General features: G+C 38.4%; 3 protein-coding genes across 4 annotated transcripts; 2 read left to right on the top strand and 1 right to left on the bottom strand.

Annotated features, from left to right (window-relative positions):
- Positions 1–31,895: 31,895 nt before the first annotated feature.
- On the top strand, positions 31,896–67,103 carry LOC145773805 (uncharacterized). Its single transcript, XM_082584933.1, has 11 exons — positions 31,896–32,031; positions 37,427–37,543; positions 37,995–38,129; positions 39,590–39,700; positions 42,546–42,702; positions 42,885–42,964; positions 49,594–49,789; positions 56,238–56,419; positions 61,413–61,526; positions 63,514–63,599; positions 66,873–67,103. Exons 1-11 carry the CDS (start codon positions 31,974–31,976, stop codon positions 67,101–67,103), a joined length of 1,467 nt encoding a protein of 488 aa, XP_082441059.1. The 5' UTR covers positions 31,896–31,973.
- A 448-nt stretch (positions 67,104–67,551) lies between these two features.
- LOC145773804 (adhesion G-protein coupled receptor G2-like) lies at positions 67,552–93,751 on the top strand. Its single transcript, XM_082584932.1, has 11 exons — positions 67,552–67,557; positions 67,630–67,842; positions 70,663–70,878; positions 70,948–71,070; positions 76,624–76,758; positions 77,274–77,383; positions 77,856–78,066; positions 80,847–80,988; positions 88,554–88,714; positions 89,426–89,596; positions 91,662–93,751. Exons 1-11 carry the CDS (start codon positions 67,552–67,554, stop codon positions 92,082–92,084), a joined length of 1,911 nt encoding a protein of 636 aa, XP_082441058.1. The 3' UTR covers positions 92,085–93,751.
- A 16,136-nt stretch (positions 93,752–109,887) lies between these two features.
- LOC145774286 (uncharacterized) lies at positions 109,888–142,845 on the bottom strand. 2 transcript variants are annotated; one of them, XM_082585487.1, is made up of 9 exons: positions 142,692–142,845; positions 140,410–140,491; positions 132,952–133,041; positions 125,977–126,031; positions 123,781–123,929; positions 122,081–122,210; positions 119,968–120,057; positions 112,448–112,564; positions 109,888–111,386 (listed from the first exon to the last, which is right to left on the bottom strand). In XM_082585487.1, exons 1-9 carry the CDS (start codon positions 142,823–142,825, stop codon positions 111,304–111,306), a joined length of 930 nt encoding a protein of 309 aa, XP_082441613.1. In that variant the 5' UTR covers positions 142,826–142,845; the 3' UTR covers positions 109,888–111,303. The 2 variants fall into 2 exon arrangements, with proteins under 2 accessions (XP_082441613.1, XP_082441614.1); XM_082585488.1 differs by lacking the exon at positions 140,410–140,491 and having other exon boundaries at positions 142,692–142,727.
- Positions 142,846–143,151: the final 306 nt, after the last annotated feature.

The raw sequence follows: 143,151 nt of genomic DNA, 5'->3' as shown, positions 1-143,151 counted from the left end.
CAGCGGACTTTGGTTTTGAGCTTTTTTTTTTCTCGATATTTTTAGGGGGAAAATTTTAAAATGATTGCGGAAACTGCGATCAGCAACTTCGGCTTTTTTTAATTATTTTTCTCGATCTTTTCAAGGTACGAACTGACGGTCCAAACTGTTTATGGTACGAACTACAGTAGGTTGCATTCCGATTGATGAACCTAAACAAGGCATTCACCACTAAATACCTTTTAAAAATTTGGTCAAAACTGGGGCAATCCATTTACTTTTCAGATGGAAGTAGCATTACTGTATCATGGGTGCAACTTATTTCGTCCATGAACACTTCGTTCCCTGATTTTGTCTCCTGAAAAGATCAAGAAAAATATTCAACAGAGTAGAGATGCAGCAAACCCAAATTTTTTATCCGCACACAGCACCACAACTGAATCACCTATCTGCACACCGCAATTTATCTGGAACTTTGACGCTGCACCGCACACCGCAAATTACAAAATTTTCAAAAAATATTTTAACGCGTTATTTTTTAGAAAAGTCAATTGTAGCAAAAAGCACCCACCACCCATGGCATATAACTGGTAACCTACAGATACAGCTGTGCACTAACTGACTAGGCAAACCAGATCATATTCTCTTATCAGCAATGCATCTAAGTTCTAAGACATCATGCTTTTTCAAATAGAATGTTCCTGGATCCAGTATTAGGACATTTGAACACTTTTTGTAAGCAATAATGCAATTTTAATGTCAGTGGCTGTATGAACTATACAGACAGACAAGACATCAAGAGTAAAACTTATAGCCTGAACTCCTGGTAACTGGGAGAAGTTTCATAACTGATTTTCTTGAAAAGTTGAAAGTTTACGTTTACGAAAGTTTATTTTCTTGAAAGTTTACGCGGCAAGCAGCGCGGCTTGCATCACTTCAACCATAAATCAGGGTTTCCCAAACTGTGGTCCGCGGACCATTGGTGGTCCGCTACGACTGCACAGGTGGTCCGTTGCGTTATGACTAGAAATTAAAAAGTCATATTGTACAGTATGTACCCTGCCAAAAATAATTGCCGCAGTTCTTTACAACTTAAATGATTTCGAAAGCTTTTGCTATACAGTATCGTAAATCTTACTTGTTGCACCTTCGTTGAAGTAAAAAATTTGTTTACGAAAAATTCTCGTATTCAACATTCTCATTGAACTTGCTTGGGTTAAATAAGAATGTTGACAAGTTGGCGAAAGCGAATGGACTGAGTGGTATGGGCATGTTTTGAGAAGGGATGATGACTGATGATGTTTTGAGAAGAGCGCTGAAGTTGCAAGTGGGGGGGCGTAGAAAATGTAGCGATCCATTATTTCGTCATATAAGTTTCCCTTTCTTTTACTAAAGTGAAATACTTTAACTTAAATTTATTTCCTAATGCTTTTGTAATTTTCCACGGAACCTGCTCCCGAAGTAGAGTAAATAAGAAAAAGGGCGCACACAATAAAATGGTTGTTTGTCTTTTGACGAGAGATCAATCAGACCAAATCAAACAGAGCTCAGTTAGACCAGTTCATCTCTCAGAAAACAGTAAATTGATTGTTTAGTTAAAAATGTAATAATTCGTAATAATGTTTCCCTGTTCTGCAATTACTGCAATTGTTATTCGAATTATAATTTTAAGTTATCAGAAGGTGTTCATATAATATTGTAGGTCTCTAACACAAATTGAATTTAAACAGTACAGAATAGTCGTCGTCGTCGTCGTCTGAGCTTCTGGGGCCGAGGGTCTATCCTTTTACCACCCCAGATTCACGATGTTCCCGGACTACACTGGCAGGCTGCTAGAGAGCAGCCAGTCTTTAGTTTCATCATCCATGACGCGCAGACCTTCCACTCCGTTAGGTGGCTTGAAGATGGTGTTCCAGACAATTGTTCACCTAATCAAACGTCATATAAAAACCGTTCAAGTCTACTGAATATTATGTCATGGAAATTCCTAAAACATGTGCCAAAATTGCACCATCGTTCGTAAGACTTGTGTCAAACCTGTTTAAACCGGTTTAAACCTGTTTCAGTTAGTCGGCTGCATTGCCGAGTGGGGAGAGCGATGGAACGGCAATCGAAAGGGCGCCGGTTCGACACCGCTCATGAGCATGCAGCTGTGTCTTTGGCAGGACACTTAAAGGCATGCCTGAAGGTGGACATGAAGATTGGCTTCCTTGCCTTCCCGTCCACTTGATCTAAATCTTCAACCACCAGGTGTAAGCCTGGATACGACAAACAAAACAGTTTGAAACCTGTTTAAACATGAAATATTGCGTCACACTACTGCTGACGTGCCTTTGAGTTATCACAAATTTTTCTGATTCATTCTCGAAGTTGTTTGTTGGAAGTCGGTCGCACATTTAACTGGTTTATTTGGTGCTTGCTAGCTGGACAAATTCTCTGTCTTTTATCCAAGTAATCTGTATCGTAGTGACAGTTTTTAGAGGTGTAAGGCGTTGCATCTCGATTTCGATAGCCGCGGGCTAATTTTACAGGAATACACTTATTGAATAGACGTTTCAAGGAGTGTTTCTTTTTCGGTCGATACATACAGACGAACGGATTCGGGAATCTTATGTTACAATTTTCCCACGAAGAGATTATGGTTTACCGCTGTGACCAGATGGTACAGTCTTTGGTTTAATTAATTAAACTACCATTCAACGTTTTTATAGGTAGAGAAAACTTTTTCTCAAACCGTAGAAAATTTCATTATCAGATCACCGCTTCAATGCGTGATGGAAATCTACAGATAAATCTGCATCAAGCATTGCAGAGTGCAAAAAACAGTGTTGCAGAACGCGTTTTCGAATATTAAATTCTCATCAGTGCAACTACGTTTATGAACGCAATAACAACGGTTAAATTTAAACTCAATACCGTCAGACTAATAAAATAATGGCGTAACTCACGTTTTGACGAAATTGAGATATTAGTGATTTGTAGGTCCCTAAAATGTAGCGCATCTGCCACATAATTTTCTAAGGCCTACGTTAACGGGAAAGTGGTATTTTCGTAAAAATGTCAAATGGCCTAACTCAAACGCATGACTTAGGCCATTTTACAAATCTTTTTAATCGTTTGCTGGAAGTAAAGCCTTCCTCCAACAGAGCAGATGGTCAGAAGACGACGATCTAAATTGTACAGAAATAGAGCTTCCACTTGATCACAAGTCAAGACGATTAATTTAGCACAAAATAATTATGTTTTTTTCTATTCTATGTATCGTAATCTTGGCCATTTTCAAGTAACCACCCTACTTAAATCTATCTGTTTTCTCTCTGTTTCTTTGAGAAGCTTCATTTTCCTAGCACTCTGGTAGTGCGACTTATCACCTCACACTGTGATACAGGTCAGATCTTCTCAATGCGCCGTTTCTCGGAGTCTTCTCCCAACCATGGCAGGTTTTTGTAGCAAGTCAGTGTTGGATACGGTACCTAATTAATTCTCATCTTAATAACACACTTAGAGACTTCATAAGCACGTTGCTGAGTTCTTCGCCATCATTCTTGAGTTTCACAGATGGGAGAGTGAGAACATAGGAAAACATAGATTTTAAAACGTTTGAATTGACTTTTATGTGTAGGTAGCTTAAATGTGCCAAAGTGGGAAAAGAGGAAAATCACTTTTTGGCGAAATTTCTCAATGACTTGCCTACTGTAGATTCCCATTACTGTAGAAAGGTCACAATGTACAGAAAGAAGAAATTCTTGTACCCTGGAACTATACCATAACCCAACTTCATCAGCAATACAAAGAGCTTGCTTCTTCTTCTCTCGTTTGACTTGTAGTAGCTTAGATTGGCAATGCCTCATCGTGCAGCCATGATACGGTAGTTGCGTCCAGTTGTCGAATACCAGTGATTTCACTTGGGGGCCGTAAGATGGGACATTCGTGGAGTATGTGTTGCATTGTTTGTTCTGCCGCATCGCAGACACATATCGGCGTATTATGCAACCCCCACCTAAGCAGATTAGCTCCAGTGCAGCCAACGTCACATCTGATCCTGTTCAATGTGACCCATGCCTTTCTTGAGAGGTCTGCTCCAGGAGGGATGGAGAGTGCTGGTATAACTGAAAACTGGGGAAGGATATGTGGCAGCTCGTTCCATTCCTGGGCCCATATCTCCATGCAGCTGAATTTTTTATCCACAAGCTAAAGAGCTTGCTGAATCATCAGGAATACTACCATTGAGCACAGCCTTTTTTAGGGAAGTATTTCATAATGAGAACTTCTCCGTTTTCATCGTCGGCTCCAGCTCGTGTCCGAGCATTGGTTGATCTTCAAATTGAGTTTGGATGGTGATGTCGTATGTGGCTTTGGAGGCCCAGTCTGTGATGGAAAAGACGTGGGCAAAATGCACTGGGAGACGATCATTATATATCCGCCGCCAATATGTGAAACCAGGCTGGAGGCTTCCAACTCTACCAAGCCTGTCCCCGTTACCCGTGATATCATCGCCATTGGGTTTTGTTTGGTCCAGGTCCAAATTGAAACAATTTAGGCCATTTGCTTGTATGTTTATTTACGGTGGTCGTAACTACGCGAGGGCCACGCACACACTCTTGGCCAGCTCCATGTCCACTGCGGCCCAATAACATCGAAACGTGCAGCTTCAGGGGAACTGGTTGCAACGGGCTGCCGGGTGCTCTGTTCATACCACGTAAGGGTCAGTGCGACGTGTGTGTTTCATTCAAATACAGTATTATTACCAAGGAACAATACGATGATCATATCAAATTGAAGATTGAAGCTTGAGATGAGAAGACGAAGACAAAAAGTCCGCTAGCACAGTAAAATCCGTATGGACAATGGATTTACAGGCTGTACTTCTGTGTCTTAAAACTAAGGCAAGCAGTAGCCTATTTATGTAGCCTACTGTAAAACCAAGCTGCAGGTACACAATTATACACTATTCAATCTTGAATCAAAAGATGCTTATTGCTCTATTTGGAATGAAACAGAAAGTGATTTTCCCTGTGAAGTATTCGCTTTCTTGCAGTTTAATCATTTCGGATGGGTAATTTGTGAAAGCCCCGGCTGGAGGAGATAGTTATTTAGAGTGATGGGTGTGGATATCAAAATAGAAACTCTAATGTCTCTAGTGCCTACTGTGCCCTTGCATGGAAGCATGACATCACTATTACCGGTACTCAGAAGGATCTCGTGGCTGGTCTCACTCAAATGGAGTGCGATAGCATGCACAGTATTATCGAGCGAAAATTGGTAAACAACATTTTTACGACAAGAGATTACGAAATTACCACCCAGAATGCCAGGATCAGACCGCATCACAACAATGTACAGAGGATGCAACACAGTGATTTTATGAAAATCGATGGATGATGCTTGTTGAGTATTAGGCCTGGAAAGAAAGCTGGAGATCCCACTGTTCATGATCTTAGAGGCCGAAATCATGAAAGCAGTGAAAAGGCATTGTACAAGTTCCCATTATGTGAGGCTGCACAATGGGAGGATCTGCCACAGCGGTCACAAACAAACTTAGACGACACTACATGGATTCCTATTTTTTCAAGCCATCTTCCAATAAATTGAGGAAATACAATGACCTCCAATCTATGAAACATGTTATGCCAACATTGTGCCACTCCTTTTTTGATAATTTGCCTCATTACTGATAATTTATTCAGCTTGTCTTGCCAACTGTGAACTGTTTTTGGGCGAAATATGCAGTCTAGCATGAGATATAACTCCTATCGTTAGGTTGGAGTTGCTTTTAGGGATTTTCCTGTTAATTCTAGTCGTAATATCACTGTTATTATGTCACCGTTAAAAAACTCATATTGATAAAGTCAAAATATCGAATGGCCTAAGTCATGTCAGTGCATTCAGAAAATGGCCTGCCTAAGTCATGCCAGCACATTATGGGTTGCAAAATGAAGCAAAGCAAAGTATACATGCTCATTGTACTTGCATCGACATGATATTTTCGTTTAACTGTACAATAAATATGATAAAAACAACCGTGTAGACAGTTTTTTTCGATTATCTCAAAACAAGAAAAAATGAGATACGCCATTATTTTATTAGTCTGACGATACAATACATTACAAACATTATAAGGACATATTCTCAGTGTTCAATTGAATATTAATAAATCCAGAGCCATCAGAAAATCACTTCCCGCATGCAATTCCAGACCGACATTATTCGCTTAAGGTGTTTTTTGTTAAAACAAACTTAATGTTCAAAGCAAAAAAGCCATCACAATGAACATCTACCGAAGTATACTAATTTACAGTACTTAGATAAGCACTGAAAATTAATAGACGGTATTGTTATTAATATCAATTCAATATGATTTCAGTGATTATAATACAATGTAATACAGTAGCGTATCCAATTAATTAGCGACGACTTTGGTTTTGAATCTTTATCCTCGGACTGACAAAGCCTTGATAGGTTATTCCTGGTACTTGTTCGCATACTTGTAGAGGCTCTTGACGCAGGGCCGGTTACCAAGATTGGCAGAGTGAAGTTTTCCGATTGTTGAAGTCTTGTTGCCGAGAAATTATTCCATTCATTAGGTGCCGCTGAATGGAGAGCAGTCCTGAAATGCGTTGCTCAAACGCACACCCCGAGAGTCGAACCAGCGCCGCGTGATCTTGAGCCCGGCGCGTAACCACTGAGCTAACGGGGCGGACATTGATGATTGATGATTTGGTCTGCGGTCTGTTCCTCAGCACCACATTCACAAGAAGAGGAAGAAGCCATTCTCCATTGGTGCATGGTTGAGCGGAAAAGACCGACGCCCGTACGGAGACGGTTGAGGCGCACCCATGCCGGTCTCTGTAGTGTCAGGTCGATGGGGCGTGTGTTGGCGTCGGGGATGAATGAATGGAGTCTGGTGGTGCTTGACTTCCATTCAGAATTCCATTTATGGTCCGCCCAAGTAGCTGCAGAGATGTCTTGTTCATCAGCTTCGTTGATCAGAAGCCGAGCGGTTGGCACGAATGGGTGTCTTGATTTCAGTCGGCGGGGGTGCTCTTTTGGGAAGGCAGAGATCTTGTGGTGGATAAGATGGTTAGGCTGCAGTGCCCGTCGACCGAGGGACAGAGTGGCTTCTTCGCGACGAAGCTCAGTAGGTTGGATGCCAGCGAGAATGGGGAGATTGTCCAATGGTGTGGGACGCAGGCATGCGGTCACTGTGCGCAGGGCGCTGTTTATGGCAGTGTCGATGTTATGGCAGTGAGCACTGCGGCACCAGACAGGTGCACAGTACTCTGCAGAAGAGTAGACAAGGGCTAAGGCTGGTATTCGCAAAGTGTCAGCCCTCGCCCCCCAGCTAGAGCCTGCCAGGCGCTTCAGTAGTGCAGTGCGGATGTGAGTTTCTTGCGCAGTGACACCAAATGGTTGCGGTATGTGAGCGATCTGTCTAGTGTCACCCCAAGATACCTTGGCTCGGGGCAGAAGGACAGAGGTTTTCCGTTATTGTGGACATGTAGCTCACGATCAGCTTCCAGATTGTGTAAGTGGAAAGCTGCTGCCACAGTTTTGGTTTCGCTGAGTTTCAGTTGACAATTCTGGAGATAAGCTGAGATGGTTTGCATGTCCTGGCTCAAGGTGTCTTCTAGATTTTCCCACGACTTTGTGGAGTGGAGAATTGCCAGATCGTCCGCATAAGCGTATTTTGCGGAGACCGTGGTTGGCAGGTCGTGAGTGTAGATGTTGAAAAGAAGTGGAGCCAAGACCGATCCCTGTGGGACGCCGTTTTTCAGGCGTCTCAGTCTGCTTCGCCGTGGATTGCCGGTGGTGAGGGTGAAACTTCGATTCCTGACAAGTTCCATAATCATATGAACCATATGTCGGTCAGGAAGCAGGCGAAGCAGCTTGTAAGTAAGGCCGCGATGCCATACAGTATCGTAGGCAGCTGTGAGATCTAGAAAGACAGCGCCGGGCTTCTTTTTTGCCTCAATGCAGTCCTCGATGTCTTTGGTCAACAGTGTGACCTGATCTACAGTGGATTTTCCGCGGCGAAACCCAGCTTGCTTTTTTGGAAGGAGCAGGTCGATGATTGGGTTGACGTGGGCATAGATCAGCCTTTCGAGGATTTTGAAAGGAATGCAGAGGAGGGATATCGGACGATAACTCCTTGGGTCCTCTGGTGGCTTGTGAGGCTTAGGGATCGCAACTACTAGAGCTCTTCTCCAGATTTTTAGAATTGTGAGGTGGTGCAGGCAGGAAGAGAGGAATCTACGTAACCAGGACTTGAGGGCATGGCCAGCATGGAGCACAAGCTCAGTGCAGATCTTATCCGGCCCTGGAGACTTGTGTGGTTTCACTAGGCGGAGGGCGGTGGCGAATTCCTCTGGAGTGAAATCTCCATAGATTGTTTTTTCTTGTGATGTTACCACTCGCCACAGGGCAGACACTTCCTTGGCGACAAGGCGGGATGTCTCGCGGTCCTTTGTCTTGTAGACCCCGTTCTGCACTAGCTGGGAAGCGATGGCATTTGCAGAAACGGGGCACTGGCGAGGGGAGTTTGTTGAGCGCCCAGTGAGGTTGTTGATGCTCTATGCTTTGCGGCTAGAGTGGGAGAAGTCGATGGTTTGGACGGCTTCATTCCATCACTCAAGCTTCTTTGCGTCTAGCCGCTCAAGTAGCCTGGTGGCGGCGGTGTTAGAAGCAGTACCCGGGGTGGCGTTTAGGTAGGAGCAATAGAGAGCTTCACACTTAGAGTCCCAGCATGGTGTATAGCTGGTTCGATGGCCACGTGGTATTGTGGCCTTTGCCGCAATTATTATAGCATTGCAGAAGTCCTGGTATGCCTCGTCTGCGGTGTCCGACGTTTTCTTCGTAAACAGTTCTTCGTAAAGCAATTCTTCGTAAGCAATTTTTCGTAAAACAATTCTTCGTAAAGTTAATTCTTTGTAAAACAATTCTTCCCAAAGCATTTATTCGTGCATGCAATGGAGATTTGATGTATACGAAGAAATGCTTTACGAAAAATTCTTTTACGGATTTCATTTCACCAACATCTGTTTACGAACAATTGTTTTACGAAGAATTGCTTACGAAGAATTGCTTTACGAAGAATTGTTTACGAAGAATTCGCCTATAACCCTCGTCTGCGTTGCATGTTTCAGGTGGTGGTAACTTTGCAGTAGACTCATTGGTCAAGAGGCTGTATTGATTCCAATCGGCTTTTTTGAAGTTCCATCGCTTCACCGGTGAACTCGGGACAGGAGCCACAAGTTTTGGGGCGATGATGAGGGACGGCCGGTGCTAGGACCGCGGGAATTTCTCAAGCACACGTCTGTCTGGAAGAGAGCTGTCGACACTCGCGAAGGCCAAGTCAGGGTTTGTCCCTGTTCCCCAGCGGCGGAGTGGAAACTGGCTGGTTCCTTTGGATTGAATAGGAGGGCAAGATGGTTTGTAGAGGCCCAGTCAGCCAGCAATTCTCCGCCACTGCTTGTGTTGTTGTAGCCCCAGTCGATGTGCTGGCAGTTGAAGTCGCCAGCGTAGAGACTGGGGGAGGGGAACGTTGGAAGGGATGATGGCAACATTCGCGAGGGTGGGGGCTTGTAGATGTTGACGATGTTGTAGTCTGAGATACATATGCACACCCACTCAATCTCGGCATCAGTTGGAGATTGGTCGACAAAGGTCCACTTCAGGCTCTCATGCACAAACGTGGCAATGCCGTGCTTCCTGCTTAAGGTAGACCGGCTAGCGTGTAGTTGGGAATAGCTAGCCTATCTGCAGAAGTGCAGTGGGTCTCCTGGAGGAGGATGACAAGTGCCCGGTTGGTATGGGCAAGCTGCTCCACAACTTTGGTGTTGCGTGTTGTGTAGCCTTCTATGTTGAGCTGCAGAATAGTGGGGCGTCTGCAGAATGGTAGGACAGAATAGTGAAATTGCAGAACAGGGAAACATTATTACGAATTATTACATTTTATCTAAACAATCAATTTAATGTTTTCTGTGAGCTGAACTGGTCTAACTGAGCTCAGCTTGATTTGGTTGTTTTTGTTTTTATATCAATATCTTGGACTGAATCGTCATGCTATTGTCTGTTTGTTTATCTATTTTTCCAACGTAATATGTCGAATATTTTTTTTACTTCTGTTATGGTTTAACGTGTAAAACATATGGTAACCCAAATTTTTCATATTACTGTGACATGCCACTACTACATCCCAGCTAGCGATGCCTGCCATTTTTGCATTAATTCAACGTTTGCTAACGTTGGATCGGTGTGGAGGTGACGAGTTTAACTGACTGGGATATAAAATTATCGCTTTATCTACGCAACTTTATATCAAAGCACGCTTGACATCTTCAAGACATAACTTCTCTGGGTATAATTGAATTTCCGCAAGATGATGATGTTGTTTTTGCTGGTTTGTTTTATTTGTTTTCGTCATTGATTCGTATCGCCAAGTTGTATTTATTTTGTGAGTCGTGTAACGCCTCTGGTGCGTTGCGCTTGAAATGGTTTTGCCCGTGGTAGGATTTCTTTGTGGGGTTTTCTTTGCCTGCCTTACTCTTCTTTGCTATGAGCTAAACGCATCAAGACGTGTTCCCCTCACAACCATCAGCACTCTTGATAACGCACCATGGCCGATCTTCATAGCAACTGTCCATACAAATCTTAAATATATCAGCTAAAGCTATTTGGGCTAATAAAGCTATAGCTTAAATATATGTTGTTTATTTTTTTTGTAACAGTTTCTTTTTTTTTATTTTCCCTTTAAATCTTAAATTTTTCTGAAGGTGTTGCGACCGTGCCAAATTTCTCAACTCAATAACTTACTTCGGTCACAAGCACGTTTTAACGTTCGCGTTTTGTCGCTTCTACCTTTTTCTTGAACTTTGCTATGTTGACGGGTAAGTTATTATTTTTGATATGATGGTCAGAAATAAAAAACAACTGAACTGAACTGGTCTGATTGAGCTCTCGTCAAAGGACGAACAAACCATTTTATTGTGTGCGCCCTTTTTCTTATTTACTCTACTTCGGGAGCAGGCTCCACGGAAAATTACAGAAGCATTAGGAAATAAACTTAAGTTAAAGTAGTTCACTTTAGTAAAAGAAAGGGAAACTTATATGACGAAATCAGGGCCCGATTAACCATGAGGCACACGAGGCACAGGCCTCAGGCCCCCTGGATTTGGGGGCCCCCAATTTTTTTTACCTTAGTACCGTAGGCGTCAATACTTTTATAGGTTTCAAGCAGTGCCGTGTCAAGAGGGCCCGGACCTCGGGCCCACCATCTCAGGGGCCACAAATAATACATTTTTGCGTTTCAGTAAAGTGTTTTTGAGTTGCTAAAGTTCACTGCAGGTACTTGTCCATTAAGAAGATGATTTAGGCCCTTATTATACTAAAACATCTCAAATTTGGGCCCTATTATACAAATTTGGGCCCTAACTACACTGAAACATCTCTAAAAACAAAGTTAAAATGGAATAACATTAGTAACATAATCTGCAGAAATGTATTTAACATATAACAGGTTTGATGCAATTGAATATATGAATTCAAAAAGGGCCCAATTGCCACAAAGTGTTTTTGGCACAACTGTTTTAATTATTTTGGTCATTTACTTTTGTCGTGAAACTTCGATAATGATTATATGCTTAAACATACTGGTAAGAAGCATCATACCTAAAAAGTTCACTCAGTGAGGATTCTGTGGAGAAACTACAAAGAAATTGAAGTGCAATTGCTGTAGTTGGGCCCATTTTAAAATCAATGGAAAAATTGATAGGGTATTTTTTATGTGTGTACCGGTATGTTTGAAATATTTGGCTGTTTTTTTAAAGTATCATTTAGAAGACATTGAAAGAAATCGGAAAGCACAAAAAGTGAAAAAAAAAACTGGAGGTCCCTTTTTGAATTCATATAATCAATTTCTTTTCATTGAAAGAAATCGGAAAGCACAAAAAGTAAAAAAAATGGGGTTGGGCCCTTTGTGAATTCACATATTCAATTTATTTTCACCAATAAAAGTGTTTTGTTTTAAAAAATTGTTAGGTGTAAGCAAAATAGCATTTCAGATAGTTTAATTATCATTTCATTTTAACATTTACAATACCGTAATTATAAATATCCTCGTGACTAGTGATGTTGCGAGCAGGAAAAACCTGTCCTGTACTTTTAGCAGAAACGTTCTTCTGTATTTAATTTTTCTGAATATATGCACATGAAATTGCTCTTATCTTCAAATACCTTATAAGCCTGGCATATCACATGTTGTACGGTACAAAACAAAAATCATTCTTAACACAAGGAAGCTGTTTATTCTTGCCACTAACCTAGGCTACCATACCCTAAAAACTTTAATTAGACTTGAATGCCTACATAAATTTATGAAAGCTTTGCCTTGGAATGAAATAATGTTGAATAAAAATAATTGAACACCTGATCCTCAAAACGCTTTACACTCCTTTTGTTTACAATTACTGTTAAGGCTACAAAGTACAGGCTACAATGTTTTTACCTTGGTTGACAGAACAAGTAATGTTGCCAGATAAAAAATAAAAATGGAGAAAAACAATTGTTACCAGATGACCAAATCTGAATGGAAATTAATAATTTCTACAGTTTTGGTTTTGTCCTCAGATTTTATCTGCGCGGTACCGGGCGGAAAAGTTCAAACAGTCAAACTTTTGTACGATGGTATTACCGCGTCGTGACCGATAGCCTATGTTTGATATGTTCCATTGCCAGTATTTTTTTTATTAGAAATTGTTAACACTTTTGGCTTTCATTCCGAGCAAAGGTGTAGCTAAGAAATGATAAACCTGTGTTTGCGGTTACTTACACTTGTGTTGTTTTCTAAACTGGTGGGAAAGTCTATTGAAATGAACCACATTTCCATGTCGGTGCAGTGAAAATATACACAATATTATAGGTCTGCTTGACGGTAGAGAGCCCAAAATTATTCTGGCCCCGGGGCCCACAAAGGGTTTAACACAGCACTGGTTTCAAGGATCCATTAATAAACTCTGCTAGTTCAAATTCAAATGTAGCCTATATTTTGCTAGTGTTTCCAGTATGAAATTGAAATGAGCTCAATTTCCAATCTGTTAGAGAGATTCTTCATCCAATAATTTTTGTAACAAGTATAAGAGTGTTCATACTGTTAGAAAGTTGTAGGTAAATTGGCTAAATTAATATTTATGAAGTTATAGTTTTGCTTGAACTATTTGTTAGCCCATATTTCATCATTCGCAGAGACTACATGGTATTGCATTGAAAGCGATTGCCAACAGGGGCCCCTAAACTTAGCTGTGCCTCGGGCCCCCATGAGCCTTAATCAGGCCCTGGACGAAATAATGGATCGTTACAAAAAACAAGGAAGACCCAAGAAAACGTGGAAAAGGCAAGTTGAAGAGGAAAGCAGCTAGGTGGGCTTGACAAGAGAGGATGTGTTCAGAGATGGGCACGGTACAATTTAAAATACCACGGTAACGGTACTCCGTACTGGTCAAAAATTGTACCGCGGTACCGGTACTATTTTTAAAAAGTACCGCGGTACCGGTACGGTACTTTTTTAAATACAAGTTACAAGACATAGAATGATGAATCTTTTTTTGTGATTGTAATCGAAGTAATCTTACATTTAAAACCACAAATGCGATTTATCTCCATCCCAATTATATTAACAAGTAACAGCAACGCGCCATGACGATGTTCATATTCTACAATCTACACAAAGACTGCTCAACCAGCCTTTTGATAGGCACGCAAAACTGAATGGAACAGATCGGAAAATAAAATCACAAGTCTCTTGATTCTGCTCAGTATAAATGCATAAATTTAAGGTAGGCATATTAATACTTGTTAGTTTATAGACTTATAGTTAAAGGCCAACCCAACATGCCGTATAGAAAGCTATTGGAAATAAAGGCTATTCAACATCAGAGGTGTAAAGTAATGAAAGTAGTGTTGCTTAAGTAGCAATAAACAAAAAAACTGGTATCCATATAAAATTGGCTGGCTTGCAATTAACATAAAAATTAGCATAAACATAAAAGCAACTTGCAAAGAACAAAAGGCAGTGACACTATAATTCCTTTTTATTTTTATGTTAAGTAGCAATGTTCAGTAACTAGTACTTTTTGAGTAGTTTTATTTTTCATTACTTTCACTCGTTTAGTTTCAGAGATGTACGCATGCGCCGCAAATTCTACGCCGCATACATGCGGCGTAGACTTTTTGTTTGAGCTAACGCTTGCGGCCACACTTTTTTGGATAGTTTGCGCTTGAGGCTGCGCCGTAAAGTTTTCGCGGTTTTTTAGCGCATAGCGTCAACGTATACTTTTTAATGTCTTATAAGTTGTTGTTTACAATTTTTTTTGTCAAATTGCGAAATGTTGACGTCTTGCAATTGCCCATAGTTCTAGTGTTGTGTCACATCGTCATCTATTGTTCAGTCAGCTGGAGTTTGTTTGTATATCGCACTACTGCCTTTGACGCTAGAGTCCCACGTGGAGACTGAAGTCTTGCAGAAAAAAAGAAAGAATTAGTTAAAACAACTTAGGCCTACTGAGAAATTAGTAAATTACGGGTCAGAACAGGAATGTAATGTAAGCAAGCAAGTAGGTAGGTTGATAATGTCGCTCCATGTAAAATGTAAACAATGACTTGGCTCCGTAGTGTGAAGTTTTTTTAGTCAACCAGTGTTGAAGGCGTTTGTAAGCAATTGTGAGCACTTTAATTTATATTAGTTAAGTCTTGCATTTTGGGGCAAATCAGAAACTTCTCAGGCAATGAGCAGAGCAGCCTCTGTATCTAAACAAACTCAAATATTTGGTCTCCGACAGTGATCGCTTGCATAATGTTGTACTCTGTATGTTATATGTAGCTAGTACATTACTTTGCCTTTGCCGGTTATTCTTGTTGTAGGCTATGTAGCGTAGTAATGTGTAGGCCTACATACAGTAGGCTATCAAGCTAAGGTAATTTTTACTTGACAATTTATACATTCTGTTGCGTAAGTATGTAATTATATATGTTTTGTAACTTGATGAGCAGTTTAGCAAAACATGCATCCAGGGGCCAATTGTGAGAGGCTTTTGAGTAGCCTACTGCTAATAACACTAGTAATGCTAACTATCCCTGAATGCTAATAACAAAGAGTTGTGCAGTTCAGAATCGAAACTTGCTTGTGTCTGGCAGTTTTGTCTTCCATTAACCCACTTTTTAAAAATTTTATCAGAAAAAAGCATAGAGCTTACTGAGAGAATTATGGCATTAAAAGCAACATTAGTCTTATTCAAACGGAATCATTTTAAAAATAGTGTTTTTTATTATGGATTTTTATGGAGCGACAGTTAGTATATTACTAGGAGCGACAGTTAGTATAATACTAGAATTTTCTTGATAGGCATATGCTACAGTTTCTTACACTACACTATTGTATTCAGGGAATAACTTACGGTAATACTAATCTCCAAGTGAAATGGAGCATGATAATACAAATCCATGGCCCTACTTGGAAAAGAGGCCACACAAAGGACAATTAACCGTGGGCGCTTTTCCAACGAAAGATTTCCAAAATACTTTTTCATGCAATAAACTAGCAATAAACGTGTTTGGCACGCAAAAATTCTTCAATGAGACTGAGGCAAATTTGTCAAGGATTGTGCATCATCAAATGGATGGCAGCTGACTATACTGACCTTTTGGTCTTTCGCTGCCATGCTTTTTGTGCACATTATTTGTGTTTTCTGTACTTTTATTCATTTGAAAGCAGAAAAAATAAACTGAACTATGTAGGCTATGGTTCATTTTTTTAATCAAACAATAGAACCTAATAATGGGTAGGTTACTTATAGCCTACTATCATTCATGTAGCTATGATTCACAGGACAAAAATGAATGAAAAATTTACAATACAAAAATGATTTATTTTTTATAGTTATTTAAGGATAACTCACAAAAAAACATGTTTGTTGATCTTGAAAAACATGGACACATTAAACATTTTGTGTCATACGGAATTTTACTTTAAAGATTAAGAAATCAAAATGTCTCTCCTTACATTCTCAAACAGGCTAAGGCCCAAGGATGCCAGATTTTTTTAAATTTCCAGCTCAGATTGCTATCAAAAATTAGCCCAAAAATGGCCTCATCATGATAAAAAAACTCTAAAAAAATAAATATTTGCTGATTGCACAAATTTCGAATTCTCACTCAGCTCAGTTGGTTCAGCGCTTGACTTCACAAGTGAAGAATCTGCAAGATCAAGCGGCGTTAGTTCGACTCTCGGGGTATGCTCTTGAGCAATGTACTTCAAGGATTGCTCTCCATACACCCGCACTGAGTGGATGGAATAATTTATAGACAACGCTGCAACAGTAATCTCGGTGACCTGTCCTGTATCAGTGGTTCAAAGCCTGTACAAGTAGGCTATGCGAAACTGCCAGGATCAAGCACTCGAAAAAGTCCTTTTCAGTTCAAAGATAAAGATGCAATCAAATAACCAGTAAACTTCAAACGTTATGGCTTACAATCTGTAAAAAATAACAAGTTTATCATGTTATGCATAGGCTTATTCTGACGCGAACTCCTGCTCGCTCACAGCGTTCACGTTTTGAGTCAAAGAAAGATTACGTTCTGTGATTGTTTTTGACTGTTTACGTCGTTTTGTGTATTTTCTATTTATTTAGTTTTTTTGTTAGTTAAGTTTTTTTGTTTTTTGTTTATTTTTTTGTTGTTGTTAAAAACGTTTTTTTGGAAAAAAACGTTTTTTATTGTAGGCTATTTAGGTGATATTAATTTTTTTGTACGGCGTTTTCCCGCGGCCCGATCTAAAAAAGGTTTTCAGATTATTTGTTTGTGATCTAATCCAGTGCTTCCCAACAGGTGGGTCGCGAAACTATTTCAGGTGGGTCGCGAAGCATTTCTAAATGTTACTGAATGTTAAAATTTTCTAAAAAGAATACTGACATTACTATGGATCGCACAAGCCACAGTTTGGTCTTGAGCAGTACTGCGCCTTCGCAATCGCTAGACTCTTATCTTCACTTCATTTGTTCTTTCAATTTTCATAAATTGTGCAACCTCTTTTCTATTAGCAAAAGTGGGAAGAACTAACTGGAAAAGGTGATCTGGTACTATGACACTTCCTCAAATGGGCGATCTAACTAATACAGAAAGCATATCACTAAGAAAACAAATCAATAGCTTTTTTTCCCTAAAGTCTGAACCTTAATTCATTTGTCCAGGCAAACACTCACAATAGTATTTCAATAAAATTTAAAATTTAATTTATGTCGTGGAACCGGTTTTCGTTCATTAGAACTCTTCAGCACAACTGGATCGAAACAAAATTACTTGAAACAAAAATTAGCCTACAAAATTAATAGATGTCACTGTCAGCATAACTGTACCAAAACGAACGAAAATTTACATACGGTAATAATTATATAAAATGTTCATGTCTTCCATGTTCTTTTCTTTTTTTCTTTTCCTTTTCTTCATTTTTTAGCAAAAACGCAACTTTCGAATATTATAATTTGACCTAGCTTGATTAAGTAAAGGCAAACAGTTGAAAATTCAAATAAAATTTACTAATCAGGAGGATAACAGAAATGCTTTGTCGGTGAAAGCTAGAACAAACGCTTCTATTACATCATCATGCAAAACTAGCATACACAAAAGGTTAAGCATTCAATGCGGCAGAAATAGGTGACAAGGGTGGTCACAGCGGTAAACCACAATCTCTTTGTGGGAAAATTGTAACGTAAGATTTCCGAATCCGTTCGTCTGAATGTAATGACCGAAAAAACAAATACTCTTTTGAAACGTCTTTTCAAAAAGTGTATTCCTGTAAAATTAGCCCGCGGCTATCGAAATCGAGATGCAACGCCGTACACCTCTAAAAAACTGTCACAACAGAACAAACTACTTAGATAAAGACGGAATTTTTGTCCAGCTAGCAAGCACTAAGCAAACAGTTAAATGTGCGACTAACTCTCAAGCAACCATTTCACGAATGACCAGAATAGATATCAATATCTTAAATTCACGTATGCAGTACTGTGACGCAATAGTGACAGACATTGTCACGCAATTCAAAACAGGTGTTCAAAGCTGGTAATCCAATGTTTCCTGTTTAAACAGGTTTCAAACTGAAACAGGCCTAAACAGGTTTAAACAGGTTTGACACAAGTCTTATGAACGATGTGCAATTTCGGCACATTTTTTAGCAACTTCCATGACGTAATATTCAGTAGACTTGAACGGTTTTTATATGACGTTTGATTAGGTGAACAATTGTCGGGAACAAAGGGAATGGAAAAACTAGAAAAAACCGTATCTATGATCAAAAGTGGGAAGAACTAACTGGAAAAGGTGATCTGGTACTATGACACTTCCTCAAATGGGCGATCTACCTAATACAGAAAGCATTTCACTAAGAAAACAAATCAATAGCTTTTTTTCCCTAAAGTCTGAACCTTAATTCATTTGTCCAGGCAAACACTCACAATAGTATTTCAATAAAATTTAAAATTTAATTTATGTCGTGGAACCGGTTTTCGTTCATTAGAACTCTTCAGCACAACTGGATCGAAAAAAAAATTACTTGAAACAAAAATTAGCCTACAAAATTAATAGATGTCACTGTCAGCATAACTGTACCAAAACGAACGAAAATTTACATACGGTATTAATTAGATAAAATGTTCATGTCTTCCATGTTCTTTTCTTTTTTTCTTTTCCTTTTCTTCATTTTTTAGCAAAAACGCAACTTTCGAATATTATAATTTGACCTAGCTTGATTAAGTAAAGGCAAACAGTTGAAAATTCAAATAAAATTTACTAATCAGGAGGATAACAGAAATGCTTTGTCGGTGAAAGCTAGAACAAACGCTTCTATTACATCATCATTGAACAAACGCTTCTATTACATAGTATTTCAATAAAATTAGTATTTCAACTTTTGATCATAGATACGGTATTTTCTAGTTTTTCCATTCCCTTGTCACCTATTTCTGCCGCAATGAATGCTTAACCTTTTGCGTATGCCAGTTTTGCATGATGATGTAATAGAAGCGTTTGTTCTAGCTTTCACCGACAAAGCATTTCTGTTATCCTCCTGATTAGTAAATTTTATTTGAATTTTCAACTGTTTGCCTTTACTTAATCAAGCTAGGTCAAATTATAGTATTCGAAAGTTGCTGGGACTCATGTTGCCAACCTCCTCGTGGTGAGTCCTGGTAATTCAAATTAATGAAGCGAATGGCAACAATCAGAGACCGCAACTCACAGGGCACCTGGGGTGGTAAAAGGATAAACCCTCGGCCCCGGTGTCCAATGAGAGAAATTCATCTTCATGCTGCAGCTATGTGCAAATCGAACTTCCACATTTCCGAAGTTTGGAACCGTGAATGGAGAGAAGTTGCGAGACCAACCCAATTCACAGTCTTTCCCAATACCAACACCCCACCAGGAGCAGAACTACCCCGGAAGGAATGGGTGAAGCTCAATCGCCTGCGGACTGGTGTGGGCCGTTTTAGCAGCAACATGTTCCAGTGGGGCCTCGCCGATTCACCATTTTGTGCGTGTGGCTCAGATTTTCAAACTGCACACCACATTATCTATCAATGTCCTGTATACCGACCACAAGATAGACATGTGGACCTAACAACGCTCGATGAATACACAATCCATTGGCTGCTGCGCCTGGATGTAACAACGTGATCTGTGGCGGCCTCAAACGCAAGAAGAAGATCATGCAAAACTAGCATACGCAAAAGGTTAAGCATTCAATGCGGCAGAAATAGGTGACAAGGGAAAGGAAAAACTAGAAAAAACCGTATCTATGATCAAAAGTGGGAAGAACTAACTGGAAAAGGTGATCTGGTACTATGACACTTCCTCAAATGGGCGATCTAACTAATACAGAAAGCATATCACTAAGAAAACAAATCAATAGCTTTTTTTCCCTAAAGTCTGAACCTTAATTCATTTGTCCAGGCAAACACTCACAATAGTATTTCAATAAAATTAGTATTTCAACTTTTGATCATAGATACGGTTTTTTCTAGTTTTTCCATTCCCTTGTCACCTATTTCTGCCGCAATGAATGCTTAACCTTTTGCGTATGCTAGTTTTGCATGATGATGTAATAGAAGCGTTTGTTCTAGTTTTCACCGACAAAGCATTTCTGTTATCCTCCTGATTAGTAAATTTTATTTGAATTTTCAACTGTTTGCCTTTACTTAATCAAGCTAGGTCAAATTATAATATTCGAAAGTTGCGTTTTTGCTAAAAAATGAAGAAAAGGAAAAGAAAAAAAGAAAAGAACATGGAAGACATGAACATTTTATCTAATTAATACCGTATGTAAATTTTCGTTCGTTTTGGTACAGTTATGCTGACAGTGACATCTATTAATTTTGTAGGCTAATTTTTGTTTCAAGTAATTTTGTTTCGATCCAGTTGTGCTGAAGAGTTCTAATGAACGAAAACCGGTTCCACGACATAAATTAAATTTTAAATTTTATTGAAATACTATTGTGAGTGTTTGCCTGGACAAATGAATTAAGGTTCAGACTTTAGGGAAAAAAAGCTATTGATTTGTTTTCTTTTCTATTAGGTCAGGAATTTACAGTATTGCATTTTCATTACGTAACAATTATGTAACAATTAGATGTGTTGTGTCGCATTAACTATTTCAGTAGGCACGCCAGTATAGTGGTGTGAGGAGTTACTGTAAAGATACCATAATAAAGATGTCATATCTCATTGTGGGTCGCACAATAAAACTTGCATTAAAAGTGGGTCGCAAACTGAAAAAAGTTGGGAAGCACTGACAGTGCTTCCCAACCGGTAGGTCGCAACCATAGCCGTACGAGACCAAATCATTTTGGGGGGGCAGAACGTAAATTTGCCCAAATCTACATGATTTTATAAAAATTGCCCAAATATAATGTATGCGGTGCATAATAACAGTGAAAAACTAGCATAACAAAATCACCAGCTAGCTAGAATTTCTTACCAAAGTAATCAAGATAGAACAACTGAATTCATCTTTGAAGATACCTTGCTTGTGCATTGCTTAATGCTTCTGCACTTTGGCATGGTAGGTAGGAGTAACAAATATTGTTTTACACACCACAAATAAAAAACAACCCCACTTCAATATTCTGTATAAAAGTATAAGATAGGCTACTGGTAAAAATTAGACCAATATAGACCAAGTGCACTGATTAATAGACCTTGAAGTTGAAACAATGGTGCCTGTCTGCAGTTATATGATTGCACAAATCATATCAGGAAAATCAGCAACAGGAAATATATTAATATATTAGTAGCCTACTTACCAAAATGTACTGTATTGTTGTTTGTATTTACTGCAGGAATACATACAATACAAGAATCCTTTAATGAGAATTACAGGCAAGAAAATATACCCACCTAATTTTCTAATATTAGGCTACACCCAGCATTCTCTGAAAGGAAATTTTGAAATTGAGTATATTTGTAATTGGACAATATAAATACACTCATCAATCATCATAATACAATAAAACCCAAGTTTGCACATTTTACTTTAGATTCTAGGATGTCTCACCCTAATTAAGCATCTTTTTGAATGAAACCACGGTCTGAAAGCAGAGTGCTCGGATTGAGACTTGGCCAAGTTCAACAACAGAGCAACTCTTGCTTAATGCTTAAGCCAACGGCCTTGAGACACACAAAGAGACTGACTACCTTGCTGATGATTAATTGTACAATTTTTGAATATATTTTATAGACCGCTATACACAGTACACACATAAATAATCCTCCAACTGGTGTGATGGACCTTAGACAGCAATGCAAAAACATAAGGTATGGCCATGACATTAGTAAACATTGATCAAAAGAAATATGCACTGAAATTTACCACTTTACTGTACTGTACAGAATAATAATGCAAATCACCAGCTCGGTTTTAAGAACTACCGTACATCGTTGGTTTAACAGTATATGTAATTATCTTTGTATTGATAATGTAAAAAAACTAAAAGAAGCATAAACACTTCAAAATACAGTGGATCATCAAGTAATGCTTAACCTCAGCGCCTGGCAATACCAACATGAGTCTCCTACAAGTCAGCAGTTGTGAACTGAGCTAGTGACAACTGAGCAAGCGACAACTCAGCTAACAACATTTCAGCAAGAGGCTGAAGTTGGCTGATGAAGAAGCTGTGCATTGTGCAAGTAACAATTGAGCAAGCCAAAACTTGTCATGTCACAAGTCAGCAAATTCAGTTTTGCAAGCAATGACCAAGCGCATCCGTTGCTAGGTGAAAATCTTATTTGCTGACTTGAACAGTTGCTGAAATGTAATTGCTGAGTTGAAACACTTGCTGAGTTGTCGCATGCTGAGTGGTACGACTTAGGGACGGTACATTACGGGACGCGCAACTCCGTTGTTCCTTCAACATTAGAAGGGTCAATTTCCAATTTGACATTTTTTTACGCTTTACTGCTGGCTTGCTTTCAACTAAAAACCTTAAATTACTTTAAAACCAACTTCACTCTTCTGATGTAACCCATAAAATGTAAAATATTTTGTAAATTACAAAAAAACGTAACCCTTCTACTGTTGCGGATAAGCCAAAAGCGGATGAAGTTTCGCATCCCTATGATCTACAATCCCTAGGTACGACTACCTAACAACATTGCATAAACAATATCACATTGATACCAGGTGCACATTTCAAATGTATGTAGAGTTTAAACTTTGCATCAAAAAAACTCAAAATGTGTTCTACTAGCTAAAGTAAAACAGTAAGATTACACTAATCAGATACCAAAGGCTAACAGCAGGAGCAAAGTTCATATACCTAGTAGGCAACACACTTGGAGTATATGCTGTGGCTACATCTTTACTGCACAATACGTGAATAGAATCACAAAATCGTAATAATAACAGCAGCAAGAAAAGCAAATTTAAAATAAAAGAGAAAGCTTTTACCCCCCCCCCCCCCCCCTTGCAACTTGAGTTGACTTCAGGTTGGGATCCAAATATTAAAAAAAAAAGATGATGCCCAAAATATTGGGGGGGGGCAGCTGCCCCATTTGGCCCCCTTCTGCCTGCGCCACTCGTGGGTCGCACAATAAAACCTGCATTAAAAGTGGGTCGCGAACTGAAAAAGGTTGGGAAGCACTGTTCTAGAAGATTTTGCGAATGTGCAATTCTGGAAACGTCCTCAACTTGATCGTACATTTCTACATGCAGTAGGTTGTTATGACATCATAAATATGTCTACGTGTTGCAACCTTTAACTAAGAAGAAGGAGTTTTTGTGACGTATTATTACCGTGGTTTCAGGAAGTTACTGGACAGAACACACTGACTATAAATAGTGCAGTAATTTGCGTAGTATTTTGATGAAAGTAAATGAAATGATTAGAAAATAATATGAGTAGATGAGAGTCGTATTACTGTAGAAGTTGATATTATTAGAAATTGGAGACAATAATACAACTTTTACAATAATTGTAAAAGTAGCTTTTGTCGATTGAGAGAGTTGCATTGAGAAGTTGCTGTCGAAATTACTGGAAGTTTACTTTAATTAGCTGTTAGAAGTGCTAAACCATTGATTAAAGATCTTCAAGAATTTGTAACACCAATCTCACAAGTAGAACTATTCGATCACTTGTTTGACTTTTTAACGTTTGATATTCCAATTAACTACGTTATCAATCTTTCCGAAAGCTCTTCACGTGTTAGAGATAGAAAGAATTGTGAAACATGGTCAACCAATCATCTTTCATCACTTCAAATAAAAGCAATCAAAGATAAACCAGAGACTCTGCAAGCTCTGTAGTCCAGGGGAGGCCTATCAGTATGCGACTGGCAGGAATAGGCCCAACCCATCAAAGGCTTCGTCAGTCCGAGGATAAAGACTCAAATCTAAACCAAGGACTGTGAATTGAATTGGTCCGCAAAGTTTTCTATTTACTGTTACAAACTTCGAATGTGGAAGTTGAAGATGCAGATGGCTGCAGCATGGTGGGGGAAAGAGAATCGATATTTTAAGCGCTGAAAATGCGAATTTTGGACCACCTGGTTGAGGATGTGGTCATCTCTTGACAATACGATAGCTTGTAAAATCAGACGGCCTACGCGATTTTCCCTACATAGTTTGTATATGGGAGATTGTTTTTATAGGAGAGGAAGATTGTTTAACATAGAATCATTGAAATTTTACTTAAAAAAAGCTTTTATGCTTAACTTCAATTTGTAACCAAATTTGTTCTTAAAATAATTTTAACGAAACCGAGCTTCAATTTTGTAAACAAGTTATGATCAAATATAAAGGACGTTGGTCTAATAAGTAAAAGCACTATCAGGGCTCAAAATACGCAAAAAAAATACTAAAACGAATTCAAAGATAAACAACTCTGTTTCTGTGGACCTAATGCTTTAAAACTGCGCAATATGTCCAAAAGTTGATGATTCGTCAAAACAATAATGCCACTCCAAAAAATTGCTAGGTCTTGCCGCTGTTTGTTTCCCCTGGTACTGCACAAGTGCACACAGGGACAGATTATCTCTTCTGCCCCAACCTCACCCCCTTAACTATTCCACTGTAATATCGGTAAATGAATTGTGCTTCGCAAAGAGCAACAGCAAGTAAAGAAAAATTGTTGAATTTAAAATACCTTATTAGGAGTTGCAAGACCACAGTGATGCATTTGTTGTCACTTTAACGTCACAGTATGTGGAGAAACTAAACCACTGATGAAGCCAGCCCACGTTTCCTGACAAATGAGTAGTTAGTTCTACGTAATATTTTTTTAATGACTTTAAATAAAATAAGAACACAACTGCATCTCTGTTTTAAAAAAATCATCATCATCATCATTAAGTCTTTTCTTCTCGTCGAGGGTTGGATGGAATGAAGCGCCAAGTTTCTCTGGTGTGATTTTTTTTTCAGTTTTATTATCTAGTCCTGACCAGTCTTTAATACCATTAGTCCAATTTCTTTGTGGTCTGCCCTTAAGTCGTTTTTCATTCATTTTTTCTTCAAGTAGTTGTCTTTGAATAGAATTATTGCGAATCATATGGCCAAAATACATCAGTTTTCTTGTTTTAATTGCTTGTAGAATTTTCATGCTGGTTTTCAATCGAAATAGTCCACCTTCGTTTGTGATTTTATCCTTTTATGAAATTTTAAGCATTCTTTTATAAACCCACATTTGAAATGCCTCTAGTCGTTTTACCATTTGTGAGGACACTGTTCAAGTGTTCATGTTTCTGCATTGCAAAGTGACGTAGTCCATATATAGCATTTCATAATTCATTTTCGAGTGTTAGGCTAATATTAATTTTGCGTGTTGTTAATTTCTTTTTCATTTTGGCTAAGTGGTTTCTTGCTATTTCTATTCGTCTCAATATTTTTGTATCGCATCTGCCATTTTCAGTTATTCTGTGTCGCAGATAGGTAAATCTTTTGACTTGTTCGACCAGCATTCCGTCAATTGTAATATTTAAACTTGGTGCATTTTCTTTTCTTGTTATAATCATCTTTTTTCGTTTTTTTGTGTTAATTTTCATGTTCTATTCCTTTCCAATGTTGTTTACTTTTTCTAAAAATATTTTGGAGAGTTTCTGCTTGATTCAGTTATAAGGTAGTGTCATCTGCATGGTTGGATACATTCTGCATGGTTCAACCGCAGGTTGGATACGTTCTTACCTCCCATGCTGATACCCTCCATGCCATCAGCCTGTCTAACGATCATTTCAGACTTTCAGTATGCAGGTTGAAGAGACATGGAGACAGTATACATCCCTGACGAACTCCACGTTTTATACCAATAGCACCAGATAAGCCACCTTTAGTTTGAATATAAGTTTTTTACGTCCAATATAGGTTAGCAATAACTCGCAGATCTTTTCCATTTAAACCTACTGCATATCAGTCAAATACTGCATCAATTCTTTATGCTTAACACGGTCAAGATAAGCTACTAATTTAAAAAAAATACTTTCACCAAAAACCACTTCATAGAAGTCATTTACACGGTTGAGTTTGATTAGGTTTAATTGACTTGATTTCATGACTACTGTACTGTAGGTTATATTTCAGTCATCTTGACTATCATTAGAGGACGAGTGGTATGAGAAAGAGCGAAGGAAAAGTTTAACAAACCTTTTTTTGTCGAAAGTGTTGGAGCAAGGGATTTGTGTCCATCTACGTTCCAGGTTATTTGAAAAACTGGTAGTGGGCAGTGGCTTGGTTTGTTGTCTCAACAGTTGAAAGAGCTAATGACAAGCGCTGTGCACAATCACTGTGATCGTAGGCATAAGCAGCAAAGTAGCAACGAGGTGTGGACAATATTGCGACTGTAAAATCAAGGAAGTGCTTCCATCACAATGGCGTGCACTGCGTTAAGTTACCAAATTTGCGATAATACCTCAAGCAAAACGAAGTGCAAACGGTTGTGTTAGAATGGTCAAGCAGTTGAGTTTTAGTATTAATTATTAAGGCACAGAGCTGAGTCAAGATGCACCAACTAAGTCAGGTGTATTGATTGTTGGAAAAACGTTATAGCCTACAGTGAAGAATACAACAGTTATTAAAAACTAAGTTTATAAACTTGTATGAAACTAACAACAAACGTTTAAAGGATTTTGTTTTTGGTTTTGCTATTGTTTTTGCTCAGTATTTCATCTTTATGTTGTAAACCAAAATTATTAAAAACCAAGTAGACAGTGACCTTCCGTTAAAAAAAACTAAGTTATAGCCTATCATAAAATAAAGCTGTTTTAAGCTTAGCCCCAGCAGTAGTCTATTCCAGGGCTTTTCCAAACTTTTTTCGCAGCTTTTTTTATTGTCCTAAAATTTTCCGCGACCCTTCATGATTAAAATAATAAACATCGCAAAATATGCATTATTGATATTTATTGAAAAACTAAATTCAAATGAAAACTAAAAACAAAGTATCGGTACTCGAAGCTTATTTCTTCACAGGTCGCCTATTGGAAACAAAACAAAACCGAAATTACATTTTTTCAGCGTGACGCGTGCGACTGCTTTCTGCTGCAAAGCAAGTCCTTCCGTTGCTCCATGTTTGTTAATGCTAGTCTTAAAACGGTTTCAATGTTGCTTAGGCTGGAACCGTATTTTGTTTTGATTACAGTCAATGTTGAAAACGATGACTCGCAAAGATACGTCGATACAAACGGAAAGAGTGCGATTACTGCTGAGTCAGATATGAGTGATGATGGTTATTCCGTTTTAACGTTAAGCCAAAAAGTGTGAAACTTTTTTCAGAAATTTAAGCTGCAAATTTGAAGATAGATCTGCAAGTTCTTCCTGAGATTTAAGAAAGAGGTGCTAGGTACTTTGTTTTTGGGGGGTTTGTATTTTCCAGTTTGCATTGCAATCTAATTTAGTATTGTCCAATTCTGAGAAAAAATACTTCTGAAACTGTTTCAAAAAAATAGTAGGCTATAGCTTTGGTAGAGAGATAATTTTTGAATACCATGCATAGACAGATATAATTGATAGCAACTTAATAGGATTGAATTGCATAATTCAAAAACAATACATAAAATAAAAGATAACTAGGCTACATAAATTCGAATGTTTTCGGCAAAACTTTTTGCCCTCGTCAGGAAAATAATTTAATTAAAATATAACTTAAAAAAAATTTGCCGAAAGCTTTCAAATTTATGTAGTTATCTTTTATTTTATGTATTGTTTTTGAATTATGCAATTCAATCCTATCAAGTTGTTTCAACAGTCTTGACAAATGGTTGATATCTAGAGGCTTAATAATATTTGATTCCACATCATTGTTAATCAAAAACAGTTCAGCAGTTAAGAACATTTCAAATGAATCATTTTCAAACTTTTGCTTCCAGATGTTAAATTTTGTATGAACGCATCAATTTTTGATTTCACTGTAAAAACATTAATGTTTTCCTAACTTAGAGGAACAAATTAAGTTGGTCCGGTTTTTCAAGCAAATCTGACCAATAGCATAATTTTCAAAGCCAGATTCCATAGCGAAAATGGTGGTCAGAATTCTTTCCGTAGGAAAAATCACGAGTTAGTTTTTTTCCTTTAATAGCATTTTAATGCTTTGGCTACTGAAAGCCACCTTACTTCACAATGCTGCAGTGAAAGACTTTCAAACTCCAATTCCATCTCACCACATAGCCTAACTGCAAAAATACCGGTATTGAGTTATACTGACTATGTCCCCGGTATTGAGTGCACGACTCTTAATAAGGTTAAAAAATTTCACATTGTATTGCACAAAAGTTTTAAATATGCAGTAGCCTACTCTGTAGCCTTTAAAATTGGTGCACTCTCTGCGATCCCGTGTGAGCTCTGATCTATTTCATTACATCGAGTGGGCTACCGTAGAAAGTAGCCTACAATAACTTTGTACAGTAGGCTACTTTACGACTAGGTAGATCATTTGAATATAGAGTAGCCTATATAAGCGTATAACCTGTATTCTATAACTTAGGCTACAATTGACGAATGGTTCACTCTTGGCTTTTTCATTCAAATTGTCATGATCACAAAAATCACGAAGAAGGCTATTGAGCAACAAATTTTTATCAAATTATGCATCTAATGAGCTGACAGAGAACGAAGAATTAGTATTGGCATTCCGAGCAGCTTGAAATCAAACTAAGTTGTTTTTTCGAGAAATAAATTAGGCTACTCGAAGTTTTAAGTTTCTTGTCTTGAATCTCCCAAATACAAAAAATTAGTGAAATACGTCACTTCTGCTTCAATACAAACACTTCTAGATTGTTTGAGAGAATACAGGTTTTTCAGTTTTGGGATGAACAAGCGAAAAATCTCAACGCACAATACGGAATGACAATTAATAAAAAGCACACCTCATACTGCAGTAGCCTATGTCCAGTTTGTCAAAGCTATGCAAGAACAAAGAAAGCAACTCAAGCTTAAGCCTATATTTATTTCGGTTTTGTGTGGTTGGTTAGTCTCCTAAACCCATCAGGTCTATAAACTAAACATTGATTAATTATCCTTTATAAGACTTAGCCTAGTAAGGAAAAACCGCGTAATTTGAACCACTGTGTATGTAGGGCCAACGGCCCTTTCTATATTATAAAACCTTTTTTGTTCACGCTTTGTAAACCAATTGATTTAAGAATTGAAATAATCCAAATCACCAACTTTCAATTTAATTGATATGGATACATGTAGCTTTGTTCGAATTGTGCAACTTTTTTATTGTTGTGTTGCGTGGGTTGTTTTTTTAATTATGCTGCTTAGATAAACATTTGAAAACCACTGACCCACAAAATGCGCTCAAATCTCAAGAAATCGAAGTTTCAGTTTTCTTATTAGTGACTTATTACTTTTAAAAATATTCTAAAAGATTTTTCGCGAGCAGAAGCAACCGTGAATGAACTTTGCACAGTGGATAAAGAGCTCGCTTTCCAATCATGCAATTCTGGTTGTTGAAAAACACTGCTCACTTCTACCAGGGTGTAATAAATTGCGTAGGCGTAGTTGCTGAAGGAAAGACGGCCGAAAGAAAAAAAACTAGCTGTAATATTGGAAACGTGCCTTTAAACTTTTAATTTATTTGAGAACTTGCCTTTTAAGTTTGTACCTTGTGTTTCTCACTTTGCCTTACGCGTTTTCCATGACCTCTTGATTGGCCGCTGTTAAATGCGCTTTCCTGACAGTGTTGCGTCATTTCAAAACTCGAATTCCAACAATAAGTCAATTGTTTTGGTGCCGCAGCTATGTGGGCGTTTACGTTGCTAGTTTATGTTGAAGTCTAAGTACATGTTGAGATTCAAATAAAGTTATCTGTTTGTTTATGACAGTTCGTTCGAGATAGTTAGACGTCATTACATTACAATTGCGCCGAATGGAGGCGTGGGTTCGAATCCCATATCTGACACCATGTAATGTTTCGCGCAATCTTTGACGTCTAACTATCTCGGACGAACTGTCATAAACAAACAGATAACATTATTTGAATCTCAACATGTACTTAGACTTCAACATAAACTAGCAACGTAAACGCCCACATAGCTGCGGCACCAAAACAACTGACTTTGTCAGGAAAGCGTATTTAACAGCGGCCAATCAAGAGGTCATGGAAAACGCGTAAGACAAAGTGCGAACACACAAGGTACAAACTTAAAAGGCAAGTTCTCAAATAAATTAAAAGTTTAAAGGCACGTTTCCAATATTACATCTCCCTTTGTCTGAAGAAAAAAGAAAACTATTTAACGATACACAAACAGATTAAACTTATGAAGATGGTTACGCTGTCGAATACACATGAAATAACGGTATCACATTTACACAAATTATTTTTCAAAAGCTTAGGTGAACAGCAAGTGTTAACTTATAGCACGTTGTCTCTCGTTGTTAGCATTTCATTTAACTCAAACAAAGCACTTCTGCAGTTGATTTTACGTTTACAGTGGAATGTAACTAAGAATGAATTTGTCTTTGAAACAATGATTTCACCAAGATAAGGGGATTACATTGTTTTCTGCAATCAAAACAATCCATTATAATATATTGCAAAACAAAATAGCAAATTAAAGCTTTCACAACAAACAACACAAAAGTAAATCAACTTTCATTTAACTTTTCATCAGCAGCAACGTTTTCATCAGCAACAACTTTTTCATCAGCAGCAACGTTTTCATCAGCAGCAACGTTTTCATCAGCGGCAACATTTTCATCAGCTGCAAGTAGCTGCATTTTTCTACATTTGACTGCGGGTGTAATGGGCTAGACGTTCGGTGATTAGTTTTCCAATTCCAACTATCACAAAAATTCGCAACTTCGAACGTTAACTCGACCATCCTCCTCCACTTTTTAAAATTTTCTGCAACATTTCCTTGTTGGAAGTTCATTTCTGTCTTTGTTGCTTGCATCGATTCCATCTCTGACACCATGTAATGTTTCGCGTAGCCTACTTCGAATCCACTTCAGTGATCACCTTATACTATCGTTGGCAGAGATGGGCAAGATCACCTGTTTAGGTGATCTTTAAGATCAAGATCAAGATCACCAAGAATACGTGATCTTGAAGATCACGATCAAGATCACCCAACAGTGTGATCTTGAAGATCAAGATCAAGATTGTGATCTTGAAGATCAAGATCACTTTCAAGATCACTTTTTGGGGTACCGTAGAAAACAAAATTAAAAACAAAATTAAAAAGTATACAAAAAGGGATAGCATTTATTTACACATTTTGTGTATTTTCTTTTTTTATTTTTAGCCTATATCTTAAACAATTCTAAGTCTGGTTGGTTCACTGCAGTCTGCAATAAGCCACTTCACATGACCAAAGTCGACTAGAGTCCATTTTTTGGCATCCCCAACCTAATCTTTTCAAACATTTAAGATTGGATCAACAAAAGCGAACAAATTTTTAGAATGCGCAAAGCAGAAATGTAAACAAATTTTAGTCATTTCTTCTCATGTGTTGATATACAGTCGTAAGCTGGTTGCCACACAAAGCTTTTTCAATTTTGAAATGGCAACACTAACCAAACTCATTGAGATTTCAAATCAACTTTTATTAGACGCATGAGTCATATTAATAGTGGTTAAATGGTAGTAATTACTACTAATTAGGCTACTTTGTACAGTACCAGTTCAAAAAATGTCTCTATAATATAATAGTAGGTCAACTTACTGAAATTTCAAAGTGATCTTGATCTTATTGACTTTCAAGATCAAGATCACACAAAAAAAGTGATCTTAGATCAAGATCAAGACCACCAAAATAAAAGTGATCTTCAAGATCAAGATCACGCCCATCTCTGCTCGTTGGTGCCGGAGGCATAGTACCCTGACAACTTTGTTTTCTGATCCCCTCGATGCTTGGATTCACGTATGGGACTCACGCCCTATTACTTTTTAAAGGTTTTCTTTCGAATTTTGTTTGTAAAGTTCTGTTATGTCAATGAGACTCACCAACGTTTATAAAGAAACGGCTTAGTTATGAGAACCTTCTTGTACATTTTTGTTGCGCTTTCAATTGCAACCGAAAGCTACTTTGGTAAGCATGTAGTTTATGTTAAAAATCTCTTGAAAATAAGATTAGACTGAAATTTTTTAACACTTAATATTTTAATCTTCATTGTCACAATCAAGGTGCTATGCCTCGCGATGGCTTGCTTTGTATCTTCAACGAATGTGCTATTTTCATTATGGAATTCTGGTGCGTTGTGTTATTATCGGTTATGACCTGAAGTCTATGACCCACAGGGATCGGTCCTGGCTCCCCTTCTTTTCAACATCTACACCCACGACCTGCCAACCACGGTCTCCGCAAAATACGCTTATGCGGACGATCTGGCAATTCTCCACTCCACAAAGTCGTGGGAAAATCTAGAAGACACCTTGAGCCAGGACATGCAAACCATCTCAGCTTATCTCCAGAACTGGCGACTGAAACTCAGCGAAACCAAAACTGTGGCGGCAGCTTTCCACCTACACAATCGGGAAGCTGATCGTGAGCTACATGTCCACAACAACGGAAAACCTCTGTCCTTCTGCCCCGAGCCAAGGTATCTTGGGGTGACACTAGACAGATCGCTCACATACCACCACCATTTGGTGTCACTGCGCAAGAAACTGACATCCCGCGCTGCATTACTGAAGCGCCTGGCAGGCTCTAGCTGGGGGGCGAGGGCTGACACTTTGCGAATAGCAGCCTTAGCCCTTGTCTACTCTTCAGCAGAGTACTGTGCACCTGTCTGGTGCCGCAGTGCTCACTGCCACAACATCGACACTGCCATAAACAGCGCCCTGCGCACAGTGACCGGATGCCTGCATCCCACACCATTGGACAACCTCCCCATTCTCGCTGGCATCCAACCTGCTGAGCTTCGTCGCGAAGAAGCCACTCTGTCCCTCGGTCGACGGGCACTGGAGCCTAACCATCTTCTCCACCACAAGATCTCTGCCTTCCCAAACGGGCACCCCCGCCGACTGAAATCAAGACACCCATTCGTACCAGCCGCTCGGCTTCTGATCAACGAAGCTGATGAACAAGACATCTCTGCGGCTACTTGGGCGGACCATAAATGGAATTCTGAATGGAAGTCAAGCACCACCAGACTCCATTCATTCATCCCCGACGCCGACACACGCCCCATCGGCCTGACACTACAGAGACAGGCATGGGTGCGCCTCAACCGTCTCCGTACGGGCGTCGGGCTTTTCCGCTCAACCATGCACCAATGGGGAATGGCTTCTTCCTCCTCCTGTGAATGTGGTGCCGAGGAACAGACCGCAGACCACATCATCAATGACTGTACCATCTTCAAACCACCTAACGGAGTGGAAGGTCTGCGCGTCATGGATGATGAAACTAAAGACTAGCTGCTCTCTAGCAGCCTTCCAGTGTAGTCCGGGAACATCGTGAATCTGGGGTGGTAAAAGGATAGACCCTCGGCCCCAGAAGCTCAGACGACGACGACGACGACGACGACCTGAAGTAACCTCTGATTGAGAAATTTGTATTATGTAACGTATTTCTAGAATCATCTGTAAGCATGCAAATCTAGAAGGTTCTGTTGTTTTTCATGATTTCTGAGCGTCGTTTGTCATGACGTCATAAGGTTGTTTATCAGTAAATGTCCGATTGCGAAATCGTTATTATGTAAGAATCTTCTTGTGAACGTGACATTCTTTAGACTTCTATAAGCTTCTGCTTGTTGACATTTATTGCAACTTGACAGAACAATGTGACGTTACGTAACCTTCTCGATGTTACTGGACTGAACAACCAACTATAAATAGTGGTGTAGTTTGTATTCTGATTATTCTGAGATTTTCTGAGTATTATGATGATTATTATTGAGTTGGTTATGAGAGTTGTGCTATGAGTTGTGGATTGATAGTTGATGCAGAAATTAGAGTTATTTGAGAAGCCGTTCGTTAAAGTTCTTCAAGAAGTCAGATTATCATTTCACTAGTAGAATTATTCGACATTTAATTGACTGCTTTTCGGTTTAACCCATTAAACTACGTCATTGAACCTTTCCAAGTCTTTTTCCTGGTAAGAGATAGAAAGAAATCGTGACATTCTGGGGGCTCGTCCGGGATATAACCGAAAAGGAATTAACCGAAAAACCGAAGAATACCGAAGATTTATTGAAAGAATAATAAATTAATGTCAAGATGGCGGATACTGTCAAACATGAGATGATTGAAGACTTAGGGAGCATGGCTGAACGAATGGGGCTGACTGGTAATGAGAAGTCTCAGTTTGTGATGGAAGAGTATCACAAGATAATGGACCAAAAAGCTCAGCGAGAAGCTGACGAAAGAGAAGATAGAAGAGCTGCTCGTGAAATAAGGAAAGCAGAACTTGAAGCTGAAGAGAAGCAAGCACAACTTGAAGCTGAGGAGAAGCGAGCACAACTTGAAGCTGAGGAGAAGCGAGCACAACTTGAAGCTGAAGAAAAGCGAGCACAACTTGAAGCTGAAGAAAAACGAGCACAGCGTGAAGCTGAAGCAGAAGAGAAGCGGGCGCAGCGCGAAGCAGAAGCCGAAGAGAATCGGGCGCAACGCGAAGCAGAAGCTGAAGAAAGAAGAGCGCAATATGAATTGGAAAAGTTAAAACTTGAATTAGAAAGACAAAAGCTGGACGTTGGTGAGCGATCTAATTCTACTAATGATAATGCTCGAGATGTTATTGTGGCGCAAGTTAGACGTCCAGATTTGCCATCATTTGTTGAAGAAAAAGATGAGTTGGATAGTTATTTGTTAAGATTTGAAAGATATGCTACAATAGCCAAATTGGAGAAGTCGACGTGGGCTACCCAGCTAAGCATGTTATTATCGGGACAAGCTCTTGATGTATATTCAAGACTTTCGCAAGAAGAGGCCATGAACTACGACAGATTGAAGTTAGCTCTGTTAAAGCAATACAATTTTACCGAGCATGGATACCGTCAAAGATTCCGTGAGGCAAAGCCTGAACGACACGAAAGTCCAGGTCAATTTATTGAACGTTTGAGAAACCTTTTGTTAAAATGGTTTGAACTTTCGGGGGCCGAACAATCATTGGACGGATTGGCAAACCTTATAGTTAAGGAACAATTCACAGATTCATGTTCAAAAGATCTGTCTGTTTATTTAATGGAGAGAAGTCCAAAGAATCTAGAAGAAATAGCCAGTGTGGCAGAACAGTACTTAGTTGCTCATGATGAGAAGTTGTCGACTAAAGAAACGTTGTCATGCGATAATGACGAAGAGCAAACAAATAATTTTGAAGGAGGTGCGGTTCCAAGAGAAGTACGTTGTTTTAATTGTAATGGCTTAGGTCATAAGGCTGTTAACTGCCGGAGAAAGACTAACAGAAATCATCAGGAATCGAGGAAGTGGTGCAATCGTTGCAATAGGCAAGGACACGAAGCGAAGGAATGCAAGGACAAGTCGTTTTCCCGATCCAATCAGTCTGGAAAAGATAAAGACACGGACGTTTATCGATGCGGTTGTGCATTAATGATTCCGGAACCCAAGCTTGACGAGGAGAAACCGGATGAAGATGTTTGCGGAAAAATAATACCTGAAGATTACCTGCCAGTAGTGGATGGAAAAGTTGGAAAAAAAAGGTAAAAGTTTTACGTGATTCTGGTTCTACGGGTATAATGGTGAGGAGAGATTTAGTAAATGACAATCAGTTAACGGGAAAAACTGGCCATGTGACAAAGATAGATACCACTTCAATCCAAGGACCGTTAGCGATGATATATATCGAAACTCCATATTGTAGTGGGACTGTGAAAGCATTATGTTTACAAAACTCTTTAGTTGATCTTATAATCGGAAATGTTATTGAGAGAAATTCTGAAGTTACTTGTTATTCTTGTGGCAAGAATGGTCACTTTGCTCGAGATTGTTCTGTAGATAATCAGCAACGATCTCACGATGACGGATATTACGAGCGCGATGAACCGAGGAGAAGAGGCAGGCGACGACCATTTGGAGTTTGCTATAGATGCGGTAGACGCGGACACTTCGCCAGGGAGTGCGTTGCTGACGGCGGACATTCGGAAAATAGACGTTGCCGTGACAACCACTGCTACCGATGTGGGGAGATTGGACACATAGCCAGGAGCTGCCCTTTTGATGAAAAGGCTTGCTACAACTGTCATAAAGAAGGTCATCTCGCCAAGGACTGTCCGGAGAGGAAGTGTTTCCGATGTAAGAAGATGGGTCATCTTGCTCGCCGGTGCATTGAACCCATTGAGGACGATGGAAACTTTCGCAGAAAACGTGACTAATGTTTTGAGAAAAGCTATCGTTGGTAGATCGTGCAACGATGGACTAATGAGAACTGTTTTATTGAGTAACTAATTGTTTGGTGGTGTGTGTTGTATTGATTGTGTTGTTATATTGCTTGCAACAATATTCTAAGGGGGGGCGTATGTCACAATCAAGGTGCTATGCCTCACGATGGCTTGCTTTGTATCTTCAACGAATGTGCTATTTTCATTATGGAATTCTGGTGCGTTGTGTTATTATCGGTTATGACCTGAAGTAACCTCTGATTGAGAAATTTGTATTATGTAACGTATTTCTAGAATCATCTGTAAGCATGCAAATCTAGAAGGTTCTGTTGTTTTTCATGATTTCTGAGCGTCGTTTGTCATGACGTCATAAGGTTGTTTATCAGTAAATGTCCGATTGCGAAATCGTTATTATGTAAGAATCTTCTTGTGAACGTGACATTCTTTAGACTTCTATAAGCTTCTGCTTGTTGACATTTATTGCAACTTGACAGAACAATGTGACGTTACGTAACCTTCTCGATGTTACTGGACTGAACAACCAACTATAAATAGTGGTGTAGTTTGTATTCTGATTATTCTGAGATTTTCTGAGTATTATGATGATTATTATTGAGTTGGTTATGAGAGTTGTGCTATGAGTTGTGGATTGATAGTTGATGCAGAAATTAGAGTTATTTGAGAAGCCGTTCGTTAAAGTTCTTCAAGAAGTCAGATTATCATTTCACTAGTAGAATTATTCGACATTTAATTGACTGCTTTTCGGTTTAACCCATTAAACTACGTCATTGAACCTTTCCAAGTCTTTTTCCTGGTAAGAGATAGAAAGAAATCGTGACATTCATAAAAATAATTGTATTGTGGCCTGTCTGCCGAGAGCTATTCGTTTAGTTTCATTCTTGCAGTGTCTTTTCAGTCAATTGACAAATAAATTTCTTTCTTCAAAGGAATACAAAGGCTCAATTTACCGAGCAAGATGGATGAGCAGCATTCACTTGCAAATTTAATATTATATATGTCTTAAGGAATTTTAAAGAACGAATTTACGGAAAACTGATCAGTTAAAATTTTTGGTAAAAATACAAGTCGTTCAATAACATTTGGTTATTTCCTAAACAAAAAAATAAAATTATTTTTTACCTGTTTCAGTTAATGGAAGCAACTTTACCCAACCATCTCAAAGTTGCTTTTCCTATGCAACATGCACTAACAAAACAGGAAATTATACGTGCACTCGCAACTGTGAAGGGAATCTCTCTTGTTCATGTGAGAAAAAATGCTGCAATCATTTAGCGCAGTAGCCTACTTCAAATGCCTATGCATGTAAAATGATATTAGGCAATGTAAAAAAATATTTATCTTTGGACTAAAAAAACAATTTTCGGAAGCTTAGTCCAAACAGTATATTTCAGGATACAAGTGAAAACTTAGAATGGTTGATACTAACCTGGTCACCTATGGTTTATATCCCGGGCAATTGAATATTACGCCAATGTAGGAAAATGTTCTGCATGTGTCTGCCCAGCTACACACGCTCATAAATCGAATAATCGTTTCTTGCTCTTGTGATGTAGCCTATTCATTTAAAAGCCTGAGTATTTATCAACTGAGTAGTTTGGACCAGATTGAGTATTTTTTGTCAAACTGCAGCAGTTGATAATGAAAGTTGCAGCGTAATTGCACCATAATGTGTCAATTGATATCATGTTTTGCTCAGGCGAACTTGCTGGCAATAGTTCTATGGTATGTCAAGTGGGAGATGCGCCGATTTCAATGCATTGTCAACAATGCGACAACTGTATGTGCAATAACGCCTCTTCATTTACTATGGATGCTACAGATGCGATTTCTGGTAAAATTTTTGTTAAAATTGCTTAGGCTACATGACAACTGTGCTAATCGTTATTGTGTTAGAAAATTAAAAGGAATAGATCAAACCCGATATGCCAAAAGCATGGTTATTTAACATATCTTGCTCATAATTTCAAACGTTTTCCGCAAAACTTTCTGCCCTCTTCAGGAAAATATCTTAAATCATCTAAACAAAACAATTTATTAGCTTACGTTTATTTTATGTTACGTTTATTGAATTTTTATTAGCTTACGTTTATTTTATGTTATGCTGTCCGCTCACTATCTTGTCTCATGACCACACTCCCGCATAATTATGACAGATTGCTACCACCTTTTGTGTTTGTTCGTCAGTTGTTGCTTGTACGCAGGTCAGTGCAGTTTTATTGAATTTCAGTCATTTATTATTAACATTTCACGAATAATTGTTTTGTTTAGATGATTTAAGATATTTTCCTAAAGAGGGCAGAAAGTTTTGCCGAAAACGTTTGAAATTATGTATCTATTTCATTTCTGTATTAATTTTGAATTATGCAATTCAATGTTATTAAGTTGTTATCGATTGTCTGTCTATGGTTTTTAAAAAGTACCTCTCTACCAAAGCTATAATATCTTGCTCAATCTTAAAATTTCCTGAACCGCAAAACTTACTATCTCTATCTAGTGGTTGCTTTTTTGAAAAAGCATTACTTTCCGCTTCTATTGATGTTTCATTGGTCATTCTAGGCTCACCAGAAGAGAATTTACAAAGTAGTCAGTGCAGACGGTCAGAGAGTTTTCAATTTGATTTGGGAAAGGTTTTTGGGCCTAGGTCAAACATTTGAAAATTGCTGCAATCTAAAAAGCTTTTTTGGTCTAATTTTTAATCCAGAAATAGGGATAGCAATGTTCTTACCTGTGCCATTTCAGTTTTTGAGTTTAAACAAACATTAATTTGTTTATTTTGAAATTCGTGTTTCAGGTTATATTTCACTAAATATTCGTGGTTAGGGAAATCACTATACTAGACTAAACTAAATTTTTATTTTACCGTTTGGTGGCTGAAGTGGGCCCGGTACCCGAAAAGGTGCCCGGTACTTGCATGCACGGTACGTCTGAAGTGGCTGTTTTTACCTCTGATGGCAATACCTTTGGATCTGTCACGGGGAATCTTTTAAATCCGGACCCCTTAAATATTCCGAGCCCGGGTCCAAAAGTACCACCTAGAGCCCCCTGTCAACGCCCCTGAACTTTAATTACCTTACAAAACAAGCATCAAACTTTCAAGCCATCTGTAATTATACAATGACTGCAGCCTGCAGCATAACTATGTAATTGTGTATGGTAGTTCTGTCATCTACTAATCTCCCGAACTGGCCCATTTCATTTTGCTGCAGTAGCCTACTAGCTTATAGTTCATTTCGTGCAAAATAAGCACAATATCCAATGGTAATATTTGTGCTGTGAAATCATTGTTTTTAGAAACTAACTTAAAGACTGTGATGTGTTTCTCGGGAGTCGGATTTATACGATACACATTCTCTCAATGCGACAGGAACATCAAGATACACAATCTCACGTTCTGCGCTGCAGGTAATCAAAAGCAAGGATAGCTACCGACCGCATGCTGAAGCAACATTTGCTCAGTTTTAATTCCAAAGTTAAATTAATTCTATTCATGAAAAAAGTTCCATGCTGAGTAACTATGCATGGCCGTGACACAAAGTGAACATAACACGAGACCCATCGGCCATCGGAACGATAGTCTAAGGTTGAGAATCTTGAGTGGTACTTGGTCAAGTGCTCCAACCTCGTAAAAAACATAACTTTTATTGTTTCGTTTTTGCAAAATTTTCTTGCTCGCTTGGCGCGCTCAATATTATTTCAGTAATGTATTAACCGGTTGCGTAGGCCACATGTGTTTTTATCAGGGCATTTGATCGATAAACATTTTTTTCATACGCCCATCAAAAAATGAAAAAGTAATGAAGTATTTCAGGGTAAACACATTAGTGACTCAACTAGTTACCAATTAAATTAATTCATTCCAGTTTTAATAGAGATATAAAATAAAATAGGCGTTGTGCATCTTCCCATAGGCCTAAGCTACGGAATAGTGGGAATATCTCGAATAAAAGTTCAAAATTTCGCTTTCTATGGCCATGAATTTTATACCTTTATATTTATGCCTTAATTTTAAACAAAATTTCTAATTTTAAAGTTTACACAAATCGAGTTTCAATTTAAAAAAATTTAAAAAACAGTCTTGGGTCATAGCGTACATCAAAAGAAAACAAAACAAGTTAAATTTGTCAAAATGTAATGTGGTCAAGCCCCCATATACCCCCTATCGAACTACTTACGGTACTTCCGAGGTCTTCAAATTTTATAGGCTACTGTATATTTTTATTTGGGATTTTTGCTTATTAGATGAAACTTTGATGCTACACAGAAAATGCTACATGCGCTACTGAATCGTTATCTTCTGGCAAAATTTTGTTCGATTATAAACATAAAAGCGTATTTTCGTACAAACTGTGTGTTCAACAGAAGAGCTACATTACTTTGGCTGGTTGGTTGGTTTTGAATCTTTATTCTCGGACTGACAAAGCCTTGATAGGTTATTCCTGGGAGTTTCGCATACTTGCTAGGGCTTTTGATGCAGGGCCGGTTGCAAATTTTTTTCTCACGAACTGTTTTTTACTTCGCATAGAGTTTGTGTTTATACAGTGTGAATGCAAACATTTTTCGTTGATGTGTTTGATTCAAGGGTTTCATCTTGTGCCTTATGTTCACTTCGTGAGGACATCGGTTCGACGCCCATCGAAGTCAATTTGTTTTTCTTTAAATTAATTTTTTGCGGTGCACAAAAGCTATTCTAAAAAAGTAGGGTTAATGGGTTAGGGGTAATTTTTAGGGTTAGGGTTAATTCTTAATCAATTTGGAAAATCTTACTTTTCGAGTGACCAGAATCAATTTCTTTTCTCAACTTTTTTAAACTTAATTAGGCTAGGTGTGTCTCAAGACTACGTTTTTTTTCAAGTTCAATGTTTAGACTTGGACCTGGAGGAGAACATCGGCTGCTGAGTTTGAAAACCGGGCGAAAAAAATGAATCGGTAAAAATAGTCAGGCGCGCCGCACGGTAACCAGTAATGGCTACACTTACAGAAATATGTAAATGAGACAAAAAGTTTGTGGAAAAAAAATTCACTGGCCGGTTACCGAGATTGACAAAGTGAAGTTTCCGATTGTCGAATTTTTTCCAGAGAATTATTTCATCCACTATGGGCCGTTGAATGGAGAGCAGTCCTGAAATGCGTTGCTCAAGCCCACACCCCAAGAGCGGAACTAGCTCCGCTTGATCTTGAGACGGGTGTGTAACCACTGAACCCAACTTCCTATTGTTATGGTTTTACTTATTGTCGCTAAACAACTGCTATGGTCTTTTAGCGACAAGGTTCATTTTCAATTTTATATCAGGTTTACGATATCACATTTTACTGAGTTATGCAAGAAAGAACATAATCGGTTTCGTTTTTAAAGTCTTCATTTGACCGGACCTGGAATCGATCTAAGATCTACCAGAGCAGAAGGCGAAACCACTCAGCCACTGAGCTGGTGAACTAACTTTCCACACCAACGTTAATTCATTCATCTTTTTAGTGCAACGCTACATTCTCAACTTCTCTGCATGTGCGAGTTTTATTTTATTGCATTGTAGGCCTGTCAAGTTTTGCTTTACTTTATGTTTAAGAAGTTGATTGAGAAAGATAGTCAATAGGACGCTTTTTTTGACTGACAAAAAAGCATTTGAAAATGCATATTAGCCAAAAGATCTTTGCATTAAACTTTTCTTATCACGCTTTTCCGCTCTAGTCAAATAACATCTCGTTGATGGGTGGGTCCCCGCCGATTGAAAGTTTGCTATTGATTGCATATCGCGGTAGGCCACATTACGTAGATTTAATCAACACTTTAGCGTACACTTTCTCAGCTTACAATTAAACTTTGACTTTAACTATTGTGTGTATAAATAACAATTGATTCTTTTATCTTATATGAGTGTTTTTTTTGTAATAACTTACACAATTTCTGTCTTGAACGTTTTCTGCCTGGACTGTTTTTAATGCAGGTCTTACTTATTCGAAGAATTGGTGTTTTCAGAAAGACAATAATAATACAAAACAGTTGCTTACCTAGTTCTTGCACAATCCATTACTAACATATGCCCTAGTCACTCCAAATCTCCAGATTTATTACAATAACCACTCCAGTCTATGCCAAAAACGTAAAAGAAAAGTAGCAAAAGATGTTAGCCTACTGCATGGCTGGGGTCACTTCAGCATGAAAAAATACAATGGAGCAGAGATGTAGCAAAATATTAAATGTGCGGGGAATCGTTTCTAACAATTTCAACTAAATTGTTTGCACTCAAAGGTGGAGGTTCTAACAACAATGAGTCGGATGAAACCACGGCAATCAATCTTTCACGTGACGCATTGCGAATCACTGCTGTGGTTGTATCCGAATGCTTAAGCAATCTAACTCTCGCTTCCATAGACAATTTGATTCAAGGATCTTCCTTGTACACTTTGTAAGCAAGTGCAAACTCTTTTTAATTTATGGATAGTTTGAACTAGATAATTGTACCTAGTTTTGCTAATGGTAGGCTATTAATATGAAACAATTGATAAATTGTTTGTGTGTGATCACACACTTCTCTGTTCAAAAAATAAAATTATCGCAACTTCTCTCGAGCTCGTTGATTCGTTTCAGAAATCTTCCTGTAACATTTATGATCAATTGCAATGAAACTGAAAACTGTAGTGAAAGGAATGGTAGCCACTCCACCAAAGGTACATTAATGTGTAATACAAGCATGCACTTTAACGCAAGTGATTTAAAGCTTATAGAGCAGAGGTTCTTAGCCGGGGGTAAATTTACCCCCTTAATTGCACCTACCGAGGGGGCAATTTACTGAATCATAAATTAAAGCAGACTTCATTTTTTCAGTTATTAAAAAACTGGTAGTGTTGCACTCGATTTTGATTCAAATTTATGCTTAATGTAAGTTTTCGTCTTTTTCTTTTATCTCCACGCAAGTAGACTACCAGTTTCATTTTAGTAGCGTATGTGTGCTACATTTTTACTGTAGGCTACACGACCTAATTATTGTCAAGGTAAATCAAGGTTATTTGCCAAGATTAATCCAGACAAAAAAAGGATGTGTTGCATTTCTTCGCATGGTTGACTGGACATGATGACATTACAAGGGGCCACCAAAACGGTGGGGGTAAATTTTACTTTTTTTATTCGACAAAGGGTAAACGAGACAAAAAAGATTAAGAATCCCTACTAAAGAGCAGACTTCTGTAGAACGATATGCACCAAATAAAAACTTGCTGGCTTGTACAATGTACAGCGTGTATCGTACATTGAACCAGCAACAGAGGGAAATATTAAAGAGTGATTCGACGACGCACTGATTATTTTCACCAAGCTAAACAAAACTTTTGTAGCTTACTTGGAATAGTGCTGAGGAATAGGGTGGCTCGTTTTTGAACTTCTTTTTTAATTCTCTCGGGGTAGTGGGAAAATGGTGCCAATGAGTGAGAAAACGCTCATGACAAAATTTGAGATTCGTAACAAATTGTCTTCAGCCTCTTCATGGGGCCCAAAAATCGAAAAATGGGGTCAAAAACAAACTTTTTTTCAAATATAATTTTAGTTTGGGTAGATTCAATATTGTTTAGATATATCTAATTAACCTAAAAGAAAAATTTGGAGTCATTTGAACTATTCCTTCAGCTTCCTCACAGCTTCTGAAAATTTCCATTTTGCTGAAAATTTTGCATTTTTGTTGGTGGTTACATGATATATAATTGTGTTAGACATTTTGCCAGCTATAAAACGTCATTGCATTTCTCTTTATAGACCTGCCCTGAGCTGTTGCGTCATTTTTTAATGAAATTGGGTTAATTTGGTAGGAAAATGTTACGTCTTTTATTTGAATTTACGTTACTGACGAAGTTTGTAGTTATGTAACCACAAACAAAAATACGAAATTTTTAGGAAAATGGAAATTTTCAGAAGCTGTGAGGAAGCTGAAGGAATAGTTCAAATGACTTCAATTTTTTTTTAGGTTAATTAGATATATCTAAACAATATTGTATCTACCCAAACTAAAAATATTTTTGAAAAAAATTTCGTTTTTGACCCCATTTTTCGATTTTTGGGCCCCATGAGGAGGCTGAAGACAATTTGTTACGAATCTCAAATTTTGTCATGATTGTTTTCTCACTCATTGGCACCATTTCCCCACTACCCCGAGAGAATTTAAAAAAAAGTTCAAAAACGAGCCACCCTACTGAGGAATAAGAATCTTTCAACATCTGTCTGACTTCGCGAGTTATACTGTCATGTCTGACCTTTAGCCTACTATACGGTTGTGAATCATGTAGCTGTAGCCTACACTGTCACGCTCAGAGATGAGCAAGACTACCATTTTTAGTGATCGTAAAGATTTAAATTGGCAAGATTATGTGATCTTAAAAATCGAGATCAATTTATGTCTAGGATTACTTGAAAAAATGCAGTTTTTGATGTGTAAGGTTGCAAAAAAATTACTATTGGCTCCTCAGCAACCTGGTTAACTCTTTGAAGGTTGGGGGGGGGGCTGTCAATTCAACTTTTTTGTATCAACAGTTGTATCTCTAAAACCACTGAGGCTGCGACTACGAGATTTCTTGACTTTTCCTAACTTTTATTCACCTCTATTGAGCTGAAATTTTGAGCGAATAAAGGTTATAAATTGAGAGATATAAGGCATTTCTCAGCACATCCTCTGAAATATTTCATATTCTATTGTTCAAAATTTTCCCACCAGCTGGATGAAAGTAATTAATTTGGCCCATGTCTCGTTAATCAAATGATTTAAATTGAGATTATGTAAAACAATTTTAATCACAACATTGCAATGCATGTTCTTCATTACTCTATCAAAAAATACCAAATAATTCAAACGTCATAAGTCACATCAACATTTGAACGTATATAAGCAGTTCTAAAATTCACATAGTTTTAATTTTTGGATATCCTCAGCGTGAATAGTTTTACAAAGTGAGTCCTAAATTTTGAAACCGTGCCTTAAAAAATAACAGAGATATCACTCCTAAAGCATAAGAAGAATCGACAGCCCTCCCCCCAAAAATGAGCAAGACTCCAGGAGCCCAACCACCTAAGGGTTAAAGGTGGTTGGTATTGCTAACTTATGCTTTTAATTACTCGGGTGCTGGCTACAAATTGTCGCAAGTTTGTGACTGTTGCCATTAGTAACTGCTGTCGTAGTTTGAGCCGGATAGAAACGTCACGAGCAAGACCGAAGGTTATTTTTCGACCACCTGGGTATAGTGTATATCATACCAGCACTAGATTCCTGAGCATAAGTTGATCCGCCCCGATAGCTCAATTGGTTAGCGCGTCACTTCTGGAACGAAGAAGCTTCAAGATCAAGCGGCGCCGGTTTGACTCTGGGGGTGTGCGCTTGAGCAACGCACGTTAAGGACTGCTCTCCATTCAGCGGCATCTAATGGATGGAATAGTTCCCCAGCAACAAGACTTCAACAATCGGAAACTTCAGTCTGTCAATCTCGGTGACCGGGCCTGCGTCAGTGATTCAAAGCCTCTACAAGTATGCGAAACTGCCAGGATTAAGCTCTGCAAGAAGCTTTCTCAGTCCGAGGATAAAGATTCAATCAATCAATCAATCAATCAAACTGTCGTAGCCTACATAGGTAAATCTTCATTTAAGAATTTTTAGACCATCCACCTCAGGCGGAGGTAGGCACAAATGGTTGTTCTGGTTTGCGTCGCTGCCTTTTTCTATTCAATTATGAATAGAGTCAGCTGTTGTTCTACGCTGAAGCAGTTTACCAGGCGGTTCGGCAACCTGAGTTTGTCGAAAGCACATGTTGAAGATTTCGATAGCGGTCGCAAATGCGTGCACACTGCAGTCATACATATTCTCTTGTTGATTAACGAGATGTTGTTCAACAGGCAGGCACCTTCTTCATCAAACAATGAGTGTGTAAGCCTACAAGTGTAAGGAACAAAAGTCCGTCTCAGTTAAGTTCTTCTTCCTGTTTTTCTGATGACATAGTCCAGTGCAACTTAATCTTATAGTGGTGCACTTGAATGATAGTGGGCCAAAGATTTTGAGCACCTGGAAAGGCCGGATTTAGAGAGAAAGACCCTACGCTATTGTCCGTTTTAGACCCTTAACCTCCACCCTACCAGTCATAGAAACGAGTATTTCAATCAACCACTGATTCCATAGTGAATTATTAGTGATAAAGAAATGTACACCTAAGCAGAGACGTCGCCAGTACATAATTTCTGGGGGCAAATGAGTAGGCTATTATTGCACATGTCAGTGATCCCGTCAGCGTTGGGGGCCAGGGATACCTCCCTTAAAAAAAGATTGAACAAAAAGTCTTAAAATTGCGCATTCTGAGAGCACTCCCTGTCCAAATTAATCATAAAATTCTATCAAATGATGCTGCAACAGAGGGTAAAAAGTTTATTTAAGTTACACCAAACCAAAACAACCGTTTTTTTTTTGTTCTGTTTATTTGCATCAGTACGAGACCTAAAGCTCAATCAATGAATTAGTTGTCAGAAACAGTAAGTCTACATGTTCGAAATATGCAAGTCTTATATACACTGCAAAAGTGGAACAAATCTCCATACTGACAGGGAGACCACGAAAAAAACCATACGGTCTACTAATCAATTGCCACCCTGCAGAAACAATACTTTTGTCATTTCAGACACAAAAAATTGTAACTAACACTGAAATTATATCAATATCTATTGGCCAATAGCCTAGCTTAAAAGTCTGTTAGTCAGTGCAGAATAAAATTATTTTTAGGGGACAATTGTCCCCCTGCTTACGCACCTGCACAGTGTCTTTTTAAGGTGTTTTGGGGGACCAAAACGGTCCCCCAAATTTCTCCAGTGGTTTCCCAAAATTTGGATTTGCAACTACAGTAGAAAAGTAATGGTTGTTTCTCGCTATGTCTTAAGCAAATATGGCTATTTTTTCGTATTTAAATGAAACACTTGCGGTCTCTTAAAACTACTTAGCGGTCACCCAAAGTCCCAAACCAAACCTTAAAAAACCCTGCACCTGCATACAAGTGTTAAAATTAACCATTTGAAGACAACCAAATTTTGTAATTTGATTGTAAACAATTTGTGAAATATTAAGCTACTGTAAAAGAGGAAATGTTAGTCAAAGAAAATAATTAACTAACATCGTTCGTTAAAAATTAGCAGATAATTTTCTCAATGACTGTTAGCAATCAAGCCATTTTCAAAATAACACTTAAAAATGTAGCCTTAAACCTGTGTCATATTTCTTTTCCAAAAGAAACATACCCAAAATTTAATTTGCCCTACGACCTGTTTATAAATGCTTACTTTGCTTTATTCAAAATGATTGCCAGAAAGTTTTACGTTATTACCAGGTGAGAGTTTTTCCAAATGCATATAGGCCATGTTTATGCTTTTAAATTACCTGTTTAGTCTAATGGTAAATCCGGCACTGGCACCAGGGTATTGGATGGAATGGAAGACGTTTTTTTCCATCTTCTATTCCGTCTTCCATTCCGTCTTCCATTCCGTCTTCCATTCCGTCTTCCACTCCATCTTCCACTCCATCTTCCACTCCATCTTCCACTCCATCTTCCACTCCATCTTCCACTCCATCTTCCACTCCATCTTCCACTCCATCTTCCACTCCATCTTCCACTCCATCTTCTATTCCATCTGTCAATCCATCTTCCAATCCCAGGCCAGTTGAGCACGTTATGCACAGGCAAGCACCATATCCATATACTGTAGATTACAAACCTTGGTTATTAAGTGATTGTTATCATAGTAGCGTCAAGGAAACATAAAAGGATATGTTTTCGAGCTACTTTTTTGATTTGAAGTATCTTTGTGCTTGATTTGAATGGCATCGTCGCTATCCGGTTCTTTTACTTGTTGTCCTGTTTTGTCTCTTTTCATTTCAGTCGTCAATTTTGTCAGCATTTTATTATTAGAATAAGGTGTTAGTAGCAGTGACGATCGGTGAGGGAAAGCAAGGAAAGCAATGCTTACCTGAGTGAAAACTAAGCAAAATATAATGACTGAATTCTAGGTTTAACTTATTATTATTTTCATCACGTCTATTTTAACTTGAAAATTACTGTGTTCGTGACTAGAATTACTCGTAACGCTTCATGACGAATTAAACATTTAGACAACTATTATTCCATGTCTAACACAGGATTTTGGTCCTGCAACGTTAAAATTAAGATTGTTCATGACTTCTAAACAATAAATGGATGTATGATCACGACATAGGCGAAGCACAATTTGACAGATTTTGATTTTTGATTTGTTTTGGAAATGCTCTCAGAGCGCACCAAATTGGAAGTGTTTTTCAAAAATTTCTAAGGGAGGCCCCCCAGACCCCCGCTGGAAGTGTTGCCTTCGGCAACACACCTTCGGGCTTCGCCCGACGGTTACGCCCTTCGTGGCTACTACCTTGCTGCAGCATATTTCCAAGTTGCTTTCCCAACGGTTTAAAAGCCACCAAACGTCACTGGTTAGTAGGCTAACATAAGATATGAGCAACGAGATAATTTTTTGCTTTGTTTAGGAAGGGAATCCTGTTTTAACTAGGCAAGTAATCATCTTATAAATAAATAGGCTACCTTGGCGTAGTTTATGGTAAGGAATGGGAGTATTCACTTTATAGGAATCTTTGTTTAATTTTACACCTGAAATGAGTTCCTCGCATAAACATTGCAAATTTTGTTACAACATTACTAACAGCAAATGAAAAATATTTTACATCCAAGTTTTATTTTCTTTCAGCTTACAACTACCGTAGCCTACTATAAATCCACACTTTCATTGATTTCAAAACTGAAACTTGTTATTGCAATATGGTGTTGGGATAAAAGAAGCTTTTTATTATCCTATTTGTGCATCACCACAGAATGGAAAGCGAAAATACGGTAGCCTACAGAACATGAGGTTGGAGTAATCCGCTGTACAGAATAACCTCAGGCAAATTCTGACTGCATAAGTCGCTATGAATTAATATGAAAATTTATCGCTTTTTTGCCAACGTTTCTTTGCAAGAATGTATTTTATTTAAATGTTTTTACACTGATTATCTTTTTAAGTGGCCGCAAGAATTTTAAAAGTTTATACTGTAGGCCTATATGCAATTATGCATACTGCAAAATTTTACAAAAAAGGTTATATAACAACCACTACAGCCAATGAATAGGCCTCTACATGCGTGGTATCAATATGACAGAGTGTGTCATCAGAAACATGCATATCAAAAAGTTTTTAAATACTTCTTCAAAGTTGCTCGACTAAGGAGCCATAATATGATTTAAGTTTTTGGTTTTGTTCTTTATAGACATCTTCCCATCAATACGAAAAACTGTGAGGAACGTCAGTGAGATTTCTAACTCTCTTCGTTTAAATTCGAGCTTTTTCTTAACCCTGTTGGTTAGTCATGATGAAACAAATCCATTGAAGATGGTGATCTTTCTAGCAAACATGACATCCAACCAATCTGCTTCCTGTTATTTAAATATGTCGATATCAGCCAAGTAAGCATATTTAGTTAGGCTTATTGTTTTTGTATGTGATAGTAACTGTGTCAATCACTTAAAAAATACTGAAATAACTTAAGAAATGGCAACCACGTGGCTTTACAAGGGTACAGAATTATTTAAACGTTTTTTGCTAGAGCAATGATATTCTGCTAAAGCGTACAATTTTTTAGTTTAATTGAGAAACAATAAAATTACAGTAGATAATAATTAACATTGATACGAAAACAAGAAATGCACTCGGTCGAATGTTGTTTCGTTAATTTAGGCCACAAGCTATACCAGTGGTTCCCAACGTTTTTTGGCTTGCGGCACCCTACAGAAGAGAAAAATTTTTTATGGCACCCATGCAGCAGTTTGTTGGAACAAACCTTAACCGTTTCATGCCCAAGACTTTAAAAAATGGTATTCATAATCATAGTTTTCTGCTTGATTTTCAGCTCTAATGCAGTGTCAAAAGCGGACACGTTCGCTTGTTGTGCCTTTAGGAAAGCCAATTAATAACAACAACTTCAAAAATCAACATAAATAAAGTAATACAGCAGTTTTACTTGGATTGAATGCCACTCTGAAACGGTATTAAAGAAAGCGAAGCAGGCTATAGTTTAATTATTTCAAAGTCAGTGTGGAATTTGTTCTTAGTTTTGTGTTAGACTCCTATTTAGCTTATACTTGGGTGCACGTTCGATGAAGATATTCTCATTTCTTCCTTCCCTATGAGTATCCTTTTAATTTTCTGTTTTGGTGTTCGTCACAACGGAAATCCAATCTCGTACAGGTATGAGAAAAGCTGTAATAAAATCACCAAAGCCTTGTCTCCAATGCAAGGATATTTATTTCGAATTTTTATCCAGAACTCATGTAGAACCTTCCTGTGTATAAGCTTCATATTTTCGCCGTTACGTATGTCTGTCAGTTCTTCTTCCTCTTTGAGGTTCAAAAGAACATAAGAGTCCGGTCGTCGTCGTCGTCGTGTGAGCGTCTGGGGCCAAGGGTCTATCCTTTTACCACCCCAGATTCACGATGTTCCAGGACTACACTGGAAGGCTACTAGAGAGCAGCCATCAGTCTTTGGTTTCATCATCCATGACACGCAGACCTTCCACTCCGTTAGGTGGCTTGAAGATGGAGCAGTCATTGGTGATGTGGTCTGCGGTCTGTTCCTCGGCACCACATTCACAGGAGGAGGAAGAGGCCATTCCCCATTGGTGCATAGTTGAGCGGAAAAGTCCGACGCCCGTACGGAGACGGTTGAGGCGCACCCATGCCTGTCTTGGTAGTGTTAGACCGATGGGGTGTGTGTGTGTCGGCGTCGGGGATGAACGAATAGAGCCTGGTGGCGGTTGACTTCCATTCAGAACTTCATTTATGGTCCGCCCAAGCAGCCGCAGAGATGTCTTGTACATCAGCTTCGCTGATCAGAAGTTGAGCGGCTGGCACGAATGGGTATCTTGATTTCAGTCGACGGGGGTGCTCGTTTGGAGAGCAGAGATCTTGTGGTGGAGAAGGTGGTTAGGCTCCAGTGCCCGTCGACCGAGGGACAGAGTGGCTTTTCTTCGCGACAAAGCTCAGCGGGTTGGATGCCAGCGAGAATGGGGAGATTGTCCAATGGTGTGGGACGCAGGCATCCGGTCACTGTGCGCAGGGCGCTGTTTATGGCAGTGTCGATGTTATGGCAGTGAGCACTGCGGCACCAAACAGGTGCACAGTACTCTGCTGAAGAGTAGAGAAGGGCTAAGGCTGCTATACGCAAAGTGTCAGCCCTCGCCCCCAGCTAGAGCCTGCCAGGCGCTTAAGTAGCGCAGCGCGGGATGTGAGTTTCTTGCGCAGTGACACCAAATGGTTGCGGTATGTGAGCAATCTGTCTAGTGTTACCCCAAGATATCTTGGTTCAGGGCAGAAGGACAGAGATTTTCCGTTGTTCTGGACATGTAGCTCACAATCAGCTTCCAGATTATGGAGGTGGAAAGCTGCTGCCACAGTTTTGGTTTCGCTGAGTTTCAGTCACCAGTTCTGGAGATAGGCTGAGAGAGTTTTCATGTCCTGGCTCAAGGTGTCTTCTAGATTTTCCCACGACTTTGTGGAGTGGAGAGTTGCCAGGTCGTCCGCATAAGCCAGGGATATCTAGAACAACGGGATTGCTGACTCTGTTTTGAAGTGGACAATAGGAGGGTTACTGCATCATTAGCCTACTACACAAACTAAAATGTGGATTTCTCAACATACAACCCATTTCTTGTTTTTAAAATGATGCTTGAAGATGAAATAATTTAAAAAAAGCAAAAAAAAATTGAAAATGTAGCCGTTTTTCCCCAAACCGCCACCAAGTGGTGAAAAATACACAAATTTTAAACACAAATATTTTTAATACCACTTACTGGATTTGAATCAAATTTTAACAGAATGTTTATAAGTATCAAGACTGAAGCTCTATGGAAGGAAATGAAGATATATTGAGAAAATAAAAAAAGTTATTTTCTCAAAATTTGTTGTTGCAATTGTTGCATTTTTTCAAAAAATTTGATCCTCGGACATGAAACAAATGGGTGCCGACAGCATCATGGACAAAATTTCCAAAATTCTTTGACCAGAGGCTTTGCATGTTTACTCTGTCTGATAGTGTTAAAAATTTGAAAGCGATTGGTAAATAAATGAAAGAGATATTTAGGATTAAAATTTGGTACTTGGTCAAAAATTACATTTTACGAAACACAACAATAAACATTTTCAACACCTTAAAGCCTCCTTTATCATTTGTAGACCCTTTTTTTGCCTCTGCTTAGGTTTGTAATTTTTTCTTAAGTGCTTTTAATGTTTTTCTCCTGCAAAGCTTCTTTTTCTTGATTTGTCAAGTCAAAACTTGTCGAGTATTTGGTAGATTTCTGAATATGCAGAGATTTTGCCACTGTCTTGTTTTCCTAATTTTTTTTGCTGAAGTAAAAGGTTGACAAAAAGGGCTTTGATCTTCTGTTGTTGGATGGCTTTCTGGTGTTACAGGAAAGGTTACACTTGTGTTACAGTAACAGTTCATCAAATCTACCACCATTGTTAGACTTACAACCAACCTTATCCAACTTTCTTTGTTTAGCAATACCACAAAATTGAATTTTCTTACTTCTTTTCATGTTTTTTTTATTTCTCATTTTTGATGACTAAAACTTTCCCAAAAGTGATGCAATAATCAATTAAATATGAAAACTAAAGCTGTGTTCAATACTCAATAGTCTTGGATGACTAACAGCAAAAGTTTGCTTTAAAATGATGATCTTAAGTTATAGACAAGGCCAGCCATTAGTTGTTGCTATGGGCGTTGCTAGGGAAGATGCCTAGGAGTGCCCACTTTCAAGACCTTATTTTAGCTTCACAGCAGGGATATCTAGAAAGGGCGACTTCTCAACAGCGTAATTGACAGGCGCTTTCGCCTTTTTCATTTTCGGGCGTTAACAGCGCTGACCCTTCTAGTGTCCATCGCTTTATCGAAATTTGCAAAGTCAGCAATCCCGTTGTTCTAGATATCCCTGCATAAGCATATTTGGAGAGACCGTAATTGGCAGGTCGTGGGTGTAGATGTTGAAAAGAAGTGGAGCCAGGACTGATCCCTGTGGGACGCCGTTTTTCAGGCGTCTCAGTCTGCTTCGCCGTGAGCTACCGGTGGTGAGGGTGAAGCTTCGATTCCTGACAAGTTCCATAATCATATGAACCATATGTCGGTCAGGAAGAAGGCGAAGCAGCTTGCAAGTAAGGCCGCGATGCCATACGGTGTCATAGGCAGCTGTAAGATCTAGAAAGACAGCGCCGGCCTTCTTTTTTGCCTCAAAGCAATCCTCGATGTCTTGAGTTAAGAGTGTGACCTGATCTACGAGGGATTTTCCGCGGCGAAACCTAGCTTGCTCTTTTGGAAGGAGCGGGTCGATGATTGGGTTGATGCGTGCGTAGATCAGTCTTTCGAAGATCTTGAAAGGAACACAGAGGAGGGATATCGGACGATAATTCTTTGGGTCTTCTGGTGGCTTTTGAGGCTTAGGAATCGCAACGACTAAAGCTCTTCTCCAGATTTTTGGGATTGTGAGGTGGTGCAGGCAGGAAGAGAGGAATTTACGTAACCAGGACTTGAGGGCATGGCCAGCATGGAGCACAAGCTCAGGCAGATCTTATCTGGCCCTGGAGACTTGTGTGGTTTCACTAGGCGGAGGGCGGTGGCAAATTCCTCTGGGGTGAAGTCTCCATAGATTGCTTCCTCTTGTGGTGTTTCCACTCGCCAAAGGGCAGATACTTCCTTGGCGACAAGGCGAGATGCCTTGCGGTCCTTTGTCTTGTAGACCCCGTTCTGCACTAGCTGGGAAGCGATGGCATTGGCAGAAACGGGGCACTGACGAGGGGAGTTTGCTGAGCGCCCAGTGAGGTTGTTGATGATGCTCCATGCTTTGCGGCTTGAGTGTGAGAAGTCGATGGTTTGGACTGCTTCGTTCCATCGCTCAAGCTTCTTTGTGTCCAGCCGCTCAAGTAGTCTGGTGGTGGCGGTGTTAGAAGCCGCACCACTTGTGGCGCCTAGGTAGGAGCGATAGAAAGCTTCACACTCAGAGTCCCAGCATGGTGTATAGCTGGTTCGATGGCCACGTGGTGTTGTGGCTTTTGCCGCAGTTATTATGGCATTGCAGAAGTCCTGGTTTGCCTCGTCTGCCTTGCATGTTTCGTGATGGTAACTTTGCAGCAGACTCATTGGTCAAGTAGCTGTATTGATTCCAATCGGCTTTTTTGAAGTTCCATCGCTTCACCGGTGAACTCGGGACAGGAGCCACAAGTTTTAGGGCGATGATGAGGGACGGCCGGTGTTGGGACCGCGGAAACTTTTCAAGCACACGTCTGTCTGGAAGAGAGCTGTCGACACTCACGAAGGCCAAGTCAGGGTTTCTCCCTGTTCCCCAGCGGCCGGAATGGAAACTGGCTGGTTCCTTTGGGTTGAATAGGAGGGCAAGATGGTTTGTAGAGGCCCAGTCAGCCAGCAATTCTCCGTCACTGCTTGTGTTGTTGTAGCCCCAGTCGATGTGCTGGCAGTTGAAATCGCCAGCGTAGAGACTGGGGGAGGGGAACGTTGGAAGGGATGTTGGCAACGTTCGCGAGGGTGGAGGCTTGTAGATGTTGACGATGTTGACGATGTTGTAGTCTGAGATACAAATGCACACCCACTCAATCTCAGCTTCAATTGGAGATTGGTCGACAAAGGTCCACTTCAGGCTCTCATGCACAAACGTGGCAATGCCGTGCTTCCTGCTTAAGGTAGACCCGGCTAGCGTGTAGTTGGGAATAGCTAGCCTATCTGCAGAGGTACAGTGGGTCTCTTGGAGGAGGATGACGAGTGCCCGGTTGGTATGGGCAAGCTGCTCCACAACTGGTTCGATCGGCAGCAGTGGCCGAGTGGTTAGCGCGTTGGGGTCGCAGTCGAGATCTTGCATGTTCGACTCCAGCCACCCGCACTTGCTGTTGTTTCTCTGGGCAAGAAACTTTACGATAATTGCCTCTACCCAGTGATCGATTTCGAGTAATGGGTAGTACCAAATTTAAGTCATAAGTAGAGCAGACAACCGGAAACAGACATTGCTGTCGGCTGCAGCGTGGGTCAGGTGTACGTCGGAAGGCGTACACCGATGCATAGCGCTCAAGTCCGCTTTCCCGCAATGCAGGATAAAGATAATAAAACAAACAAACAAACTTTGATCTTGCTTGTTGTGTAGCTTTCTATGTTGAGCTGCAGAATGGTGGGGCGTCTGAACTTGTCCATTGCCCCTTGCAGCTGTGCCGTCCGGGTGGAGGCTCTTGGTTGACAAGTTTCGTTTGGCATCTGCTTGGGTGCAGATGTTATTCACAGGATGAGGCACGAGGAGCCACTTGTCGTCCATCCCAAGAGTCCGATGATAAAAATGGATCTTTTACCTATGTATAATTTTCATTTTACATTTTTGGAAAATAATTCTCAGCTTTTTCTACAAAGATTCGAGATGCTGTGTAATTAATGGAAGAATATCTTTATGTTTTTATTTGTTTTGGAAATAGAGAAGACAGACATATAAAAAAGAAATATGACAAATAGTTTGTGGCATCTCCGAGTATTATACTGTAATTGGCACCCCAGAGTTACGCGGCATCCACTGGGCAATACTAGCCTATAGTAGCCTACTGCCCAGATGGTTGGGAATCACTGGGCAATATTACAGTATCGTTGGTATTTGCCATTTTAAGCCGGAATCTTCTTAATTGTTCTTGATTAATGTAAGAAAGACATGGAGGTGACACAACATTTCATGTCACATTTTTTATGTCATCAACGCTTATGATCCGTTTTACATTACATACTAAACCATTTGTTGACTGTTTCTTGATGACACAGCAGGAACTAAAATCACAATTTAGCCACTAAAAGCAGAACTTCTTATCAAATTGACTATAGGAAGAATGGATTCACTACGGCGGTAGCTGGAAATCGGGACATGATTCAAGAGGATTATTTGAAACGCATTGCTGGTGACGACAACAATTGGTTTGTGTTGGGAGATAACTGCGATGAAGAGCTAACAACGTTGGGACTTGCTTGTCTTATTCACAACTTAACGGCGAATTCATCGTCGCAAGGTAAATTTTAATAATTGCGTTGCAACAAAGATGAGCGTTGAATAGATTACTGTTATAGTTAACATTTTAAAAAAATATGTCCAATTTGTTTTCTCCAAATTAGCCTAGGCTATGTCTTAAACAGATTGAACTTGCAGTTAGAATTAGGGCATCTGGTCGCATTGAGAAATTCACTGATTAATGGTAGTTTTGATACTGTGACAGTGAGTAGCTTACTGCAACAGACAAAAAATGCACACTCTACGTCAGCGTACGAGCCAAGATGCACAGGAGGCAACTGCCTCCTTGCTGTAAAAAAATATTTGGTAATTTGAGCAAAAATTGACTATTATTTGGGCAAAGGGTGCTAAACAAGAAGCTTTAACATTAAATTAACTAAGACGTTACAAGTTGCACAACTCATGTAGCCTAATGTAGAATTTTTCTTTGGCACATTCATGTCATGTGTATTATGTTTTGTACAGCGACTAAAATAGGCGTTTTTACTTAACTTTATGTAACTTACCTGTATTTAAAACTGTATCTTGTTGATTTTGACAGCCACAAAATACAAAATGAGTTTGCATTTTAAGCAAACAAGTTTTCATAAAAATACTCAAATTAACACGGTATGGTTGCTTCATATCCCTTATTTCGTTTACGTTTATTTACGCAACAGTAGTCTACCATGCTTATTTAATACCCACAAATTATCAAATTGTTTGAAGCTGGTCAATTTCTTCATGCAACTGCCCAAAGTAACAAGATGTAGGCTATTGCTTATTTTATTCAACATTATTCACTCTAGATTTTATGCAGTTTTATGCCGTTTGGAAAGCTGTTAAATGAATAGGCTACAATCTGATGAAATATACTATTGTAAAAGTTTTCAAAAAAATAAATTAGCCTATATGTTTTTTCTCTTAAATAATACGCAACATTTAATATATATTCTTATATTGTTGTATGCTACAACTTAATAATAGGATACTATTCAGGGATGGAGGAACCATTTCAAAAGTAGGTGGGCCCAGAGGCGCAGCAGTCAAAGTCAATCCAACTTCTAGGGGGCGAAGCTCCCCAGACCCCCATTACAATGTTGCATAGGCTATCTATATATTTGAAATCGTTTACACCAGAAGTCGGCAACCTACGACCCGCCAAGGAAAATCATCCAGCTCTCCGCTCCCAAATTATAATAATATGTGGCCAGGCCAGTGGTTTATTACAATATAATCGAATGGAAGAACAAGTACTTTTCATTAATCATTTTAGTAGGCCCACGTCTTTGATTTGCAGCGTTTCTGTTTGTATAAACAGAGAACTCAACATAAAGCGCCATTATGATACAAAACATGTTATTTTTTCCAAGTTTTATTGGATACAAAACTTATTATTAATCCAAATAAACAAAAAACTCAACATAATGCGCCATTATGATACAAAACATAATATTTTTTCCAAGTTAATGGATCAAACAAGGAACGTCAAAGTTAATCTACTCAAAAATAGCTTTGAAACAGCAAATTTCTCTGTTACAAAGGAAAGGAAAACCAATGAATTAGAAAATTCTTTTGCTAGCTACAAGGTAGCACAATCAATAGCAAAAGACAAGAAATCGTATAGTGATGGAGAATTTGGGAAAAGGTATAAGATGGATGCTATTGAAAACATATGTCCATAGAAAAAAAAAACTACTTTTCAGATATAGGCCTAGGTTAACTCTTTCAACAAGAACGGTAACTCGAGGAAAAGAAGAGATATCGGAGAACGTAACATCTAGCAAAAAGTTATTGTATCTACAGTTCTTCGCAATGGCAATAGATGAGAGCACTGACAAGACAGATAAGCCTACAGCTGAGCTGGCAGTAGCCTACTTGTGCGTGCAGTAAACAAAGATTTTTATGTTTAAGAATTTCTTCAGCTGATTCCCGTCAAGGATATTACTAGCCGATATTCTGAAGGCATTAGGCTACGACAACTCCTTGAAATCATACCTCTGAATCTATCAAAACTAGTATTAATAGGCTAAGGCCCGCCAAGACCATGTAAAGTTTGGCTTTGGCCTTCTGTTAGAAAAAGGCTGCCGACCCCTGGTTTACACATCGCGTTTTCATAATTGCTTTTCGTGCCAACAGGCAAAATTTTCCATTTTTGGGCCGGATTTGGTCTAAAAAAATTGCAAAATTGTTGAATTGCTCTACTGTAGCGCTGTACAAAATGTGGCGATGTACACACAAATAAAAAGGCAACAATACACACACAGTTATAATACCACCTGGGAGTAATAATATGCAGCATTATAAAGTAGGCTACGTGCATCATATCACTGTTCTAACCATAGAGAGCATAGAGAATAATTATATTGATTGATAGATTGCTCCACCAGTCACACGCAACTACACCCACACGTGCTGCACATCAATAATGGACTCAACAGAAAAGTTTGAAGATTGGATTTCATCATTGAGCTATCAAAGATGATCAAACTACTGTGTATCAAATGAGTGAAGACCTTTTTTTGGAACTCCCTCTCTGATTTGCCGTTTTCGCTACCTTTTCAAAGAAATTAGCTTTTAAAAGTGGGTGGGCCAGGCCCACTCACAAAATAAAGTAGGTGGGCCCAGGCCCACGAGGCCCACGTGGTTCCTCCATCCCTGGACTAATATCTGTAGCCACAGGTATGCAATTATTTGCATACCCTAACCCATTTGCTCAAAATAGTGGGCAAAAAATAAAAAAGCTCTAAAAATTTTTGGCATAATTTTTGCTACTTCATGCTCAATTGAAAGATCGTTTATTGTTTACAGAGATTGAAAACAAACATTTATTGTTTATGAAATAGGAACGTTTATTTTAGCCATAATAAATAATGAAAGGTCTTTTTTAAACAAAATTGATAACAGCTCTGCTGTTAAAGATTTTGGAAAACAACATGAAAGTATTTTTTTCAAGACAATACTTCTTTCAAGTGACCAGACATATTATTTTGTTTCTGAAGTAGGCTAGGCCTAGCTTTTAACGAAAGCCTAATTACGTACCGAATTGCATAAAAAAAAATCAACGTAATAACATTTTTATTTACCAGGGCACAGTAGTCCTTTTTGAAATTATTAGGTTTATGCTATTTAGCTCAGGCGATAGCTGTTTCAACATACATTAGACGTATTCTGGGAAACAGTCGATACAATGATCAGAGGTGTCCTACGGATTTAAGACTTTTAGGATTCTGATCAGATTTTGTTTTTGATTTTTGAGATCCCAATCTGGCAATTTCTAAATATCTCAGATTTGCATCAGAAACAGATCCGAAGTCATTTTATGTCTGAAATTTTATTATAAAAGTCTTTCTCCACCCGACAGATTCACATTTTTTGTAAAAGTAGTTTACAAAATGATTCATGAAATTCAGTTGCTTACTGTTTAATTGGTGCATGGTGCTCAGCCTACCAGCGTACACCAGCGCGATGGCTATTCTTCGTCTTCGGGGATGATGGCCTTCGCAAAAAAAAGCTGGCGGTGAGTTCTTAAATGGCTAATGAGTCCAATCCTGGCTTTTAAAGTTGGGTTACATTTGGTACTTTTAAGATCCTTTGAGAGAGTTGGTTGTGAGTGTGATTGTCGTTCTTTTCTTTGCATTCTTTTTTCTTTTAACCTTTGAGATCTGCTCTTCTCAAACGTGGAAACACCTTCATGAGTGGCAGATCTCCAGAGCAGCCTATCTTCTGCGGTTTCCTCCTAGTTTGTGAAATTGATGTTACACATTTTAAGATTGCTCTTCAGTGAGTCTTTATACTGCTTCTTTTGTCTACATATCGAACGCTTACCCTTAGCCAATTCCGAGTAAAATATTTGCTTGGGAAGACACTGATCTGGTATTCGCACTACATGCCAGCACCATCTGAGTTGATTTTGAATAATGTGGGACTCAATGCTTGTTGTTTCAGCCTCTTCTAGCACGCTCAAAGCGTACTGGGTGACTGATCAGCTCTTATAGCACTTTTGGTTCCCACAGAACAAGTATCTTGACTTGGAATGTGTTATCTTCGATCAAATGCCTAATTATGTACTACTTGACACAAGCACTATAATAGCCTAGTTGCTGAAATAACCAGTCAGTGCATAGCAAAGCAATAACTAAAACATGTGCTGTAAGCTTAACAATGAAATAAAACTTAAGGTAAGTCTAGTAGCTTACTTTGTAACATATGCATGTTAATCTCTCTAGCATTAAACATTTTCAACACATACTGCAGTAAACATGCAATAAGCAAAACTAATGGTTAGAGTTTGGGGAAAACTATGACTTTTTAACATCAACTTTAACCTGACTACAATGTCAGTGTTTCCACTATAGCTCACTAACGAAGTGGTTCCAAACTTTTTACAAGTTTAGAAATGTCGCCAGAAGCTCATTAAAATTTTTTATCTTTGTGTACATAATTAAAAAACATTTATGAAAGTCTAGGATCCGGATCCAATTCGGATCTTCTTTGTAAAAAAACAAAATCCAGATCCGATCAGGATCCGGTTTATGTAGGCTCACTTCTGACGATGGGGTATCAATACAATATATCCCCTACTATTCTCTCCTAGAAGCATAAACAAAGATAACAACAAGAATTGCTGCTTACCTTGTTATAAAAAATATCTTACTAGTTAGCTCTGGTAGCTTAAATGATATCATCAGCAGAATTGTAAAGGAAAACAGCGATAACATCCAGCAACTGCCATTCAACGGGATGTAATTTATACAATAACATTAAATGCACATCAAAGACGTTCATTATTTCCGTGATGTTTAGTGGGAAATGTAATTTGCCTGCACCAACACTCAGCACCCAGTATACAATATAAATTTCACACTGTCAACTTTGATGACCGATTTTGCGTTAATGGTTTAAACCACACTGACATAGTTAACTTGTAAAAGAAGCTCTCTCTTTCCGAGGGTACATGTACCTTCTATCAATGAGCTGTTCAGTTATGAAATAATTATATTATTGCTTGAAAGGATGTCTTGGATGCGGATGCAATTGTGATTTGCGGAGTGACTTTAGTCAAACGTGTAACAACTACAACTTTTCGTGTAAAGATGAATGCGATAGCGATGGATTCCGTTGTTCGAGTAAGTTAATACCCTACTATGGCAGTAAGAAGTGCTGATAATTTTGATGCACTAGCAACAGTATGAAAAACTTGGTTAATAGGATACAGGGATATCTTGACACTACGGGATGCGAAACTCGAAATCTGCCAGTCCAACTGAAGGGCTATAACTATGATGTCTACATTGTATTGAACAATGCCGTGTTACTGCATGAGAATGTTTGTTTTGCACTGGCTGTTTTCACTTAATCGTTTCAGTGGTATTTGTTATGTTTTCGACAAAAGTATTATTATTTCATAAGTTTATTGCCAATTACACAAAAAATTTACTTGAAGAACGGACAAAAAACAACGATTATTGCCATATTGTGCATTACCTTGGCTAACATATGCACAAAACAAAAATAATGCAAATCAATATCATTGGACAATTAGATATTATAACTACAAATGTTGTCAACCTCCTAGTGGTGAGCCCAGGTAATTGATTTTTGCAATCAAGCGACTGACAACAAATCGAGACAGCAATTGTAGCTCATACCACAATTAAGTGATGACATAAATTCAAGTAGTCGCAGTCTTGCGTGAACCACCACTCGTCATTTTTGGCTCATTTTAGTTCATTTTTGGCGAAACAATACAAAGTTTTACAATCAATTCAAAGTTATGGTGGCCTATGAGACAAGCTTCATCAGCCTGCAAGCCGAATGACGTCTCTGCGGCATTCTTAACAGCGCGAACAAAAGCAGAGCGTGGGTTTGGTAACGTGAACATTTTCATAAAATAAACGTTTGAACGCTCCCAGGCGCGAGGAACCCGCGAAGATGGCTCGAATAGTTCGCAAGCTTATGAGTGGTAGTTCATGCAAAACTGCGAATATTTGAATTCATGTCATCACTTGATTGTGGTTACAAGTTGTAGTTATAATATCTAATTGTCCAATGATATTGATGTGCATTATTTTTGTTTTGTGTAGGCCTACATGTTAGCCAAGGTAATGTACAGTACGTCTATGGTCGTTGTTTTTCTTATTTTGTCCGTTCTCCGTGTAACTTTATTATGGAATAGGGATAAACTTATGGAAATTAATACTTTTGTAAAAAAAAACAACATAACAAATACCACTTTAATGAAACGATCAAGTGAAAACAGCCAGTGCAAAACACATTCTCATGCAATAACACCGCATTGTGCAATACGATGTAGATTGCATAGTTAGCCCTTTAGTTGGACGCCAATGGACAGGCAGATTTCGAGTTTTGCATCCCGTAGTGTCAAGATATCCATGATAGGATACTCTCTTTATGTATTGTAAGCATTAGCCAACAACGATAACGTTTAAAATTGGTCAATACGAATCTTAAATCATTGCTGGATGTTCTGAAGGTTCATATCAATGTAATCGTTCCATTTTGATGCTGTAGAGTTTAAACTAGCTACAGGTTTACGTACAACAAAATCAATTTCAATCATCTTGAAGTCTAACATCAGTTACACAACCGTGGTCTTTTATGGTCCTTGATTAATACCGATGATAATCGAGCTATAATTTCTCAAGTAAATTTCTCAAAATTTTTTCTTGAGTTCCCCAATAATGAGAACCCCTACACGACAGTTGAAAGGATTTGGTTCAATACTGATCAAGATCATGTGGCTGTGTGTTTGGTAAGACCATCGAAGACATGTCTGTAGGGTGGACAACTGGACATGAAGACTGTATTTTTTTATCTTTTCGTTGACTTAATCTCAGCCACATCAACCACCTGGCATCAGCCTAGATAAGCTAAAAAAGCAAACTAAAAAACGCTGAGCACTCACTAGTGATACTTTATCAATGCTATTATATTTCCTGGTTGATCTAGGGACATGGCGAGTGAAACACAGCGTTGTTTTAGCAACATACAAACAGTCGGAATTATAATACTGTATATTTCCTTAATGATGTACCATATGTGTATTTGTTAGATTGTATTGAATATTGATTATTGGGCAGTTATGTTTTGTAGAATTAGAAACATCTGCGTCTCCTACAAGTAGCAATGGTACACCTGGCAGTGGAGAAACGATCGATTGCTTTTCTTGCACCTTACAGGTAAAGCTGGTGGTTTACTCGGCACACTAAAAACTTCTAAAAACAATGAAAACTATTAATACTACAAAAAGTGCTCAATGCTAAGCAAAAAAGCAAAGCAGAACGAATTAAATCAAATATAGTTATTACTATCTGAATCCTTAACAGCCTGTTTCACCTATCCTATACGGATCATCAGAAGTTCTTATTCAAATAGAATATATTTGAATCTATTCTATTTGAATAAGAACTTCTGGTGATCCGTATAGGTGAAACAGGCTGTTAAGGATTCAGATAGTAATAACTATATTTGATTTAAAAATTACTTATGTGTATTTCACATTACATTATTTTCGAAAAACTTTGTCTTGATTCTGTTGCCTTTCATACAAAAGCCCATTTTCTCTTTGTTGTGAAATATAAATGAGACAAATTGTAATTTATTTAAGTTGACGAGTATTTTCTATCAAAATATCGAACTCATTTCTTTTCGACACAAAACTCGTTGTTTTTAATTTTGTTTTGACCAAAACAATCGTTTTGAAAGTTCTGTAGTATTAATAAAAAAAAGTCTACAATTTTTACATCTCTTCTCAATCTCTGTTGTTCAAGTTAAATATCCTGCTGTAGTTTCCTCTAGAGTAGACCAATCTCAACCGCGGCCCTCAACCATTCTTCTTGCGGCCTTCATCAATGCAGAAAAGAATACTATTTGTGCAAGAACAAATTCCAAAAATGGCGAAAATACCTGGTGGTCGCCTAACTTAAGTAGCCTACTAGCAAAGAAAATGCCTTATTATAACGTTTATTCACACTACGGATACAGAGCAATTAGCTGTGTTCATCAGGGTAGTTACACCAGACTTTAACATTTGCCAGCAAATTCTCACTTTACGCTCCATTCACGGCACAACACAAGAGATAGGCTAGGCCTATATATGTACTGTGAATTTCGTTTAAGTTTTTTAGAAGCACATTTGGACCTATCAAATCTGTATTCAGTTGCAACAGATGAGTGTCTGTCCATGTTAGGGAAGAATCATGGTCTTTATGAACGCGTTAACAGATGGCGTAAAGAAGATAACTTTACCCCAGTGATGTGGTACCCCTTCATTTTATGCCAGAAAATATGGTTGTTTAGTACCTAAAGATATCCAATGTGATAGAAATTGTAACATTAAAAGCAAATTAGATTTGTGAAAACTGCAAACTCGCTTGATCATTGTTGCTGACTATGAAGACGTGCACATGTTTAGGCCTACTGCCGTTCGGTGGTTAAGCTATGCTATGTGGTTTTAAGCTAGAGCACCAAGTCAACAGATCATTCGAAACTCGAAAGCAAAGTAGGCTTATTCGCGATATGATTGATGAATTTGAAAGTCGCATTAACGGTGTCAGCTCTTTGTTTCATTTTCAGAGGTAGATGATCTCATTTGCACTTTCCAGTGACTAAATTTTGCACCGGAAATTACATCATACCTTTATCAACCCCTCCCGATTCATTTTACAAATTCGAGCCTCAGATGGAGTAATTTTTGAACCCTTTAAAACTTATTTCGACAAAGATTTCATGCCTGGTCAAAACCAATTTACGCTTTATTAGCTGTAAGTTAGAAAAAAAAAATTGTTTCTATATGAAATAGCTCTGTAACAACTTTCCCCTAAAGTTTAACGACTTACCTCATTAATGGCGCAAAAAATTAAAACGACACCTTAAATTCAATTTTAATTTACAAACATAGTAACTTATTCAATGTTTGAAAAACAATCATTAGCAAATGATACACCAAAACTCGACGGCCCAACAGGCGAAATTTTGTTGAAATCGAAGTTATAGTTTGACCAGGAGATGGAAAACAAAACAAAAAAGTAACTTTTTCTCCGCTTTCCCTATTTTGTTAGTAGAGTAAAGTTCAACAGCCTTCATGCTAAAGTAGATCATGTTAACAGCGATATGTTTTAATGGACCTTGGCAGAACGCCTTGTTGCATGCATATGAACTAACCTACCAGATCGCACAACGCATCCTTCAACAGTGTCCTATCTACCAACCGAGATGTAAATGCTAATCTCACAGAGCCTAATAACAACACACTCCACTGGCTGCAACGGCTGGATGGAACACTGTGATTGCTATTTTTATTTGTTATCAATAAGAAAAATAAATGTTAAATACTTCAGAAAGGCATGTATGGTGTAAGTTGGCATAATGTAGCCTACTCAATCTATAATGTACTCGAGAGAAAGGAACAGGTCACACTACTCTTGTTAGTGCCAAAGGCTTAGTACCCTATAATAAAAACTTTGTTTTTTCATTCCCCAAAGCTCAGTAACTGAGTACTCAACCCTGCACATGCAACCAACCATTACCGCAAAGTATATATATAAACAATTTTTGGGTGAACATTAAACGAAACGAAATTCTATAGCCTATTTGTAAAACGCGGCTTGAAAAGGAACAAAATAAAATTCTTCAAAAGAATAATAACACGAAACAAATTATAGAAAAAGAAGTTTTCTTCGTTTCGTTTCAAAACATTTTCGAAATTCTTATAGTTTTGAACGCTCGTAACCTTGCAGAAAAGGTGATTAGGGTTCGACTACCAGACTAGAGGATTTGAACCACTGACGCAGGTCCAATCACCGAGATTAACAAAATAAAGTTTCTACTTGTTGTTGATGTTGTTATCTGTGAATTATTTCATCCACAAAGAGCCGCTGAATGGTGAACTGTCTTTGAAAGGTGGGCACTTTAACATTACCCACTCGTCGAAAAGCGTAATCGCGATTCAGCTGATTTCAGTCATGTGACTCGACACGTGATATTCTGATCGAAAAATTTTGATCCAAAGATATTTAACTGAATGCTTCGCTAAAACCAGCGTTGCCTAATGGTTAGGGCAGAGGAGTAGTAATTTCGAGTGCATGGGTTCGATTCCCACCCTCTGCTAATACTATTTTTTCTTCTGCAACTGAACTGAGTGCAAGAAGGATCTTAATGACTGCAATCAATGGAGTTTATAAAGAAAATTGTGACTAAAACACAAAGCAATTTTACATTGAAAAGCAGACACTCGTCGACGAGTGGGTGCTGTTAAAGTGCCTACCTCTTTGAAATGTTTTGCTCAATCGCACATTCCGACAGTTGCATGTTTATGTCATTTTATTTTGCCGTTTATTAATCTATGATCGTTTGTGCAATTGAGCTATAGCGGAAAATTAATACATTTTATAACATGAACTTTCGATTTTGTATAATCTAGTCTACATGGAATTTTTTAATTTACTTTCAAGATGATTAGAAACGCAACCACTACCGATGACGTGAAGGAAGTGATCGAAGATCTCAAATCTCTCGCCGTGACTTCTAACCAGATTTTGCATAAAGAAGTCAAACTTTTCGCAGAGTTCATGACCGGAATCACTAATTTATTAGAAAATGGCAAAATTGAAGTAATTTCTGTTCTAAATGCTAACTACGTGTTTTTGTTTGCAACCAGGCTACCACAACTCTTTTACTGTTGAAAGTTACTGTAGCCTATAATAAAGCTATTCTACGTGCTTTGTAAACTTCAGTTCAAAAATTCAATGTAAGCTACCTGTAGGTTTACAAATGAATAAAAAAAAGGAGTAGGCTAGGCTACCGCTAGGCCATTTTCTGTGATTGTGGTGTGAGAAAGTTGTTTTCAATGATCTTTTGAGAAATGAAAAGACTAGATGCTGAAAAAGGACTTTCTTATTGAGCGTTGAGGCAAGGATATGTTAGGCTCAATTCTTCTGTAGGCTACTGTATTGAATTAAAATTGTAGATGTGCCTATCGATAACACTATTTTCTAAGCACAGCATTGCTTCAAATTATGTTTGAAAGCATTTCGGAAACCTTCACACTCAGAAATGTCGGCCTATTTAAAATACAATCTGTCTAACGAAACGTCTCGCTACTGCTAAGTTTAGCTGCTGTCCTTAGAATCAATGCAGGTATACTACAGTAGGCCTATATGCTAGGTTGCATCAAGTTTTACTTTTCGTTTAACTTCATTATTTTTCAAGGTGTCTTCCGATATTTTTCAAGACATTGCTGGAATCGCGAGTGCTATAAACAACGGGTACTTTCAAAGATCTACGAATCAGTCCTCTTCCATTCAACAAGTCAATGCTCTACGAAATGAATTATCCCAAGCACTACCTTTCATAGCATTGCATGTACAGCTCAATGAATCTTCACCAACATTCTCTTTCAGTAATTCTTTGGCCAACTTTACGGTATGTATAGGTCAGTTGTACTTGGGTGTGCAGTGGCGTACACAGGATTTTTTCAAGAAGGGAGCATTCGAAATGCTTTTCGAATCGAAACGAAATGAAAACGAATTAAAAATGCCCGTTTGCTAATCCTAACCATATTTTATATAGTACCGGTACTAGTCTATAAGATTAGCCTACCATACTTAGCTTGTATTGGCGATTGTTTTGTTAGTTTGCAGCAGCTTGGTTACCGTACTCATTTTGATAAATTTTGTAGCCTATTGAAAACAAACAATATGATTCTTGACCTTGACGTCGCATATGATATTTTACATTGACGACGGAGTTGACTGACTTAACCCAGGGGTCCGCAAACAGTGGGTCGCGACCCAAACTTGGGTCGCGAGACCATCTACAGTGGGTTGCAAAACGATATAACTTGTATGGCAAAAATAAATACAATCATATAGTCTTTGATGTGCTGAGTTTCGTACAATTTGGTAACTTAGGCTACAAGAAAATTTATACTTTCGATTGCAGTAGGCTACAGTACTTAAGCCCACGGTTATATAGCCTGGAAGACACCTTGAGGCAGGGCATGAAAACTCTCTCAGCTTATCTCCAGAACTGGCGACTGAAACTCAGCGAAACCAAAACATTGGCGGCAGCTTTCCACTTACACAATCTGGAAACTGATCGTGAGCTACATGTCCACAACAACGGAAAACCTCTGTCCTTCTGCCCCGAGCCAAGGTATCTTGGGGTGACATTAGACAGATCGCTCACATACCGCCACCATTTGGTGTCACTGCGCAAGATAATGACATCCCGCGCTGCACTACTCAAGCGCCGGGCAGGCTCCAGCTGGGGGGCGAGTGCTGACACTTGCGTATAGCAGCCTTAGCCCTTGTCTACTCTTCAGCAGAGTACTGTGCACTTGTTTAGTACTGCAGTGCTCACTGCCATAACATCGACACTGCCATAAACAGCGCCCTGCGCACAGTGACCGGATGCCTGCGTCCCACACCATTGGACAATTTTGCCATTCTCGCTGGCATCCAACCTGCTGAGCTTAGTCGTGAAGAAGCCACTCTGTTTCTTGGCCGACGGGCACTAGAGCCTAACCATCTTCTCCAACACAAGATCTCTGCTCCCCCAAACCAGCACCCCCGTCGACTGACATCAAGACACCCATTCGTGCCAGTTGCTCAGTTTCTGATCAACGAAACAGATGAACTTTATCTCTGCGGCTACTTGGGCGGACCATAAATGGAATTCTAAAGGGAAGTCAAGTACCACCAGACTCCATTCGTTCATCCCCGACGCCGACACATGCCCCATCGGCCTGACACTACAAAAACAAGCATGAGTGCGCCTCAACTGTCTTCGTACGGGTGTCGGGTTTTTCCGCTCATCCATGCATCAATGGGGAATGGCCTCTTTCTCCTCCTGTGATTGTGGTGCCAAGGAACAGACTGCAGACCACATCATCAATGATTGTACCATCTTCAAACCATCTAACAGAGTGGAAGGTCTGCGTGTCATGGATGATGAAACTAAAGACTGATGGCTGCTCTCTAGTAGCCTTCCAGTGTAGTCCGGAAACATCGTGAGTCAGGGGCGGTAAAAGGATTTAGACCCTCGGCCCAAGAGGCTTGCACGACGAAGCACAAGGTTAACAGATCCACCCGCTTATTAAGCCTAATTTGGTCCATTCCTGAATTACTGAAGGTATAGGAGTGGTAGAAAATTGTCTCCGCTTAATAAGCCAAAATCGTCCGGTCCAGATGTGGCCTTAATAAGCGGGGACGACCGTATTGGAATTGACAATAATTTGCAAAGTGTTTTGGGCAAAATTATGTACTTCCGAAACGTTTGGGTCGCGAAGATTTCGAACGATTGCTTTTTGGGTCGCACCAAAAAGTATTTGCGGACCCCTGACTTAACCTAATGAACCACGCGTATTAAAGGTATACGTTCAGTGGTGTAAGAAAGATTTTGTTCCTGGGGGAAGGGGGCATTTGATACAATTTGACATTATTTGATCATCATATATCATATTGTTTTGGAGGCTCATTTGCTTTACGCGTGGAGACAGACCTGCTTGTTGGCTCTAGGCAAAACTTATAGTTGTGCTCACGCCTCGTTTGGGCCTTCACTTGCGAGAAAGGCGCCTTCTCAAAGGAAATACTCTTAAGTTTTCTTTCAGTTTGAGTGTAATGTTTAATGCTGTCCAGATGGCTGAGACTTAATATAGGTTCAATAATTTCGTGCTTAGTAAAAATCCATTTCTAATTTGGAGCGTTCCTCAAAGCTGTCGATATCTCAGACTAATCTCAAACAATAACATGTTTGTACTAAGCATATTACAATAACTTTGAAAAAACAACATTTTCTAAGGGAGAGGGGTGGCTGAATGACCCCTCTCCACTCCCGCGTACGCCACTGTCGGTGTGCATCGAAGTTCCATATTTTTGAATGCAAAGAAGACTTGGAGCCATTAACCTTTAAAGAAATCACCACGTAAACTAACTAAGACTTTTGCAATATAACAATAGATGAAGACTTTGATGACAACAACACTTTAACAAAGGCCTGGTCTGGATTCAAGAGGTTCGAATCATATAACTGTTAAATCGTCTTTTTGTTTTGTTTCACCTTAATTTTTTATTTTTTCAGTAGTCTTCATTCACTTATTAAAACAAGTCTTTTAATTTTATTTAGTAATCTTTTTGGGAGCCATCTATACTATTTACTTTCGTTTTGTCAGTTGTATTAGGAAATCTCATTCTAACAATGCCAACAATACCTGTTGACTTGACGTTTAGCAATGTTTTCAAGGTTTCTCTTCATTTGGATTTCGAGGTGAAACAAATCGAATCCGTCTCCGGCGACGTTCATGTCATTATTCCAAGTAGTGCTGTGGCAAAGGCTTGGGGCATGTCTACTGACCAAACTGGAAGAAATAAACGACAAGATATCAATGAAGAAAGAAAATCAGCGTTTCTTTTTTACAAAGACGATTCCCTGTTTTACTCTGATCAAAATGTGTCTTCGGTAAGATAGTCACCTTTAATATTGTTTATAGCTTAAAAATAAAAATAAAGCTGAAAATAAAAATTGCAGATTGTGTCAGTAGACGTTGGATTGAATGGAGGTGTAAGTGGTTTATCTGACCCTGTGAAAATCACACATCCTAATCAACTTTTACCTTATGGGAAATCATCAATTGAAAACGACACTTTGAAAGTGAGTGTGAGATAGTTGTTTATTGATTTTTACCAGCTGTACATGATTTTAAAATTTGATGCAATTGTTTCTGTTTGTCACGCCAGGGACAGATCCAAGAGGGGGCGATCGCCCACTTAAAACACATAAAGTAGCCTAACGTTACTCGTGGTTTATTTGCAAGGTGAGATTAATGTAAACCTATACATCGGTATGCTTTTTTGAAATTGCCTCCATCAGGCTACTCGCTGGATCCGCTCTGTTGTCACGCAAATGTACGTAAAAGAAGACCAACCTTTTAATTTTAAGATTCAAAAAAGGAAGAGGTGTAAGTACACTGGTAAAATACCTACCAGCAAGTTAGTGTTTTACCAGTTTACAAGTTACCAGCAGTAAAATTACGTTTTGCTGGAGTCTGAAATCAAAAATTAAATCAATTCTCATTGGCTTATTACATCACTCTCAGAAACCATCTTCTCAAGACAACTGTTCACTTTCTTTTTACTACGCTGAAGAGATCGAAAATCAAAACACTAGCCGCTGTCCGTAGTTATCTTTTAATAATGTCTTTTTAGACACTATTTTTAAACAAATAAAAAAAAAGTCAAAAGTCATGTAAATTTCACTTTGTGTAGAGCTACATGTACTTGAGAGGTTAACTGTTGTTTCTTTATTCACTGTTTAATTGTAAGCTTGACGAAGTAAATGGTTGGTTGTTAGTTTTAATCCTTGATGAAGTCTTATTAGGTTATTTTGGTAGTTTTGCATATTTGTAGAAACTTTTGACGCAGTGCCGGTTATCGAGATTGACAGGGTTAATTTTCCAATTGTTTAAATGTTGTTGCCGGGAAATTAATTATTTCATCCACTATGTGTTACTAAATCGAGATAGTAATCATTATCGGTGCGTGTTTGCTTAAAAAATGCTTGAAAATTGTCATTGTTTGTAGAAGTATAAAGGGATCATAATGACGCAATTAAATTACAGTTTTTAGCGAAATGTAGACGATGAAATATACATAAGACTTATTTCGTTTAAGAAAACAGCCTTTTCTACAACATTAACCAAAATCGGTTCATCAAAATTTCTAGTTATGCAGAAACGTCGCTTTTTAATTTTGCAAAATAAAATTTAATTTGAGAATTTATTTTGATCTAGGTCATGTATACAAAAATTGTTAGGTCAAAAGAAAGTCAGAATTTAATAAAATTAAAGCCAGAGTAAAAACTATTATATAGCCAAGCAATAAAACTTGCACTATCTTCAGAGGGGGGAGTAGGGTTCATTGGAATGCAGGGACGCATGTAAAAATAGCAGCATTCTTGTATCTCTGTTAAATAAAAGCATTCAAACATGGAATTGGTACTTTTCTCAAGTTATTTCTGCTTATTAATAGAGAAAATGAGAGGAGACTGCAGTCATGATATGATTGATTAAAACGTATTTTTAATTTTATCGCCACCAAAAAGAAAAATCAACACAACATCTTCCTTGATGTGAAATTCTCTTGGTTGAAAACTTTCTGTTTAGAGTTGTTAAAAACTCGCTCTTTTAATAAGACTCGGCTCATTCAGGTTTTTATGGACTCATACGAATTTCAGTTGAAAAAACGGTGTTTATGGAGAAAAGTAGATGTCGTTTCTAGCACTAGTTGCTACGTTCATCTGATGAAATTGAAAGTAAAATTAACAACAAACAAGATGGTTTATTGCTTCACTGACGTTTCGCGCACCATGACAATGCGAAACATCAGTGAAGCAATAAACCATCTTGTTTGTTGTTAATTTTACTTTCAATTTCATCAGATGAACGTAGCAACTAGTGCTAGAAACGATAATTGTCCTGATGAACACCCAAACTTTTCAGTATTCAAAAGTAGATGTGTCACGTAAGATTGGGCATAGAGAAGTTTTGTGTGTTTTTTATCGGTTTAAGTAAGTTGGTTATTATTCCTCATGCAATTGTGCATTCAGGTGAAAAATCGTTGTAACAAAATATTAGGCCTATAATGTAGCAAGCGTTTGCTGCATGGCTTAATAAGTTGTCGAAAACAAAACTTTTAAAAGCCTTGAGTTAAGCTTATTATCTTAATCGCACACTTCAGTAGCCTACATAGCAAATGATGGTTTGTTTCAGTAGGATGTCTCACAAACCATACACTGCCATTGCTTAAGTAGGTGCAGTCGATTGATTGATTGATTGATTGAATCTTTATCCTCGGACTGGGAAAGCTTCTTGAAGAGCTTAATCCTGGCAGTTTCGCATACTTGTAAAGGCGTTGAATCACTGACGCAGGCCTGGTCACCGAGATTGACAGAGTGAAGTTTCCGATTGTTGAAGTCTTGTTGCCAGGGAACTATTCCATCCATTAGATGCCGCTGAATGGAGAGCAGTCCTTAACGTGCGTTGCTCAAGCGCAGATATGACTGCTAAACTTGATTAAAAACCATTTTTGTTTGGTAATTTTTCACTGTTATTCAATGCCAGTAAACGAATCTCACAAAAGACACATTACAAACAAAGATGAAAAAATTAAACGAAAAAAGTTGTTTTTTAAAATTGCACCTTTTTTTCATGTTTGTTGAGTTTTTTCTAAACCTTTACTACTTTCGTATTCTCATATGACGAAAATTTCGTATTTTCATATGACACAAGATAAAAATAGTCTGTTGAGGCTTACTATTTACGTACTGAAATAAGTTATGGCCTACTTGGAATGTGTAGCAATGAAAAATATATTTATATGGTAGCTTACTACCCTTTTAGCCTTGGCAGAAAGGAATATATAATTCTGCACAGACAATACCTTTTGTGAGATTGTTATAAGCAGCGGAAAACTGAATTTCGGAAATACTGATTCATGAACATGTAAAACGATTCATTGGCCATCATCATCAGTCGTCATCTCCGCCTGTAGCAGATTGCGCATCAACATGGGTTATTTGCTTCCAAGAGTGGCGATTTTGAGCCAACTCGCCAAGTGTCGCCAAATTGAGTCCGGTCCATGATTGGGTGTTGTCTTGCCATCGTTTTGGTTGTCTGCCTCGTTTTCTTTTTCCTTCTACCTTGCTTTCTGTGCAAACTTTGCTGATTCCGAATTGTGATCTTTTAGTGTGGCCGAACAGTTTTAAAACTTTTGATTTTATTATTGCTGCAATTGGATGTAATTTTGTCATAGTTAAAAGATCTTCTGTTTTCGTGTGGTCAAGTAGCCTTTTGTTGGTCATGCTTCTCATGATGTGATTTTGGAAGGTAGTGAGCTTTTTCATTGTTGATGATGTCCAATTTACGCATTCTAGACTGTACACTGTAGGCCTACAGCACGACTGGTAAAACGTAGGTGCTGAAGATTTTTGATTTCAGTTTAATTGGGAGTCTATTGGCTATCATCATTAGTCGTTATCTCCGCCTGCGGCAGATTGCGCATCAGCATGGCTTATTTGTTTCCAAGAGTGGCGATTTTGAGCCAACTCGCCCAGTGTCGTCAAGTGGAGTCCGGTCCATGATTGAATGTTGTCTTGCCATCGTTTTGGTTGTCTGCCACGTTTTCTTTTTCCTTCTACTTTGCCTTCTGTGCAAAGTTTGCTGATTCCGAATTGTGATCTTTTAGTGTGGCCGAACAGTTTTAAAACGTTTGATTTTATTATTGCTGCAATTGGATGTAGTTTTGTCATAGTTAAAAGATCTTCTATTTTTATGTGATCAAGTAACCTTTTGTTGGTCATGCTTCTCATGATGTGATTTTGGAAGGTAGTGAGTTTTTTCATTGTTGATGATGTCCAATTTACGCATTCTAGACCGTACAGCACGACTGGTAAAACGTAGGTGTTGAAAATTTTTGCTTTCAGTCTGATTGGGAGTCTATTGGATGTTAGAATCTTTTTGTTCTTTTCAAATGCTGCCCAGCCTAAGCCAATTCGGTGTTGCACTGCAGTCTTTCCATCGTTGGTTGCGGATAGTCGGTGGCCAAGATATATGAATTCTGGTACTTGTTCTATTTGTTTTCCATAGAGAGTGAGATTGAGTGTGTTGTTAGTTTTGTCGGTTGTCATACATTTGGTTTTGGACACATTTATTTGGAGGCCGAATTTAGCAGCATTTTTTGACAGAGCATCTAGGTATTCCTGCATTTTCAGTTTAGAATTATTCAAAATGGCCATATCGTCTGCGTAGCTTAAGTTGGATATTACATGACCGCCGATGGTGAATCCAGTTGTACACTTATTTTCTGTTTCTGAGATTATTGCAGCCGCTACGATGCAAAACAGGATAGCAGACAAGACATCTCCTTGCTTAACACCTTTTATAATATCAATTCGTCTGGTTGTTCCGATGTCTGTTTTGATTAGTGCTTTAGAATCGTCGTACGTTGCTTTCAAGAGGTTGATGTATTTTTTGTTGATGGAAGTTTTATCCAGAAGTTGCCAAAGGTAGGGTAATTTAACACTGTCAAACGCTTTTTTGAAGTCAATGAAGGTGATATGAACGGGATTGTTGAATTCAATAGACTTTTCTATGATTTGTTCCAGCGCTAAGATTTGCTCGATTGTTCCTCTTCCTGGTTGGTAGGCTGCTTGTGTAGGGGGGAGGGATGCATATAGGTCATTTTTTACGCGTGCCGCAATGATAGTGATAAAGAGTTTGTATACATGACTGAGTAGACTTATTGGACGGTAGTTGCTGCAGTCGAGTCTATTGCCTTTCTTGTAGATTACAATTATTAGAGCTTCTTTAAAATTGCTGGGTATCTTTTTCGTTGTTAAGATAGAATTGAAGAGATGAAGCAGTGCTGTGATTAGAGGTTCGCCTCCTGCTTTGAGGTATTCCGAGTAAATGCCGTCTAAACCGGGAGATTTGTCATACTTTAAGTTGCTTATAGCATTAGATATTTCGCTTCTTAAAATAGATGGGATTTCGTCAGAGGCAGAGTCATCGATGAGTATCTGTTGCGGATTGTCGTGATAGAGTTCTTCATAGAATTTTGCCCATCGTTCGAGGATACAGCTTTTGCTCGTGAGGATGTTTCCTTTTGCATCTTTAATTCCCCAACTGATGTTTTTAGGTTTTGCTTTAAGTTTCTTTATGGCAGCATAATAGATTTTGTGTGGAGGTAAGGTGTTGAGTTCATCGATTTTATCTTCTAATTGCTTCTAATTCTATTTTTTGAAATTTATCTAGTTTAAAAACGCGATTTTGTGTTTATAATAAAACTTCAGCCTACCCAGATAGCTAACCACTACAACATTTTCATGCACGTTGAGAGGCTATGTTGAGCCCACTGCCATTGGCATTTCCTGGTTTCACTACAGGACACCACTAAACAATTGCACTATAACAAAAATATACGCAATATTTGCTTAAATGTGATAGGCTTTCTGGAAGGTCTCGAACCCCTGAATTTGTTCTGGGTCCTGTTTATAAGTAACCATCATGGACTCCTGACAACCCTACTGGCCCTGTTTAAACCTATTGATATGCTATTGCATGTTGCTGTGCACCCAACCTTTCTTTAGTTTCACAAATAGCAGGTATAACAATGTCACAAAAAGCTAATGTTGATCTCGCCAAAAAAGGTTTTGAAAACAACGATGCTTTGTGCCTATTGGGATTACAAGCAGGAAAATTGGCTGACTGAAGGATGCTGCTTGAACTTATCGCAGAACCCGGAATGCCTTTGCAATCATCTTACAAACTTTGCTTTAATTGTGGTAAGTTTGCCTTCACAGTAGCCTAATGGTTAACGTTCTATCCATCTGTGATTACTAATTAAAAATATGAATGATAGCATACTTGACCCTACTTAGCCTACTTGACCCTAATGATAGCCTATTTGACTAGATTGGGGATAATAAGGTCCTCGTCTGCGCCTCCATACGGTTGCACGGGTACTGTCTGCTTTGTGAACCGCTGAGAAGCAACTCATAAGCTGTCAGAGATTAATACAGGGCTATATCGTATAAAAACACACATCATTATTATTGTTTTACTTCTAATCTTGCTATTGTTGCATCGAATAAGTATAATCAGACTAAGAACCAGTAGTCTGATTATACTCAGGATCAGTTGTACAAAAACAGCCTTACTAACGTTCTTTGTGGCCTACTGAGTTAGCACCACTCGTCAGCAACAATATAGCTTAGACTTAAAATAAGTTGGATATTTTGTTGGATTTCGTAAAATTTCACACTGATTTTACAAAATAGTTTGTTTTTGTCAATTTCAGAAATCGGAGAACGTTCCAGCTGATGCTGCTTTAAGCATCGTGAGTGATGTCGGTTGCGCAGTGTCGATCGTAGGGCTCGTTGCCACAGTCTTGATCCACGTTGTGAGCCCGTAAGTTTGCCAAAATATTTGTGTCTTACACGCCGAAACAGAGATTTCGTATGAATGTCTGTCACTGGGATTGCGTGCAATCATCAACTGTAGTAATAATCGCTGTAGCCTACGTTGCTGCTTTGGTGTGAATAATTTTTTAGTAAATCACTGATGTTTTGATAAAAAGATTATACAAGTTTCTAAAGTAGCTAAACCTGATTGTTATTTTGTCTACTCTTATAATCCTATAAATCAACCCACAAAGATTTACATTACCATTTAATTTTACAAAAAACTCATGATGATTTAGTGGCAACCCTATTTAATTTATTACAACGAAAACGAATAGCTTATCTGACAAAATTTAACTTTTCACTGAGGCTATCCTTTTTAGTGATTATTTTTACTGTAAACTAGCACAATCTCTTTGAAAGGGTTTTATTTGCCATAGTCTCTGCTGCGAAAAAAATCTTTCATGACATTTTTACAGGGAATTAAGACAAAGAAGACCAGCAAAGATTCTCATTCAAATTTGCATTAATCTTTGTATTGCCAATGTGATATTCGTAAGCGGTACCACACATGCTTTAAATAGCAAAGGGTGGTGCTACTTGGTTGCTTTCTTGCTGCATTATTTCCTCTTGGTCACTTGGTGCTGGATGTCAGTTTACACCTACGACATGCATAACTCACTGGTTAAGGTAAAAAGCAGAAAATTCATACTGAATCAATATTTGTTTTACTTTACATTTGTCTACCCTTCCCAGGATCAGCTGATGCAGGTAAGCTAGATCGGGAAGATGCAAACGTCAAAGTACATACAGTAGAAGCCAGGTCCGTAGCCAGACATTCTCAAGGGGGGGTTCCCAAATCCAAAATTATGGACCTTTCGATAACTTTCTTCTTGGCGTGTCCACAAGCAAATCAAAACATAAGAAGTGGCAGTAAATAATATATACGCCAACAAACTAAACAAAGTTCAAATTGTCAACACTACAAAAAACGAAATAAATGAATAGGCTACAAATAATTTTCACATTAACAATAGCACATCTACAGTGGAACCGACGGAGGTGCAGGAAGCGGGGGGGGGGGGGGGGGGGCAGATGCCCTTTTAAGGTCATGTAAACTACTGCACTTTGCGTATAGCAGCCGTAGCCCATTGTCTACTCTTCAGCAGAGTACTGTGCACCTGTTTGGTGCTGCAGTGATCACTGCCACAACATCGGCATTGCCATAAACAGCGTCCAGCGCACAGTGACCGGATGCCTGCGCCCCACACCATTGTACAATCTCCCCATTCTCGCTGGTATCCAACCTTCTGAGCTTCGCCGTGAAGAAGCCACTCTGTCTCTTGGTCGACAGGCACTGGAACCTAACCATCTTCTCCACCACAAGAAAGCTGCTCTCCCAAATAAGCACCCCCTTCGACTGAAATCAAGACACCCATTCGTGACAGCCGCTCAGCTTCTGATCAACAAAGCGGATGAACAAAACATCTCTGCGGCTACTTGGGCGAACCATAAATGGAGTTGTGAAGGGAAGCCAAGTACCACCAGACTCCGTTTGTTCATCTCCTACGCCGACACATGCACCATCGGCCTGATACTACAAAGACAGGCATGGGTACGTTTCAACAGTCTTCGTACGGAGTCGGGCTTTCCGCTCAACCATGCACCAATGGAGAATAGCAGCTTCCTCCTCCTGTAAATGTGGTGCCGAGGAACAGACCGCAGACCACATCATGAATGACTGTACCATATTCAAGCCACCTAACGGAGTGGAAGGTCTGCGTGTCATGGATGATGAAGCCAAAAACTGGTTGCTCTCTAGTAGCCTTCCAGTGTAGTCCGGGAACATCGTAAATCTGGGGTGGTAAAAGGATAGACCCTCGGCCCCAGAGGCTTACACGACGACAACGAAGCCCACGGTTAATAGATCCACTCGCTGATTAAGTCCAATTTGGTCCGTTACTGAAGGTATAGGAGTGGTAGAAAATTCCCCCGCTCAATAAGCCCAAAATTGTTCGGTCCCGATGTGGGCTTAATAAGTGGGGACGACTGTATTAAAATTGATATTAGGCTAAATTGCAAAGTATTTTGCGCAACGTTTGGGCAGCGAAGATTTCGAACGATTGTTTTTTGGGTCGCACCAGCAAGTATTTGCGGACTCCTGTTCTAAACAAGCAACAAAGATTATCTTTCGGAAATGCACAAACGTTTGTGCATTTATCGAACAATCGCGCTCCTCTCGGTCAATTCTGAACGTAGTTTTAGCGCCATGAGGCAAGTAAAAACGTTGCTTCGTACCACAATGACAGACAACAGTTCAAACAACCGAATGTTTGCGACTATTCACAAACAGGTTATGGACACCATTGACATTGCAACACAAGACATTATGAAGAAGCAATGATCAAAGTTTAATGCTTTACTATTGTAGGCCTACAATGTACAATCTTCCATTTATCTTCCAGAAACCTCTTATTCAGAACTATCTGGAAGGTTTCAGCTGATCATAGATGCTGATCCTGTGATCGTATGTACACTACACCTTCTCCAAAACGTGGACCTTTTTGGCTCAAGGGGGGGTTCCCGGGAACCCCGAGAACCCCCCCTGGCTACGGGCCTGGTAGAAGCATAGAAATTTATTCTTCATGTTTTATCGTCGGGTTTCTTCTATACCAGTTTACGAAAGAGAGTCTACATCTAGATCTATCCCATTTAATCACAACGAAAAGTCATGAAGTAGAGGCAATTGACAGCTTCGTTATGACCGCAACTAAGGCAAAAAATTACAACTTATTGATTTTACAGCGAACAATGATCTTATTACTTATTTTGAATTCTTTATAAGAAGAACGTTCTTGATGATCCCACTAAAAGTTACAGCAGAAAGTTCCAATCTACACTCACCTTCCGCAGGTGCCTTGATTCCCCAGCCTGGTCCCCGCGACCTAAGCTGGTGAACCTCCTGCCGGGTGCATCGCCACCCCAAAATCACGCCACTCCTCGCCGCAGCAGGCGTGTGACAGGCGGGTCTCTGACCTGGATATGTTTATTGTAGCCTACTTTTCTCGCCATGTCAATTATTCTGTACACTCGTGCGTTGTCGATCCAAACAAAACAGCTTATCATCGTTTAGCTGGGTGAAGTATAGTAACTATATTTGATGATTTTTTAAACAACAAATAGGCTACAATTAATACTACAAAAAGTGCTTAATGCCAAGCAAAAAAGCCAAGCAGAGTAAATTACATCAAGTAGGCTATAGTTAGTATTTTCTAAAACCTCTACAGTCTGTTTCATTCTGAAAGGGGTTCATCAGAAGGTCCTTGTTCAAATAGGACATAGCCTAGTTAATAGTTAAATCTATATGAATAAGAACCTTCTGATGATCGCCCTGTCAGGGTAAAGCAGAGTATAGGCTGTAGAGGTTTTAGAAAGTAATAACTGCATTTAATTATTTTTTTTATGTATAGGTGTTTGCGACTGCAAGGAGCTATTATCTTCGAAAATTAGCCGGGTTTGCATATGGCCTATCTGCTTTGATTGCTACAACAACCGTAGCAATTGCGGTGGGTCACTTCGATCAAAATGCGTCAAATCATATGTGCGGAACTGGTATGACGGTTTGCTAAACATATACATTATATCCAGTGCCGGTCTTAGGGTATTTCGGGCCCTGTGCAGAATATGCTTTGCGGGCCCCAATGACAAGGATCCAATTCAGTAGCGTAGCTAGGTATTTTGAAATAGGAAAGGGGGGTGGTTTGACGGTCGGCGGGCGAAGCCTGACGGTGTGTTTGCCTAAGGCGACACCTAGTGGCGGAGGATCTGGGGGGTGGCACCCAGAAAATTTTAAAAAATTACTTTGAATTTGGGGCGTATGCCACAATCAATGTGCAAGGCCTCGCGTCGGACTGCTTTGCGTCTTGACAGAATGTGCTGTTTTCATTATGGAATTCTTGAGCGGTATATTATTATCGGTCAATGACCAGTAGTAACCTCTAATTGTGAAGTCGTTGCTATGTAACGTAATTCTAGATCATTCTGTATCTGGAACATTCTGTTGTTTTCACAATTGCCAATATCGTTTGTCATGATGTCACAAGGTTGTTTACGAATGGATCTCTGATTACAAAATCTGTATTATGTAACGTGTGTTTTCTAGAATCATTTTCCCTACGTGACAATCTAGAGACTTCTGTTGTTTACATTTAAATGCTGCTTGATAGAACAATGGTTCTTTATGATGTAACCTTACGTAACCTTCTCGAAGTTACTACACCGAAACAACTTTCTATAAATAGTGGTGTAGTTTGCATTATGATATTTATTATTGAGTTGATTATTATGAGAGTTGTGTTATCAGTTGTGGATTGGTAGTTGGTACAGAAATTATTGTTGATTGAGAGTTGAAGTAATCGAATACAAGTAGATGAGAATTGGTACTGATATAAATTGTGTTCGAAATTAGAGTTATTTGAGAAGCCGTTCGTTAAAGTCCTTCAAGAAGTTAGATTATCATTTCATAGTAGAACCATTCGACATTTAATTGACTGCTTTTCGGTTTGACCTATTAAACTACGTCATTGAACCTTTCCAAGTCTTTTTTCCTGGTAAAAGATAGAAAGAAATCGTGACATTCGGGGGGCTCGTCCGGGATAAACCGAAAAAAAATTAACCGAAAAACCGAAGAATAAAGAAGGATTTATTGAAAGAATAATAAATTAACAACAAGCTGTCAAGATGGCGGATACTGTCAAACATGAGATGATTGAAGACTTACGGAGCATGGCTGAACGAATGGGGCTGAATGACAATGAAAAGTCTCAGTTTGTGATGGAAGAGTATCACAAGATAATGGCCCAAAAAGCTCAGCGAGAAGCTGACGAAAGAGAAGATAGAAGAGCTGCTCGTGAAATAAGGAAAGCAGAACTTGAAGCTGAAGAGAAGCAAGCACAACTTGAAGCTGAAGAAAAACGAGCACAGCGTGAAGCTGAAGCAGAAGAGAAGCGGGCACAGCGCGAAGCAGAAGCCGAAGAGAATCGGGCGCAACGCGAAGCAGAAGAAAGAAGAGCGCAATATGAATTGGAAAAGTTAAAACTTGATTTAGAAAGACAAAAACTGGACATTGGTGAGCGATCTAGTTCTACTAATGATAATGCTCGAGATGTTATTGTGGCGCAAGTTAGACGTCCAGATTTGCCATCATTTGTTGAAGAAAAAGATGAGTTGGATAGTTATTTGTTAAGATTTGAAAGATATGCTACAATAGCCAAATTGGAGAAGTCGACGTGGGCTACCCAGCTAAGCATGTTATTATCGGGACAAGCTCTTGATGTATATTCAAGACTTTCGCAAGAAGAGGCCATGAACTACGACAGATTGAAGTTAGCTCTGTTAAAGCGATACAATTTTACCGAGCATGGATACCGTCAAAGATTCCGTGAGGCAAAGCCTGAACGACACGAAAGCCCAGGTCAATTTATTGAACGTTTAAGAAACCTTTTGTTAAAATGGTTTGAACTTTCGGGGGCCGATCAATCATTGGACGGATTGGCAAACCTTATAGTTAAGGAACAATTCACAGATTCATGTTCAAAAGATCTGTCTGTTTATTTAATGGAGAGAAGTCCAAAGACTCTAGAAGACATAGCCAGTGTGGCGGAACAGTATTTAGTTGCTCATGATGAGAAGTTGTCGACCGAAGAGATGTTGTCATTCGATGATGACGAGGAGCAAACAAATAATTTTGAAGGAGGTGCTGTTTCAAGAGAAGTACGTTGTTTTAATTGTAATGGCTTAGGTCACAAGGCTGTTAACTGCCGGAGAAAGATTAATAGAAATCATCAGGAATCGAGGAAGTGGTGCAATCGTTGCAATAGGCAAGGACACGAAGCGAAGGAATGCAAGGACAAGTCGTTTTTCCTATCCAATCAGTCTGGAAAAGATAAAGACACGGACGTTTATCGATGCGGTTGTGCGTTAATGATTCCTGAACCCACGCTTGGGGAGGAGAAACCGGATGAAGATGTTTGCGGAAAAATAATACCTGAAGATTACCTGCCAGTAGTGGATGGAAAAGTTGGAAACAAAAATGTAAAGTTTTACGTGATTCTGGTTCTACGGGTATAATGGTGAGGAGAGATTTGGTTAAAGACAATCAGTTAACGGGAAAAACTGGAATTGTGATGTCGATAAATAACACTTCAATCCAAGGACCGTTAGCGAAGATATATATCGAAACTCCGTATTGTAGTGGGACTGTGAAAGCATTATGCTTTCAAAACCCTTTAGTTGATCTTATAATCGGAAATGTTATTGAAAGAAATTCTGAAGTGACTGTTATTCTTGTGGCAAGAATGGTCACTTTGCTCGAGATTGTTCTGCAGATAATCAGCGACGATCTCACGGTCATGGATACAATGAGCGCAAAGAACCGAGGGAAAGAGGCAGGCGACGACCATTTGGAGTTTGCTATAGATGCGGTAGACGCGGACACTTCGCCAGGGAGTGCGTTGCTGACGGCGGACATTCGGAAAACAGACGTTGCCGTGACAACCACTGCTACCGATGTGGGGAGATTGGACACATAGCCAGGAGCTGCTCTTTTGATGAAAAGGCTTGCTACAACTGTCACAAAGAAGGTCATTTCGCCAAGGACTGTCGGGAGAGGAGGTGTTTCCGATGTAGGAAGATGGGTCATCTCGCTCGCCGGTGCACTGAAGATATTGAGGACGTTGGAAACTTTCACAGTAAACGTGATTATTGTTTAGAGAAACGCTGTCGTTGGTAGATCGTGCAACGATGGACTAATGAGAACTGTTTTATTGAGTAACTAATTGTTTGGTGGTGTGTTTGTATTGATTGTGTTGTTATATTGTTTGCAACAATATTCTAAGGGGGGGCGTATGTCACAATCAATGTGCAAGGCCTCGCGTCGGACTGCTTTGCGTCTTGACAGAATGTGCTGTTTTCATTATGGAATTCTTGAGCGGTATATTATTATCGGTTAATGACCAGTAGTAACCTCTAATTGTGAAGTCGTTGCTATGTAACGTAATTCTAGATCATTCTGTATCTGGAACATTCTGTTGTTTTCACAACTGCCAATATCGTTTGTCATGATGTCACAAGGTTGTTTACGAATGGATCTCTGATTACGAAATCTGTATTATGTAACGTGTGTTTTCTAGAATCATTTTCCCTACGTGACAATCTAGAGACTTCTGTTGTTTACATTTAAATGCTGCTTGATAGAACAATGGTTCTTTATGATGTAACCTTACGTAACCTTCTCGAAGTTACTACACCGAAACAACTTTCTATAAATAGTGGTGTAGTTTGCATTATGATATTTATTATTGAGTTGATTATTATGAGAGTTGTGTTATGAGTTGTGGATTGGTAGTTGGTACAGAAATTATTGTTGATTGAGAGTTGAAGTAATCGAATACAAGTAGATGAGAATTGGTGCTGATATAAATTGTGTTCGAATTTAGAGTTATTTGAGAAGCTGTTCGTTAAAGTCCTTCAAGAAGTTAGATTATCATTTCATAGTAGAACCATTCGACATTTAATTGACTGCTTTTCGGTTTGACCCATTAAACTACGTCATTGAACCTTTCCAAGTTTTTTTCCTGGTAAGAGATAGAAAGAAATCGTGACAGGCATTCTGAGAGCATGTTCAACAAAAATTTGGGTATGAATATTACTGTAAAATGGTGCTGTCCGGTGGCATAGCAAAAAGATCATGTTTTTTTTGGTATTTTTCGGAAATAAAGCTATTTTGAGTCTGGATGTAACCTATTTCGTCCCCTAAACAATTTGCACCCCGATTTCGTACCCTAACCCTGGTACGAAATAGGTTGAATCCTTAAACATTCCTAACCCTGATGTGATTGCATAGCACGAACAATTGTTGAGAGAATATAATTTCCAGCACATTCTAGGGCGCATCTAGAAAATGTTAATACTGTATCCCTTATTAGCTTCCATTTAAGCAGAAAATCTTTGGATTTTTAGGTTGCTTCAACGTTTGATGACATTGAATTAGCATAATAACGGTGAATTCTTCGCTAAGAATGGATGGGAGTAGCCTACCTACTTCTACACTAATCAGCGCAACTGCGCGATTTAGTTCAAGTGTTACATCACAATGTCTGACTTTGATCTCCGAGTAATATTGATAAGGCAAGGTTGGTTACAATATTAAATTATACGAGTAGGCTAAGTTTTGGTATTACAGTAAGAAAGAAAAGGCCCAGAAAAAATTCTATAAGTGAGAATGAATACGGTGAACCTACAGTACTTGCTCTCCATCACTTTCGCTCACATGACACGCAAAAATAAACCTGAGGATAAAAGCCAAGTGAAACTTTGCACAGCCGAAAACGGTAACCTTGGTGCAGAAGTTTTCCGACTCCTGCCCAGAGCATTGTGACGCAAGAAGCCACACGACCTTGTTCGGTGGAAGTTAATCAGTCATGTTGTGTATTGGGCAATGGGCAGCTACAGGGCGCTTTGATCTTTCAGAGTCAAAAATAATTAACATAAAGTGATTAAGCATGACGATCGAAGTTAAATCTGGTGTGTCCGCCGTGAGACTTACTTTGTCCGCCGAGATAGCTGCTCAGACCGGACACGTTTGTCCGCTGTTAACAAAATCGAATTTTTACCTATTTCGTTCCCTGAAAAGATCGAGATAAATTTTGAAATGTTTTAGGCAACTCCGATCAGCGACTTCGGCTGAAAGTTTTTTTCTCGATCTTTTCAGGGTACGAAATGTTCAAGGGACGAAATAGGTTGTTTTTCTATGTTTTCTTGTTGCTAATTCCTTCGTTGAATTCACTTCTTGAATTTTTCCATTGGAAATGACAAAAAATACTGCATTTTCTGAGTAAATTGCGGGCCCCCTAATTTGCGGGCCCTGTGCGGTCGCACGGTTTGCACACCCCAAAGACCGTCACTGACTATATCCTATAGCAATGGCTCTTAAACTGGGAGGCGTGTGAGACTCACAAGGGGGGGCGCAAGAAATTGAAAAACTCTGCATGAATTATGACTAAACATGTCTTCACAACTACGCTGGACAGTCGATTGTTGAAGATGAAACTTTGTGTTACAATAGTACCAGTGTTTGTAGAGCGTGTTGTCACATCTCGCATTCTTTGTGATGTTTTAGACCAGGGGTTCCCAACCTTTTTTACACCGTGGCCCCCTTTGAAAATTTTGAAAAATCAATTGCCCTCCTATTTTTTTCAACCTTTTGAAAAAATCAAGAAAGGTAATTTTAATTAAAAAGCTTTTTATACAGTAGGCTAACCGGTACTAGTATTTTTTTTTAAATTTTAATTTAGTTCTTTTCTTAAGCTTATATGATGTTGGAGTGGACTTAGAAATGATAAATTCAAAAACTTATTATTTTTTAATTTTTTCCATGGTCCCCTTGAAAAAGACTCATGGTCCACTAGGGGGCCATAGCCCCCAGTTTGTGAACCCCTGTTTTAGACGTTGCTAAATGTTTCTGCGGCACCTTAACTCTCGGTTTTCTGACACAGCAGCCTTGAGCTCTAATTGTAAGAATAATGGCAACGACTGACTGACAAGTGACAGCGGCTACAAGTGCAGCAGTATCCCAAACTCCACAACAGTAGGCCTACCATTTTTTAACTTTTTTTTAAAATTGATTTAATTGGGTTTAATTATAATTAATCAATTCTATTGACATAAAATGAGCGGAAAAAAGAGACAGTAGGCCTATAGCCTAACTAAGATTATCTGAATTTTGAATTTAGGCCTATAGATGCCATAAATGACCAAGTTGTATCTGAGCAACGACGGTTTGAGGCCAACTCGTTCGCAGCGTCATCGTGAAAAAAAAAACACCTTGACCACCAAAGTAAACCTTTAGCATTTTTCCAATGCAAGAAAGACAAAATATACCTTGCAAGTAGCGAGCGCTTTCGCCAATCATCGTCGGCGGAAGTTGTAGGAGCGTATTTCGGAATTGCTCACATAATATCTCGAGAGAAGAAACCCCACAGACAATTTACAAGAGGAATTCTTGGAGCTAACATAAAATTCCACTGAAAGGGACGACTTTGAAACAATGCCACTAACTGAGTTCTGGGTTGAAACATGTACAGACCTTTACAAGAGTGTGAATGCTGTGGCTATATGCACACTTCTTCCATTTACATCCACGTACTTGAGCGGAAATGTTTTTTCTACTCTCATGAACAAAAAGACAAAATCTACACACAAACTTGACTGTGAAGCCGATCTGAGACGTGCATTTTCTGCTACTAATCCTCGAATTAAAAATTTAGTATCTAAAAGACAGTTAGGCTACATCCTTTGGTTAATGCAACTTGGAAATAAATTGCTGTTCTGCTTAATTTTTTTTGATTTTGAAACAAGGTGGGGCGCAAATTTTGTTAGAATTGTAAAAGAGAGGCGTGTCTCAAAAACTTTAAGAACCACTGCCCTATAGTTTGCCTTTGCTTCAGATTTTAATGGAGCCTATTATTTTCATACGTATGTTTATAGTGCCAAGCCTGCCTTTCTTAGCTCACATTACTCACTTTTCTTAGAGGTTGTGATTGCGAGCCATCAACATTGTTTAGAAAGTAAATCAACTTACAAGTTGTTATTGAAATTTCAATTTCTGCTGTGGGTGTTTTGTTTGTTTGTTTAGTAATTTGGGCTCTTTCCCAGGCTCTAACATTTAATTCACTCAACTGCCGGGTTTTTTGGAGACGTCCTCCTTGTTGTCCAAACGCAGCCTCTCAGCCTGCTACTATATTGGCTTACCCTCCGACATCTAGAGCACAGTGCTCAGCGGTTGCGAAGTTTCTAAACCTCTAAAAACGCCAGGAAAGTCTCTAAACCCATTCCTCTGGAAAGTGTCAATCAGAAATGAAGGTTTAGTACTATTTTTAAAAAGTCTTTGGTATGACCCGATGGAGAATCGCAACCACATCTATCGACGCAGAGGCGGGCACTCAAACCACTAGACCATTGCACCAGCTCTGCTGTAGGTGTAGGCCTAGACCTACAGTGGGCTATGCTTAAACAGTCTTGCCAGACAATATACAACATTAAGGTAGGATAGCTAACAGATCTAACTTCATTTTTTAATTGATAATAACTTAATATTTTAATATTTTACTATGGATTAGCTTCCGACCCAAACGCAGCTTCAGCTTACGTGGCGGATAATGTTTGCTGGCTGAAAAGTTATTCTCTCTACTTGGGATTTCTAGCACCTGTCGGTGTTATGCTCCTCTACAACATTATCACTTTTGCCATCGTCTTTCGAGAAATTGCAATGAAAACAAAGGTAAAAATACGTAAGCCTGTGCCACATCTTTGTCACAAGTGATTAAATGGTTTTATCGACTAAATTTCAACTCTAATACGATTTTCGGGTTCCATTACATCATCGCGACGAGCTTCATAAAAGCAGCACACTTTTTAGGGAGAAAAAATAACGAACATCGCATCAAATTCAAGTAGGTATAGCTTGGATGTAACAGCCCTACATCAAAAGAAAACGCGATGTTTTATGTTTCGAAACCCCTTAGAAAGGCAGCGACCTTTTAAATAGACAGGGGCGATGGACTGCAGTCCCGTGCATACAAAAAGTAAGACACTAGGCAAATAAAGCAGATTCACATGATCGGAACCCTTTTACGATTGGTACCTTTGCAAGAAAGTTTACATAATGCTAGTTAACACTTGTTGCTTATTTAATTATTTATGCTTTTGCAGAATGGAAACGTTTCTTGTGTCTTTTTTTTCTGATAAGACTGATGTCCTAAGCCTGTGCAGTTAAAAGTTTCCGAGATGAATAAGCGAAGTTTCTGCCGGTTGTTGAAGAATTATCCTTGTAAATCGTTACTCAAGTTTACACCTCGAGAGTTCGTCGTACGCATAGGCTTTGTGCCCTTTCTGCTTATTGACATGCCTCCAGAGTTGAACCATTTTAATTTGAGCTAGCCATTGCCAATAATGTAAATTTGTCGACTAATAATGTTGCATTTCTTTGAAGGTACAATCTTCTGCCTCAAAGCACACAAATAAACAAAGGCTCGTTGTGGCTGTTACCATGGCAACATTCATTGGACTCACCTGGGTGTTTGGATTTTTTGTCCTCCTGTCAGAGGATCGACTTTACATCTCAGTGACAAGTTGGATCTTTGCCCTTTTAAACATCTTTCAGGTAATACTGTAGTTTGTCGCAAGTCAACTTATTCTTCAGGGATATTTATTTATTTGCTTCAGATAGCCTATGCTCACATGTTACACATCCACATGGAGTTACTTGAGAAAGAATGAATAAGATACACGCAGGCCTACGTGGGAGACGCTACAAACATCTCAATCTTCCTTGTACAAAAATTTACAGGCAAAATCATAAAATTTTGATCTTATTGTTAATAGACATTAGTGTTTAGCAAGGTACAAACTAGGTTATTTTGGAATCTGAGCAACGTAACAGAAAATTTACGTATTTTTTCTCAATAGAGCATCCATAGTTATTACATGACAACTCACTTGGTGAGTGCTCACACTTTCATATCTATGTAAACCAAAAACACGTCTGTATTGTAGGCAACTTTAAACTTCTTTTTCCATTTAGCAGAGACATTGGTCTACAGGTGTGAATTATGAAAAGGCATTCAATAAACTAGAAACCCAGACCGTTTTGCCTCCACACTGCAATGTTTGTCAAACGAAGGCACATTGGGCACATCCACACTGCAATATTTGACAAACGAAGGCACATTAGCGACATAATACAAAGCTCTGATTTGACCTTTTACTTCACTATCGCCACACAACTTTTCTGCACAAATTCAACGTGTTTACCTTGAAGGGTCACTACAGAATCATGCTGCAAGTTCAAGCGCTTGTTTCTGAAGCAAATGCAGTGTGTCTTTGACATTATACTCAGAGCAAAGTGATAAAATGACTTGGAGACCTTTTAAACTTGGGGTGGTAGCATTCGTAGCCGGTCGCTTGGTCGACAGACATTTAGTCAACAGTCATTTAGTCGACAAGACGTTTGGTCGACAGACATTTGGTCGACAGATATTTGGTCGACAAGACATTTGGTCGACAAGACATTTGGGTTAGGGTTAGGGTTAGGGTTATGGTTAGGGTTAGAGATAGAGTTAAAGTTAAGGTTAGAGTTAGGGTTAGGGTTAGGGTTAGTTAACTAATCCTAACCCTAAAATGAATCGTTCTGTCGACCTAACGTCCTGTTGACCAAATGTCTGTCGACCAAATGTCTTGTCAACCAAATGACTGTCGACCAAATGTCTGTCGACCAAATGACCGGGTACCGTAGCATTTATATAACTCCATCCATGCTCCATCTTCCAAACTGACAGGCAACATATTTTTGCACATACTGTATTCGCCGGCTGCGTAGCCGAGTGGTGAGAACGTCTGCGCGACGTTCGAAAGGACGTGGGTACGACACCGCTCCAGAGCACGCTGCTGTGTCTCGGCAAAAACACTTAGCCCAATGGCAAGCCAATGTAAGGGGAGCAGCTGACTCGAAGACTATGTCACCTCGCTGCTTCCTGTCGTCTGTTGTATCGCATCTGTGATCGCAGTGTACTGTGTGTTATCGCAATGGGCGCAAATAAATACACGATTATCATTATTATGACAGGTGGGTCTGAAAGATGGCACTTTAGAATATAATTCTCCAAACACCAAACTAATCTTTCAAAATCTCACTGGTTTTAGGAATTGTCTTTCGATTAACTGTTGAGTCTCTGTTCACGCCACTTTAAACATAGTTAGAGAACGGTTTGCAATTATTTCAAAAAGAGATATTTGCAACACACAAGCACATCCCTTTTTATAAGTTGTTCAGTTAAATTGTGTTTGGCAGTCAAATGTGCCAGCCTACCAGCAACAAACAAATGTTTCGGTCATAATTATGCTGGCCCAGTCATTATGCCGCTGATGCTGCCAGGAAACTCTTGACCACCGCTTATAGCCTATCAGCGGACTACATTCTTACCAGCAGTGATAAGAAAACATCACAAGCTTTTTCAGAACCCTGGTTGAGAAACATTGCCCAAAAACACACATGCAGTAAAAATTCCCAAATTTATGTTTTTATCGTCGTAAGCCATTGAAAATCATCAGCACGGTTTTAAAATCAGGCACCTTGCTTCAATTATTTAATTTCTAATCACAGTGACAAAATCTATCACTCACAAATATTATTAGGCTATTACTAAATATGTAGGTTATTTGTTTTTCAGGGATTTGGCATTTTCATGCTCACTGCAGTGCGCAGAAAAGAAATGAGACAGGTGTGGTGGACTCCACTGAGAAGTAAAGTGTCAAACATATCCACAAGAGTCATTACAGCGATATCCAAAGCAAAAGATGAGTACGTGGTGACGCCAGACACCGATGAAAATGCTGTCATCACAGAGGTAACAACTGAGGTCACTCAAGCGTCGGAGGTACAAAAGAAAGAGTATTTTGTGGAAGTGAAGGACGATCTTCGTGACAACGAAAAGAAGAAAAAGTCTTTGTCAGAAGATGAGCAAAAAGGAAGCAACAAAGAAATCAAGTCGATGGAGATTAATGAAAGCAACGAAGACACGGAAGTCCTGGAAGATGACAATAAAAAGACAGCAAGGTCGTGGTTGTACAGAACCCTTGAGACGAAAATATGAAAAGCTAAATCCAACCAAAAATAGCTTCAAAGTGAATGACATCAAAGACGTAACAATGCTACTCAGACTACAGTTGTCGCCATTTCACAATCCTGTAAAATATAGAATTAGTGGCTTAGGCTATAACTTACATTGTAAGTTCAAAAATGTAATAAGAAGTAGCAGTAGCGTAGCCAGGAATTTTGAAAGGGGGGAGTTTTGACGACCCAACGGCGGGGGGTCTGGGGGGCCTCCCCCAGAAAATTTTGAAAAATTACTTTGAATTTGGTGCATTCTAAGAGCATTTTCGACAAAAATGTAGTTACGAATATTTCTGTAAAATGGTGGTATCTGGTGGCATAGCAAAAGGATAAGATCATGTTTTCTTCGGCATTTTTCCGAAATAAAGCTAAGTCTCTATGTTTTCTTGTTGCTAATTCCTGGCTGAGATGTTTGGTATTGGCAAAACTTGCTCTTTTACTGCAATTTTGTTTAAAATTAAGCAATTTTTTTTAGACTGAAAGCATCATTCTCAAATTCGTGACGTCACACGCGTGCCAAAGGGGGGGTTGTAACCCCCAACCCCCCCCCCCCCCTTGGCTACGCCACTGAGAAGTAGGTTGAACAATCAACTTAATTTTTCAGAAAAAAACAACAATGCTCAAAAATATTAGCGCTACACATTAAACAATTAAGGAATTGATTGATGCAAACCTAGCTTACTTACAAAGAACTTACAGTATAACAATTTGCGCTTGAGCAATACATTCTGAGGACTCTTCTCCATTCAGCGGCACCTAATAGATAAAATCAGTCGCCGGCAACAACACTTCAACAATCGGAAAACTTCACACTGTCAATATTTACCAATAATAATCAAAGGGGTGGGCATAGGCCTATTTGTCACTATCACTGTAGTCGCAAATCACTCGGCCAACATTTATGAATTAGTCCCCCCTCTAATTGCTTTTCTGGGTGCGCTACTGTCGTGAATAAAGATTTAAAATCAAACATGATTCACCTTATAGGCTACGTTTGACAACAATAAATAATTCATTTATCACACTTAATATAGCCTACAGTAGTGGAACGAGCACTTTTTTTTAACTTTTATAGGTTACTGCATTGTTTCCGTTTTTGGAGGACACATGGCCAAATTATCTGTTGATAATTCAAAACACGATTGCACTGTAGGCTATGTTACTGGCTATCTACTGTATTACTGTAATGAGCAAGCGAAGAAATGTAAAAATCGAGAAAATATGCATGCTTTTCTCGGTTTGGTGCAGACACATGTCCGAGTTCCCCTTTTAAACCTTGCTACTGGTGAACCTATCATTCTGTTAATGGGTCTAGCACGAGTTTATACAGTAGGCTATTTATTTGGTCATTATCCTCGGACTGACAAAAGCCTCTGACAGGGATATTAGAACACCGGAATTGCTGACTTCGCAAATTTCGATAAAGCGATGGACACTAGAAGGGTCAGCGCTGTTAACGCCCGAAAATGAAAAAATCGAAAGCGCGTGTCAATTACGCTGTTGAGAAGTCGCCTTTTCTAGATATCTGTTGTATTTCTGTTTGATTAACTTAGATACACCACACTTTAATAGATTACACACAGACCACTTTATTGTACACGTATTACAAAACGATAGTGAAATATAACAATGGTTTCTATGACGAAACACTGCAATATCCCTGCTGTGAAGCAAGTCTCGTGACTGTATGACAGAAAAAGAAATCCAGTCGTTGCTTTGCAGCTGTGTAAAGTAGAGAATCTAACGATGTAGGATAGTGTGATAGTTTCAGCGTTTTAGTACCAGTACACTGGCAGTTAAGATTCAATTGGCTAGTTATATAGAACATAGTCAGTTAAGTATAGTATTGTTACAGACTTCGAAGAATATCGGTAGTTGGCGTTACTTTAAATGTACATTTTGTACTTTTCACGATTGCTGGACTACTGTCAGTATGTTGATATATTTTAATACGGCATCGGTTCTGGAGGTCACAGTTTGAATTGAATAAACAAGAGGCAAGCTTGGAGTCAACATTTTAAACTGTAAAAAAGCGTTGTTAAAAGAGGTGTAAGATTTTAACGCTTAAATCTAAAATAGCTACAACAACTGCATGGGACTATTAGGCTATAGGTTCTCGTACGTCGTAGCCTACCTACTAGTCTGTAAATATTGTCGGATTTTATAATTTAGAAATGCTAAAAGTTTCTATAATCTGTCACAGTGTAAGTTGATTTCAACTTAATTAAATTATCTGCCAATTTATTCCGTTCATCGCTCATTTTTAAAATCTTGTCGCGATGGTGAACACGTGCTGTGTACCAGGATGTAGGCTAGCAGTGGCTACAAGTCGAGCAAAGAAGACAAGCCCGCTTTATTTAAATTCCCTGCAGATCCTGATATTCGAAGAAAATGGGTTGCAGCTATTCCACGCAAAAACTGGACTTTAAGTAAAAATCATAGAGTTTGCGATAAGCATTTTCATGCTAATGACTTTCAAACAGTTTCCTTTGATAAAAAGAAAAGACGAAAAGTAAAACGAGAAACCACCGAATTAGTTCGAAAACTGCTAAAACCTACTGTAATTCCAAAAGTGTTTCCAGGACTTCCTAAATATTTATCATCAGCTCAAACTATCAAACGATCGTCTGCGTCCACTGCACCCAAAAGAGCCGAGAAACAAAACGCAAAAATAGAAAAAGAAAATATGGAGTTTTTAGCAGTCGATGAAATCAAAGACTTTTTTGCACTTAAGAATGAACTTCAAAAAGTAACACTGCCTTTTGGATATGTTTTCAAAACTGAAGAAAACCAAATTTCTTTTCACCTGATTGACAATGCTAAGTTGAAAGAAGCCCCAAAATTACTTGCTTCAGTGCTTGTATTTGATAACCTGACTGTTTCGGCCTTTTCGTCATCTTCCCGCTTGCCTCAAAGTACTTATCAACACTTGTTGCAAGGCAAAAACATCAAAAGCTTTTCTGGTTTGAGCAATCTATTAGCGCACTGCAAAGTTGTGGCTGATAAGAGCACTTCCACTAGTGCTGCTTTTATTGATGTAGCTGTTTGCGCATTACAAGACTACATCAGCGTCGTGGCTGAAAGAGGTGAAAATGTAGCAAATGCTGCATTATTGTATTTCATAATTGAACAATTGCAACTGCTGTTTAAACCAAAAGAAGGTCGGCGATATTCTGCTACAATAATAACAATGGCCTTTTTGTGGCAATTGACCAGTACATCGCTATATAAAAAATTGAAAACTGTTTTTCTTTTGCCATCCTTGAGCACGCTTCGCTCATATTCCAGTGGACGTACCGTTGAGTCTGGCCAACTAGACCTTCCATACTTGAAGCAACGGATTTCTGATTTGACAGAGCACGAAAAGTTTGTCACTCTCTTAATTGATGAAGTCTACACAGCACGCAGAGTCGAATACAGCAATGGAGCTTTTGTAGGAATCACTGAAGATGGAGCTCCTGCTAAAACGGTTCTTACATTTATGATTCAATCTTCATGCTCAAAATTTCGTGATGTTGTATGTCTGATTCTTGTAAACAAACTGGACACAAAACTATTGCACTTTTGATTTAACAAAGTGATTTGGGGTTGCAGTTTCTACAGACAATCATGTTTGCAACAGGTAGGCTATGTTTTTTCTATTAAGTTACTGGTTGCAAGACTGTGTTTCATCATTTTCAGCATTCGTGAGTTATTGTAAACTAAAATTGCTTAGTAGCAATAGGCTGTATTTTGGCATTCGCATGTGGTTTGTTTTAAATAAAATAACGTTTGTAAAATTAATACTTGTTTACAGTCCTTTTCCTCGGATTTTACATGCGCCGCTGCTTGCACGCATAGTGCAATGTCGTAGCGTTGATAAATTGTTAGCAATTTTTATCAGATCTGAATTCCAGATCTGGCGCTCTGTATGAATATGTGTTATCACAGTTGTGTTCTTGCTCTTTCGGTCTACATCTTGTAAGACTCAAATCTTGTTTTATGTTAGGTTGTTCTACTTCACCTACAGCAAGTTCCACTCTGTGTATCAAGGTTTATTTCTAGTATCTTTGTTTTTATTTTTAGTAGTTTGCACGAAGTTAAATAGCCTACTACAACATTACCGTGCACAAATACGAGAGTTTTAACAACTAATCATGTAGTTATTGTGGGAAAGAACCAAGCAGGATCTTTTGGAAGTACTTATTCTTATGTATTTTCTTTGTTGTTATAGAAAGATGATGGTTGATTTGTGTGGAGGGGAACTCAAACCATTTATCGATCATCCTACAAGATCTGGCGAAAAACTTTTTCTTCTGTTTGATTTCACGCACAACTTCAAGAACATTTTCAATAATTTTATGTCTAAATGCTACATGACGATACCAAATGCAGATTTTGAAAGTGTACTTGGGGAGTCGTGCCATGCCAGCTTCAACCACATTAAACGTCTTTACGCAATTGAAGAACACAAATGTTTAAAAGTTGCCCACACCTTGAAGAAAGTTTCGCTAAATCCCAGCAATGTGTCACGAACATCTCCGCAACATGCTTTGTGTAAGTCGCTTTTAAAACAGTTTTAATTTGCAATAAAATACCTAACGTACAGCATTCAATTCCGTTTAACTATTTGTTTTCCGTGGAGAAGATGGTGCATGTGTTTCATGAAACAGTAAAACATATGCTAATTTTCTATTGATTAGCCTAACTCTTATCGGTTACAACTACAAGTCACATGTAAGAAGTACCTGTATGCGTTTGTATACGATGACACCTGCTGCTGATCGCAGAACTAGAATTTGTGCAACTTTTACTGACTGTAAATTTTATGTTTAGTCTTGTTTTAATTTAAAAATTATTACTTTTCAGGTGTATTCAGTGAGCCAACAATCACTGCCTTGGAGTATTATGCGAAAGACAATCCAGACTTTTTGGGGACTGCTCGATTTTTAAAATTTGTGCTAGAGATTTGGAAAATAATGTCCTTGAAAACGCCGAGCAAATGTGAGTTTGAAAGTGACAGTACGGTTTTAGTTTTTGCTAGTAGCCTACATATATCTTACGCTTGCAAAGTTCAATCTGCTAGCAGTAGAAATGGTTGATTACCGTAGTTAAAGCGTCCACCTCATGTATGGACTGCCCAAAGTTCAATTCTCAGACTAAAAGCTCTGGCATGACAGAAAACGTATCTGTGTAGGGTTTTTACGATGGTACATGTTACATCTGTGTTATGATTTTACATTATGTTGTGTGTCTGTTTGTTTGACCTCTGCAGTTATTGTTTCATGTAATGACCTGCACAATGTTAAGCACCACCGCTTCCAATAAATTTAGCTTAATTTTGAAGAATTATTTCAAAATGATAAAGTTTAACTGAAAACTATTAATTTATTGCAAACTCAAAGCCTCAATCATTTGTCTCTTTGTCCTCTTTTGACTTGTCTGTTTACGTGAAAAATATCAGGAGTGGTTGATTTTTGTTAATACTTATTATAAGTTTAGTTTCAAGACTTTTATATTTATATATTGTGTAAGCAATATTATGTTGCTGTTTTTGTATGCAGGCTACAGAAAAAGGGATGCCGCTTGCGAGCCTCTTCAACTGACGCAAAGCGAGTCGGACAGCAGGTTCACTTTTCTGAACACGGCTGCCAATATTTTGATATCTTGGAAGCAATCAGACAAAGCAGGACTAACTAAAGAAACTTTCTTAGCATGCATTCAAAGTATTCAAGCAATGGTGTCTCTGGCTGAGCATTTAATATTCCACCACGACTTTCTCTACGTTCTCCCTGGAAAGTTTTGCTCCGATCCGATTGAGGGAAGATTTGGGTGGTACCGCCAAGTTAATGGTGGCAATTTTTTCATGTCCATAAATCAACTTTTTCAAGCTGAGAAAAAAATCCGTTGCTTAAGCCTAATCGAAAAAGAGTCCATTTTCAAGAAATCTAACCTTTCTCTTCAAAGTGAAAATACACCGTTACATGAGGACTATGTTGAAACTACGGAAGACAATTGGCTTTTGGAATTTTTTAAAACTGCAACCATAGACGAAATTTCCGAAACAGATTATTCCATCACATACTACGTGAGTGGATACGTTGCCAGAAGTGTATCACGGACAAGGAAATGCACCCCGTGCAAAGATATGTTAGTTCAAGAAAACACTGATCCATCCATAACCGATGAATGCTTAAAAAGTAATCCAAATGAACTACTTACGATAGCAAATCGTGGCGGATTATCGGTACCAACAGAATACTGTTTTACTCTCTGTAGCTTTGCGAACCAGCTGTATGCTGCAGTAATAGCAGATGAGCTCATTCGGAAAAAGCTGCTTGCTACCAGCAATCAACGAGGTTCATTCGTTGCAGCTGCTGCCAAATTTGCGAAGGACTCAGAGTCTTACAATGTTTTATTTTCGCAAACATGTACTTCAGGCCATAACAATTTCGATTTAATTTTAAGAGCCTCATTTAATTGCTTTGCGAAAAATGAACTGACACGGTTGAATCGTGTGGAAATTGAACCACCAGCAAAAATGTCTCGTCCTATTCGCAAACTGAACTCCAAAAGTGCTAAATAAACTAAATGAAAATTACCCCATTTTGTGTTTCAATTCAACGCTGTTTATCTATTTGCTGTTTAAATTAATATTCTTTTATATTTATGCACTTTTGCATTTGTAGCAATGTGTTTAACTCCTATCGATGTAATAAATTGTAGGAATATTCATCTAAATTGTGAATACCGTACTTAACATTCATTTCTCTGATGTTTAAATTGCTGAATTTAATGTTGTATACTGCTTTATTAATTTTGTTTTATCTGGTGTGAGACTTGAACCAGTGCCATTCAATCATGATCTTGAAAAGCAAGCGTTAAACCAGCCAGTCACTAAATGCATGTTGAGGAACATTTATTCTTCCTTGAGCACTTTATTCTTCCTTAAATGCACTGCAACATAGTCTGATGCAGTAACCCTCCTATTGTCCACTTCAAAACAGAGTCAGCAATCCCGTTGTTCTAGATATCCCTGGCCTCTGACAAGTTATTTCTGGCAGCTTTGCATAATTGTGGTGGCTTTGAACCACTGACTCAGACCTAGGTAGGCCTACAAAGACCGACAGAGCGAAGCTTTTCTACTGTTGTTGTTGACTGTGAATGATTCCATCTACTAGGTAGCCTACCACTGAATGGAAAGCTGTACGGAAATGCGTTTCTCAAGCGCACATCCAGAGAGCCGAACCGGCGCCACTTTATCTTGAGGTTACATCGTGTAGAAAGTCGAACACTTAACTACTGAGCTAACGGGGCAGACACCGAAATATATAAATGGGCTACATGCAGTTGATTGATTGCAAGTTTTCTTTAAGGACTTATACTCTTGCTCTATCTCAGACAGCCACTTTATGTGATCCAGATCTTTACCAGATAGGGTACGGATATGACCAGATCTGGGGCAGATAAAGTGGCTGTCTGTGTTGTAGGCTACATTGCACAGTAGGCTATTGACCAACCTTGCATTATCGTTTTTCGGTCCACATCAAAATTTTAGTCGTTTTTCAGAGTTGTCAACTGAAGTTAGATCAAAACCAGTCAAGTAGCTGAGTGCTTGCTGTTTTGCTACTTGCAGACTTAACTAATTTTAAAGGAAAAAGTATTTCTATGAGAGCGTTTCTGCATTGCTTAAATCTTTGTTTGGTCGTAACGGGTCAACCACTTCCAATGAAGAAGATATCTGAACTTTTTTTTATCATTATATTGCCATAACGTCTTTCTTACATGATGTAACTTATTATCTATTTTTATTTATCATTCATCAGCGTAAATTAATCATTTTGTCTACACCGAGGGGTCAGAAAGACATTAAAATAAGATAGAAATTCTTTTTATTTTGTGTTTACTTTCAGCTAAGTTGGGCTGCATGAAGCAAAAGTAAGCCAACATCAACCCATGCAAACCACCAGTTTGAATAACTGGTTTTACTGTGTTTTTCACTAGTGGCAATCTAAATTTTAGTAGGCTACGCTTTAGTTTTGACGTAGCTATATTGGGACTATACTCGCTTTAACTTTAAGATGAACAATTTGACTTTCGATAAGATCGCATTTTGGTGAGTTAACTACCGGTAGGGCAAAGGCAGGTTAGTTGATACAATTTTCACATTTAGTGAGATTTTACTAAAACTGTTGGATATAGAAACACCATTTATGGTGCTAAAGAAACTTCGTTTGTTGGGCTAACTTTCCCCCAAGTTTAGTCTGTTTGATGTCACTGGTTATCAGTTCAGACTCATTCAAACATACATCTCCGGTTTGTATCAACTAACCTTCCAAGAAGCTTAGTTGATACACCTATGAGGTTAGTTGATACAGGGAACTTCTAGTTGATACGATCAAAATACGCCTCATTTATACTGAGAATATAATCTACTTTATAGGCTACTTTTGAAATTTATACTCAAACTACTGTAGTGTAGATAGTAGAACCATATTGCCAGGCAGGCCCGTAGCCAGGGGGGTTTCCGGGAACCCCGCCTTGAGCCGAAAAGGTCCACATTTTGGAAAAGGTGTAGTGTACATAGGAATCCACTACCACAACATCGACATTGCCATAAACAGCGTATAATAACAGCCTATAACCATCTTCTCCACCACAAGATCTCTGCTCCCCGAAACGAACACCCCAGTCGACTGAAATCAAGACACCCATTCGTGCCAACTGCTCTTCTGATCAACGAAGCTGATGAACAAAACATCTCTACGGCTATACTTAGTTGGGCGGACCATAAATCAAATTCTGAACGGAAGTCAAGTACCACCAGAATCCATTCGATCATTTCCTACACCGACACGTGCTCCATAGGCCTGACATTACAAAGACAGGCAGGGGTGCGCCTCAACAGTCTTCGTGCGGGCGTCGGGCTTTTCCGCTCAACCATGCACCAATGGTGAATGGCCGCTTCCTGTGAATGTGGTGTCGAGGAACAGACCGCAGACCACATCATCAATGACTGCCCATCTTCAAGCCACCTAACGGAGTGGAAGGTCTGCGTGTCATGGATGATGAAACCAAAGGCTGGCTGCTGTCTAGTAGCCTTCCAGTGTAGTCCGGGAACATCGTGAATTTGGGGTGGTAAAAGGATAGACCCTCGGCCCCAAAGGCTTACACGACGACGACGAAGCCCACGGTTAATAGGTCTACTCGCTTATTAAGCCCAATTTGGTCCATTCCTGAATTATTGAAAGTATAGGAGTGGTAGAAAATTCTCCACTCTCAATAAGTCCAAAATTGTCCGGTCCCCATGTGAGCTTAATAAGCGGGGACGACCGTATTGAAATTGATATTAAATTGCAAAGTATTTTGCGCAAAATTATATGCTTCTGAAACGTTTGGGCCGCGAAGATTTCGAACGATTGTTTTTTGGGTCGCGCCAACAAGTATTTACGGACCCTTGTTCTAAACAAGCAGCAAAGATATATCATTCGGAAATACACAAACTTTTGTGCATTTATCGAACAATCGTGCTCATCTCGGTCAATGCTGAACGCAGTTTTAGCGCCATGAGGGGAGTAAAAAGATTGCTTCGCACCACAATGACAGACGACAGACAACCGAATGTTTGCGACTATTCACAAACTGGTGATGGACACCATTGACATTGCAACTAGTGAGCACTGCAGCACCAAACAGGTTTACAGTAGGCTACTCTGCTGAAGAGTAGACAAGGGCTAAGGCTGCTATAAGCAAAGTGTCAGCTCTCGTCCCCCAGCTGGATCCAGCCAAGCGCTTGATTAGCCCAGCGCGGTTTGTCAGTTTCTTGCGCAGTGACATGGTGGTGGTAGGTGAGCGATCTGTCTAGTGACACCCCAAGAATTTTTGGTTTGGGGCAGAAGGACAGAGGTTTTCCATTGTTCTGAACATGTACTTGTACAGTAGCTTGCGATCAGCTCCCCGATTGTTTAGGTGGAAAGCTGCTGCCACACTATTGGTTTCGCTGAGTTTCAGCCGCCAATTCTGAAGATAAGCTGAGAGAGTTTTCATGCCCTGGCTCAAGGTGTCTTCTAGGCTTTATAACTGTGGGCTTAATAAGCGGGGACTAGGCCTACTGTACTACTTTGGAAAGTAGAAGTTTTCTTGTACAAAATTGTACGAAACCCAGCACGTCAAAGAGTAGGCCTATATGATTGTATTTATTTTTGACATACAAGTTATATTTATAGTAAGTTTAAACTCTTTTGCGACCCACTGTGGATGGTCTCGCGACCCACTGTGGATGGTCTCGCGACCCAAATTTGGGTTGCGACCCACTATTTGCAGATCCCTGGTTAAGAACCTCGCACATCGTAGACAATTTAGGCTAAAAGCAAATAACAGAAATTGTTATATTGCAAAATGTAGCCTATTTATATATTTCGTTTTTGTAATGTTGACAATTTGAAGTTTGTTGGTCTATATAATTATTATGTACTGCCACTTCCTATGTTTTGATTGCTTACTTGTGGACACGCCAAGAAGAAAGTGTTATCAAAACTTCAAAAGGTCCATATTTTTGGATTTGGGAACCCCCCCTTGAAAATGTCTGGCTACGGGCCTGTTGCCAGGTCAGGGTTAACCAAAATCCATGACAGTGCTGCAGTCTTATAGTGTTATCTAGTGTAAAACGTGATAAAGATATTTTACATCCGGCTGTTCTTCCTAACGCCAACCTGTTATACAGATTTGGAAATTGACATAATCGTCAATTCTTATGACAGCCAGGGTTTACGTACAACGTACAGTAAGAGAGTCTTCAGTTGATCTGTAGCATCCAGTGGCGTAGCCAAGAGGGGGGGGGGAGGTTTGGGAGGTTACAACCCCCTTTGGCACTCGTGTGACGTCACGATATTGAGAATGATGCTTTCAGTCTCTATGTCTCTAAAACAAAGTTTGCCTAATTTTAAACGAAACTGCATCAAAAGAGCGAGTTTTGCCAATACCAAACATTCAAATATAAAACATGATCTTATCCTTTTGCTATCCCACCGGACAGCACCATTTTACAGGAATATTTATACCCACATCTTTGTTGAAAATGCTCTCAAAATGCACCAAATTTAAAGTAATTTTTTCAAATTTTCTGGGGGAGGCCCCCCAGACCCCCGCCGCTGGGTGTCGCCTTTGGCGAAGACTCCGTTGGGCTTCGCCCGCCGGTCGTCAAAACCCCTCTTTTCAAAATTCCTGGCTACGCCACTGCATCGATCAGTTTTTCTTTTATAAAATTGGGGCATGTTGTCAAAGAGGCCTTATTAATTCTGTGATGTTGTCAAGTTCACAGGTTCTGCAGCTTCATTTACACACAGCTCAAAAGTTCAACAACTAATTCCAAACCAATTTACAGAGTTTTACATGTAGGCCTGTTTTACCTGAAAATATGGTTGAAATATTGCAGGTTACTGAATGTATGAATGCAGGTTAGTTGATACTGTGGTAATTTATATTTAGGTCTATTGTTATTTAAGGTCTAATGTTTGTTTATGTCTTGAATTAATATTAAGGCTGTCTGATTACCTGATGGAAGTTTTATCTATCTAATTTATCTAGTTTGGCTATCTGACTCCATGAACTGATTTCCACACAATTGTTATTCGAATTATAATTTTAAGTTATCAGAAGGTGTTCGTATAATGTTGTAGGTCTATAACACAATTTGAATTTAAACAGTACAGAATAATGAAATTACAGGGTAGTGAAACATTATCACGAGTTATTACATTTTAATTAAACAATCAATTTAATGTTTTTCTGAGAGCTGAACTGGTCTAACTGAGCTGGTTTGATGTGAGCTAGTCCGATTTGATAGAGCTCTTTGTCTAATTGAGCTGGTTTGATGTGATCGAGCTCTCGTCAAAGAGCGAACAAACCATTTTATTTTCTGTTCCCTTTTTTCTATTTACTTCGGGAGCAGTTTACACGGAAAATTACAGAAACTTTAGTAAAAGGCAGGAAAACTTATATGTTGAAATAATGGATCGCTACAATACAGTTTATCAACTAGCCTGGGCTAAAATGTATCAACTAACCTTTTCCTTACTTTTATCAAAAATGTGTCTGCCATCAATCTAACCAAGTCGGTTAAAAATGATTTGATTTATGCAATGATACTATACACCTATATACTGCCTGTCGCCAATAAGTTAATCTTTTTTCAAACACTCAAGAATTAACTGAATTGTAAATTTGAAAAAATTTACAAAAAAAATCAATTTTTAAACATTTCGCGTTATTTTACAAACTTGAAATTGGATAACAGCGAAATCATCATGTCACCACTCAATCATTATTCTTCACCAGTTGGTGGCGGTATTTGTACAAAATCCGTTTTTAGTGGTTTATCAACTAACCTGCCCTTGCCCTATTACTTTTTTGTTAAAATTTTTCACGAAATTTTGTTTCATTTTGACTTTGCCTTCTACTTAAAAATTGTAGCAATTTGGTTTTGCTATACGTTTGAAAATATATGAAAATGTAGGGGAATTGATGAGATGTTCTACTGGTGCAAATTAAGCTAAACTATCACAAGATGTATACAGTGACAATCTGCTTTTATTCCGACGTTTCGTCAATCAGACACGACTGACTTCTTCAGGGGGCTAGACCAGGTAGTGACTACCTGTCTAGCATGGCAAAACACAGGACATATTGCTGAAAACAACTAAACATGCAAAATGAAAATTCAACTTCTGGACAAAAAACTTATCGCGCGCAAAGTTTGAAATAAGTTAGAAAAAAGGGGGGACTTAATTGCGATCAACAAGAAATTTTCATCAAATTTTCATTTTGCATGTTTAGTTGTTTTCAGCAATATGTCCTGTGTTTTGCCATGCTAGACAGGTAGTCACTACCTGGTCTAGCCCCCTGAAGAAGTCAGTCGTGTCTGATTGACGAAACGTCGGAATAAAAGCAGATTGTCACTGTATACATCTTGTGATAGTTTAGCTTAATTTGCACCAGTAGAACATCTCATATCATTTAATGCCTGGTGAACAGCCTCATTCAATTTTCAGCAATGTAGGGGAATGTTATAACGCAGAAAAGGTCGTGAAGCGCAAATTGAGCAAGCTTGCAAAAGTGCTTGATCAAGATATATGAAGTATAGTTTTAATCACAAAACGCTGTTTGACAGAGAGTACAAACCTAATCCATCCTCGAAAACAAATTAGTGTAACCATAGTTAATAAATACTGTATACCGGTATATTTATTAATTATGGTGTAACTGACCTGCTGTATTGCTTCTGAAACAGCGAGGAACGAGATAAACTGTAGGAAACCAGACTTAGCCTACACTTCGAGTTTGCCAAACGTTTCTGATTAGTAAGAATTCCCTGCCGACGCGCCCATCAACATTAAAAAGCAACAAATGAATTAGTGGCAGCTTTATCTTTATTGTAAGTGGAAAAAATTGAAATTGCTACTGTCGCATATGAAATTACTAACGCACTAAAAAAAGCAAAACAATTAGTTTTAGTGAGAAATGACCAAGTCTCGTCTTTAAAAACAATTTTTATATATTTTTTTAAAATGTACAAAAAACAAAAAAATTGCTACCATGGGAAATGAAAATACTATCGTATTCAAAAGAACAACTAATTTTATTACCAAACAATCAAATTTCGCGTCATTCAAACATTGCAACATTCAGGTCTTGCGTCATTCAGACCGCGGCATAAAGTCGTACACCGAGCAAAGGTTGTCATTCAATACACTTCTCGTTCTTGCAAGTTTTAATTACTTTCTTTTACGAACAAGTAGGAATTCTTAGTCATGATCACACCGTCATATCATAGACTGAAAGCCTGCTCATTTAGTCCAGTCGTTGAAGGGTTTTACCTTGACTTAATTGGTGTAAAGCTGAAATTTTGCACATTGGTTCTGTTCATTGTGTACAATGACCAAAAAAAAATTCCCGTGAAAATTTTTTGGTGAAAAAAAGTTATCCGCTATTTTCGAAATTCCGCCATTTTTTTCAAAATGACGGATGTACAAATACTGAAATATTCAATTTTTATGAAATTATTGTTAGTGTTGGTGCTCATTTAAAAGTAAATTTCATACTGCAATTATTTCACATTGGCAAAGTTTTGGTCCACCGTGATTGCCGGAGGAAGTTTACGGATACACGGAAAAGGGTTCAGGGAAAATGCCTGCAAAGGAATTACGATCTGTGACAAGGAATTTCAAGCTTCTGAAGCCTACAGTATACTGTGTCAAAAGGGTGCTGATGGGATTAATGCTGCCAGTACTAATAGAGGGGACAACACTATTGCGACAGCTGGTCGATAAGTACACATAGACTGTCGTAGGCCTAAACGTTACACTAACCCTATCGATATACAGCTTAAGAAGAACAGAGAGGAAAGTGGGTCCTGCGTCACGAGCAAACGAAGTGTTCGAATTCTGGATGGCAATTTCGGCAGTAAGACTCATTGTTTTTTTTGTGGCCATGTGGGACTCGAGTTCTCACGGACAGACCTGGCTTTAGTTTTGTTAAAACAGATGTTTTTGCAAGGACTATATTAGAGTGTTGTGAGAGACGTTCTGTCGATTGGTCATTCGCCACGAAAGGTCGTATTGAATAATACGGTGGCGATTTGCATGCTGCACTGTGTTTATACCATCATTCTTGTAGTGTTAATTTTATATATGGATTTAACGTAACCTTGTAATGCGGCAGAGTATTGAGGCAAAACGTCGAAAATCTGGGCGACCGAAGGATGAGGAACAGGATCAGGCATCTCTAAAGATGTGTTCACATCTTGAACAGAATGATGAAGAACAGTTAACGATATCAGACCTCAGATCTAAAATGAAGAAGTTTTTAGCAAATGATGATTGCCTTCCTTATGGATCAAAATATCTGAAGACTCAATCGATGAATCTATTTATATAACTGAAGGTCAGGGCCTTCATGACATTGTCACTATGAGAGAGAAGACATCCGAATTCCTCCGATCTCATTACCTAAAAGCAAAGCATGAGGATGACGGAGAGTCACAAAAGAGAGAAATAGTTATAACTGCGGCAAGGCTCATCTAAAATGATGTTCCATCTGGTAATGATCACTATCCAAGCACAGACGTACTCAATAATAATAGCAATCGTGTTTTATGTGCGCCCATTGCGATACATAACATATAGTAACACTGCGATCGCAGATGCGATACAACAGACGACAGGAAGCAGTGAAGTGACATATAGTCTTCGAGTCAGCTGCTCCCCTTATTTTGGCTTGCCATTACTTTATTTGTAGGAAAAGACACAAAGCAAAAGGTTGCTAGTATTGGCCAAGCTGTCGTTTTCACCACTCGACCGACCAGATCGTCAGACCACGAGCGGTGATTGCACTATTGCAAATTGGTCTTGTTGTTCAAGGACATCATTTGTACAGGTCGAGATTTCTTGTTGATACTTTACACAATATGGGATATTGTTCTTCTTACGCTGAAGTCCTGAGGTTTGAAAAGAATGCAGCTGATTGTGTAGCGTCAGAATCTATTGTTCTGAAGAACATAGACCTACTCGAAAGTACAATGTTATTTGCAGCTGACAATGTTGATCATAATATTATCACCTTGGATGGGAAGGGGACTTTCCACGGGATGGGAATGATTGCTGCCTTGACACCGGGTCATAAAGCAAACCGTATGATTCCAAGGCACAACATATCACAACTCAACATCACAGAGAAGACTAGGATTGAAATCATGCACCTCCGCTTTGCCAATGAAGCGCAGAAGACATCACTGGCTGGTTATGTACCTTTTTCTCAAGATCAAACCCTCTGAGGAATATTGTGAATGGTGTTGTGGCCGAGGATAACGTTAATGTACATGAATAAAAAAAAAAAGATAGACCTATTCGATCAGTAAAACACTTCGGGGTAGCCTAAAGGCTGCGAAGTGATCAATGCCCCAGGGGATGCTGATGTTCCGATTGTGAAGGCTGCTGTTCTTAGTGCAGTGTCACACTCGACAACGTTGATTGGAGAAGACACAGCTCTGTTGGTCCTGCTTCTTCATTATGCGCAACAAGTAAACAGAGATCTATATTTCCGTTCCGACAAGGAAAATGCTGACAAAGTGTATCATATAAACGAACTGAAAATGGTGATGGGTGAAGAATTATGTTCCCAGTTACTTTTTCTACATGCCTGCACTGGATGTGACACAACATCAAGAATCTGTGGTGTGGGTAAGAAAATCTGTCTTTCACAAGCTGGTAAAGGGTGATGCTATTCTGAAAGACTGATGTGCCAATTACCTCCTTCTTCCATACCAGACAGCAGCATCCATTGTGAACAAAGATTGTCAAGCGATGGCTGTGATTTTTGGGGGCACGCGGACGGATTCGCTCTCGTCATTGCACTACAGAGTACAGAGTAGGCTACTAAGAAAAAAAGTAGTCTCTTCCCAATCATTTGTACCACCTACTGAGTCATCAACAAAATTTCACTGTCTAAGGGTTTACTACCAAATAATGGTCTGGCTAGGACAGGAGAGTGATATGGAAACTTGCGGGTGGGGTTGGAAACTGGAAGGCAGTCAGTTTGTGACAACAGAGTCGGACATGAATGCGGACCCAGTTTCCGTCTTACAGATTATCCACTGCAACTGTACAACTGCCTGTAGCACTGCCAGGTGTAGGCAGAATAATCTACCCTGTACCTCAGCATGTGGACAGTGCAACTTGATACCTGTGACAATACGTACAATCAGTCATTACTGGATGAAGATGATGACCAGGACTTATTAAGCAACTGAATGTAAATAACTTAATAAGTGGTCTGCGATTCTTGTACTGTCAGTCTTTCACTATTAGTTTTGTTTCATATAGGCCTAAGTCTTTCCATTAAACTAATTAGTTAATTTCATTTTGAATTGTTTTAATGAATTCCTTACCACCTTAAACCTAGGGATAGACGCCAGAATTAGAGCTCTAGCATGAATATTAAGTGAATTATTGTCATTATACTGTTTTTGCGGCCATCTTGAAAATGACAACTTTCCGGTGCTCTGATTCTCCTAGATTTTTAATACATTAATCTTGATGGTAAATACTAGAAAATAACCGTTGGAAAACCTTTTGTAGGAATCAAACCATATATTGACCTGACTATAAGTGAACAAATTTATCGTTTTTTGAACTATTATACATTAGCGTAGGCTATTATATAATATTTTGTTAATGTCACTTTGTTTAAAGTCAAAATATAGTTGTTATTGAGTACCTACTTGCTAATTAATTGTGACAAATATTATATCATATTTTAAAGAAGCCGTAGTATGACGATACTTCGGAAAAATATTCGAATTTTGTTTATCCGCCAATTTGAGAAAAAAAATGGCGGATTTCGAAAAAGGCGGATAACATTTTTTCACCAAAAGATTTTCACGGGGATTTTTTTTTGGTCAATGTACATAATCAACAGCAACAATGTGCAAAGTTTCAGCTTTACACCAATTAAGTCAAGGTTCTGCCCTTTTTTTCGCTTCAACGACTGGACTAATTGTTCATGCGACTACGTTAGCAATTACCTTTAAATCAGCTTTTGTAGAATTATATCGGTAGTCTCTCTTTGACAACAGGGATTTCGTGAAACATGTATGGGGTTCCTCGTTTTTTTAGAAGGGTTGAATTGCTTCAGTATATTGATGAGTCATTCTAATTAAAACACCGTGCCCATTCACACCCCAAGTAAGCCAGTTAGTTAAACAAGAGGTTGCTTGCAGTCAATAGCCGAAAAAGAAACATTGATAGAGTTGTTGCATCGTTTGAACTTTTATTTGCATGCGCAGCGATAAAAATGTAACCACTGACGCAAAATAAAATAAGCCCGATCGTGAAGACCTTGAATAACCGGCCTACCGCGCCCGGCATACATGAGGGGACGGGCGACTTTGCGCCCGGGAGCGTTTGGCCCACCAGCTAAGGGCGCGAGGCCAGGGCTGAGGAGATGTGGTGTCTGTGAGGAGAGAATTGGTAGCAGAAATTCCGATTGATGAGGCTGCGCCCCAAAAATTTTGAGAGTTGGGTATGAGCCGCTCTTTTGCAATGGGGGCTCGTCTTGCGGCAGGCTTGAGTCTGCCGGGAGAACGGCTTAAACCCGTTGAGAAGATAGCCCACGGAGAGCGTTCTCTCTTGCGTCTCTCTCTCTCGCTGTTATCCTACAGACACTCACCTGAGTTTTAATTCTTGGGAGCTCCAGGTCGGCTGCTTTTATGAGCGACAGGGAGCTAAAAACTGTGGTCTCCTGCAAACCGGAAGATTGATTTGATTGAAAATGTGGGGCGTACTGCAGGGGCTATGTTTCTAATAAGAACGATATCATTTATTTAAATTTTTTACGCGATAACCTTGCGGTAATGCAGTGAGAAAAAGATTGAAAACCACAGATGTAAAGTGATGTCAACATACGCTTTTGTGATGTAATAACATGATTGTATTAACACTTGTACAAATGGCACATTTTACCACAAATGCTATTAGCTGAACTTATGTCAGATTGCGCAAGCCAACAAAACATTTATGACTACAAAGTTGGTGTTTTTATCGAAAAGTGTAATACAATTAAAATTAGAAACAAAGCAATAAATGCAAAGCCACAGCAGAAAAACTGTACAAAATAAACAAGATACATTAAAGCAGGCCTGCACAACTCAAAATGGTACAAGGATCGCAACAACAAAAATCATGTTTTGCGGGTAGCATACAAACTTTGTTGTAACGTTTCCATAAAGTGACCAATGACTATCCGATAAGAGATATTATCCAGACAGGAAAAAAATTAAATCAAGCGTCCTAAAGGTAACCGCGGAAGGAGCGTACCACACTATCTTGTCGATTTATTATAAAAAAAATAACCCGTAGACTACTTATTCAAAATTGAATCAATAAGCCAAACATTGATTATACAGATTGTAACTGTAAAATATATTTAAATCATTTCGTGAGCTGCAAAAAAGGTTTTGCAACCCGCATGTGGCCCACGGGCCGTATATTGTGCATTGCGCAAGCATGCATTAAAGCAATCAAACGTGGTTCGGAGAAGCTTGTCTGGGTAAATGCATTATAAACAACTGTTTAGATTACAACATTTAATTGGTTTTCATCATTTGAAACGTCAAGTGCGTCTGTGCAGGCAACGGGATAATTGTATGGCCAAGGGAACATCGGAAGTCATTTCTTTAACAATTCTTCTGTGCCAAGCACAGACTGTCGACTTATCTCTCCGCATTTCAAGTTGGCAGGCACTGACACATCTGTGACGAATATATATTTGAATAATAACTCATCGATGCTGTACTTTGAAGTGGTACTACGACAGTTTATCAAACGACTGTTCACCGAACGACAGTTAATCGAAAACCTAACCCCTAACTTAAAACCTAATCCTAAACCCTAACACCTAACCACTAACCCCTAACCATAACCTTAACCCGTAACCCCTAACTCTAACCCCAGCCCCTAAGTATTCCATTGCATATGTGCTTCGTCGTTCGATAAACAGTCGGTTCGATAAACTGTCTTTCGATAAACAGTCGTTCGATTAAGTGTCGTTCGATAAATTGTCTTTCGATAAATTGTCGCGTCACGACTTTGAAGTATGGGTTCCTTTGCTACAGTGAACCGCCAACACCTTAGTTACTGAGTAGCCTACATTATCACAGGGGCTGAGCTCAAGCTGGATGGGAAGAGGCAACAAAAATTTCCAAAACTAACGTAGAGGATAAGGCAGATAAGACTGGAATAAAGAAGGAAAGTGCGATGGACAAAATGAGACGTCGAAAAGGGGTAAATATAATTGCTGCAGTGAAATAATCCGCAACTCATACTCCTGGAGGAAACAAAACAAACTTTGGTGATAATAGTGAATTTAAGCCAAATAGTATGGAAAGCTTTTACCTCGCTTTCTTTATGTATTGTATTTCAAATGATGATAATAAATGACAACCGAAAACGGCGAAGAGAAGCAAGATTACTACACATTTTAATCGGCATAGGTTGTATTGACGTGCAGTTTTAACGAGACGTTTCGACCTAAATTCCACGTCCGCCATTGTGAAAGTATAAAAATGCAAACGACTGGATGCATAGCCAAGTAATGGGAACACTTGTACGACGCTCGACAGGAAGTCCTGTCGGGAACAAGAGGCTGTGATTTGGCAAAACACGTAATGTTATGCTTGTGAGCAGATGCGAAAGTTAGCTTGTGTGCATTCTTTATCTAAAGTTTCAACTACAACCATAAGCCTACATTACAACAAAACCTCGTCCAGCGTGTGTGGCAACTGAGAAAATGCACTGAAGCAGGTTATCTCACCTATTAGTTTTGGATATGCAAGGTTCAAGTCCTTCATGAATTGGATAAATTTCTCCTTGCTCAACGTTAATCTTGGGTTGTGTTGTTTTTCTTCCGCAACGGTAGTTACCGTAAATCCTAAAGTGAAATTTCATTGACTTGATAATAGTGCAGGTATCAAACTATAAAAATAGCTAACAAAACTTCAAAAGTCGCAGGTTCTTTCGACGTAAAATTAAATAATTGCATAACAACCAACAAACCAAAAAAGATGTTATTCCAAAACAGCATGAGTCAAGAGATCCAATCTTTCAAATGAACACGTTGAGTTTTGCGGATAAAGTCACACATCTGGCTCCGGATATGAAAGATAAATGCAAATCGCGTCTTCCTGGATTAACAACTGGTTTCAATGGTAAACTGCATTGTCCTGCCTCCAAACAACAACACGGACAACATTATGGAGCTCATCAGAGACAGACGCTTTATCCTCTCTACCAGCAAAGAAAATTGAGTGACCGAAATTGGCATTCCACAGGATTCAGTACTGGCTGTAGTGTATGCTCTTCTAGATCTGTACAGTGTACACACTTGCCAAGCAGTCTCAGCAAATCATCCCTAAGTGGCAGATCTGGCTAATGTCCATGATGCGACTTCGGGATAATAAAAAACATTTTGAGCCGGTCACGCAAATCACATATTTTTATTTAAAAACTATACAATTTAACGCAGACTTTAGCCGCCTTTTCTGTTCATTTATCTAAAAGTAGGCCTAAGCTGTCGCAAAATGACTTGGGACTTAGCCTACCACAAATTTTACACATTTTGAGGTGTGTTGAGCTGAGCATCCCACTAAAGCAATCTATTTACTTCATTCAATTGTTTATAATTCACAAAAAGTAAACAATGGGTCATTAACAACAGAATAAAGTAGTGGTGAAGTACTTGCTTCACAATTATTGTGAGATTTGAGGTATTTTAAAATAGCGGTCTTAGTCAATCTCAGTGCTGTTCAGAGTAAAATCTTTTGCAGGGATTATTTTTGCAAGTATATTTTGGCATGCAAAAATAATGAGAAAGGCAATATAACATAAGGGAACAACTGCCGCATAACAAACTAGTGCTTGAGAAAAGTCCAATTACGGATCCACAGGATGCACTGCCTGCTAATTCTACATTGAAAGAAAATGTACGAGTCGAAAATGCATTAAGTTATCATGTTGCGTATGGCGATTTCGAATATTAAATTCTTTTCAGCAAACTTTATAACAGGTATAGTAAAATTGTCAATAGTTCAGTTCAAAGGATACACTGTCAGTTAAATTCAGAAAAATATCAACACTAATGTTTTTCAGTTGCTAAGAAACAAATAAATTTAGTCTGCGAAGAGACTCAATTTATTTTGCAGACTATTTTGCAGTCTTTCGCATTTTATTTTGGTGATCTTGAAGTAAAATCACGTTTTTGTGTGATCTTTATCATGAAAAACAATAAAATCAAGATCACTTCAAAATTGAAGTTTACTGTAAACTAGATAGAGGCATTGTTTTTAGAACAGGTACTGCACAAAGTTATTCATGGCAATAACTCACGTTAAGCCACTGTTAATATTATATGAGTCCAAGAAAAGTAGATTTGAAGTTTCAATTTAACTTGGTCAGTGTTGCCATTTAAAATTTTTAAAAGTTTTGTGTTGGTCATAATTACAGCAACCAATATTTTGACCTAAAAACTTGCAATTTTGACTTTATAATTTACAAATTTTGACCTAATTTTGACCTATAGCTTTCTGCGTTTGCAACCCAAATGCGAAATATAAAGCAAAATAAAAATCAAACCGTTAGGTAAGGATATCTTCTTTTTCTAATGAAATAAAAAAAAAATGTGGAAGGCTCAATCACACCACAGCTAACGAACAGGTAATGCCAGTAACTCGAAAAACCGCAAGAGATAAATATGGAGTGTCTTTAAATATCCCGAAACTACTGAGTTGGTTCTGCACTCTGCAGTATTATACTTCAACATCAAGTAATGTTTCACATTATCGCCTTTGAAGTTCCTGTCTTGTCATTCACCTTTAGGTGTTGAGGTAAACTCAGAAGCGTAATCAAGCAGTGTGCTACAAAATTTAGAAGAATTTGATTGTTTAACCTTAGGCATAACTATAGGCTAGCGTTAGTTAAAGACAAATTTGAGAGCATCATGAAAGCTAAAACTCAATACTACATTACTACAGTATATGTACAATGGTTTGAGCATTCACCTAACCAAGAGCAAAGACCACGTTACCTGTCTCCACGCTTAGCCTACTTAATATTCGTCAGTAGTGGGCGAAACAAGATGATTACTTCAGAAATTGCAACAAATGGATTATTACGTCAGAATAGCAACAGAAATTGCAACAAAAAATCAGTATCTGTGTAGCTTTAATAAAATATCAACAAAGAGAAGAAAAACTACGTTAAAAGAAAATTTTGACCTAACCATGAAATTTGACTTTTTTTTTACTAACTTTGAAACCTCTCTTCGGGTCAGCCTGAAATTTAGTTTATGGTCGTTTTATAAACTTTCAACAAGGCAGAAAATTTTGACTTTTGTTTGCCCTAGTTATAATAAATAAGTACATTCTTTATATTGATGTACTGTATGATAAAACAGTATTCAACTGTGTTCATGATTTTTTTGTAAATTCTAAAAAAAATGTTTGCTTTCTTTGACCCAATTTTAAATGTCCAAAAAATTTAGAATGGCAGTGCTAAAAAAACTGGACTCTACAGCCGCTTTGGTCATGTAAAGTGGTTTATTACAGTAAATCCACACAGACCAATAACTGTTTAGGTTTGTTTATTTGGAGCGGTTTATCTGACCGCAGACTTCTGAACGTTTTAATAGTGCAAAGTGGGACGGAAGGGGAAACCACAATGAAAATCGACCCTTGTAGAGTATGTGGGAAAAGAGTGAGGAAAAATTCTGTTGCGTAAGATCTGCAATGCTGTACGGAAGTGAGACATGGTGCTTACGGGTATCGGGAAAACGACGTGGCGATTTTCCGAATTGAAAGAGCGATGATGAGGGCAATGTGTGCTGTGAAGCTGATGGACAAAAAGAAAACCAAAGAACTTATAAACTTGCTTCGGTTGAATGTGAATGTTGATAAGTTGGCGAAGGCAAATGGTGTGAGATGGTATGGGCAATGGGCATGCTTTGAGAAGGGATGAAGATGATGTTTTGAGAAGAGCGCTGGAGTTGCAAGTGGAGCATCGTAGAAAAAAAGGAAGACCAAAGAAAACGTGAAAAAGGCAAATTCAGAAGGAAAGCAGCAAGGCGGGTTTGACAAGAGAGGACGCGTTAGACAGATCGATGTGGAGGCAGGGTGTGAAGGCGATTGTGGCACTTGGAGGTGAATCCGACCACCCTCGGTATCGGGGACATCACCGGATTAAAACTGGCCTACTACTACAACAGTATCAAAGTTGCCAGATGGGTAAATGACACAATAAACATTTATACATACTGTATAATCAAGTGAAAGTTGAAAATACTTATTGACACGAATAAGAGCTTCCCATATGAACCAGACAAAAATTTGGTGAAAAATAATGCAGTTCCAAGTTTTTTTGTTTTTTTTAAATAAAATAAAAAGCATAAAACTAATTTATTGTAAACGTTGTGACTTTTTCAGTACTGTAATTACACTCGCCCTTGAGTGTGACGTTGCGATTCTAGGCAAACTATTGATAGGCCGAATCGCAACAGTCACTAACTATAACTATTGCAGTTCTTAGGCCAGCGATCGAGTAGTTAAAAGCAACAGTAACAATACAAAACTACCTTTAATCAGGTTGCTCATAATAAATTTTTGATGCAACTTCATTGATGAAAAAGTTTTTTTAAGTACACAAAAAGTGATTTTGATCTTTAAGATCACGATCTTGATCTTCAAGATTATTCTTGGTGACCTTGATCTTCAAGATCACCAAAACTGGTGATCTTGCCCAATGCCCATCTCTGCCTATTATAACGATGTGCTGAAGAGAATTTAATATTCGAAACCGCGATACACAACATGATAACTTGATGCAATTTGGACTCGTGGTACATTTCCGTGAATTTAGAATTACCAGGCAGTGCATCCTATCATGGCTCCGTAATTGGGCTTCTCTCTAGCAACAGCTTGCTGGGCGTGCAGTTGTGCTCTTACGTTATATTGCCTACCTCATTATTTTCGCAATTTATTTAATAGTGACTGTATCATTTTGATCCGTTATAGGGCAATTTTGAGTCACTTTTGTGCGAGGATGGCTTGACTCCCCAGAATCCCTTCATTTTGTGAATTATAAAGAAATAGGTAAAATAATTAGGTTGCCATGGTGTGATGCTCAACACAACTATACTGCGTAAAATTTATAGTAGGTCCGAAGTCAGTTTGCGCAGCTTAATTTCAGATGCGGCTAAAACAACAAAACGAAAACGGTAATGGTAGTTATCCAATCACGTAGCTGACATCTACGAAAAGAGACAAATTTTAGGATTAATAGAAAACCACTGTCCTTTGCTCCGAGTCAAAGTATATTGAGGTAACACCACACAGGTCGTTTACGCCAGTCTTCGAAATTAGCGCCGGCAATTACCGAGGTGATTGGCGACGCAGATGCATGAACGACGCATTAGCGTCGGCAATAAAAATGCCGAGGCCACACGAGCGGTTGTAAAGTTAGGGTTGGGGTTAGACATTCCTCCAATTCGTTATGCCGCAGCCATAGATTTGATCCTTAGTCAACACCCTGGTGGAGCTCTGCGAAAGAGGCGTGTGAATGGGTATCAAAGCACGAAAGCAGAAAAACGTAGACGCTTCATTGCGAACGGCGAAGACAGTGTAGATTTACAGCTAAGCGATGAGTCTCTTGATGTTTCTGATTCCAGTGATGACGCGACAACCTCATCCTCCGATACAGCATCTGATGATTTCGATTCTGACAGCAAATTTCGATTCTATCATTTTTTCGATTCTATCAAATAGACTTCGTGTTTGCTCGAAGTATCCCAATGGTGCCGATATTATGTTAGTGTATGCGTAAATCGAGGCAATCTTCTCGTAGGGAGCTATTAATTTGATACCGGTACCTGGTTGAGCAATTAACGCTATTTTATGATAATTCAACGTCGTTAGATGTCGAATTACTGCAAAACAAACATAAATTTCTTAAATCGATTTGTGCTGACTCGAACGTTGAACCAACCCAAAATTAACTTTCTTTTCTCCCCCGTGAGTTATTTAACGTAAATTGCTGTAACACCGTGCGTAATCGCACTGCTCGCTTTATCGCTACTTTTGGTATTATTACATCACAACAAATCAAACAGTGCGGTCGTGATAGACTACTCTAGTATATTTTTCGCTTCCCGTTTTACATGTTTTGGTACAATTTTTTTGTAATAAACGTTCACAGCAATTGCCGAGGCAATTTCAACTTTTGCCGTCTGGCCGCGGCAACGTTTTTGCCGAAGTAAAAATATGCTAATTTCGAAGGCTGTTACGCGGCCTTCAGTTGGTGTAACTGCGGGAAAAAATGTCATTTCACGCTGCATGATTGTCGAACCAATTGAGAGTATAAACTAAGTCACTACACGCATGGGCGTCTTTTCTGAACAACCATTCGCCAATGAGGGGTGGCACATGTTTCTTCTTTTTCGTAAAAATGTGACGCTAAAAATAAATCACAGACCACAACAACGAATATATCATCCTCGTCCATCAAATGGAGCTAAAAATCTTCATGTCTATAATGACAAATATAAGCTGCTGTCTAGTAGTTTCTCAGTGTATTTCTCAGTAGTAGTTTTCTCAAACATCGACAACCTGGGGACTGGGAAGCTTCATAAACCATTCATTTCGTAATACAACGAACATAAATCAAATCTCAAACAAGGCTTTGAGCGAAAGTGGGCGACCGACTAGCTCAGGGATTCCCAAACTGGGGTACATGTACCCCCAGGGGTATATTTCGACTTTTCAAGGGGTACATTAGATTAAGTATAAGAATATTCTTTCCATAACTTCTAATCTGCCTTAAAATATTTTTTATCACCCGATGATGTTAATAATTTGAATTAATAATTAAGTTACAATATAATTTGATTTTTGGTTTACAATGTGCAAGTCGTACAAAAAGATTGCGGAACCTGCTATTCATGCATTGTTGTTGTTTCTATCAACAAGGGATTGTAGTGTTTGTTTAACCTTGGATTACATTGTTATGAATAACTTTGTGTGCTTTGATTGGTACAAAATATCATGTATGCAGTCTTCTAATGCAGCTCTACTGTTAATTTGTTGCAATATCTAAACTTTCTAAAGCCAAAAATATGACAAAATTTTGGGGGTACACGAGCAAATCTATAAATTGACCAACGGGTAACGATGAACAGAAAGTTTGGGAACCCCTGGACTAGCTGAAACTAAAAGTACCTAACCGATACTAGTTTGAATTGCTTAAATCATGCTCAATCCTACAATGCAGCAAATATTGCATGGCAAGAGCAGTAAAAAGGAACATGTCAAAAGCAACTTGAAACGCAATAAAAGATACTGAATTCAAATATTTGTTAATAATGAAAGCTTCAAGCAAACACAAATTCGATCAATGATCATGTAAACAGAAACCTTGCTTTTTCGCATCCAAACAATTATCGTTGCGCAATAGCAAAACTCGAAATAGGATATAGGCTATGTCAGAGCTTCCCAAACTGTTTTGCTCGCGACCCCCCTTTTAATCTCAAAAAAAAAATTTGCGACCCTTTGTACTGTACTTGAAATGATAAGCCGTGTGAAATATACATTTGTGATATTTAAAGGCTTAACTCGAACAAAACTAAAAGAAAAACAAGCTACCGGTACCCGAAACTTGCTACTGTACACGTAGCCGATTGGAAACAAAACAAAACCGAAATTACATTTATTCAGCGTGATGGGTGTATTGCAAATGGGTTTTGGATCCAATCTAATTTGGCATTGTCTAATTCTAGAAAAAAAAATTGGCTTCTTCTAAAACTGTTTCAACAGATTTGACAAATGGTCGATAACCATACGCTTAATAACATTTGGTTCCACATCGTTGTTAGTCACAAACTCTTCAGTAGATGAAAATATTTCAAATCAATTATTCTCAACTTCTTCTTTCCAGATGTTTAATTTTTCAACGAACGCTTCAATTTTTGACTTCAATGTAAAAACATTGGTGGTTTTTCCTTAGGTGGATAAATTAAGTGAGTTCAGTTTTTCAAGCAAATCTCACAAATAGCATAATTTCATAAGCCAGATATCATTGCGGAAATGATGGACCGAGAAATGAACAGAACTACAGTATATTGAATATCAGCCACTTAATAAAGACTGCTGTGGCCTGCAATTGACTTCACGACGTGTTGGTTTATATTATTCATTAACGAAAATTTTTCGGATAATAAAATCGGCAACAACAAGAAAATTGCCAAAAACAATTGCAAATCGTATGAAAGTAACATAAATTTCAGAAGCCCACCTTGGTAGTCATGACCAGGATATAGTAGATAGTCATCGTCCAAGTCGAATATCTGTTTGTGAATGGAGTCATAGAGTACGTCAGGGCTTCCTGTAATGTTAAAGTTTACAAAATGTGGGTGTTTTTAAACTTAAATAAGTAGTCAATCCTACTATACATTGCAGCAACTGAACTGGTTATTAAACGACCATGCCGCAGTAATTGCTTTAACAGTTTAGAAAGGACCACCAAAGTTTTTACGAGTGATGTGAGATGCTTTTAGCGCTCACTTTTTCCCCAACATATTTTGTAGCAAAAAATGCCTAAACTAAAAACAATCGTGTTTTGCAACCAGAAGTGTACGGTAAGAACAGAAACAAAATCTTTGGACAAGTTGCTTTTTTTTCACCAACCATTTTTATCTTAAACTAGCATGAAAGCACATCATAATCGCCCAGTTATGTTATTCTGAGAGTGAATACTAACACAACTCCTAATGTTGTTGTTTCTTGCTTGAAAGATAACCAATGAAAGGATTGGAAATAGTATAAAAAACACATTGAAAAATATTTATCAGAACAAGTACTAAAAACGTTCACTTGTTCTGACACACAATATATATCATATCGCGCTTCTTTTTTGCTGCATTGCGCAATGCGTTACATAACATTTAACCATAGTTCTTCCGCTGAAAAAGATTGGGAGAATGAATGCAAGAATTTCCGAGTCTATTTATAGCACTGAGCGCATGGTGTGGATTAGCTCAGTATACAAGAGACTCATTTACAAAACATCGTCTTCATCTCCATTAAATTGCTTTATTGCACAGCGTAATGCTGCAAAAATTATGCTTGAAAAAACAGACCTAGTGTGTACAAAGACAATACGAATACAAATAAGAACATACAATGTGGCCTGAGCAAAATTAGTAGGCGAAGGAAACTTGACCGTCTTCAACAAGATAGGGCTTACAGAACCATTGTTATATTGTTTGATAAAATTTTCCGCTTGCGTTGCAAACTGTGAAATGCAAATATTTAGTTTTAGCTATTTTTGTATCACCACAAAAGGTGAGCAGGACGGGAGCCGTAGCAACACACTGCACTACACTCTCAATCAATGTCGACTTTACTTATATGTTTTAAACCAGGGGTGTCCATTGTCCAAAATCCGGTCCGCGTGTCAACTACGGTCTGCGATGCGTTTTATACGGCCCGCGCCTGATGATGCACAATGTACTATTTCAACCCAGCAATCAAACATAACTAATAACAATTCAACTTATAGCTTTTTCAAACTAACGATGGCAACTACAGGCCGATAGCAGGGTTTTTCTAAAGTTCTCGCAAACTTTAGAAAAACCCGGCTAGAAAAAGTTATAATCAGTATTGCTAGTTTGTCAGTGTTGCAATTTGTGAGGAGCAATGTTAAGAGGTACTATGCGACAAAACATGCTGGTACATTTGAAAAGCTATTAAAGGCTGACCGTGCAGACTGCAGAAGAAGTGAAGCAATTGAAGACAGTGTTGGTACGCTACAGCTTTGCTTTGAACGAGCCCACGAGCCAAATGAAAGCACCACAAAAACAAGCTATGATGTGGCTTGAATGCCAAACACAGACATACTTAAATCATTTTCAGAAGGAGAGTTTGTAAAACAGAGAAGAAGTATCGATATAAAGCATAATATAATTAACCGGTACAAGGGTACATCTATGATTGTCCGAAATATGATTATCAGGTGTTGTTGGCTCTCAAATATTTTAGCATTTTCAAATCTAGCCAGCTGGTAAAAAAGTTTGGACTCCCCTGGCCTAGATCGAGACTAACAGAATTTTCACCAACGTTAACGGGTTTAGAAAACAATACAAACCTTTTGTTTTAGTCTATTTAGGAAACGAAATTTGACAAAAAAGATAAAACAAACGACCATAATTCTAGATCTAAAACGTCAAAATTACGCAACGCCTCGTTTGTCTCTCCTTTCATGGCAATCTTATACCTGCCACCGAGCGTTCATGTTAAAATAATCAGATACACACTTCTCAAGGCCGTGTGTTTCAAATAAACAAAGATCATCACAAGAACGATTTACATATTTCACGAAAACTACAGTAAGGCGTGATTTTTCTCACCTTCTTGAAAGTCGGTTCTTCCGCATGCTCGAATCAAGAGGGCGTCTCCTGTGAAGGCCATGCGGTGCGCGGGAAGTACATACGTCATGCAACCGTTCGTGTGGCCAGGTGTGGCTCGACATTTGATGAGCTAAAAGATAATGTTAAGCACTTTAAGAAACTACGCTAATATAAATAAATAAGAAAAATGCCTTAAACAAGGGGAGGGGGCTACCTGACTAGCAAGAAGCAACTCCAAGCTAAAGCTGTTCAATGCTATCATAAGGGACGGTCAATTGTGGCTAGCTGGCTTTTTTTCTAAAAACAAAGAGTACCGTACGCACTATGTTGTAATAAACAGGGTTGTGGAGTCGGAGAGTAGGAAGGATTTTAGAATGTCCGGAGTTGGTGTCGTTAGAAAAACGCAGACTCCGGCTTGCTACAAAACGATGAATAAAATTTTGGTTTGTGATCTTTTTTCAAAATATTTTTTCTTGTTCTTTGTATTGCGCTCTAAAACTTTACAGGAAAATAGAAGTGCTTGTTCTTGCCAGTTTTTGGAAAAGTCACCATTTAAATTCTGATTGCAACTTAGTTAAATGAAATTAATGTTTTTTAAAATAAAAAGACAAAAAAATTAAAAAAATCTGGCAATACTAAAGCCGGAGTCGTCCAGCTATAAATCGAGAAGTCGGAGTCGTATAATTTTCGCCCGACACCACGGTAATAAACATCAGTACCAACAAAAGTGGTTTTAGGAAAATGAAATTTAAGGCGGGACTTTAGGCGTTCAGCGTAACCATAATGAATGGGCGATTTCATAATTAGGAAAGTTGCATGTAATTCTTTGGTAAGTCTTCAGTCTTCAGTCACTGCGTCTAAGTCTAATTTCAATTAAGAGTAAATCACGCCTACATGCCCTACAACTAATCAATGCTTCGTTAATTACCAACATTGCGTCAATCAATTTGAATGTAGGCAAGTACCAGTAGTGGACATCCGCTACTTTCAAAGCGCGCTGTCGCAACAGTAAGCCAAAGGAGCGGCGCTACCAGTTGATGAAAAATAACGCGTTAGTGCTATTTGGAAAAAAAGTCTCCACTTCTACCTCCACTTCTAGGTGCTACTTTTGTCTTGAACTGACACTGGAAAGCTCTATTCAAGTACCTAGTGAAATCAAAATGACCTAGAAAACGAATGATATCACCTTTCAGTACCACATTCGTTTACACACTGCCATATTAACGCATTATGAAATACAAGTTTTAGGTACCGTACAATGATACTCTTATGTTCTAGCGTTTTATCAAAAATCTCTTTGAAAAACATTTTTCAGTTTAAATTGGAAAGTAGGCTAAAGTTTGACTATAGCAAATCTAGCGCCTCTCCGCAATCGCAACATTGCGAAAAATAGGATCACAACCGCACAAAGACAGCAAATCAACTGTTTTTAACGGCTGCAGACGTTAAATCAATTTAAAAAGCGGCTGATTTGCTGTCTGGGGAGCTGCTACTTCAACAAAAATGTAGCGCGGCTACCAAAAAGATAGCGCGCTAGTAACGGCGTTTTAACAGTAGCATGCTACTTGCCATCTCTGGCACATACCTACAATGAACGACCAAAGCGAGGTGAGCCGCTGTAAGAGAAAACAGACAATTGAGCGAGTTATCATTTCATCATGGAATGATAAGTCAAAACTATAACAATTTTTTGTAGTTACTTTTTCTCCAAGCTTAATTTCATCCCCGTGTTCAACAAAAATATCAGCTTTTGCTCCAGACACCTTCGAAATTATGGATTTGAAATTTGGCAAACTTCGCTTCAGGTTCCCAGTCCCGGTCACGTGATCAGCATGCACGTGTGTATTTACTGAAAAAAATCAATAGCAAAAAAAAAAACAATACAAAGTAATCTTAGCTGGTTTAACATGTTTTATAACACAGAGACATAACATAATTTAAAAAAATCAACTCAAACTGTTTCGACACGTACGTGTGTCCTCATCAGGAGTTACTCAAATCTGCAATATACATAAAATGAAAATAATAAGGTAGATCTGACTATGCACTATAGCTGTAACGACACTCCGGACTGAAAAGCAAAAACTGAATAAATGATACAAGAATGATTACGAGCAAATTATAAGGCAAAAAACAAATCACATAAGGTGTGCACTATAGGCATGTGACAAACAATTAGAACACACACAAAAGGCACAATGAGCCACAGGAGAATAACTGCCTGTTGAGAGATTATTTCATTTATTACATTGATTCTTAAGGCTTCGAGCTACCCAGTTATCAAACATACTACGGTACAGTATTCAAAAAAGAAATATCCTCATCAATTGCAGCAATTTCTAATGGGTATTTTTTTCATCTTGCTTTGTAATGGGGTAAGGGGGTATAATAATGATGGGGTATGGGGTAGTATTTCTTTTACACAATATTTGCTGCAAAGCGATACAGTTTTTCTGTTTTGTTTCATTTTCTTGTCTCAGCTTTTTCTAAAAAGGCCATGCAGCAGAGAATCAGTTGTGAATGAGTTGGAAGTTTAATTCCATGTATCTGAATGTGTTCAATGCTAGGTGTTTCAAGGAGGATAATCAAACGAATAGCAGTGCTTCTTGTTGCCATACTTTTTATACAGGTCTTTAGATAAACTTGTAATATTTAATATTATATAATATTATCTGAAACTAATGAAACAAGTTAAAATTAGCTGAAACTAGAGATATATGGAGTGTAAAATATTAAATAATTTATCGTTAACTCAAAATATCATTCAAATAGGAGAAATTGAGGTAAAAAATAGAAACAGGGGTATTTTAGACATTTTTCTGATTTAATTACATTCTTTTTTATTAATATCATTATTTTTATATCACAATGGCACCTAATTGAAACTGAGTAATCATTAAAACTGGATGTTTTACGCATCTTTTCTTCAAAACGTTATTAAAAATGATCATATTGCCCTGCTAGAGGTAAACCTCGTCCGATTTGCCTGAAAATTTTTCTGGAGATTTTTACACAAAATTATCATCGCACATACTGGGTCGTCAGCAACACCCTAGTGGGGAACCCATGGTGACGCCATCTGTCTGTTGCAACAAACTATTGTTATACAAGAACATGCCTTCTGTGGTTAAATGTAATAATTTTATGAAGTACTTTTTCGCAATGGGCGGTCGATTAGATTGGTTTTCACCAAAAATATGGTCAGCAATTATAGTAAAAGTCTTTTTCAGAGGCACATTAGTAAACAGTTTACTCAACCGGCAGTTATTCGCCTGCGGCTCATCATTCCTTTCGTTTGTGTTCTAATTGTTTGTCACATGCCTGTAGCCTACTTTACATCTCATCTGATCTGTTTCCAGCCGTATAATTTACTCGTAATCATTCTTGTATCACATGTTCATTGTGTGCTTTTTAGTCCGGAGTGTCATAACAGTTATTGTGCATAGTCAGATCTACCTTATACTTTTCATTTAATGTATATTGCAGATTTAAGTAACTCCTGATAAGGACACACGTACGTGTCGAAAAAGTTTGAGTTAACTTTATTTTTTAATTATGTGATATCTCTGTGTTATAAAGGATGTTTAACCCGCGAAGGTTACTTTGTTTTGTTTGTCTATGGTTCAACAAAGCAACCTCTCTACCACAGCTTTATAAAACACAAACTTAACAATAATGAAAGCATAAGACCAAATTGACAGCAAAGCTAGTTGTCGGGCTGCCACACTAATGTTTAGCCGTGGTTTAGCCCTTTCACAGCAACCGACGGGCAGATAAAAGTTTGTTAGGTTGACACAAAAATCGATTGTTTTACCAGCAGCCCTTACTCAACAAAAAAATTTTAAATATGATATATATATGTTATATGAAGAGTTATAAGCGTGTAAAATACTTACAACCGTAAAGCAAGTTAAGTTTCATTTCTTTTGTTACTTTAATGTCTCTCTCAACCTGAATAAAATATATATAAACAAATTTAAAAAATGTCTTGTGGTACTACTGTATAATTATGCAAAGCCACCCCGATAGCTCAGTCGGTAAAGCGCCCGACTTTATAAACAAAGAAACTGCAAGATCAAGCACCGCATGTTCGACTCTCGAGGTGTGCGCTTGAGGAATACACATAAGGACTCCTCGTACACATCAGACTGCCTTCCATTGATCAGGAACCTAACAAATGGAATAATTAATTTACAAACAAAAAATTTCAACAATGAGCGGAAACTTTGCTTTGTCAATCTTGGTGATGGGGCTTGCGTCAGTGATTCAAAGCCTTTACATTCTACAAGTATGTAAAACTGCCAGAGTTAAGCTTACAGAGAAGCTTTTTCAGTCCGAGGGTAAAGATTCCAAAATTCAATCAAGTAGGGCAATTCATTTTGGGAGGTAGTTAAAGATAACCACGTTAATACTTTAAGCTTCCGATTCACTCATTTATTTAAAAAATTGTAGACATCAAAAGCAATGCCTGAGTCAATCAGCTGTTAGCAAAATCGCAAACGTGACTTTGTAACATGTACCATGTTTTTAAGCAACAAATTTATATTTTAACATTTAACCGAAACTTATCAGAAATGCAAAATGCATTTCAACGCTGCAAATTCAAAACCTAAGTTCTCACGAAGCTTAGGTCACGCTTCCTGTTTAACCAATGTCACTCACATGGAATTTAGCTCAACACATCTGTATTTCTGAAGCGACACAACTATGTAACCGGTTGTGCCTTCACAACTCTCGCGATAGGCTATTACTGATAAAAAAGTATTACCGGCAGGCCTCGAAATTCACGGCGGACACGGCGGACATGTCCGCCGTCACAGCATGTGATGTCCGCGGGAAGTACCCTCTAGATCGGTCATATTTGTCCGCCGAGAAATATCGCAGAAACTAGCGATACAAATCGTCATTGCATAGCACGAACAACTGTTGCAAGAATATAATTTGCGCTGGGAATGCGAAATTATCGCATTCCAAGCGCGCATCTAGAAAAAGTTAATACTGTATCTTTTAGCTTCCATTCAAGCAGAAAAACTTTCGAATTTTACGTTGCTTTAACGATTGATGACATTGAATCAGCGTAACAAAGGTGAATTTTTTGCTAAGAATCGATGGGAGTACCGGTACTTCTACACTAATCACGCGCAACTTAGTTCAAGTCTTACGTCACAATGTCTGGCTTTGATCTCCGAGTAATATTGATAAGGCAAGGTTGGTTACAAAGTTAGATTATAAGAGTAGGCTACTACAGCAAGATGCAGCAAAACTTAAGTTTTGGTATTACAGTAAGAAAGAAAAGGCCCAGGGAAAATTCTGAAAGTAAGAATGAGGGCGATGAACCTACTACTAGGAAATTTAGTGGTGATAGACGCATATATTAAATGAACAACGAATGTAAGGATTAGCTTTGTCCAAGATCACAACATATCGTTTACCCCAAGCCATCAATTTCCGATCATCAAGGCCATCAACAATATGAGTGACAACGAAAAAAATCAAAAGAGGTTGTTTGAAATCGCATATTTCATCGCTAAAGAAGAGCTCGCATTTACGTTTTTCCCTCAACTAGCCGGTCTGGAGAAAAGACACGGAATAGATCTCGGTATCACGTATCTTAACGACAAGCACTGATCTCGTGGAGATTGGCGCACGTCTTTGAAGATCGATGCTATTGAAGCTCTCATCATAAGCATATGTTTGGATGGCCTTGATTGCGCTGATTATAACTCCGAGCCTGCCGTGGTCTCGTGAAATACTGATACTATTTTGAAAAGGCGACCGCATCATGGAGAGGGGAAAAATAATTGTGCTTTTTCTAATGTTTTGTTTATTCTTTTCGTCACTTTCGCTCACATAACATGTAAAAATAAACCTAAAGAAAAAAGCCTATAGTGAAACTTTGCACATCAGAAAATAGTAGCGTTACGCGTTAGAGTTTTCCGACTCGTGCCCAGAGCATTGTGACGCAAGAAGCCACACGACCTCGTTCGGCGGAAGTTAATCAGTTATGCGGCGTATTATTTTTTTATTATTTATTTGCATCAGACACAAAAAGTCCATAGAATTCAAATTTTTAACAATCATCATCATCATATTTAGTAGCTACACGGCGTCAAGCGCACGTTGTTGGTCTGATGAAAGCCTTTCAGAGTAACTTTGCTGAAATTTTAAAAAGCCTAAACCGTAGCTATGATTCTCAAATGGCGAAGATTTATCAAGATAAAGGGATTAAGTATGACGATCGACGTTAAAACTGGTGTGTCCGCCGTGAGACTTAATTTGTCCGCCGAGATAGCTGCTCAGACCGGACACGTTTGTCCGCCGTCAACAAAAACGAATTTCGAGGCCTGTACCGGTATATTATGAAATAAGCGGGGAATTGAAAAATGCAGACACTCAGAAATAGACTTGCAAAGCGAACGGACTGAAAGCCAGAGCAGAAGGTTAAATTCACAACTGGAGGATGTCGCTCATCTGACACCGGTCGCAAGAAACTAAATCGGTCAGACCTATTTTTTTAATTTCCCGAACTTGTAACTTTGATTAATAATAAAATATGTTTAATATTCCATTTTACTTGTGTTAATTTTTGTAGGAAATCATACCCCTAGACAGAAGCCTAAATTATCCTTTTTTAATTAGAGACTTGGAGTCTCAATAACCAAAAGTCAGCTTCAGATAACCAAAACCCTACACTAGGGGACTTAGAATAGGTAAAAACCCTACAACTTCTCTTATCTAAACCATGCCATGCAAATCAATCATTATTTACTGAGACATATATACATTTACAAATAAAACTCAATGATAAACTTGGCTGTAAAGAATAGAAACCACACAACACTCAGTGGAAAAGCTTTGAGGGAGTACCGTTTACGCAACTTTCACATTTCATCGAACAAGGCACCCCTAAACCAACACATCAAGAGCAAAAAACTGAACCCACAGGATAACACCAACCGCATTCGGCCCTTGAATCTGCCCTGCAATTATTCTTACACATAGAGTACGTCACATATTATTGATACATAGCCTATATGGTTCTTGAAATTTGATATGATGCTAATATAACAGTTTGGTGTTGAAGAAAAATGTTGAAAATATTTATATTTCAGCAACTAATGGTAAAAATCCTTTGTTGTGATTCCTAAGTCGAATAAATCATTAAACAACCCAAACAGCTATTGCCCAATATCTTTGCTTGGCATCCCTTTTAAGGAGTCTGCTACTATTCGGCGAGTTCTTTATTCGGCGATTTTTTTAAAATCCAACGATGCCTTCTGTAAATCCAACGATTGCATATTATTCAATATTCAGACATTGAATCAATGTAGGCTAATTGGGTTCTTTAAACAAATCGAATGGCTTTTGTAAATGTTTCTCAGGTACAACCTACACTCTTAGGTACAACGGTACATCTACCTTCTTTGTGCCATTTTTATGTCATTTGTCATGTCATTCATTTATTGAATAAGCTATTTGTTGATTTTATATGATATTTCAAATATATTTTACATCAAAACAACTTTTTTCACAAAACGATGCTGTAACTCAAAATAGTCAAAGAATTTTTGATGTCAACAAAACTTTTGAATGTAATGTAAAGGCAATTACATCGTTTTAATGTCGCAGGCGTTGAAAGCATGTACAAAAGGGAACTTTTGCTGACCAGGTATAGCTTGAACGCAATTTAAGAACCCAATTTAAATAATAAACAGACATAACTAAGCAACAACACTACATTTAACATTATACCAACCAGCCCCTGGAAAATCCTATAGCAAACCACTCATCACTGTAAACGACCAGATAATACATGCATGTCAAAGTTTCAAGTATCTCGGTAGTACTCTTTCTAACACAGCCACCATTGACCTGGAAATCAACAACAGAATCGCCAAAGCATCTATCGCCTTCGGTAGATTGAGGTCTAACGTATGGGAGAGGCGGGGAATCAAGCTGCCCACAAAGCTAAAAGTTTACAAAGCAGTTATTCTGACGACCCTTCTGTATGCATGTGAGGCCTCGACTCTTTATAGGAGACACGAAAGGCAGGTGAATCACTTCCACCTTTCCTGCCTCCGAAAGCTCCTCAAGATTCGATGGCAGGACAAAGTCCCAGACACCGAAGTTCTCAGTAAAGCAAACATGCCCAGCACTCTTACCCTCGTAAAAAAGGCACAAATAAGATGGGCTGGCCATGTCCACCGGATGCCGAACCATCGCATTCCTAAACAACTGCTCTACGGAGAACTGACTAACGGCAAACGTCATGTAGGTGGTCAAAGAAAACGCTTTAAGGACACTTTAAAAGCTTCCATGAAAGAATTCGCCATCGACGTAGATTCGTGGGAAGACTTAGCCGCAGAACGACCAACATGGCGCAGTCTTATTTATAAAGGCGCAGAATCAGCTGAGAAACACCGTACGCTATCTGCTGTCAGAAAACGAAAACATCGCAAGGCCCGAGCCTCAAACAACCCTGGCCCTAGCCAACCATCCTTCCAATGTCCATCCTGCAGCAGAAGTTTCACCGCACAGATAGGCCTCATCAGCCATCTCCGCACTCATGTAGCCTACACTGACCAAAGTCAACACTAAAAAAAGAAAAAAGAAACTTGATCTCAGTCTCATTGGCCATCTTCGGAAACGAAGGGCGAACATCATCATCATCATAAAAACAAATTCATAAAATTTGTTTTTATCGTTGTATCGTTTATAAAACATTTAAAGCTGGTTATTATTTTCAGTTAAAGTCCAAAACTCCTTTCCGCTTATGTTCTAACGTCGTGTATAAGTTCACTTGCTCGCATGATGCGAGATCGTCATACATTGGTATGACCACGCGACATTTGGTGACGAGAGTGGGAGAGCATTTGAATTTGGCTAATTTTAATAAAAACAGTGCAATTAAAGACCATATTAAAAACTGCCAATCGTGCTCAAATAATAAACCGTCATTGCAGTCTTTCAAAATTGTACGTAAGTGTTTGTCCAAATTCGTATTTCGAAACCAAAATTCATGAGGCATTGATCATCAAATCTTTAAACCCAGGGCTCAACAGGCAATTATTTTCTTGCGGAGCTTCTTACCTTTTAACAGTTTTTTGATTAAATTATCACGTCTTGTGCTTTTCGCATTACTTTGTTTTGTGCCACTATCTCTTGTGCTTCTGTCTTTCTTGCGTAATCTGCCTGAGTCCTTGTCTGAACAATCAATTATTTTTACCTCTGAAATACTTGACCCGTTGCGCTGTGTAATTTTCAGTTATCATTTTGTGTGAGCGAGGCAGTTTCTCAAATGTTTAGATTTGATCATATTTTTGCTGTGATACTATATGATTCTTTAGCATTTCTTTCAATAATGTATTTTTCTTTAGGCTTGAAAAGAGCTATATGACTAGCCGAAAACGTTCGCTTGTTGTTTTTTGTTTTTATAATGTTAAATGTAGTGCTGTTGCTTAGTTATGTCTGTTTATGGTTTAAAAGAGTTACCTCTCTACCCAAATTGTACAATTTAAATAACCCAATTAGCTTAACAGTTTGTATTTACATTGATTCAATGTCTGAATATTGAATAATATTCGATCGTTGGATTTAGAGAAGGCGTCGTTGGATCTTCAAAAAAATCGCCGAATAGGGAACTCGCCAAAAAAGGCTGTCGCCGAATAAGGTACTCGCCGAATCGGACTTGCTGAAACGGGTCATTCCACGTTTTAAGGTCCTTGAGAGACTAATCTATGCTCGTGTCAAACCAATAATTGATCCATAGCTTCTTAAAGAACAAGCTGGATTCCCACACGGGAAGCTAACCGTAAATCAACTCAGGACATTGAAGAGTGTTTTTCAGCAAAAAAGTGAGTGTGGGCACTGAGCAGTGTTTGTTGACCTCACAGCAGCCTATGACACCGTGACCTAGTCTACAAGCTACTCCGCTACTTCCTGATAGACACATGGTTAAAATGATTATGGAACTCATCCACATCAGGAATTTTACCCTGGAAGTGGAAAACTTAGTAAACTATGGTACCTCAACAGTCAACAACAGTGTCCCACAGAGATCAGTCGTGGCACCCCTGCTTTTTAATGTTTATATGCACGACCTGCCATCTACTACAACATCTGACAACTATGATAAGCTGATGACCTGACCATTTTGCAAAAAACTGGCAATCATTAGAAACGACGTTAAGCCAAGACATGACGTCTATATGAGGATACCTCGATCAATGGAAATTGAAGCTCGCCGAAACAGGCCATTTAGCAGAGAAACAAACTGCTGACCATGTCGTTCTTGAATGCCCCATTTATAAGGCGCCAAATGAAATGCATGGCATAGCAAAACTGAACGAAGCTACACTCACTTGACTTTCCATGAACTGTCCTGAAATCTGAACAATCGTATCTCAATTGTAAGAAAGAAAAAGGAAAGAGCATGAACTTCTCGCTGCCCAAAATTCTCACATAAACCCCGTTTCCAAAATACTTGGGATTCCGATAAGTGTTTCAGTTTCAATATCATATTGAAAAAATTAAAGGATATTTTTACTGTTATATATTTTTCTCAGATTAGTTGAAACAAATGTGATACAAGAAAATATGGCCTGTCTTCCACATTGCATTCTATGAAAGAAGGCAGAGAAACCTCCGAAAATAGTCAATGAACCTTTTTTTAACATCTTTACAAACTTAACTATTACTATCAGATATTCCATTTCAATATTGCTTTGTTTGCAGTAATGCAACAAAAGAAATACTTGGAGACAACTTTGGTATCATAACATTTAAAAAAGTAACAAACCCTCCAGACATGCAAAGACAATGCTAATAAGTGCAGCATTAATCTTACAGCCAAGATTACACACATTACATACCATCTCATTGACAGGATCGATGATAACGGCATTTCTGGTGATCGGACATCCCAGAATATAGGTGTATGTATACGAATCATGGTGGAAAAGCTGAAGAAAATATATCAAATAATTGAAAATGAATTGTCCTTTGATAGCATTAGACAATACATTATTTCAACGCAAGTTAAGTGGTGATGGTGTTACAAATGTGTAACGAGAATTGGCTATTTCATTTTTTTAAGTTCGTACATGTCGCTATCGGGTCATTCTCTGCTTAATTTAGAATGAGTTCACCCATGTTCTTGGATCTCTTTCAAACTGGTCTCATTGGAAAGATCTCATTGAAAAAATAAGATTGCAAAAAATTTGAGCGTTCTAGCTCAAACGGATGCCGAGATATCGTAAATCGAAGTTTATGCAGTGTCGCATAAAATGCGTCACGCTTGAGTGATTTTTGCAATCTACTACCTTCCCCTTATGCTAAAAAGACAGAAGAAAATTCTATTCCACCATTTTTGAGGGTGAGGAATTCAAAAATTTACATTAAAAAGGTCTATGAGCATGGTTTGGGGGTGAAAACGGCCATGTAAGTTTTTTATTTCAAAAAAAAATATGGCAACGCTGCAAAAAAGTAGAGGTTGCTGCTATACGCCAAAACATTGTTTTAGCATCCATCTACAGGTTTTTGATGATTTCACTCTTGGTCGATGCAAAATGTTGATGTCACATGGCTTTGAACATTGACACCAGTGCATGAACCAAGTGACGGAATAAAAGTCACTGACAAAAAACTATTAGCATACAGTGCATGAACCAAGCCTCGGAACAAAATAGTAGCACATGACAAACTACCAGCAACAGGGCATGAACCAAGCCATAGAATAAAACAGTAGCTCACAACAAAATATCAGCAGTGCACAAGCCAAAAACGTAGTTCAAGGCAAACTAATCCCCAGTAAACAGTGTATGACACCAAGCCACAAAAGAGAACAGATTTGGCAAACAGGTGGTGATACACAATCAGTTAAACATCTTTGATAGTATTTTGTTAAGGCTTCCTTCACAGACTTCATGTGTGCGTCCAGTATTTGTTGTGGGAGCATCAATTTTACAAATTACATCAGCATATGGCACGTAACAAACATCATCGTGTTGAGGCCAGGTAAATGATGGTGAAGGACCAGCTGGATTCATAAATTTTACCTTTGCATCCTTGTTTTCGTCATCTGTCTGGAGAACCATGCCAATCCACCAGTGAAAGTTGTAGTTGCAGGCGATGAAATGCATTGGGTTTATTTTTTCAAATGATTGCTGAGCAGAAAAGTCATGTATGGCTGCATTTTGTCTATCAGAGCAGACATACTTGCAGCCGATTTTGTTGTTGGGTAGTGGATCATATGCATGATAAGAACGGGTTCCACGAATTGTTTTGCCCATTTCAAACCTTCTTTTCAGGGAAATCCTTGTTGTTTCTAATTTTTCCTTTGTGATGAATCGAAACTTTATTCCACTGATTTTTTCATTACAATACAGAAAGAATGAAGAAGGATCCAAAATCTGTTCTGATAATGTACGTTGCAGACTTTCACGCTTCACTAGTCGTTTGACGGTCCCACCAATGCCGTCACAGGGAGACTTCCCATGACTCGTTGCGAAAAATACCCAGTTGGCGTGGATTCCAAAATCCCTTTTGTGCTCACCAAGGTTAAGAAAATTTTTGAAATTTTTATACTGTTGGGCACAGCCGTCTGAAAAGTAAGTGATTGTTTGGATGTGAGGAGTTTCATTCTGGATTATCTGGCTAACTTCACGTTGAACTTCGTAGACAAAAGGGACATCATGCTGTGTGTCATCAGATACAGTACAAATGCTCTTGTGTTCAACTTCATTTGTTTCTGTGCTCCTGTAATATATAACTGCAGGGTGCAGTGTACACTGGAGGTTGTTCCAGTGAAATCCTTGGACTTCGTCCTGAACAACAAAACTGTAATTTTCCGCGAAGTCTAGCAAAACTATAGCATGGGTCACTTCCAGTTCTTCTTTGAGCATTTTTAAGTGTGCGCTTTGTGTCTTGGCTATGAAGGAGTGTCGTTTCAATGTGTTCATTGCGTCACAAAACAGCTTGATGAATTCATCTGTTGGAGCAGATTGGTTGACTATAGTGCACCTGTCTGTTGATGTCCATTGCTGAAACGACACTTCAGAAACATCATTTTCTTCGAAAAAAATTTAACAAAAACTCTTCCATGGCTCCTATTCCAGGGCAGTTTGGGCATCTATGAAGCATACAGTCTTTGTTGGAAGCATCACAGACAATCATCCTGATGAAATCTTTGTAACCGAGATTTGTCCCACTGCCCTCAGCAAGCAAATTTGCATTCTGGTGAATCGCACATACACAAACAGCATGGGATCCTGATGCAGAAACAGTTATGCACTGTTTTGGTCAAAGTTAGTAAAATGTTGATTTTCCAATGTGGACATCAGGGTTGGTTTCCTTAAACAGAGTATACAGTTCATCGATATTGCACAATAAAAGGCGTTTTTGTTCATGAACATTTTTACGTATGCTGACAAAATCTTTTCTTCCTGCCATGATCCGTGAAAATGAATTATGATCATCCAAGTAACACTTCCTCACAAGTTGCTTGATATCTTCAGTTAGTTTTGTTTCGTGAGCATATTTCAAAGACGTTTGCACCATATACAAACCTTAACAAGATCTCAAGCTGCGAAACTGCCATATGGCGATACAACCAAGGTGTCAATATTCAAAACCATGTGACATCAACATTTTGCATTGACCAAGACTGAAATCATGAAAAACCTGTAGATGGATGCTTAAACAATGTTTTGGCGTATAGCAGCGACCTCTACTTTTTTGCAGCGTTGCCATATTTTTCTTTGAAATAAAAAACTTAAATGGCTGTTTTCACCCCCAAAACATGATCATGGACCTTTTTAATGTAAATTTTTGAATTCCTCACCCTCAAAAATGGTGGAATAGAATTTTGTTCTGTCATTTTAGCATAAGGGGAAGGCAGTAGCGAGCAAAAATCACTCAAGCGTGACTAATTTTATGCAACACTGCATAAACTTCGATTTACGATATCTCGGCAACTGTTTGAACTGGAATGCTCAAATTTTTTGCAATCTTATTTTTTCAATGAGATCTTTCCAATGAGACCAGTTTGGAAGAGATCCAAGAACATGGGTGAACATTTTTGAAAAAATTCTAAATTAAGCAGAGAATGACCCTATCTTCAAAACGTGGTATCAACAAAACATCACAAAATATACTTAAAAAAACAAATTGACAGCAACCTTCACTTTGGTAGAACAATGGAGACCATCGGCTCTGTGCATGAAAGTGAAACAACATTAAATTATAGGATTTAATGCAAGATTTAAGCTTCCATGAACGATTCCTGGCTATTGCATGTTTTGGTAGGTCAAATGGTTACACTGCTAACCTAGTGTAGTAATAGAACATTGTCATTTAGCACTAAGTTACTAACAATATGACAAGTCAACAAGTATTTGACAAGTCATCCGACTAAATACGCTTGGTAAAAACAACTATTATTTTATTGAAAACGTCACGGTGGTCGGTAAGGCATGTCAAAAGTATATACGTTGCTGCGTATAAACTCATGTTTGTTTAACTGTATCAAATTCATAGCTCCCCGCCCGAGAACCAGCTGGGCCATGGCCTCTCTAGACTTGCCTCATCAAAACGTAACCGTTAACCATAACCATTATTTCTTATATGATGTAGTACAACAAGTTTGGAACTAAATTTTTACTTGCACAATGTGGTTATCAGAAAACGGAAATGCAATTTTTATACTGTGCAGTATTTGAATGAAGGGGAAAAGAACGGTAAAAAAAACAAAGGCAAACCAAAAATGATTTGGACTGTAACCATCTCTAAATGGACAAAATTAAATTATAAATGTGCAGTATGAACAGCTCATGATCATAACAATGGGGCATTGTATCCAGGGCTGTGGAGTTCATGGAGTCGGTGGGATTTTGATGTGTCAAGTAGAGTAGGAGTTGTTAAAAAATAGCCAGCCAACTCCAACTTGAAAAAAAAAGCAATACAATTTTTGTTTGCAATACACTTTTTCAAAATATTGCTTTGTTATTCTCTGTATTGCGCTACAAACCTTTACCAAAAAATAGAAGTGTTGGTTTTTGTCAGTTTTGTAAAAGTCGTCGTTTTAACTTTGATCACAAATTTAATGAAATTAATTATCGTATATTAAAAAAATAAAAAAAACAATATTTCAAAAAATCTGGCAACACTGAAGCCGGAGTCGGCGTATATGTTTTGCTCGACTTTACAGCCCAGATTGTGTCCAACCCTCAATACGAGGAAGGAACATAATGGTGATGAGTTGACATTATTGCAAATAGACTGGTATGATAAAAATCAATCTGCCTTCCAAATAAATCCGGTTGATTACATTGTTGATTTGCAAAGCTTTTCTGGGTGAATAAATGAACCTGCGTGGCACTGTGTAAGTGTGTAACAATCAATATGTGTAGTCCCATGTTAGGCTACAGAAAGCTGTGCTAGAGGGCGAAGAGAAAAAATCTCAACATGAAGCTAACGAGAAAAGAGCGCAACTAAAAGCTGAAAAGAAAAGAACTCAACGTGAACTACAGGTTGAAGAGAAAAAAGTGCAACTAGAAGCTGAAAACAAGAGCTCAACATTAAGCAGAAGAGAAAAGAGCACAACTTGAACTAGCAAAAATATGTGTACATTTGAAAAGAAAGAAACTAGATATGAGCAGATATATTGTTTCGGTGAGCAATCTATGACTGTAAACAAAAATGGTAGAAGTGTTAGTAGGCTACTATGGCAAAAGTTAAACGACCAGAATTGCCATCGTTTGTCGATGGAAAACATGATTTAGATAGATGTCTATTAAAATTTGAACGATATGCTGCAATAGCATTGGAGAAGCCGACATGGGCTAGCAGTAGAATGCAATGGACAACAGATTAATGTTAGCCCTGTTTAAGCGTTCTAATTTTACAGAATACAGATATCGACGGAGATTCTGTGAAGCAAAGCCTGAACAACATGAAAGCCAAGGTTAATTTATTGAACATATATGACACTTTTTGCTAAAATGGTTTGAACTCTCGGGGACTAAACAATTGCTGAACGAATTGGCAAACCTAAGAAAGTGGTGTAATCGTTGCAGTAGGCATGGACAATTGGACATGTAGCAAAGAAATGTAGAAACAAATCGTTGCCGCAAAGCACTCAATCCGGGAGGAATGAAAGAAATACTTACGTTTATAAGAGGATTAAGAGGTTTAAGAGGATTTGCTATAGCTATTCGTGAACCACTGCTTAATGAGGTAGCACCAAGTGAAAATGACAATTCGTTGAAAAATAAAGAGGGAAAGAAAGTGATAAAAGGTGCATATGGAGAAATAACACCTGAAGATAATCTGCTAGTAGTGATCGGAACAGTTGGAAACAAAGAAGTTAAAGTTTTACGAGATACTGGGTCTACAGACTCTACAGGCATAATGGTGAGGAGAGATTTAGTAAAAAAAATCAGTTAACTGGAAAACTCGGCCATGTGATGTCAGTTGATAACACTTTAATACAAAGATCGTTAGCAGGAATATGCATGTAAAATCCATATCGTAGTGGGAATGTGAAAGCATGAATGTTTGAAAAACCTTTAGTTGTTTGATCTTATAATTGGAAATGTTCCTGATAGAAATTCTAAAGTTACTTCTGTGGCAAGAATGGTCACTTTGTTAGAGATTCTGCAGAAGATTTGCATAAGTAACAATCTCATTACCGCGAACAGCCAGACACTGCAAATGTGAGGAACAAAGGAGAGGATACAAGCGACAACCATCTGGAGTTTGCTATTGATGGAAAAGATGTGGGCACTTTGCCAAAGAATGCGTTAACGGTGGACATTCGAAGAATAAGCGTTGGCATGACAACCACTATTTATACCACTAATGTAGAGAGACTAGACATAGAGCCAGGAACCGCTCGTTTGATGAAAAGGCCTGCTACAACTGGCACAGAGAGGGCCATCTAGCCAAAGACTTTCTGAAGAAGAATGGTTTCCGATGTAGGAAGATGGGTTATATTGCTCGCAACTGTACTAAAGACATTGAGAATGGTGAAAAGTATCACAGAAGACGTGGCAAGCACTGTTTTTAAGAAATGCTTTTGTTAGTAAAACATGCCAAGATAACCAAATGAGTCGTTTCAAACACAAATATTGTATTGTATTGATTGTGTTGTTATATTGTTTGCAACAATATTATAGGGGGAGTATGCCACGATCAATATGCAACATGCGTAGTCCGCAGTAGGCTACATTTTTGTTCTATTACTGCTCAATACAGTAGTAACCTTTAGTTACGCAATCTGTTATTGTGAAGACTGCTTCTAGAAAGTTTCTGTGTACATGACAGTATAGAAGCTTCTCTGAATTATCGACCAGAAGAGTGAGTTCTTGTGATGTAATATTACCCTAGTCTCTGGAAGCTTCTGGTCAAACCAAACCTGTTATAAATAGCCGCATGATTTGATTACAGATATTAATAGAGTTGTGTATTATGGGGATTTGAAGTTGTAATGAAATGTATACTGAAGACAGTTGTAGAGATCCAGCCGATATTAAATAGATTGTAAAAGTGGAAGTTATTGCCAATTATACAGCAAGTAGTAGTGTATATTTATTTTAAAAGCGACAAAGACGTTTGCTGTTCAGAACTTGATTTTGTTATGATATGTGTTGAAAGTGGTGCTCCTTTTGTCAGTTTAAGAATTTTCATCTATCATCTCACAAATAGAGCTATTCGACCATTTATTTGACTGTTCAACATTTGATATCCCAATAAACTATGTCATCAATCTTTCTAAAGTCTCTTTACATGCAAAAACTAGAAAAAATTGCGACACACTGCTTGAATTTTGAGCTAAAGTGTAACATTTTTTTCTTTTTTTAGATGCTAAAACGAGAAAAATCGTAATGGTTTTATTTAAACTTTGCATCGTAACCCGTGAATATCAGGAACATTTTTTTCTAAAGACAGGCTTGTAGCCTACCCTGTAATGAGATGTCCTTGTGACAGGTCAGTCGTGGTCAGTTGTCTTGCAACAGGTCAGTCACAACATGTTGAATATGTTATCAACTATTATTAGTCCACTACTTTGATGGTTGTGAGAATGTTTTTTTCCTAGACTGGGAAAGCATTTTCAAGCTTAACACTGGAAAGCCAGATCTCCGATATGAACTGTAATTGATACTTAATGAGATGCATAAAGGTGGACACAAAAATTGACCTCTTAGTTAATTTAATCTCAATCTTTAATCATCGGCCTGAAGCTCAGTTTAACACATATAATAATAATATAAACAATACAAAATAACTTAATTTTAAGTAGAAATTCAAGCTACGGCAACAAAAATAATAACCTGCCGAAAAATGATCTCTTCATGCTTGGTGGAATACTTCACTTTCTGTTGCACCACTTGTGACAATCGACCATCTCTCAGCCTGTCAATACTACTAATATCAGGATCCACAACATTTTACACAAGTGTTACATCAGATAACTGCGCTTAGTTCGCTAGCACTTAAGCAGCAATTTTAACTTTTTTCTATTTGCATACTATTCGAACATTTTGTACATTCTTCACGTACTAACCATGGCCAGAAAATTTAAAAAACTCAAAAATATGCTATGAAAGTAATAAATAACAGCAAAGGGCTCAAAGACAAAGTAGGAACTAAAAAATGACAAAAATACATCAAATTACTTTGTAAAGATGAATGTATTCATAATTGTTTTTACTCCACAAGTTAGTCAATGCAAGAAATAACTTTGCTATGCTATCTTTGCTGTCTCATCAAGTTCGAATATCTACTAGCCCCTATTGTTTTTCGGTCCCCAAAGGCAGATCAGCTGGATCAATGTGTTGAAGTAAGCACAAGATACAACATCAAGAAAGTCATGTGTCAATTCAGTTTTTAGTTACGAAAAATGGCAAACAGTTTGTTTAGAATGTTTAGATGGTTCATCACCAAGTTCGTTCTCAACGGAAGATAGGAATTCATAATTGCTTGAAACTTCAAATCAAAATCAGTTATCTAGTGATAAGTCCGCCATGACAAAACATCCGGATTCTAACTGCAACTGTTGACAAAGTTTGTCTTGTGAATAAATTTAGGAATTAGCATCAATCTTAAATGACTTTGTTTGTTGGTATGTCGTACATATATGTTTGGTGCGGAGTTATAGATACTAAATTTAATTGTAGCTTCTCAGCCTACGACTATGTTGCGTCACTCGAATATGATGTCATGCACTCAAGCATGCATTTTTGTCTACTTTAAAACAAAATTTGAGTAAATGAACTATACCAAATAGTTGTGCAGTTAGCATTGGATAAAATTTTGTTTGGCAAAAGTGGCCACACTTCGTTTTGGCGATCAAAACTTCAGTGGAGATATTCCCAAATTTTAACAAAATTAAAAAAGGCATGGAGAGGAATTTTCTTTCCAAAAACGTAGATTAAAATAATAATAATTTAACAGGTGTTCAACTGTTCATTTGTACAGCCTTTGAGACAATATACCGTAAAATATAACTAAAAATGCAATATTACTAAAGACATCATCACCAAAACTTCTTCAAATTTTAAACAAGTGTGCCAAAATATATACTTCCCAGCCACATCCTGCTAGGGACAAGGTCCTATGAAACTTCGTGGACAGGCTTTGTGTTGTTTCGCTACTTAAGTCAACACAGAAGTATGAGTTCTAATAAATAGATTAAGCCAGCTTTTTTTGCTGTTGAAGAGCCGATGAAATAAAAAGGTGAGAGCTTTGATGAGGCTGTCAGGACTCTAAGCTCCTTTATTTTTTCAGCAATTAAGCGTGGCCTACCACAGCTTCTTTCCGGTGGCCAAATTCTTGTGCCAAATTGTGACCAAATTCTTGTGCCCAGCAGCAAAACTAAAAAAATTGTGTTTTTAAAAATCCATTTAATTAATATCGTATTTTTGAATTCACTCAGGTGAGAACAATGCAAACAAGACTCTGATATATATTATGTAGTTGTATTTAAATGCACTGCTTCCCAAGTGGGTGTGTGTCTGTAGTACAGTAGTTATCAAAACTAGTTCATATTTTTTATTTCACATGAAAAAGTATTGGTATAAGCAATTAAGCATAAAACATGTAAATTTCAGTTCTTAAATTTTATATATATATTATATATAACCTACCTATTTTTTATAGACCATCAAAGTTTGGCCTCCGAAAAATGCATGTAGCAAATTGAAACCTATATAATCATTTTAAGCATTTCTCTGGCGACTTTTTAATCTACATTTTTGGATTCCTTCGGTCTTAAAATGTTTGTCTAGCAATTTTCAACCATATTGTATGAATATAGGTTAAGAAGTTAGAAATATGACAAGAAATCAGGCAAAATTACTGAAACGGAACAGGTGAAAAATGACAATTTTTCTAATGACCATAACTCCACTAATATTTAAAAAAATTTAAAATTTTTTTTGCATTCCTCATATTTCTTTGACATCTACAAGTATGCCAACTTTTAATAAAATCTATGACATGTGGTGTAAATTTTCCAAAAAATTTGCTCATTTGACATGGACTGACCCAAAAACAACTTGGTGTTTACAACATTTAACTTTATTATATTATTTATTATAAATATATTACTAACCTTATACTTGCAGAATGTGGAAAACCTTGCTGAAAATTGTGAAATGACACAGTTTGTGTGTTCAGTATTCCTGTCAAACCAGAATAAATGGCTTGAAATCGTTTGAATGAAATAGCGATATGCATCTTAATCATTTTACTAACATCTACGATGTCAATCTAAAAATCATCATCAAATAATCAGATAACATTATTATACAACATGCAAGACAATCTAAAAAACAGAACAGCCTGTTTAGTCAAGTGGAGTCTTCCCAATTAGTTTTAATTTTTTTCATCATATTTCTAACATATATGCCTACAAAAATTGTAACTTTGTATGGATCTTAGTTCATCACATTTATCATAGCTGGGTTTTTTTTTTCGCTGACACTTTTCGGTCATTTGTCCAAAATGACTTGAAAAATTTCGGTAATTTTTTATTTATTTCGGTCATTTTTTCTGATGAAAATATTTCCTTT

The sequence above is a fragment of the Aplidium turbinatum genome, chromosome 7 (genome assembly GCF_918807975.1).
Source record: "Aplidium turbinatum chromosome 7, kaAplTurb1.1, whole genome shotgun sequence".
NCBI lineage: Eukaryota > Metazoa > Chordata > Ascidiacea > Aplousobranchia > Polyclinidae > Aplidium > Aplidium turbinatum.
Note: the sequence above shows the minus strand (reverse complement) of the source record. Positions and strands in the feature narration are given on the sequence as shown.

Bases quoted from the DNA above. Each gene is read 5' to 3' on its own strand.
- LOC145773805 (XM_082584933.1), top strand. From the start codon at position 31,974: ATGAGAACCTTCTTGTACATTTTTGTTGCGCTTTCAATTGCAACCGAA. The intron at 37,544-37,994 runs GTGAGAAAAAAT...TGTTTTGCTCAG, and splicing joins AGGGAATCTCTCTTGTTCAT to GCGAACTTGCTGGCAATAGT. The intron at 38,130-39,589 runs GTAAAATTTTTG...CATTGTTTTTAG, and splicing joins TGCTACAGATGCGATTTCTG to AAACTAACTTAAAGACTGTG.
- LOC145773804 (XM_082584932.1), top strand. The intron at 71,071-76,623 runs GTGAGTGTGAGA...TCGCCAAAAAAG, and splicing joins TTGAAAACGACACTTTGAAA to GTTTTGAAAACAACGATGCT. The intron at 80,989-88,553 runs GTATGACGGTTT...ACTATGGATTAG, and splicing joins AAATCATATGTGCGGAACTG to CTTCCGACCCAAACGCAGCT.
- LOC145774286 (XM_082585487.1), bottom strand. From the start codon at position 142,825: ATGATTAAGATGCATATCGCTATTTCATTCAAACGATTTCAAGCCATT. The intron at 133,042-140,409 runs GTTATTATTTTT...TATTTTCTTCAG, and splicing joins AAGAGATCATTTTTCGGCAG to CTTTTCCACCATGATTCGTA. The intron at 112,565-119,967 runs GTGGGCTTCTGA...ATTTCACTTTAG, and splicing joins TCCTGGTCATGACTACCAAG to GATTTACGGTAACTACCGTT.